The sequence below is a fragment of the Halichoerus grypus genome, chromosome 1 (genome assembly GCF_964656455.1).
Source record: "Halichoerus grypus chromosome 1, mHalGry1.hap1.1, whole genome shotgun sequence".
Classification (NCBI taxonomy): domain Eukaryota; kingdom Metazoa; phylum Chordata; class Mammalia; order Carnivora; family Phocidae; genus Halichoerus; species Halichoerus grypus.
The window spans coordinates 111,867,686-111,977,989 of NC_135712.1; the positions used below are offsets into that span (position 1 = coordinate 111,867,686).

The 110,304-nt window shown below is 41.2% G+C and overlaps 1 protein-coding gene across 4 annotated transcripts; it reads right to left on the reverse strand.

Annotated features, from left to right (window-relative positions):
- Positions 1 to 4,907: 4,907 nt before the first annotated feature.
- On the reverse strand, positions 4,908 to 77,490 carry GYG1 (glycogenin 1). 4 transcript variants are annotated; one of them, XM_036115632.2, is made up of 8 exons: positions 77,437 to 77,490; positions 35,507 to 35,637; positions 33,506 to 33,680; positions 33,051 to 33,213; positions 21,489 to 21,615; positions 8,040 to 8,259; positions 6,044 to 6,094; positions 4,908 to 5,781 (listed from the first exon to the last, which is right to left on the reverse strand). In XM_036115632.2, the coding sequence occupies exons 1-8, from the start codon at positions 77,473 to 77,475 to the stop codon at positions 5,608 to 5,610; spliced, it is 1,080 nt and encodes a 359-aa protein (XP_035971525.1). In that variant the 5' UTR covers positions 77,476 to 77,490; the 3' UTR covers positions 4,908 to 5,607. The 4 variants fall into 4 exon arrangements, with proteins under 4 accessions (XP_035971525.1, XP_035971526.1, XP_035971528.1 ...); XM_036115633.2 differs by lacking the exon at positions 77,437 to 77,490 and adding an exon at positions 37,991 to 38,146 and having other exon boundaries at positions 35,507 to 35,642; XM_036115635.2 differs by lacking the exon at positions 77,437 to 77,490 and adding an exon at positions 37,991 to 38,118.
- Between the last annotated feature and the right edge of the window lie 32,814 nt (positions 77,491 to 110,304).

The following is a 110,304-nucleotide window of genomic DNA, read 5'->3' on the forward strand; positions in this document are numbered from 1 at the left end:
CTGCAGTATTGCCTACTTCAAAGGGGAAACTCTGTTGATTAGAAACCTTGTAAGCAGATAATGTTTTCTTTCCCTGTTAATATATTCATATTTCTTGTATGTAATAAGGGAGAGTAGTCTTCTATATGAACCCATAATAATTTACTCCATTTGAAAGAGCAAATGAGTTACCAGTTTTTGATTAAAATGTGGGATGTTTAAATCTTCCAATTCCCTATTCAACCTTCCTGATCAAGAGTTTTCTGACAAATTTAAACCCATTGCTACTTTTTATGAAAACTGATTTCTATATGAAAGGAACACCATTTTAATAATGTTTATAATTTAGTGTATATGGCACAGGCCACCTCCATTAACCTCAGCCAGGTGTCCAAAACTTTATAATAACTAAGGCTGCGGAACTTTATTTAGAAGGCTACCAAATGTCAAAATGATTTCTTAGGTTGGTGGATAAAAGAAATTCTAGGACATGTGTTTGCATATTTGAAACAGTCTAGACTACTACAAGGGGATATTTAATGTGATCAGAAGGGATATTAAGAGTCCTCAAAGTATATATTGTTAAGTATGTGCTGCACTTAGTAAAGAAGAGATATGAACACTTTCAGGAAGGTTTTCAGTAAGTTTGCAGTCTTTTAGCAATCTAGTTAAGAATAAAGGCAGATAAAATTAACCAGGATACAACTTCCAGAATGCTTAATTTACCTTTTTTGTTAGGGGAGGGAAGGGCTATTCCCTAGTACACTGTAGGTTTTTAAAGAAAACTTGCCCTGGTATCAATATGTTGGTAAAGAAAAGGTAAATTAAATATTTCATGAGAAATGTTCCAGTGAAGGAGACGTAATAGGCTTCTTGCAGGTGTAAGTAAGGAGATTTAAGATAAACATTCATTTCAGGCATGAATTATAGACCTTGAGCAAGCATGGAGTTAATCTCCAAAGGTGTGGATCTGACCGTTGTGTAGGCAAATTTGTCTTAGAGCAAAAGGCTATTCTTATCCACCACTGTTCACAAGAAGATTTTTTAAAAAATGATATATTGATCCTCTACAAATGTTCTTATAATCTGAGTTATTGCTGCCATTTTACACATCTTACTAGGTGATCCGTGGTAGTTTAGGCTCCCTGAAGAAGATTTTGAAGTGTAGTTGGAAAAGTAGTACTTCACCTTAATTAAGGCATATCCTTGAAAAGATCAAGGAAAGAAATCTGTTAGCCTAGTTCAATGATTTCTCAGCCTCTTAACTGCATAATTCTATGCACGTTATATGCTGTTTTCTATGGTATACTTGTCATCCTTTTTTATTCCAAAAGTTAATAGCCTTCAATAAATATTTACTTAAATTATGTAAGCTTTTTCACTTTAGAGCTTTATTGCTTATACAATGTTAAAAAAAAAAAAGGGGGAACAAAAAGTATTAAGACAAAAAAACCAAGTGATAGGTTTGCTTCCCCCATACACCAAATTTGATGCTTTGATAACCTTTTCTCAATTACAAAAAGAAAAGGCTTTGAATCTTGTGGTCTCTTTTGATACAGAAAGTTCCAAAATACACTTACTCAGATTATATACTGCATGGCAGTATTAGTTGTCTGAAGACTGGATTTCTGTTAATCTCAACCAGGGACCCAGGAGCCAAAAAGACTTTGATCACCTAAAATAGTAGCCTTCAGTAAATCCCTATACAGTTGACCCTTGAACAACATGGGGGTTAGGGGTGCTGATCCCCCTGTGTTCAAAATCCACATAGAACTTTTGACTCCCCCAAAACTTACCTAATTAACCAGAAGCCTTACTGATAACACTCAACATATATATGTATATATATATAATTATATACTGTATTTTTATAATGAAGCTGGAGAAAAGAATTACTAAAATCGTAAGGACAAGAAAATACAGTACTGTACTATATTAAAAAATAAATCCATGTGTAAGTGTACCCTCGCAGTTCAACCTGTGTTGTTCAAGGTCAACTGTACTTGACTCAGTGGAAAAGGACTAGCATTCAAAAGCCCTTTCCTGAACATTTGACTCTCTTCCTATTTTTATTCTAGGCAAACAGTAGTGAGAAATGGTAGCTGATAGACTGGACATCAAGAAACAAGTGAATACAGAATAAGTAGATCACAAGAACTGAACTGCTTTGTATAAGGTGTAAGGAGCCTTTGCCCATATAGGTCTGTGTTGACCCTGATTACATCACAGTATCACAGAATAGTCTCCTATAATAGAAGTTGTGCGTCTTCTAGGCCACTAAAACCACTGAAAACAAGATAATAGAGGCTTCTTGTAAGATACGTGTGTACAGAAGTTGAATCAAGTCCCAGCCAAAACACAATAAATTCTATCCTGGGATTTTATCCATTTATTTTTATATTGTAATTTCAGGCAGCCTTCTTAATGAAAGCCTTTGTAAAAGGTATTTCCCAAGTCCTATTTCAAACCACAGTCCTTATCTTCATAGCAAAATGAAAGCTCTTATATTACTACACATTGTATTACTCCCCAGATTTCTGGCATTTGTATTTCTGGTTATATAGAGAGGTTTCTCTGATTTCATTGTCTGTTTTGACCATACATTTTTTTAATGCAGAGCATAGCTTTGAGGTTTGGAGTACAAAAATTTGAATCAAAATCTGCAAATTTTTTAACCTTATTCTCTGATTATCTGCAAAATGTGTATACCATATATACATCATAGGATTGATAGAATTGAGATGTAAATGCCCAGTAAACTTTCTTTCCTCTTTTTGCTTTCTTACATAGTTTTATTTAAAGGAGGTCGAATTTCAGCATCTGAACCCCAGAGAAATAAGTTAATCAAGTAACTTAACCTAAGTATAAAAAGACTATAATCCATTTGTGTATTTGTAATAATAAAGAAAAAAGCAAACCACAGCAGACTATTTTAAGGACAAGTCAAATCTTACTTTAGCTTAATGCTCCAAGTCTCAGTGACATTAAAAAGGTAAACACTACACAAATACATTTATACATGTTATTTATGGTAATGTTTTCTGTATGACTCAAAGAGCTGAGATTGTCTTTTGGAAAGGCTTTAACTTTAATTAGAAGTTGAGCCCCCTGCTATGCAACAACCACCTTACCTCTTCATGCATCTTCGGCCGAAAATCTCATTGCCTGTTGCATTTAGTATAAATACCTCCTTCATGTATCAAGCGGTTCTCAAATGTTATTTGGGTCAGAGTCTTTTGCATTGCCTGGTAGTTACTTGAAGCAGAGACACTATGGCCTCAACCAAGACCTACTGAATCAGAATTTGTAAGTGATGAGGCATAAGAAACTACTTACAGTTAAGTCTCCAGTGTTTTAGGGAGCAGCAAGGTTGGGAGACTCAGTTGCTCAAGCCCCTCATCTTCAGTTATTCCTTTTTCCTCACTCTTCACATGCAATCCATCAGCAACTTCACTGCCTTCATCCTGGTGAAAGGTATGCTAGATTACCACGGTCTCTTCTCCAGGACCACTAGTGTAAACTAACTGTCCTTCCCATCAACTCTTTTGTCCTCAATTCAAGCTATTTTCCACCAGCTGCAAAAGCAGTGTTCTTAAAATGTAAATCATAAAGGTAAAACAATTAGATCATTTTTTAAGATTTTATTTGACACAGAAAGAGCGAGCCAGAGAGACAAGTGGGGGAAACAGCAGAGAGAGAGGGAGCAGCAGACTCCCCACTGAGCAAGGAGCCTGATGCGGGGCTCTGTCCCAGGACCCTGAGATCGTGACCTGAGCTGAAGGCAGCTGCTTAACTGACTGAGCCACCCAGGTGCCCCAACAATTCGATCATCTTTAAGAGTAACTGCAATGGTTTGAAACAAACTACATTAAAATTCACTAATTCATAATTATGGCTTAGAACACAATCCCCCCCCCAAATCACCTTGGTTACCTTTGGAGGATGCCAGGAAACCGGCTTCTTATTTTATATACACATCTCTCTCAACTTATAATGGGGTTGCATCCTGATAATCCCCCCAATGCGGAGATCCTTGGATTTAGGAGTATTTTGAGAAGAGGCACCACAGCACCTGACACATGGAGGCACTTAAATCTCCAGTAGTGCTTAGTGTACTTGACGATTATAGCAACTCCTCCACCAGTCCAAATAATTGTAGTTTATCTTCAGAAATCACTTACTTGATACCTCCAAGGTGGCCCTTAACCATTCTTGCCTCCAGGATTCCATATCCCTGTGTATTCATTCACACCCATATTGAATAGGGCTGACTTGTGTAACCAGGAGGATATTGTGGAAATAAAGAAGGGTGACCTTGAAGGTTAGTTAGGTCATAAAAGCCATTGTAGCTACTGCCCAATTAAACCTCTCAAGTTTCTGGTCATGGTCTTCTCTCCTGGTTGGTTGGTTTTCTTCCCCCCAATAGAAAGATTACTCACATTGGTTTTAAAAGGTCACTCTGGATCCTGCCCTTCGCTGGCTTGCTATCCTTGCAACCTAGAATCATCTATACATTTAATAAATATCCTTTACACTTAACATCATTTTAATTCATGGATAAAAACACTAGAAGTCACTGGTTCCAGTACTGATTCTAACAGTCTTGAAAGATTATCAAGTATGACCAGAGACTGACAATGAACCAATGATGATTTTAACACTGTATTTTCTAAAGTCTGAATACTCACTTGATACGGAGATATAATGTGAGAGATTAGATAAATTTGATCTCACTTTCCTCCATCGATCACACCCAACACTGTCACTGGAGAACACTAGACTGAAATACTTCAGATACCTAGAAACCCATTCCAAGTGTCAAGTTTTACACTGGTTTTTAAAACACTGACATATTCTACAAATTAGGAAAAACTGCCTAATACATTTTTTTCAAGGGGAGTGGGAATCCCTTAATTAGACAACCAAGATATGGCAAGACGTCTTTATTTTCATACAAGGTGCCACCAGAGAGCACGCTGCTGTTTACAGATGCACAGAACCGAACAAAAGCATTTTAGCATGCTGCCTTACTGTACATAGAAAACGGGCGAACAATTTCAGACACTACAATCAGGAAATAAAATGGGTTAACACCGTTTGTTGATAGGTTTATGAATCACTCAGCAGGGTTACAGGCTGTCTTCACCTGAAAGCAGAATTACAATCACTCCGGCAGTCTCTGGGCAATTCTAAATAAAATGCAGGTCTGGTGAAAGGTACAACGTGCAAGCGCGCAAGAGAGATACCTTGTCCCGTTCTGAAGGGAGACTGGTTTAGAGCCCGCCCTGGCACGTTCTTACAGTCAATACGTATAGCCATCTTAATTAGCTTGAGCTTCCCTTACCACCGCATATGTTGGCCATCAGCAAAATTAAGAACTTCCAACACATGAGCTGAATAATGAATAAGCCTGGGGTTAAAAAGCAGAATGCTGCCCACATGACAGAACTGCTACTTCACAACTTTTGCCCAGTTCTCCCCCGTTGTCCTGCAAAATCCCCTCATCTGATGAATTCTAGCAAAGCTTCTAGCAAGTGTAACAGGCCTTTCCTAACCCAGATCTAGACACTAAGTATCTGAAACAAGGGCCTGTGAAGTTGATGTGTCCGTGGGGAAATGGCAGTGTTTCTACTGGAGGTAAGTGTCAAGTTTCCTCTTGATGTTGTCAAAGGAATCTGCTCCCATGTAATCAGCCTGGCCCTGTTCCCACCGCTCCTTCCGTTCTTCTGAGGACACAAAAGGCTGTGCTGCAGCCGGGGTCTCCCCGACGGACAGGTGTGACATGGCTCCTGAGACTCCTTCCTAAAAAGGAGAGCATAATCAGAGACTCCTTGAGAGCTGAAAATCAGACTGTTTTTAAGGAATGCAGTAAGTTGACGGTGAGAAAAGCCAGGATGAATTATCATGCAAAGTAGCAAAAACTGAAAAGTATTACATGAAACAAACAAAAGACACAGAAATACAAGGGTCATATGATTTATTCCTAACGAAATGAAGACTTCTTGACTCAGTGAAAACATCGGGAGAACAAAGTAATTAGGGTTAATGTTTAAGTTCTGCATACCTTTCTACAGAAGCCACAAGAGAAAGCCAGTGTATAGACCAAGTCTGAAAGCTGCAAACAGTTCATTAGAAAGTGTAAGATGGACGGACAAGGGAACACAGTCTCACGATCAATTCTCGATCTGTGTGGGCTCTGAAAGGTTGAGAACTTAAACAAAATGATACTTCAGAGGCTAAACTTCAGAAAGCACCTAACCAGAGAGCCACACCACATACACAAGTTGTCACGTTATAAAAGCGAGAGCTAAATGGTTTGAGACTATGCACCGAACTTATCTGCCCGTTCAAGCTTATTATCAAGTAGTATCTATTCTCGTAGCTCGTGTTAATTGGCTTAAGTCTTGAACAACTGTTTAAATTCCCATCACCTTTCCTTGGTTCATAATTCTCACTCCTTGGGTTGTGGAAGGAACAAGGGAAATGTGCAGGAAATAGAGCAAACCTACTCCACATTAAATTAGAATCTCATTACTTATAGAAAGGCCATTAACTTCAATTGTACCATAAAAGAATATCAAAGCTATTCTTCAAAAAGCTCTGAGGTGAGAAGGTACTAGAAATAGTAGAGAAAAAGGAAGGCGAGTGAATGCATACAGATATGCTTTTAACAGAGAAAATGGGAGAACAAAATTTTCTGATTACCAGTTTTTGTTGCTAAATGAGTATATGTGTCTATATAGGTGTTTAAATATACTGGCACTCCAAGGTATCTGGGCAGATTCCATGGGGTGGTTTCATAGCTGAAGCAACATAAGTCCTTACCCTGGATTAGCCCTGCCTTTGCTTCCACTTGCAACAGCAATGATATTGGGATGTTCTTCCAGAATTCTCTGTTTCATGATACTGTTCAGAAGGTAACAGTCTTGCAGACCTAGATTTGAGTCCCAATTCTGCTTTTGATGAGTATGTTATATAACTAAGAGAAGTTATTTAACTTCTTTAAGCCTCACTTAATTTTAATATATAAAAGGGCATATTAACAATAACACTGACTTGACAAAGTAGTTGTAAGGGTTACATAATAACAACTAGCTTTCCTTACGCACTATGTGCCAGGCAATGTTGCGAGTACTGTACAAGTATTATTTCATGGTCCATGTAAAACAATTAAAGTAAGAATGTTAGTGTTATTTTTCCCTTTCTCCATTTTATATATTGGTACAAGTGCTATTAAGTGAAATGGCTAAAATCTCTACCATGGCAAAGAAGAGGATCTCTTACAACCTTATAGCCTCTTATAATTATAGCAAGGTAATTAACTGATCAGTTAGACTTGATTGTAATTCACCCACTCAGTTTAATTCTTTATATCTTAATATGTAGCACAGAAGTGTAACTTCTCATCCTCTTTCCAATTCTTCCAAAAGAACCAACCTCAGAGGAAGACATTTAAAGTCAGAAAAGAGGCTAAGCAAGTTGCTGTTGTAAATGTTAATGTCATCTTCCTCTTACAAGGAGATTTCTTTTTTCAAGATTCTATGTAACCGTAAGAGCACGAGCATGGCAAACCAAAATAATCCTAGAAAAGTATCTGTTTTTGCAAGTGTTTGTTTTCACATGTTATTAAAATGTTCACTGAAAATACATTCTTCCAAGCAGATGGAAAAAATAAATATGTATATTTAAATGTTTGTAGTTTCTAACACATGAAATAAGGCATTCTTTATACTTTAAGAATAATCTCAGAACCTTAGGACAATGGGCTAAGAATTCTATACATACTAGATATGGACATATATCCGTGTGTGTGCGCTACACACACACACACACACCTCTAAAGTCCTTTCTTATGCTCCCAGATCTAATGAAATCTGCCACAGAATCTACTGCTTTTAGCCTTTGCTGGCACTATTCCTTCCCTGTACGATGGACATTTTTTTTTTCTACAAATCTGATTTGATCTCTGTTTAAAGTACCACTGAACACTACCTCTACCAGTATACCAAAGTTTTAAAAAATACAGCATTAAATTACCTGAAAGAAAAAACAGAACCTACCACATTCAGGCATGAGTGGGTGTCTTTGACAAGGCCAAATTGTTGAAGCAGAGGTAACACGTTGGTGGTGAAGATGTCCCACCACAGGTTGAGAAACTCTGGATGAGTCATGGTGGGATCATGGGACTCACTTTTGACACTTTTTGTGTTAGGATCATAAGTATAATTCCATGGTTTGATTCGTCCCAGGAAATGCACAACTTTGGCATTTGCCCCAAATCTGCCAAGAGAACACAAAGTTGAAACCATTAGTGGATTCTGAGCACTTTGTTTGGTAGCCTTAACGATGCACCTTCCACTGGAAGTAGTGGTCGGAAAAGAACTTGAGCTCACTGAAAAAAGTTTTACATAGATTTTTGAAATTATTCAGTTGTGTGTTAAATACATACAAAAATCCAAAAGTAGCAGTGGGTCAGGGCAACAACCAAAACACCAATCCACTGTGGTTGGAAAGGTACAACCACTTGGAAAACCATTCGGTATTACCTAGTGACACTGAAAATACTCACACCTCTGACCTGGAAGCTCAGCTCCTCGGCACAGACCCGACAGAAGCTCTTACCTACGTGCAGATGTCATCAAAATGTTCATAGCAGCAGTGCTGTTTGAAACAGTCATAACTAAAAACCACCCATATGACCATATCTTAGTAGGTTAAGCCTGTTCAGCAAGTGTTCACTCCTTTTCCCAATCTCCACAGGGGGAATACACTTTCCTACCTCACTGATAATTGGGCACGCTCTCAGAACTTGCCTTTGCAAGGAAATGTGGGAGGAAGTAACAGTGTGTCAGAAAGAAAGAAGGGAAAGAAAAAAGGGGAAGGAAGGAAGGGAAAGAAAGAAAGAAAGAAGGGAAAGAAAGAAAGAAGGGAAAGAAAGAAAGAAGGGAAAGAAAGAAAGAAGGGAAAGAAAGAAAGAAAAAGAAAGAGGAAAGAAAGAGGAAAGAAAGAGGAAAGAAAAAGAAAGAGGAAAAAGGAGGAAAAAGAAAGGAAAGAAAAGGGAAAGAAAGGGAAAGAAGGAAAAAGAAGAGAAGGAAAAAAAAGTGAGAGAGAGAGAAAGAAAGAGAGAGAAAGAAAGAAAAGAAAGAAAAAAAAAAAAGCAAGCCAGGCCTGCTTGTTTCTGGTCCCTCTCTCTGAGAGACCTCTGTCAACAGAAGAATGGATGAGACCCACGGAGCAGATGTGGATCAAAGCTGTGGCTCCAAACCCTGCTGAGATTATCAGAGCTGCTCCAGCCTAGCCACCAACATATGAGTAAGAAATATATACTTACTATTGAATGTCACTGAGATTTTATAGTTATTTGTCCATTTTATCATTTTTAAAGGACAACTTCTGGTATATTCAGATCATGGAATACAATATAGCAGTGAAAATAAAATGATAGCTACACACACATCATGCAGCAAATGGGTGACTTTTTTAAACATGCTGAAAATTTTCAAATAGAAATTCATACATAAGAATCCATTTACATAGGGCAAAACAAAAAAAAAGTACTATTTAAAGAGTAGAAAACTGGGGATGCCTAGGTGGTTCAGTGGGTTGGACATCTGCCTTTGGCTCAGGTCATGATCCCAGGGCCCTGGGATCAAGCCCCACATTGGGCTCCCTGCTCAGTGGGGAGTCTGCTTCTCCCTTTCTCTCCCTCTGCTTCTCCCTCTGCTCATGCTCATGCTCTAATAAATAAATAAAATCTTAAAAAAAAATAAAGAGTAGAAAACTGTATTCAATGTCAGTGTCATGATGTTGGTTATCTCTGGGGGAAAGGGGAAGCCGTGATGGGGAAGGGACAGACAGGTTGTAAGGTACTGATTGTGTTCCATTTCTTGGATTTAAAAAAAAAAAAAAAAAAGCACATTTTTTTATATATACCCTTTTGTATATATACTATATTTCATAATAATTTCTTAAAAAAAAAAGAATTAAGAGTGGTCATTTTCTGGCTGGGAGGAAATCTATGTACATAAAACCAAATAATAAAGGTGAATACAACAAGTGCCAAAAGAAATATGGGAACAGTGGGTGCTCCGGGAATGCAGAGGCAGGGTGGTCATGAAAGGTAGGTTTCGTGGAGCAGAGACTTAAAGCTTGTGCAACAGACAGGAGCTGGGTAGCTGGTGATACAGAGAATTCTAGGCAGGGGAGAGCAAGTATCAGGTGAGTGTATGTGAGTTAGACCGAGGGTACTCCCACTGCAGCCAAAGAGGAAACTGATAGGGAAAGGAAAAATGGGATGGTTCCTTGGGTGTTGGGTTCAAGTGTTAGATTTTAGTGGATTTATCCTATAGGCAACCAAAGTTGCTGAGCATGATGTGCAGACTGAAATAATGCAAACTCTATTCATGTAAGCTTTCCAATCTTGTAAAGTTTTTTGTTTTTTTTTGTTTTTAAATGCCAGAGACCTATTACATAGCTATCATTGTCTAAGGGTTTCCCATGTTTGGGGCCCAAACTTTTTTTTTTTTTTTTAAGATTTTTTTTTTTTTTTCATTTGTCAGAGAGAAAGAGCGAGTGAGAGCATGCACAAGCCCAGGGAGAGGGAGAGGGAGGAGCAGACTTCCTGCTGAGCAGGGAGCCCGATGCGGGGCTCGATCCCAGGACCCCGGGATCATGACCTGAGCCGAAGGCAGTCACTTAACCAACTGAGCCACCCAGGCATCCTGGGCCCAAACTTTTTAAAGGACATGACTGGGAATAGTAACACTCTGGCAAAGGTAGATCTTACTAACATGTTAATGGAGGCTCCTAGAGGTCAGGGGTCAGCCAGAGCCATACAGCTATTAGGTGGCAGAAAAGGGATCTGGCACAGTTCTGCCTCTCTCCTAAGCCTGCACTCTTACCAATCCTACCATGCCGCCACTCCAAAACTATGCAAGAAAAATAGAGCCTACTGTAAATGTCCTCCTAAGAGTAATGGACTATACCACAGCGCCTTTCTTCTGAAAATGAGATAGATACCGGAAATCCCCAAGCTGACTCTTCATTTCATATTTTACACCCACGCACATGTGTGCACACACACATGCACACAAGTACTCTCAATTTTATCCTTAAAAGGATAATGCTCAAAACTTGTGCAGACATGGCTATTAATTAAATAAGCAACTGTTACATAGTGTCAGTGCAGGACCCCAAAAGGTTTTCACCCAAACAGGGAAAGGAGTCCTCTAACATAAAAATAAGGAAGAGCAGCACAAACAAGGCAACGAGTCAGGGCTACCAAGGCAATGTGGACACGAGGGGCTACGGAAACACCAAAGCGATCAGTGCAGGCGTGGATTTTCAGAAGGGGCTTTGTGTGGGAAGGGGGCCCAGAGAAGACGTGGGAAAGATGGCGGGGTGAAGCTAACAGCCTTCGACAAACGTCCTCGTGGTGACGGGGGGCGGGGGGGACCTGTACCAGAGACCAGACACTTGTGTGTGTTTTGGGGGGCGGCAGGCACTACCTCGCCTGTGATACAAACACGCCCGCGACCAGAAGACAGCACTGGCTTCCACATTCTCAGACCTCCTCCTCCTGACTCATCTTGCCTGGAGCAAGACTCCTTGTTTGCTCCTCCTAGAATAAAACTGGCCAGTAAGTTTCACTCTGTGATTTGGCCTAGACCTAATATGAATGTCCTACAGTCATTATAGGAGAGGTAACAGTACTAATTAAAATAAAGTAAAACGTGAATATAGCATAAACTCTATTCCTTTCGAACCTGCTTCCCGACAGTTTGCACACGATTAAACAGGAGTCGCTAACATCTGTTGAGTACTTACATGTCCCAGACACTGGCTAACAATTGCATGGTTTATATACCAGTTAATCTCCAAAACAAGTACATGAGGAAACCAAGGCATGAAGTAGTTCAGTAACTTGTCTAGGACCACGGCTGGTGAGTGACAGGGCTGGGATTCCACGGAGGCAGTCTGGTTCCAGAGCCAAGGTTCTTAACCACAACTAGGCTGTTCCTGAAAGACACTCCCAGAATTAGAAGGACATCATCTGAGAGTGACATCTGTTACTTCAGAGATGAATGCTCTATCTACAGAGGGTCAATCTGAAAAGTGGAAAGGATGTGTCTAAGGAGCCCTGGAAATACTCCAAATATAGTCAAGGACAGAGCAAGAAAGTAACCAATAGGAAAGAAAGCTACAAAACAAGCAATTTAGCACTGCCTAAGAAAGACTGTTCTCAGAAGGGTTCAGTTTGCACAAAGGTAGGGCAAAGGTGGGGAGAAGAACCAGAAATGGATGGTGGTGCGTAGGACCAGCAGCTGACCCCTATGTGGACCATGCTCGACCGTGTCTAAGGGCCACCCCAGCTCCTCTCCAGCACCCCACTCCGTGAATTGGGACTTTAGAGCTCGGGGAAGCAGAAGAAGGGCACGATGGTCCGGTGCACTGCAGAGCTGCTAACACGGCCCAGCGAGACAGAGCGCCCTGCCTCTGCTGGCGGCAGGAGTACACACTCCGGCCTCTGGGTCCGGCTGTGCCCCACGGTGGTCAGGGGTCTCTGCAACCTCCGGTCAGAGGCCACCCCACGTGGCTCAATGCCTTCCCCTCGCATGTCAACAGAAACACCATCTGGGGACAGTCCACCGCCTGCACTGCACTGTGGCTCAGGCCTGGGCTGCACCTTCGGGAAGCCACGATCCCTGAGTGTCTCCGTATCTACATCACTGATGCCCTCTGTGGCTAGAGGAAGGATCCTTCCTCCTCAAGATTACCTTCTTTACCTATTCCATCGTAACACCGAGAAAAACTGTATCCACTGGATAGTCCTTTCATAGACAGGGCAGTCCTAGTTTGAAGAAAGTCCTTGATAAGCCTGTTTGAGGCAGAAATGGAGATCATAAGGGGTCCTAAATGTGGATGGAACTGCCCTTTGTGCCTGAAGTTGAGAAATTCCTTGGTGCCAGTAAGGGGGGCGGGGGGACGAGAGCGAGCGGGATTGTAGAGATGTGATGTAACCACCCAACAGCTACCCAAGTTTCAGCAAAAACAAAACAAATCAAAAAAAACAAAACAAAAACAAATCATAAAATGCATAATGTTTCTATTGCAGCTGGGGGTACCGAGGGGCCGACCAGAAAGAGCTCATGAGGATTCAGGAGTGTGACGGCAGAGAGAGGCAGGAGAGAAGTAGTAAGAAAGATGCTGGGGCATGCAGCAGTCGTGCGCAGGCTTCAGAGGTCATGGGTTCAAGGCCATGGTTAGCCCTACTTGTGTACCGTCAAGAATGGGCTTTTTTTTTTTTTTTTTTTTTTTTTAGGTATCAAGGTATTCCTTTAACCTAACTGCCACACACCAAACCGATCTATGGAAATGAGTCGGGGTAGGAGAAAAACAAGTTTTAGAGCAAGAATTCTTTATGAGAAGCACAACCCTGGGTGAGTCACTGAACGTGGAAGGTTCTGGCCAACCCATAGGCCCTCTGAGGGTGGGAGGATGGGGGCAGGGTGCAAGGTAAGGCAGCTGCTAATGGGAGACACGGGGCTCTGATAGGAAGCGGGGAGGGGAAGAGAAGACAGACTTGCAGTTTTGCGTAAGGTAGTCACACACAACGATGTTCTGGAAATCACCTAGGGCTGCTCCAGGGGTACCGGCAGGCCTAACACTGGCCACCTTCTACGAAGGTCTGTGAGTTATATGGGTAAAACTATACAACTGCGCTCTAACTGTACACACAGAACAGTATTTATTCACACAGCAAAGGAGCCTGAAGGGCTTGCTCTATTAGCTTTCATAATAAAACAGTTGGCAAAAAAGATGAGCAAAAGGTCTCAAACGGTTTTCGTATCTAGAATTTCAATTAATCTAGATATGAATTTCATGTAATTATTTTTATGTCTTAATCCTGCCGTCTGAGGAATTTTTTAAAAATCATTTTCTATCATTTTAATCAATTCTACTCTTCAATTTTTTTAAATTAAATTTTATCTTTTTTATTAAGTAGGCTCCAAGCCCAGCATGGAGCCCAACACAGGTCTTGAACTCATGACCCCAAGATTCAGACCTGAGCAGAGATCAAGAGGTGGACACTTAACTGACTGAGCCATTCCCAGGCGCCCCAACTACTCTCCAATTACTGATGAAATCCAAAATAACCATATCAAAATGAAATAAGAGAACAGGTCATAAGTGAAAAGGGAAATTACTTTTTTGCTTAAAAGAATATTTTAGCCTAAATGCAAATTCGGGGATATTCCTCATAAGAAGGTAAACTCAGGATACCAGACAGAATTTATGTTGCCTGGCTGAAGGCAAATGGTTAGCTGACAAATAAGAAGGGGAAATACTGATGTCAAAAGAATTAAAGTTCAACTGACCTCAACCCAGAACAAGGATAATGAGAAGATTCACTGACTCACTGCCTGATTTATCCACCAAATTACCAGCCAGGAATAAAGAAAACAAAAAACAAAACAACATTGGGTACATATTACAATTGTCTCTATATTACTAAGAACCATTCATTCTGACCCAGTAATGGGGATTTGTCTCAGCTTGCATACATCTCTTAAAATAAGTGTTCTAATTTTAACTTGACAGAATCTCAAAAGAGACATCCAGATCACAAGACATAGTTTGAACCTGAGCCAGCAATAATACTGCTTATGTTAGCCATTAAAATAATCCCTGTGACCTGATGTTACCAAAAGATCAGATAGGATTTTCATGACTAGTTCAGCAGCTGTAACGTGTGGATGAGACTACAGACATGTTCAGAACGGAAAAGGAACTACCCTGTGACAGTGCACACAGGAGCCATTTTACGTCTCACAAAGCAACTTATTTGTGATGTTCAGTGAGGCACCAAGAAGAAACACAGCACGGCTTGTGAGCCTTTCTCTGGGGAACATGGCAGCACTGGCCAGTCATCCTCCACCCACCTCAATGACTCATGTCCTCTGGCACATGGCCACTCACTCCTGCACCATCCCTTCCCTACCACCAGTCAGCTACCTTTCCCCTCTCACCCCCCAAATTCCTCCTCTTATCCACTCACTCACGGTCTACACACACCAAGGATTGTGAGCACAAGTGCCCAAGGTCATGGGGGGGGGCTGGCCACGCAGAGGAGGAGTGGATCTGCTGAGGGTCGGGACCATGGAGCACAAGCGAGTATATCACCAGAAGACAGCGGCTACCCAGCAGCTAAGAACTGTGGCCGCCAGGGACCCCCCTGATTTTTCCTTGCCTTTCAAGCTAAATAACCCTCCCGATCATGCCTCAGAAATCAGAATAACATCAGTACTCAAACGTGGACTTTAATCACCTAGACGAGGACCTAGTCAACTACTTCCCCTACCAGGGTGGCCTGTCCTCACAGAGTAGGCCAAGGAAACCCCACGACTCCAGGCCACCATGGAGACTTTCCTGGGGACATCCTGTCAATCTCAGTCCCTCCTGGCTGACTGCTAGCTCATTCATTCACTCAACCAAAAAATATGCCCATCTACCTTCATCTGTGTCTACACACTCTGCCTTCCTTCACGTTACAAGAACGAACTGTCCTGGTTCTTACCTGACACCAACCTCTCCACTTGCGTACCAGGACACATCCCCTTTCAGCTACTCCAGGACCTGACTTCAGTAAGTCCCCCTTCAGTCTTCTGCATTGTTAGTGCACTCTCTCTTGCCCTTCTTGATCATTCCCATCAATATACCATTATGCCATAACTTCTCCCATCTTCAAAAACAAACAAAAAAAAAAAAACAAAAAAACAAACAACTTATGCTACCCTCTCTGGATCCTATATCCCTATCTAGCTACCAGCCCATTTCTCTGCTCCCTCTTAAAGAAAATGCTTCAGAAGAGTTTTCTACATTCATGTTCTCTGATTCTCCATTCTCTTGGACCCACTTCAATCAGGCTTCCTCCCACCACTCCACGAGACATGCTCTTGTCAAGGTCACCCAGTGACTTCCACATTCTAGGTCAGTGCCAATTCTCAACAGCATCTGACACAGATGTGTCCCTCTCTTCCCCCAGGAATGTTTTCTTTGGCTGGCTTATGCAGCACCTCACCTTCCTGGGTCTCCTCTTGCCTTACTCTTCTCCATCTCAGGGCCCTGCCTCTCCACATTTTCCTGTTTTAGGGCTCAGTTGCTCAGGACTCTTCTATCACAGTCACTCTCTGGGTGACATCATCCTGTCTCATGGCTATAAACAGCACTTCTGTGCTGACACTCCCATAGGTCTGTCTCACCTGGACCTCTATCCTCAACTCCCCACTCTTACAGCAACTTCCCTAGTCCCCATTTTCCCTAGGATGCTTCACAGGCACCTCAAGCTTAATGCATCCCAAACTGGATACATTCAATCCATCTCTGGTCAAACCCTGCCTCCACAAACCTGCTTGCCCCCATCTTTCCAATTGCTTAAGGCCCCAAACCTGTAACAGTCACTGGACATCTTTCTCCAAATATCTTTTTTTTTTTTTTTTTAAAGAAGTTGAAAATCTAGGTTTCATGTGAAATTCCCTGATTTTTAAGCATTGGCACCTGAGTAAAAAAAAAAAAACTATGTAAGGGAGACAAAACATATCTGTGGGACAAAGGGAGTCTGCAGCCCAGCAGTCTGAGACCCGGAGGATGGTCTTCCACTCAATCCACACGCTTTTCCCTCCCACGAGCTCCATCTCCTCCTGAAGGCATTTCTCACTCAGACCTCTGCCATGGGGATATCACTCCTCGTGCCCTTTGGGCCCACTGCCAGGGTGGCCTCTAATGTCTGGGCTCGGTCTCACGGGGAAGCTTTCCCCTGGGCGCTAAGGGCTGAGGTAGGGGAGGGGAAAAGGCAGCAGGAAGAACGGAGGACAGACACATCACCTGATAAACAGAGAGGAGGTTGGAATGACCAGGTGGCCATCCTGGCCACGGGGGCCCTGGGGCCCAACAGGCATTGCTGACACCCATGAAGGAGGAACAAGACAGCCGGGCAACCACAGCTGGATCCTCCTCCCACACGCAAATCACAACAGCCCGTGCCACACGACATCCGGGCAACTCTCCACATGCAGGAAGTCGCAGGCTGATTAGATGAGAGTTCCCTCGTCCAGCTGTGCGCCTTCTGTGAGCTGCGGGCCTGCCAGCCAACCAAACAGGTGAGTGGACAGACAGCTGAAGAAATAAGACGGAGCCAAACTACGAGGCCTCAGGGTTTTAGGTGAAGATGTTAAGAATGTGACAGTAACGAACACAGAAAGGCTACGGCTTCAGTGACAATAGTCACGGTGGGGAGCTGGACCCAAGGGTGTCTTAGGGGTCAAGGAAAAAAAAAATCAAATCAGAAATACACAAGAACAACAGAATTCAGGACGCCGAAGGTTCATTTCATTTTTGGAAAATATGGATTTTAAAGAGGTTTGATAAGACCTTAGTGAATAAGCCACATTCCTGAAAAAGAAACAGTGGATACAAATATCCTCAGAAGAATTTAAAGCAAATGGAGAGAAATCTTTTAGGTTTTTAGACCCACTATCTGAGACTAGGCCAGGCCAGGTCTCAGATCGTATCTGAACTCAAGTAAAAATTTTAGATAAAGTTATTTTTGAAATTATTTGGTAAAACAAGCTCTGGAGTCATCAATAGCACTAATTAATTTGGCAATTTGAAGCAATACCAGAGAACTCGTTCTCTTGGCTTTGGGCCCCTTTTATATGGCACAAAATGCTATAAACAGCTTTTACTCAGTAGATAGATTATAAAGCTAAAATGGAGCTAAATGACTGATTTTTAAAAGGGCTGATGAGATTTTGCCTAGCGCTATGCACAAGCCAGATTCTAAACTACGTGAATAAAATAGGCCCTCTAGATGAAGAAAACGGAAAAGAAACTAGTATTGACTAACAGCCTACTATGTCCTAATCATTATGCTAGGCACTTGCAGAAATATTATTTCATTAAGAAATGCATTTTTGAACTTGTTTCTCAATTCATATATTACAAATTACCTTAAAAGTTACTAAATCAAGCATTTTAGCTCTCAAATTATGCTGTGTTAAAGAGGATCTTCTATTACAGAAAATAGGACTAATTTTGTTTTTCAGAAGCTATGTCTGGGGCGCCTGGGTGGCTCAGTTGGTTAAGCGACTGCCTTCGGCTCAGGTCATGATCCTGGAGTCCCGGGATCGAGTCCCACATCGGGCTCCCGGCTCGGCAGGAAGCCTGCTTCTCCCTTTCCCACTCCCCCTGCTTGTGTTCCCTCTCTCGCTGTCTCTCTCTCTGTCAAATAAATAAATAAAATCTTTAAAAAAAAAAAAAAAAAAAAGAAGCTATGTCTGAGTATTCATTCAAAGTGATAGAACTATTAAGTGTTTCCTTTAGGTTTTGTTCTATCCAAATGGTATGTCGAGTAAGGCATTAGAAATGCTGCCTTCATGGCTCAAATTCATGCCAAATAAGATTCACATTAGGCCATCCTTTAGCAAAAACTTCACATAAAACAGCAAGGCCACACTGTTCTAAGTGCAGCATGTGTTTTAAGATGTCTACGGTTCTAAGATTCTGGGGCATCTAAATACTGCCTTGGTGACCTCATGGCACAGGGTTGCTTGGAGCTGGTAAGACAAATTCTCACTTGTTCCGCCAAGCCCAAGTTGTTCTGAACCGCTCCCCAGTTTCTCACTCTACCTGCCACCACCCACATGCTGTCCTAGGGAAGGCCAGCACGCCACAGGGCCACTAAGTCCTGGAGACCCGTAAGGTGATTCTGAGCCCAGCAATGGAGCATCACATTCATGATGAGCTCCCAGAGGTCCACAGGGCAATCTATGGAGTAGGTATTGCAACCCAAACGTTCATGATCATCTACTTCAGCTTAAAAGATCTGGGTCATAATTTTACATTCACTTGAAACAAAAAAAAGGAATAGAACTGTCTTTTGAGCCCTTCCCAGTGGTATGAAAAATCTCTCTGGAGATGGATCTCTGCAAGAAAAACAAAGGCATTTTCTGGCAGAGGGAAGGGAAAAAGGAGTTCTTTGATGGAGTTTCAACATTCCCAAATAGGCAGCAATGGGGTGAGACAAAGCAGCACTCTGAAAAGTCTTATCACAGAGTGTAGAGTGGACACCCCCAAGGGCGGGCTGCACAGAGGCAGCAGGAGCTCCTGTGGGGCCACGGGCCAGCCAACGGCAAGCTAGTGGAGGGAGCTGCTCCCAACCTCCCCAGTGTGTCATATGCTCTATGGTTATGGCAATAAACCAAGAAGATTTCCAAAATTAGCACTAATTTGTTGAGCCGGGAAGAAGAAACCATCCTAACCATTCTGGTCATTTAGATCTCAAACTATTTTTCTGGGAAATTCATTCAGAGGATATAAAAACAACTGGGTTCTGGAGAGAGGGGGCCCTGGTTCTGACAAATAAGTCTACCTCCCTCCCCCCCCCCCCGCCCTGCCAAAAGAAAACCATAACTCTGCTCTACCTGCTGCTTGTTCTTGTCAAAACAAAATAAATGCAGTGTCTGCGCAAACCAGGTGATCACTGAAAGGTGCAATGTGTTCAATTTTGGTGTTATGGTGAAAATCAGATGGAGTCCAAATGAACCATAGGGGAGAGAGTTGCTAGGCACCGGGGGCCACATTACATGAAAAACACAAATGCTCTAAACACTAGAGTTGACTCTGTTTGGGAACTGAGACCAACTGGAAGGAGATCAGATTCACGTCTCCCCAACATATTCATCCCAGGACACATGCTCACTGTGGGCAGAATTAAGTGGAATGGTGGGTAGAATTGCTCAGACTAGTAATGATTCTTTCTCCTTCGCCCTCATCTTTTTGCTTGCTCAATGGAGTCTAGTCAATTACGTTAACCAACTTCCCTATTATCACAAATTCAGTTCTGGGGGATCGAGCTATCATGGTTGGCAGGAGCACTGTTCAAAGTTGCAGGGTTCGTTATGAGGCAATAAGAATGAAAGAATCAGGCCCACATTTCCAAGCAAGACAGGCTGGTACTTGACAAGGCCAAGGACAGAGAGGCTAAAAAAAAATGCTTCTCCAAATCCACCCCTTGATAGTGAATCTTTCTCTATTTGTGTTACTTGGACAGTTGGTATATTTGAGAGTTTGCCTGCTTCATTCTAGAGAGGGAGGACTATCAAGAGGCTATAATACGTCAGAGACATATGTCAAGAGAACAGTTAGGGAGGAAAGAACACAAGACACTTATAATCCTTATCTGGGGGAATGTTGACAGAGTTTGCCCAGAAAAGAACAGAAAAGGAAACACTTCTCCCACAAAAAGCCAGATGTGCTCATTACTGTGGTGAGAGACGTAAAGAGAGGACTCTGGATGATGAAATATGAGGAGTGAAAGGCCCTTTGTGTTCTGCGTGCCCAGGAATGCCCATGCGGGACAGAGACTGCAGAGCCGAGCCCAACTCAATGAAGAGCTTGGCTGCTCACGCCTGTGTCTCAGGATCAACCCGACAGCTTGGCCTCCGTTCAAGAAACCTGAATCATCATCTTCATTCAACACAAATGAGTCAGAGGCTAAAGAACAGGGCCCGGGCCCTGCTCAGTGAGACCAGCCCTGCAAGTAGGTTGTATTAACTGCTGAGTTAGAACCACCCCAGGGGGACTGCCAAACAAGCAATGTTGCCAAAAACAAGCTGTCTGCTGAGCACTTTATGCCTGTGTGAATTCACTTCATCCTCATGACAACTCTGCAGGGTAGGTCTGATTCCCCTTGTCATTCTGCATATGGATAAACTGAGGCACAGAGGCTAAGCCATAGCGTAGGTAAATGTCAGAGTGAGAAGACACACCCTGCCTTTCTGGCTTCAGAGATCACGCTTACTGCCAGACCACCTCTCCAACAAAAAGGACTAATAATCTGACGTTTACTGAGTGCTAAGTGTAGGCCAGGCCCTCTTCTACCCACTTCATAGGACCACCTCCCTTAATGATCACAGTTAGTTTTGGAGGACACCGAGGCAGAGAAGTTCAGTAATGAGTAACCAGCCAGGAAGAAGCTACTCCAGAGTGTGAACTGAGCAGCTGGACTCCACAGCCCCTGCTTTGCACCGGGACCGCACACTGCTGCCGGCAGCTTGCTTCGGCTCCACAATAACCACGGAGAAAGCCGTTAAGATCCTCATTTTAGGGGGATGCAAACTGAAGCTTAGCAGCCACTAGGAACCACAAGTTGGGTTTGTGCCCACTATGGATTCATGACCATGACACAGGGATGATTTAACAGAGGGCCTGGCACCCAGGAGCGAATGGGAACCTTTTCCTTAAGTGCCCTCTGGGTTATTCCAAACAAAGTAACTGATAACATCAAGGCCTTTCCCCACTATAGCCATGTTTCTCATGAGAGAAAGACTTCCCTCAAAGTTCCCACCTGTTATTGACCTCAGAATGACCATGAGGAACCCCCCAAATTTTAAATCCCACTCCCCTGCCCTGCCCTGCCCACCTCCAACAAGTTAAACCTTTGCACTTACGCTTTAAATGCTGGGAGGTAGGAGTATATAGAAACGCTGCTTAGGTTATAAATAAATGGCAGGTGTTTTCTGATATCTGTTGTTGCCCAGCTGTTAAAAAATGTGTTCAGTAAACCCTGGTCCCCACCTGAAAGAAAAAAAAAGTGAATTACAGTCATAAACTTCAAAGACAGGTCAATAATTTTATAGGAACACATAACCGGATCTTTAAAAAATAGGTACAGATTCCATTTTTAAAATAAGAAATTCTGTGTTAAACCTACCAAGGGCATTTTAGGGGTGGCCATTTTCCTGAGTTAATTCACGAATTCAACAAATATTTACTGAGCAGCTGCTATGGCCAGACACTGCGCCAGGCACTGAAGAGTCAACAGGGAACAGAGAGACGGTCATCATCTTCATGAGGGGCAGGGCAGGAGGAGGGGGGGATACACTGGTACCAGGAAATCATAATTCGATAAGCATCATCACAGATGGGGAGGGGAACGGCAAAGGGCTGGCTGCTACGAGGCATGTGGTGGAAGTGGCTCAAGAACATGGGATGTGTCACGAAGGCTTCCATGAGGAAGCTGTACTGAAGCCAAGATCTAAGGGGTACACAGGAGTGCTTGACAAATACAGGGGGAGAGGAGGAGGGCAGATGGTGTTTCAGGCAGAACAAACAGCATGTACCACAGAAGGGAGGTGGGCAGGAACATGAAGCCGTGGAAAGACCTGGAAGGTGGCCTGTATACGTGGACTGTGGCATGGGGGAAGGGGCTGCATGGCACCAGGTGGGTCTCAGAGAGGTAGGCATGCCCCAGACCACACAGGGCTCAGACTATAGACTTTATCCCCAGATTTTTGACTTTATGTTAAGAGCTATGGGGGCACAGGTGGGGGTGGTAAAAAGCAAAAGAGAGCAAACTGGGATAATGGAATGGTCTTCCAGAGCCCCAACTGTTGGCTCATTGACAGAGGCCCAGAAAGACACATCATCCTGGTGCATTCTCCTACCACTGACCAAGCCTCTGGACAGGTCCAGGTCAGTCATCACTGGGACCAAGGTCAGCCACAACCACACGGCATAGTGTTTGCTGAGCCCTTGGGGGTTGCTGATCTTTATGCCTTCCTCGGAAAGTGACAGCCATGGCCATTCATTCAAAAGAAATTAAAAAAAAAAAATCTAAACAGCTAAGTGTCTAACCTAAATCATAAACACACAAGTAACCAAAGAGGTCACTAAGCCACCTCAAAACATATTCTGCTCCATAACCCATGTCCTTTCTGTTTTAGGCTCATAAGATTTCAGAAAATATGCACAGAACCAGAGTCTTCCATAAGGCAAAACAGCAGCTTAGGTGGGTGGGGTGTGTGCACGTGCAGACGAGTGTGCGAGCACAGCGTATGGGAGACGGCAGGCAGGGAGAATCCTTCTCTTTTGAAGTGCAAGCCTGCTATACTGAGCAGTTACCTCCCTCCTTAGTCTGCTTTGCCCCAAGACCCAGTTTTCTTCCTAAATCCACAACAGACCCAACTGGCTATCATTATTATTTGGTTTTCATTGGTTTTGAAAGAGACTTTAAAAATCTGGAGATTATTTAATATTCGGAACTAAGGAGTAAGATCAAAGCATTCGGTTTGAAGCCCAAGTGTACCTTATCTATCCTCTGTGTATCTCATCCTTTCTAAATATCCTCAGTCAACTCTATGGATCAAAGGCATTCATTGAACAAATGTCTACAGAGCAACTTCTTTGTATTATGAGACTCAGATGGGTCCTCATTCCTCAAGGGACAAACAGCTCAACAGAAAATCAAGATTTTACCCTCATAAATTCTAAAGGACAATAAAGATGGTGGCAGGATGTGCTTCATTGTTACATAAACAAAAACAGTTTAGCTATATTAACATATTTTCAGACACAAAATATTAAATATTAAAGCCAGAACACCATAGCATTAATCAGTGGCTTACTTTGGATTCTACAAAGACACCCCAAATGTGGGCATACACACTGGTGGTTGAGGTACAGAGGCCTGAAGTCTTACTAATTTCCTTTTATGTATAATCATCAAAATAAAGGTTGAAGAAATGTTCATAGCAGCTTTATTCATAATAGCACAAAACTGGAAACAGTCCAAATGTCCTTCAACAGGTGTAGGAACATGATACCTCCATACAATGAAGCATTACTCAACAATATAAAGGAAAAAACTATGCATACCCACAGCAACTTGGATGGATCTCAAGAGAATTATGCTGTGTGAAAAAAAATCCAGTCCTACTGTACCATTTATATAACATCCTTTACACCACAAAATTATAAAGATAGAGAACAGCTTTATGGTTGTCAGGGGTCAAGGAGGGGGAGAGAATGGGGGAGAAGCGGCCATGACTACAAGAGTAGCATGAGGGGGTCCCTGTGACAAAACTGTTCCGTCTCGACTGTGGTGGTGGTCACACCAAACTACACACGTAATAAAACTGCACAGCGCACAGAAAACCCATATGCATAGACAAACACACAACACATAAAACTCTTAAAACTGTTGAAATCTGAATAAAGCTGGTGGATTGTATCAATGTCCATTTCCTGTCTGTGGAATTATGTGAGATGTTACCATTGGGGAAACTGGGTGAAGGATACATGGGAACTTTCTATATTGTTTCTTACAACTGCATGTGAATCTACTATTCTCTCAAAAATAAAAAAAAAGTTTTTTTTGAAAGTCTGAGGATTAATGTGCTTAAAATGCAAAAATATAATCAAGAACTGTTAACCATTAGATTCTAAATTCCGCAAGGACAGAGACTATGGCTTTTTGCTTATTACTATAATTCTAGCACATAACAGAATGCCTTACACATACATAAATTACTTGTGGAACGAATGCAAGAAACTTGAAGATGTTCTGTAATAGCAGAAAAATTGAAAAAAGTTGAATATTCCACCAAAGAGGAATGGTTAGTACATTATGCTACTAACCACTTGTGGGAATATTATTCAGCCATTAAAACAAAGGGCTATAAAGACCATCAGTCCAGCAAGCAATATAAAGATACACAGTGACAGACGCCATTACCAAAACTAAGAACATAAACATTCAGATTGGAAGAAAATAAATGAAACAACAGTAATTGTATAAGGGGACTGGTGTTACAGATATGCTCTCCCTGACTTTTTATAATTTTAAAATAATACGATGACGGGCAAGAGCGAGATTGTGCCAAGACCTTTTCTAAATATCCCTTACCTGTTAATTTATCTTCATTATGAAATATACTATCAAAAGAAAAAATATGTGTGGTTTATAAAGCATATAATTATAAAACTCTACCCAATACCCAAATTTAAGAACTCAAACGTTACCAATGCTGTTTAAGTTCTATGTGGGCTCCCTAATCCAATCCCACTGCCCCTCCCCCAGAACTACTAATGGTGAATTTTGTTTGTAATGGTCTTGATTTCCTTGGTTTTACATGTATAAGTATCCCCAGACAACATAGGGAGTTTCACTTGTTTCTGAACTTTGGAAAACTGGGCATCATGCTATATACATTTTTCTACTAGTTTTTTCAGAAACAGAAAAAAAAAATTAATTCCACTGAAAAGGACTACTGACTACATGTAGGACAATGAAGAAATCTAATTCCATGAAGGTCAGAATAGTAGTTGTAAAGAAGGACTTCCCAATCGGACAGGATGATCCCGGGAAACAGGAGTCAGAGCTGTTGATCCCTCAAAGCCCCTGGCCAGCTGCCCTTGTCCACCAAAGGCTGTTTCCGTTTACCCTCAGGTACCCTACAAACCTCATCAGTCCCTCAGCCGTGTGCCACATCAGGGCCGAGCAGCACCGGTGGGACAGGAAACAAGCAAGAGGTGAAACGGGCAGGGAAGACCTGTCAGTCGTCCCATTCAACTGGCAAATCCTTAAACAGTCAACAAGGACCTTGCCTCTGGAGGGGACAGCACAGAGCATAAAAGTTCCATGGCCGCTGACCTCATGATGTGACTACAGAGGGTCAACTTCGAGCCCAAAATTGCGGATTAAAAATAGAATTAAACATCACCTGAAAGTCTGTAGCTTTTTACATAATTTTTAAGTTTAGTATTTCAAACATCTTTTTCCAAATGCACAATTCCACGTTTCAAGGTCAGGCAAATGTTTTAACTTCATCAGAAAAATCTATATGTAGCATGATCAATACCGTCTTTTTAGAAGTCCCTAAATTAGAGCACAATTCAAAGCTGAGCATGTCTGCGCTTCATGCTATGAAGACTGCTGAATTTTCACTACAAAACCCCCAGGACTTTTTAGTCCAGTACATTTCAGTCAGACTTCTGGAGGCAGTTTTATTTATTCTGACAGGTTAAGACACTTCTAATTTCAATCATCTCTGAACCGACAAACAGGATTAGGAGACCTGGCCAGCAGCTGTGATCCATCAGGCCAGGGCGTGGTAACACAGGTGAGAGACAGAAAGGAAATGGGACAAGGGACACATGGCACCTGTTTTGCAAACAAAAGCAAATATCAGATTCTGCCTCATCCTTCCACCTGGCTGCCCAAGTATAGTAATAACCTTACAACCACCCAGTCTTTTCCAGGTCTTTTGAGCAAGGTCATGAAACTGGTAACCATAGACACATAGCAGCATTCATCAAAAACTCTATTTTATAAGACAGAAATGGAGGGGAGTGCTGTCTTTCATATGAGTGCATTTGTTTTGTGCCCTTCCATAGTTTGCTGGCAGTTGGCCTACCTCCTGTGGATAGCAGGGAGGGTGGGTCAATTCTGGTTTAAACATGAACCCTAGGAGCTCAGTCACAGGAATGTTGCCTCTAGACTCGTCCTACTCGTCCTACTCGAAGTGGTCCAGGTTTTAGCACCACAGGGATCACCTGGGAGCTTGACAGAAATGCAGAATGCTAAGCCCCAACCCAGACCTACAGAATCAGAATCCACATTTTAATCCCTAGGTGATTTCTTTGCATATTAGAATATGTGAAGCACTGGTTTAGAGTCAGAACTAGGGAATGACTTTTTTTTCAATCGGAGAATGCAACTTGCACCGTCATTTCTATAGAAAACATCTGAAGTGACATAAATTAGGTATAGGCATTATGGCTAGGATGATTAATAAGATGGGTTTCGGCTCTCAAATTGTTCTCTAATAAAGTGGCAGAGGAGCAGATATCAAGCAAATAATTTAACGTAAAATGTGCTTAATATTATATAGCGATATAGGCAAGCACTGAAATGAAAATGTGACTCGCTTTGTTAACACTGACTTCCACAATATACTAGTATCATCGCTTCTGCCTACAGCAAACATGCCAAGGATTACAGTTTATGAATGGCTCAGATCTTGGGGATATTTCTATGAGGTTTGCCATGGATCATCGGATGAACCCCAGGTAGCTCATAGAAATCTAGGCACCTGGAGCTTGGGTCTCACTATCACTGCATATCACCACCCCTCCCCCCAAGTAGGGCTCCCAGCTCAGCAGGGAGCCTGCTTCTCCCTCTCCCCCCCAACTCGTGCACACCTGCTTGCACATGCTAATAAACAGATAAGAATCTCTCTTTTTAAAAAAGATTTTAATAATCAAGATGTTAATTAAATAATGTATAAATGCAAGGAAACATTTATTCTTGGCCTAAATTTCACTTTCTCAATTTAAGGCAGGTCCTCCTAGTCTAGATTCTCTTAGAACTCTGAATTTATCAGAATCACAATTACATGATTAGTTACATAATTATTATTAAATTTCTGTAAGGTCTCATAAGCTTTATAGAGGCAGGTATAAAAATCTGAATTATTTACCAGTCTATTGCTGGCCATTAAACTTTAGCATCCTACCAGGTTAGTACCTAAAATTATATAAATGCTAAATGGACTACAGAAATGTAGAGAGTAATATCTCCAAGAATGTTTCCAGACTCAGAAAACAATGCAAGACTTAACTGTGCAGCTGATTTAGAAAGACAAAGTACTTCTAGATATCGTGGTTCAGGGGGGAAGAGCAATAAGCTGCAGAGATAGTAGACTTGAGCCTCCATTTCTTTATCTGTAGGATGAGGAATGTATCAGCTGTTCTCTACTCAGAGGAATGAATTTTAAGTAATTAATCTGTAATAAGGGCCATGTCCTAGACATTCTCCTCCATCCTGTATTGCTATCAGGATTCATTTTCGTGAATGCTGCAGAATGGACTAATTGGGAGGGAAGGAAAAAACCACACACACAACCCAGCCAGAGAGTCAAGAAACAGTCTGGTTCAGCCCTGGCTCTGCCACTGGCTAAGGAACGCTGGCCAGGCTGCCCTCCCGAACGGGACGACGGGGTTCCCAGGACTAGTTATACGGCAAGCCCTCAAGAACGACTTGCTACATGAACACATGAATGAGTGAACGAGCAAGTGAACAACGACCTCACAGGACTGCTGGGAAAGTGAAGGAGGAGTCGGACCAGTTTAAGAGCCTGTACACAGGTAACACGTTGGTCCTTTCCCCCTTCTCCATTTCTCACGGGGTTCAGGATCTCTGCTGGTTACAAGGCTAGAGGCAAACAGATGGCTAGCTTAAAAGAAATACTCATGGGTATAAGGAGGTAAAAATAGCTCTTGAGAAAAAACCTGGGTGCTCATTTGTCTTGCTGTTACATGTTATGACTTTTGCTTTTCATTTTTACTTATTCAAGATACTTATTACTCGAACTATCAGTTACATGATATAAATGCAAGAAAGCGGAGTAATTTTCAAAGCAGCTGATGAAGTACTCTCCGGGCTGCAAGCAGCCTCCTACTGGGGCAGCTGGGGCAAGCCCGCCACAGGCAGCCACCAAGGGAGAAGCCACCAAGTCCGCGCAAACCCAGGGAGGCGCACTGGGATTTCTTTCTTTTTTTTTTAATTTAATTTATTTATTTGACAGAGACAGCAAGAGAGGGAACACAAGCAGGGGGAGTGGGAGAGGGAGAAGCAGGCTTCCCGCCGAGCAGGGAGCCCGATGTGGGGCTCGATCCCAGGACCCTGGGATCATGACCTGAGCTGAAGGCAGACGCTTAACGACTGAGCCACCCAGGCGCCCCCGCACTGGGATTTCTGACCGGTGTGGGTTGGACAAGACAAGTGTTAGCTGGAAATACCTCTCACCTTCATTCCTTTTTTGGGCAGGTCCAATCTGAAGCCTAACTAAGTACAAAGATTAAAGGAGGTAGCCGTGGGGTCAATTTTACACTTTATAAGAATTTAAAGCCAAATCTTTTCTGTTAAAAATCATTTTAAAAACTTATACTCTCCTGGTTTACTACATCTGCAAGCACAGAAAAAACATCTTACAGTTTAAGGGGCTCAGTGACCACTTGGAATATGGAACATGTAGGCATAAGAATCTCACAGCAGGTCTTGGATTCTGCCTAAAGTAAAATCATACCTAATATTCGATCAATTTATTGTCTCCTATTTTTTCTGAAAATTCAACTATAGACCAAAATTTCATTACTCCAATAAGTAGCTTAGGGTATTTCGGTTACAGTAAAGTAAGTCCCCAATTAAAAAACAAACAAACAAATAAAAACCCAACAACAAAAACAACACTCCAGGGGCGCCTGGGTGGCTGAGTTGGTTAAGGGTCTGCCTTCAGCTCAGGTCATGATCCTGGGGTCCTGGGATCGAGCCCCATGTAGGACTCCCTGCTCAGCGGGGAACCTGCTTCTCCCTCTCCCTCTGCCTGCCACTCTCCCTGCTTGTGCTCTCTCTGATAAATACTTAAAAAGAAAAAAACACTCCAAACTGGAAAATATGAATTCCTCTTTTTGACTTAGGTTTCTGAAACTAACACATATAGATAAAATTTAACATACAGCAATTCCCAAGCACTAAACTCAACTGTACCCTTAATTTAGGATACTTTAGAGTAACAGGGGGAAAAGAAAGTAAACCTAAGCTTGCTTTCAGATAGATTTCCTCAAGGGCCAAGTGCATCACCTTTGTTGCACATGAATACGTGGAGACAAAACCAATGATCAGTATCTAATATGACCTCTCTTCCTCTCACTGCTAACAAACCCCGAATTAACCTGATCTTGTCACATCCTATAAAATGTTAGTGTGCAGATATTTCACAACAGCTATTGTTCAACTTTCAGGAAACATGTAACTTCAGTTATGAAGTAAGTGCCAAGACAGTTTGCAAACATAAACAACAGCATAGGAACTTAGACACTTCGCTATGGAACATTAGAATTCAGCCACGAATGAGGTGCACAGTCACTAGCTCTAAATTCTAATACTCGATATATTTGGAAGGAAGAGAGAAGTCAAGGTACCCAGCATGATTGGCCATGGTACGGTTATTCTCTTGGCCAGAGGCATGGGGAGGAGTAGTAATTAGAGGGCTGGTGATTAGAGGCATGCCAGTCACATTCCTCCGCAGCAGAAGGGCTGCAAACGCAGCTGCAAACACTCAACCCCAGCAGCCTGCGTGGCTTGTCAGTGGACACCCGGCCCCATAGTGTTTGTTGAACGTATGCAAGAGATTAAGCAGGACTTGTGAGATATTCAGACTGAGATACAATCATCTACAAATGGGGTTTCCTTTAATACCGATCTAAAAATACTGGGACCTAAGCTCCCTGTTCAGGAAAACTGGGGGATGAAGGGGGATGGCGAATATCTGTGGATAGTACAAAATGTGAAACATCAAAATGTTCGTATCTCAGTGCCTATGACAGGACATCTAAACAAAATTGCTCACTGCACTGAAAACTTCAAGTAAAGCAAGGTTACTACTGCCATTAGAAAAAAAGATGTAGCTCACGACGAAATGTTGTGTCAGTCCAGTAAGTCTTTATGTCACACAGGTATTAATTCAATAGGACAGTAAACTTCTCCTGAGTGGAACAGGCTCTCCCGGTATATTGTGAGCTTTCTTTGGTAAGTAAAGCTTATCAATACAAAGGGAAAACTACCTTTCATTTAAGAGCCGCTAATCTAGTCTTCTGTTGAATTTAAACAACATATTGAGAATAACTATAAGTTCCCATCTGCATAATTGAATTTTCAACTCCTTCAGTTAAGCATTTCTATTAACAGAAAATTCAATCCTTCACCACCAACAAGCCAGTTAAATGGAACACCTTACAGAAAGAAAGACCAGCTCCTGGAAACCCTGTTGCTGAATAATGAAATGTGCTACCAGGCACAGAGAGAATCTCTCAGTGGTTTCAGATTCTGGCTAAAAAAGCAGAAAGTGCTTTCTAGCTGGGCACTTTTCACACATCCTGGCTTCTTAACAATGAATTCATCAACTCCTCTAGTACCTCTTAATTCTGAAACAAGGTAGATGATCCAGATCGGTCTCTACCAGTTAATCATTTAGTTTTATATTCTAAAATTGGAACCTGGATAATTTGCCATGGCATACTACCATTTGGTATCTCAACTCTTAACTCTCAACAACAGAATCTAGTACTCTTCTAGATTAGAAATTGGATTGATTCTCTTTACGCTATTATAGTAATTTGGATTTCAGGTTGCTGCGTCTACTTCAGAATGTGAATTGTTTACTGGAGTTGACAATTTACACTGAGTTTCTGGCAGATTACAACTACTTCCTTCAAATTTGATCGGAGGAGGTGAAGAAAGCTATATTTTGACGGGAAGGCTAAGACAAACAGTGGACTTCTGCTAAAAATACCCTCACCTTCCTTTTATGCAAAGGTCATGGTTTTAGTAAAAGCAGTAGAAATAAGGAATATGTGTTTTGAATGCAAATACTAATACATCTTTCATTTCTTCTATGGAGCTAAAAGAAAAATAAGTCAGTGAAGTGAAGAAGTTGCATTTGGTGCTGACCACAGTGAACAGTCAACACATTATTTCCAACTTAAAGGTGCTTAAAGTAATACTGTACTTCTTATCAGATGCCATCATTCATTATGGTGCAGATATTCCTGCTTACTGTTTTAGAGCATATAATGTCTTGGCATAGAGCAAAGTTTCTCAATCTTGGCACTACTGACAACTGGGGCCTGGTAATCCTTTGCTGTGGGGGCTGTCCCCGTGCACTGTAGGATGTTTTCAGCAGCAACCCAAGCCTCTAGATGCCAGTAGCACCCTTCTGGTCAATTGTGACAACCCAACAGGTCTCCAGATGTTTCCAAATGTCCCCTAGGAAGCCAAATCAACCTCATGTTGAGAGCTCCTGGCATAGAGTTTAAACTAGCCAAATAGTGACACAAGAAGGAGACTTAAACTTTCTTATTCTTTCCAATGACACTTCAGTAGCTGCAGATCCCAAATCCTTTGTCAAATGACCAGAGTTTATTTTCTGTGAGTAGCAACAACAAAAATCCAATTTCAGTTTTATGTATAACTGAAAATGTTTTAACTTCAGCAATCTGACAAACTTTTAATCTTTTTGTTTAAAACGTTTAAATTTGAAGTTATGACTTTTAACTTTATAACTAGTTAATGGAAATGAATCTTCGTATCTTTACCGAGGGCCAAACCTATGTCAACTGAGGAAAGCCGTTTCTGCTAGTTTCAAAAGATCTACTCCCTGCAATCTCAGATCTGCCCTTGGAGAGGAGAGGAGGAAGAAAGAAGCCCCTGGTGCCGAGGATCTACTTCAGAGCTCAGGGCTCTTTGCCACAATGTCAAGTATCTGATAGTAAGTCCCTGCTGAGAGCGCCACTTCTTAGAAAAGATCCTTCTTCTCTGATATAACCGGCTTTCTTCTTTATTCAAAAGATCCATTAACATTAATTTTAGAAAAAGCTGCTTTTGCACATTAACTACTAGTTCTGTCTTGGGACAGTTTGTTGTTTAAAAAAAATGGATTATTTATTGTTTCAGAGACTGGCCTGAAATGGAAACATACCTCCTAATTCATTTGATCAAATTTCTCCAAAGGATGTGGGGCCCTAAATCCACGAATAGTCAGGACATTTCTATATATACACGCAGCTACAGGTATGCTTCTACGTTACGGAAAATGGGTGCTCACTTTGCCAATTTTCTACTCTTCGGCCTTGCAAATGCCACTCTGATGTGCAGTCTTATAGGGAATGAGAATTTGGAGACAGAGATTGATCATTTAATTTTCTATCTTTTTTTTAAAATGCTTCCCAAGAGAATGAGAGCCAAATTATTAGGTTTATTCCTCCAATTTCTATGGAAACAATGCTTGGTCCTCCTGTTAGCTCTTGCAGTTAAGTTTACTTAGATTTAAAGATAGTTGTTACAGTTTGTGATTTGTTTAATAATAGTCTTTCGAATTCTTGAATAATCATGGCTCATTTATCATACTCTAATTTAGACACAAGAAAGCCAGTTAAAGGCAGGTGTATGAAAATGCCTCCTAGCTCAGTCTTATGCACCTACAGAGGAAAAATGCATGTGCACACACAGACACACAACAGTCTTTCCAACAAGAGCACAAATGAAAATGTTTGTTATGTCTCATGCACTGCTGTCCTCCAGGCAAAAGGAATGAAAGCAACTAGATCCCTGAGAAGAACAGCCCCTGGAAGTTACTAACAGCTTATCAAATATAAAGATAACAGATACCTACCATCAAAACTGCCTTGCTCAGAAGCAAGGTGCAACAGCTGATTGTATGTTTCAACTGAAGGCTGATAAACAAAGACTCCAGAATTGAAGCAGTCAGGCCACCCTGGGTCTGGTGCCGCAGACAATTCTTCTCTCTCAAAGAGATCATCAATATTTGCTAGGACCTAATTTAAAGGGGGGGAGGTGGGTGGGAGGGAGAGCATTACAAAAATGTTCTGCCCCAGCATACTCCTCCTAGGTTCTAAGTTATCCCACACAAACGATGCAGTCTGCTGCTGATCTTAACCATTCAGATGACAGCTGTAATGTAGCCTGGGCTTACTCTCCTTCATCACCTGATGCTTTCAATAAGTGGTTTTATCTGAACTGTACCGTCAAGTCTTGAGAGCATTCCTCAAATGCCCAACTGGCCTCAGTTACTATCTACATCTTTCCAGTCATCAAAGCCACACTTACCAGAGTATCTGCATCCATGAACACACATTTTGAATACTGTGTAAGTGACCAGCAATGGAGTTTAGTTAATGTCACACCCAACTCAGGCCTTTTCATTAAGGTTAGATGCGCAGAATCACCGCTGTCCAAGACATCTACTGTGATGACTTCATCAAAGACTGTCTCTAAAACTTTTCTGCCAAAATAAAATCCAGAAAACAGCATTTAGTGTCTTTTCAGATAAGTAACAAGTAACCCATCTAATATAAAATTGTATTCTTATTAGTCTACCCATCAATTACTAGAGCAATCTGTTACTTTGATATAGTACAATCTCTTAAATAGGTGGTCTTAATTTACTTCAGGCCAAACTGTATCAATTTGTATGTGCAGCTAACTTCACTAATAAAAATTGCTTTGGTGAGGATGAAATACTTGTACTAAACATTATTATAGCAGAACTTTTCTATTTTTATTTATTTTATGTTATCACCGGATACCAGGCAAATTACAGAAACCACCTGTCAAAATGTGACTCCCATTTTGAAAGAGCACATCTTTAAAACAACCTATGTATTTAACAATGATATTTCATTAGAATTGAGTCTTGCTGATTACTGCATGTTTTTACAAATGATGCTAAGTGCATATAATACCTGCAACAAAGCCTATAACTAATCATTTTTGATAAAGCAGTTTACATAGAGCTATGCATCCCAAAGGATGTTCAAGGACTCAGTTATTTGGTTGCCAATTTTTAGAATCGAATATAACCAACACTTACAGTATGCTTACCACTTCTGACATGATGATTCACTTTGGTTTGTGAGGTGCAACACTTCTCCAGGCCCAAAATTAACTCAAGATTTTAGAAAGCAATCTTGAGGTGGGTTAAGTGGGGGTATACTTAGGTAAAACACTAAGCTCAACACAGCATATGATAGAGACATCATCATTGAAAGTTTATAACAAAATGAAACATGCAGAACAAAACTGGCATTGTATTATCTGTCCCCAAGCTGTAGAAAAAGATGTTCCAATTCACACAGTAAACATGATCTTTTTGAAAATAAATGGTCATTGGAGCCATTTACCACAGTAAAAGGGGATCTAAGACTACATCTGTTTTCTTGCACACACCCTCACTAAACAGACTACAAATTAGGATGTACACATTAGGAAAGTCTTTTTAGCATTTTCCTAAATTACCCTTTATAAATAAGGTTATTAGCGTGTGAGAAATATCTAGCTATATATAGAGGTTCTTGGCATGTGCTTATATTTCTTATAAAAAGTCACAAAAAAGGGCATTTTCAATTTCTAAGATGGATAGGAAAACAAAAATAAACACCATACAGAGCTGCTAGTGTGCCCAGATATTTTTGTAGTATTAGGATCTAGGTAGTTCAATCAAATACTTCAAAGTTTAATACCAACAAATCAAAGTGAACTAACACAATCAACAAGCAGTGTGTGTTCCCCCCGCCCCATCTCTACCCCAGAGTGCTCTCTTACACAATCCCTAGTTCAGAAAGCCCTGGCAAATATTCTAGTCTATTAAATGATAAATAAAGATCTTTAGGTTACAAATGTCAACTGACAGTGGAGAAAACTGCTACTTACTTTCAGTCACCTGAGGTTTCCCTGGTTGGAAACAGGAAACAAAGTAGCCCCTGCTGCATTTTGGGAAAGGAATACAAGTGAAGTGTGACCACATAAAATGAATGCCTGGACTAAAACATTCACTCAGGTCATCCTAGAGGACCTGCTTACAGGAGAGTCCTTCTCACAGCTGGAACCAATAAGAGCATGGGTCAGAACAGCACCTTCCAAAAGGGAGCTCAGCTGGAATAGCTCCTAAGAGCTAGAAGAGGTTGATCCAGAAATCCTTCATCCAGCAATTCTAATCTTTCTCCACCTAGTGCTCAACCCCTGGAAAGGGGATGGCCTCAACGCCCAGTGATGCCAGAAATTGGATAAAGATGTCAGAGCCCCACCAACAGACAGGCAGGAGGTCCTCACCTCATGGAGTCTGAGACCTGCGGAGTGGCAAGCACGGCCAGCTTCCTGGTGGTCCTGTGCTGTTTCAGAGACGAGCCCAGGACCAGAGCTCCTTTGGCGTAGGCATCGTTTGTGGTCAGTGTCACAAAGGCCTGATCTTAATACAAAGAGAAAGAAAAAAAAAAACACACTCATTACAATATCCTACCTGGAAAAAAGCTACCTCAGGACCCTTTTCAACCACTAATTTGGCAAAAACAGCTCCTCTGAGATCAACTTGCTCTATTAATAAAGGAGCAGCCTCTTTGGGAGTGGGGGAAGAACCCAAGTGCCCACTTTAAGAATGATTCAAGACCATTCTTTAGCAGAAACATCTCTGGCAATCTCCAACAGGCTGATTAAGCTTTAAAAATTAAATCCAATTTAGAGTCTGAACACGCAAAATTCTCAGATTAAATAGCAGCTTAACACCAGAAGGTGAACCTCAGGTAATTAACAGGTGGTAATGAACTCAAGAAGTACATTTTCTGTTTCCTACAAGTATTTTCAGGCAAGCACAAATCCAACTAATGACCTCAACGGAGAGCATCTGAAAGCAGAGGCCATATTCTTCATTCTGATGCTTAGGCTTCTGCCAAGCCTCAGGCTTCCTATATTGTTTCCTCAACCTGCAGCAAAGGCACCCACACCACCCACCACATCTCAACAGTCACTTGGAGTGTCTGCTCAAATATCACCTCGATGGACAGGCCTTTCCTCCTTACTGCTTCTATCTAAACAGCAGCCAGTCAGTGTTAATCGGATCTTAGGGACCACCTCAAAAGTGCTAACAAACCCGCCTCCTTTTTCTTGGAAAAGCAAGCAGCATCCCCTACCCTGTACCCTGGGTCCCCCAACACACACACACACACACACACACACACATACACACACTCAATAATCCCTCCGGTGCCAGAAGGGAAGGCAAACACATGGATTATTCTTCCTACTGAACAAGCCCCATCCTCCCAAGACCACCAGCCCTGCCTTTAGGATTTCTCCAGTTCTTCCCCAGAATGAGTCTGAGGTCCACTCTATCTCTGAGGGGATTTTAGCAAGGCAGCGGGCATCCAAATGTACAAGATACTTAGGATCAAACACTGGCAGGGGTCACTTGGGGGCACTGTTGCCCAACCAAGGAGTTGGGACATTTTGTCATGAAGTCACGCTCTTTCTCATTTTCCCTTTGCCTGTTTTCCGATGTGGAGGCTGGAGGCAGAGTGAATTCCATTGAGAAGCCAGAGAAAGTTGTAGGCTGTCAAGGAGGCTACTGCATGTGCTGGACTCTCTTCCTGAACAGGATTGCTATTAAGCTGTAGAAAGACTGGTGTTCCCCACCCTTCAAGGGCCACCGGCTTCCCAGCTAGACACATTCTAGGAAAGCTCAGAACAATGACACCTGTCATTTGACATGCCCATCAATCTCTGCCTTTACTTGTTTCTTTAACCCATCACAAGATGGCAACATTTCAGACAGTCTGCCCCAAGAGTATTTAATCTGGGGGATAAGGACTAATGTTTTAACTCAAGGGGAACCTGGATAAAAGTTTAATAAGGTAAATAGGACTCAAGGATTTCAGGAAGCAAGGTTATGGATGCTATCCGAGATGAAGTAGGGGACAGGACAGATGCTTAGGAACATACGCTGGAACACCTAGCAAACATTACAAAAGAAGGGGAAAGACCAATGACAGCTGGGTAAAATACAGCAACTCCGGGTACATCTGCAATCTTTCGGCAGTTCAGTTGCTCTCATAACCGCGCTATTAGCCTCAACAACCTCGGAAGGACCAGGTATCTCCGAGCTTCCCCTTCTCGGGGCAGATTCGACCCCTGCAACAAGTGGGCCGGCGCACGCCCACCGCATGCGGCCCGCTCCCCTGGGGCGCTCGCCCGGCTCTAGCTTTCAGCAACCCGGCCCCAAAGGCCTAAAAATAGGCTCGGCGTGGCGGCCAGCGCCCCGGCGGCCGGTAGAGGGGCCGGGCCGGGGCCGCCGGCGTCCCCACCTCGAGGCCGGCCCTTCCAGGTGATCCTGCTTGCGGGAGGCGGGGGCGGCCGCCGAGCGATCCCGCCGCGCTCCGGGGCTCGGGACAGGCGCCCCCGGGAACCGGCTCCCCACCCCCACCCGGCCCCGCCGCAGCTGCTCCGCCCGCCCTTCACGGTGAGAGCAGGAGGAAGGGCACGGAGACGGAAGCAGGAACGGGGGCTTGGGCAGAGGGCCCAGGCGCCGCCAGGCTGCCCCCCACGACAGCGTCCCGGGTTCCCGGCCGAGCTCCGGCCTCGGGGGCGGCGGGGCAGCGGCTGACGCAGGAAGCGGCACGCCCGACTGCAGCCAGCCTGTAACTTTGCGGCGGTCTTCGTCCTGCCAGGAACTCCCCCGGGGCTGCGGGGCGGGCGGAGGCGCGGGGAGGCAGCGCGGGGCGCGGAGCCGGAGGTCCGGGGGGCGGAGGGCGGCGCGGCGCGTACCTGTCATGGTGCTGCCGGGAGGGGCGGGCGGCCGCCGCTGCCGCAGGTTGCTGGCTGGGAGAAGCCGGGTGCCGGGAGGGAGCGCGTCCAGGGAGGAGGCGCGGCGGGAGCGGAGCGTGGGCCCGGAGCGCTCTTATAGCGGCCGTCACGTGGCCGCGCACGCTCTCGGCGCCCGCCGGCATCCTCCCCGCTGAGCGGCCGGCGGGGGCGGCCGACCCGGGTCCTGTCCCAACCCCTCCGCCCCCGGGGCTGGGCTTGGGTCCAGCTCCCGAGGGGCACCTGCCCGGGGCCTCGCGCCTCCGCATCCCCCCCTAAACCGGGGATTTGGAACAGAACTTTGGGGGGCAGAGCGTGGCATCAGCAGGACAAACTCCTGAAGGAGCCAAGGGTTAGAGAACCCTAAAAAACAAAACCCCAGATCATTTTAGTGACAGTAATTCACTTGAACTGTTTGAAATAAACAAAGTTTAAATTTCACTCTTTGCACCTAGAATTACAAATCAGCCTCTGGAAACAGTTTTTAGTATTCTCACAATGGTCTTGTGGCTTTGACTGAAAAAGGAAATGAATCTTCGCTATATTATTTAGATTCTTGGAGCCCTCTGCATCCATTAGATAGGGTTTCATTTACTCCTTACACCAACTCCATGAAGTAGGTGTTATAGCCTCATTTTACAGATGAAGAAACTGAGTTACAGAAAGGTTAAATTACTTGCCCGTGGTCATATCATCAAGTGGAGAAGGTAGGCAGTTTGGTTTACAGAACTGACCTTCCTACCCGTAAGGCCATGGCATCTCTGGTACGTTGGTGCCCTAAAAAGGTTAGCAAATTATGGTAACTGTGGTTGGGTAATATAGTTGTTTGGGTTAATCTGTTTCACAAATCATGAAAAGGTGAATTTGTCATTTTGCTAGGAAGTTGAGAAATAGCTCTCTCTTGTGATCACACCCTTCTCCTCTCCCCATCCCCTCCACCCAGCCCAAACATACCAGGAAAGGAACAGGTAGTACAATTCTCTGCGAACAACAGTTGCTCAGTAAATGCTGAATGGATGCCAAATAGGAAATTGACAACATCAGTTCAAAAAATGAAACAGATGCATAAGAATAAGTGTTTTATTGCAAAGGTGGTATTGCTATTCTTAAACCCATTATCTCAGTTTCCTCAAGTGTAGACCTGGACTGCCTACTTTAGAATTGCTTAAGGTACTTGTTAAAATGTTAACTTTTGGTCCTGAGTCCAAACCTCCTGAATCAGAATCTTAAGGGTGGAACCCAAGAATCAGCAACTTAATTATCATTCTCCAGGAAACTCTCTTGATCCCTTCCCCTTCCCCCCAATCCCATCTTGGCATGGAGACCACCGATTCACTTGGGAAGACCTCCTGGTTACTTGGCTTTATAAACTTCCTTTGTAGGAAGTGGAAATGTCGGAGCAAAGGTACAATGGAGGGGTTTTCATGTATTCAAACCCTGTGGGGTTAGAAGAGTTGACACTCTTTAAGGAAAATGAAGGCTGTGCTTGAATTGTACCTCCCTGGGAGAGGGAAAACAGTGGTGCTCCAGGTCTAAATTGCTTCTTTCCATACTGATAAGTGGACCTGAATGAGTAAAGTTTCTTTCACTCAGGAACCCTCCTGCCCTTGATGGTTTTATTACCACCTGTTGCTTCAGAGCAAAGTGTCCAGGCTGGGTTTTCACAAAGGGTGATGCTGGACTCAAAAGGTCAAAGCCAGGAGGAAGATCTGGGGACAACTAGAACAGTAGGGAAAATTTCCTTAGGAACAAGCTCCTCTCTGCTCCATCCTCCAGGATGATTAAGTAAGAGTGGTCACCACAGCCTTCTTTCCTGTGTTTCGTGCACATTGATAGCTATAAGAGAACATTGATAGCTTTCACCACCTTAATCAAAAAGGGACATTTTGAGGTTGCTACAACGTTGTCTCAATTGAGATTACTAATAGTGACGCACTGCCCAGTTTTCCTGAGGCTGTTTTACACTGAGTTTTGGTTAGGTATGAGAACAAGGCCTCTCAAACTTTAATGTGCACACAGATTGTCTGGGGATCTTGTTAAAATGCAGATTCTGACTCAGTAGTTTGGAATAGATCTCCCTGGCAATGTCCAGGTGGCAGACCAATTTTGCATAGCAAGGTGATTGAACATTCTGGATTGTAAGGATTTAGACGTAGTGGAAAGACATACAATGTTGTAATAGGACAAATGTTTGAGAATTTATTAACTTTTTTCCTGTGAAATTTGTGTAGCAGAATTTCTAAATCCTAAAAGAAAGATTTAAATAAGTTTAAAAAGAAAAGCTACATGGGTACTACCAACTTAGTATTATCATTAACTATTAACCATTTAAATCTATGCTAAATGTGTATATTTAGCGTGGTTGGTCTAAAATTCATTTTTAGTTGGCTTTGGAATGCATGATGTAATTTTTTGGCAGGATCCTTACCTTCCCAATTATGTTTTGTTTAAGATAATGCTGAAATCAGTTTGCATTCCCTTGAGCACACACACTAATTGATGGTGGGAGCCACTGACCTGGAAATATATGCCAGAGCAGAGGGCAACCTGCTGGTCTAAGACAAACAGTTCCCACAGACAGTCCATGAAATAGATATACCACATCTGCCCAGACACAGTAACTAAGTTGTTAACTAACTACATAAAATTTTGCCCTTAATTGGTAACACACAGAATCTGTACCTGGAATTTTTGCCAGCAATCACATCCCTGTTTAATTCCAAGTGAAAGCTTATTCAAGAAATATTATCCTTGGAGGCCCAAAGTTGTTCATACTTCACTTGAAAGCTGGAGTCTCCAACTCCCCAAGTTGTAAGGGCCTATTGACTAGTTACAATGCCTTAAAAAAAGCAACAACAACTTTATTACGATATAATTCACATATCATAAAATTCAGCCATTTAAAGTATACAATTAGATGGTTTTGAGGATATTCACAGAATTGTGCAAATATCATCACAATCTAACTTTAGAACATTTCATCACACAAAAAGAAAACTATACCCATAAGCAGTCCTCCTCAGTCTCTCTTTCCCTCATCCCTCAGCAACTACTAATCTTTCTGTCTCTATGGATTTGTCTAGAAAGATTTGCCTATATGTAGTCTTTTGTAACTGGCTTCTTTCATTTACTATCATAATGTTTTCATGGTTTTTCCATGTTGGGGCATGTATTGGTGTTTCATTCCTTTTTATTGCCAAATAATATTTCATTATATGGATATATGACATTTTAGTTACCATTTCATGAATAAACATGTGGATGAATATTTGGGTAGTTTCCACTTTTTAGCTATTGCGAATAATGCTGCTATGAACATTTGTGTCCAAGTTTTTGCTTGACACACATGTATATATTTTTTAAAATAGACAGATAGATAGATAGATAGATAGATAGATAGATAGATAGATAGATCTCCTCCTGGATATATACCAACCATAGAATTGCTGGATCATATGGTAACTCTATGTTTAACATTTTAAGATGGCTAGATTGTTTTCCAAAGTGTCTGCCCCATTTTGCATTCCCACTAGTATGAGAATTTCTTAGCCAATGTTGTTGTCTTTTATTATAGCTATCCTAATGGGTTTGGAGTAGCATCTCATTGTGGATTTGATTTGTATTTCCCTAATGACTTGTGATGTTGAGCATTTTTTCATGCACTTATTGTCCATTTGCATATCTTCTTTGGAGAAATGACTATTAAAACACTTTACCCACTTTTAAATTGAGTTGGTTTTTTATTATTGAGTTATAAGAGTTCTTTATATATTCTGTATACAAGCCCTTATCAGATATATATTATATGATTTATGATTTTTATTTTTAAAAAATTTTTTAAAGATTTTATTTATTTGAGAGAGAGAGAGAGAGCACGAGTAGGGGGAGGGGCAAAGGGAGAGGGAGACGCAGACTCCCTGCTGAGCAGGGAGCCCAAGGACCGTGGAATCATGACCTGAGCCCAAGGCAAACACGTAACCAACTGAGCCACGCCGGCAGGCACCCCTGCTTATGAGTATAGTTTTCTTTTTGGGTGATGAAATCTTCTGAAGTTAGATTGTGATGATATTTGCACAATTCTGTGAATATACTCAAAACCGTCTAATTGTATACTTTAAATGGCTGAATTTTATGGTATGTGAATTATGCAGGCACCCCTGCATATATATATAAAATTTGTAATATATTCTGCTATTCTGTGGGTTGACTTTTTACTTTTTTGATAGTATTTTTTGTAGCATAAAATTTTAAATTTCTACACAGCCCAATTTATTTATTTTTCTTTTTTGTTTGTGCTTTTGGTATCATGTCTAGGAAACCATAGCCTAACCCGCAGTCATGAAGATTTGCTCTTATGTTTTCTTCTAAGAGATTTATAGTTTTAGCTCTTAAATTTAGGTCTATAATCCACTTTGTGTTAATTTTTGTGTGTCATGTGAAGTGGAAGTCTAGCTTCTTTCTTTGGTATGTGGATATTGAATCGTCCTAGCACCATTTCTTGGCACCTTTGATGAAAATCAGCTGACCATCAGTATGACAATTCTAGTTCTGGACTCATTCTATTCCATTGATCTATATGTCTGTCCTAATGCTAATTCTACATTGCCTTGATTTCTGCAGCTTTGTAGTCAGTTTGGAATTAAGAAGAGTGAGTCCTTCATTTTTGTTCTTTTTTCAAAATTGTTTTGGCTATTCTGGGTCCCTTGCATTTCCATATGAATTTTAGGATCAGTTTATTAATTCCTGCAATAAAGAAAGATGGGATTTTGATTGAGATTGCATTGAATTTTTAGATCAATTTGGGGAGAATTGACAACTTAAAAACTTAAACCTGATCCATGAACATGAGATGTCTTCTCATTTACTTAGATCTTCCTTAATTTCTTTCAACAATGCCTAGTAGTACATTACGTTTTAAAACACATAACAAAATTCAAACAAACTAGGTCTGTTAGCTGCATAACCTCAAAGACATGACACCTGATTTTCTTTTTTTCCCCTGTAATTTTGATCTTTAATTATTTTTAAAAATTTTTATTTAAATTCAATTTAATTAACATATACTGTATATTAGTTTCAAATGTAGAATTCAGTGATTTCATCAGTTGCATACAACACCCAGTGCTCATTACATCAAGTGCCCTCCTTAATGCCCATCCCCTAGTTACCCCATCCCGCCACCCCTCTTCCCCCCAGTAACCCTCAGTTTGTTCCCTATAGTTAAGAGTCTCTTATCGTTTGCCTCCCTTTCTGTTTTCCTCTTATTTTATTGTTCCTTCCCTTCCCCTATGTTCACCTGTTTTGTTTCTTAAATTCCACATATGAGTGAAATCATATGGTATTTGTCTTTCTCTGACTGACTTATTTCCCTTAGCATAATACCCTCTAGTTCCATCCACATCGTTGCAAATGGTAAGATTTCATTCTTTTTGATGGCTGAGTAGGATTCCATTGTATATATATACACCACATCTTCTTTATCCATTCATCTGTCGATGGACATCTGGGCTCTTTCCATAGTTTGGCTATTGTGGACATTGCTGATATAAACATCAGGGTGCACATACCCCTTCGGATCCCTACATTTGTATCTTTGGGGTAAATACCCAGTAGTACAATTGCTGGATTGTATGGTAGCTCTATTTTCAACTTTTTGAGGAACCTCCATACTCTTATCCAGAGTGGCTGTACCAGTTTGCATTCCCACCAGCAGACACCTGATTTTCATATCTAGTAGATACTCTAGATTTATATTCTTGACTAAAATGGGATTATCATTGACCTTTATACAAGGAACAACACTGTTTTGCTCCATCACAAGACAACCTTTACAAACTTCACTTTGGCATTATCATTAGTAATAGCTATCACTTACCTGATGCTAGGCTTCTTATACATATTAAATCATTTAGCCTTCCCAACAATCAGATGAGGTAGATAGTCTCTGATCCCCACTATCAAAGGGAGACACAGAGCTTACCCAATGTTATACAGCTAGTAATTTGTGGAGGTGCTTCCCCAGTCTGTACAATAACCAGTGCTTGGTTATATGTGCAGGTTGTGTACTCTCCAAAAGCTATGAAAGGAGATGTGTGCAATGAAAAGCCGCTTCCCTGCCACCTTTTCCCTCCAGCCACCATGTTTCCCTGCATAGAGTGGCATTATGTTCCTGGCTTTTTCTGTGGATCTAAGGATGCCACAGAAAACTCACTGTGTTGTTGATGGTATTTGCTGTGTCACACAATTTCTTCTTGCAGAGGATCCACGTGAAAATTTTCACCCTAATCTTAGTTCAGAAAGAATGTTGCATCTCCTTAATACTTAGTTTTTTCTTTATCTTATAGGCATTTTGAATCTTATATCAATACATGCTTCCCCCTTTTTTGGTCCACTTAGAAGCTTATGGCAAAATCTGCAGCTACTTCTAGTCGTTATTTAGCCTCTCTACCCTGCATTTACTTGCATTACTTGCTCTCATAATTACGCTTGCCTTATTTATGAAGTTGCATGAGATCCTTTGGAAGTAGGGGAGGCATGTGGAATTAATTAGTAAATAATTAAATTGTCAGAGGTTTCTAGTGGGAGTAGAGCACAGAAAATGAAATTTCAGCTCAATTTGGGTGACTCTGGAGGTTGTTTGTAGTGGTTTGTCAGTAAAATGAAGATTCCATAAATTAGAGAGGAAGGGTTACAGATCCAGACATGGGAATAACCTTCTGTAATTAGTTTAAGATTAGTTAAAAAGACAACACATTGCCTGATCTTTCAATCTTACTTTTATTATTTATTCTACCAGTAACATGATAACAACATGATGGTGGTCAAAAAGCAGAAGTAAAGTTGTCCAGGACCTCTAACCCCGAACACTTCGAATATGTATATATATCACCTTTCAAACTTTAGTTACTGTATTTGTTATCTTTTAGTTTGTGGATTAAATCATTTAAATAAGTGAGTTATAAGACTAAAAATTAAAAGAATCTCTTTGGCAGTTACTTTTTCTTTAAAATCAGCTTTATTGTAGCATAATTTATATACAATAAAATGCTTTTAGAAGTGTACAACTCTGGTCCCTGACCAACACAGCTCTGATTTCTGAGCATATAGATTTGCCTTTTGTAAATTTTATACAAATGCAATCATACAGTATGCAATCTCTTGTGTCTGGCTTCTTTTAGCATAAGGCTTTTGAGGTTTATTCATGTTGTTGAGTATCAATGGTTCATTCCTTTTTATTGCTGAGTAGAATTCTTTAGCATGCATATACCAACATATATTTATCCATTCACCAGAAGATGGACATTTGAGTTGCTTCTACTTTGGGTTTTATGAATAAAGCTGCCATGAATATTCAAATGCTAGGAGCAGGATTACTGGATTGTATAGTATGGTATATTAAAGTTTATAAGAATGGCAGTTGACTTTCAAAGTTCATTGCAAAAACTTGATGAGCTCATGAAGAATGGAAGTTATTGTTTTTATATAAAATTGATTACGTCCTAAGATGATCTGATGTCCACTCATAGCATGCTTAGAGAGAAGGGGACACAAGTCCCCACATGTATTACTGGAGAATGACTTTCCTTTAGCATGCCAGTGCTATCTGCTTCTAACTGTCCAGCATGTGTACATTCAGGGTCTCATTTGAGAAGGATTAGAAAAGATGACCCTAAGATTCATTACGATTCAGAGTCTTAGTGATCTGTGGACTGCAGGCTTTTACCTGAAGAGAGAACATCACTGTCACCAAACCTCTAGGTCACAATATATATTATAGAAAATACTCTCTTGTGGATTGTATCATCTGAGCCTCAAAACAGCCTATCAGGTCATCTAGCCTATCAGGTCACCTGCATGATATTTTCACAAGGCCACTGGGATTCAAGAAATAATTTTATTCTTTTTTAAAAAAAGCATTCAACTTCCAGGTTAAACAACAAACAACAACAGCAACAACAAAACTAAAGGCTGTCACATGTGTCCCTGCACAGCCCTGAGCCTTCTTACATTACTGAACTACAGCCAGTCCCTCAGGATCATCACATCTCTGAGCCCGATCCCAGCCCTGAACCTCCAAAGTGAGTGTGAGTTTGGGGGATGTCTATTGAACCCAATGTTTGGAAACAAAAAAGTGTTTTTATTTTTCTTTTCCACCAGGTGAAAAGGCTTTCTTTGGTTCATGCAGAATTACTTTCCCTGTATTACAGATGATATAACCGAAACTCAGAGAAGTTAGAAAATTGTTCAAGGTCATTTGACTAGAGAGTGGCATGTCTGGGTCTTCTTAAACTGCGCTGCCTCCCTGGAATTTGAGTGGGAATTGGAGCATTCCTCAGGATTCGGGACCTCAGGGACACTCATTGCCAATTCTGGTAGTCAGTATGTCAATAATCTCTCCCCATCTGCTTCTCCTTTTGACACAGAGGAGATGGAGGAATGAATGAGGCATTGGATTTTTGAAGAAGAATCTCTAAGAATGTTGGAAGCAGCCTGAGAGAGGTTCTAGCCCACAAGCAGGCCGAGAAAGAGTCAGAGTTCAAGTGGAAAAGAGCCAAGAAGTCTCCAAGGTCCTAAAAAAGCTGCTGTCAAAGGACATACGTACTTCACTCCTGGTAATTCCTAAGCAGCTTCTAGAATAGATCCTATCGCTTACCCTCATTCCAGGGAGGGGTCATTGGAGCAAAGGCTTAATGATTTCTTGGAGTGTCCTAAACACCTAAAATAGGTGTTTGCCTGTCGGAAATTCCTTTTACAGAGGACAAAATATTTCACCCATAATTAGAAAAAATAAGTTCTGGTTGAAGAAGAGACATTATTTGAAGAGCTAATTTTATGAGGCACAGTAAGAATAGATAGTACATATATAATCTCATTTAATCTTTTCGACAGCCCTGTGCAGGAGATATTATTAGCTCCATTTTGCACACAAAATGATGAGACTGAGAGGTTAAGAAACCATTTACCTTCGATGTGTGAATATGCCTTTTATGAGCCAGTAAATAGATTCTGTGTCCGGGGATATTTTTGTCATACGTGAATACGGTTTGTGGGTACAGCTTTGCTTGAAATGATTACTGAAGATTTTTGAAAACAAGCTTCTTTTTTAAAAAATAACCAAACTTTATTAAGATAAAGCAACATGCTTTCAGAAGATCCATTCATTGACGTATGGGGCTATTTTGCACACAGAGCAATTATAGTAACATATAATTCTTAGAACCATGAATACCTAGTGCTTTTGTGGTCATTTATAAATTAAAGAGGTGTTTATGTAGAAATAGAAATTTACTCAGTCCTGGTACTTAAATTTTTTAAGGGATATTTAAGGGGTTTTTTTCCAAATATATATTTTAAGCATTTTTTAATTTTATTATTTTTAAAGATTTTGTTTATTTATTTGAGAGAGACAGAGAGAGAGACAAAGATAGCGAGAGAGAGCATGAGCAGGGAGGACAGGGAGAAGCAGGCTCTCCGCTGAGTAGGGAGCCCCACAAGGGGCTGGATCCCAGGACCCTGGGATCCTGACCTGAGCTGAAGGCAGATGCTTAACCAACTGAGCCACCCAGGAGCCCCTTAAGCATTTTTTTTTTTTTAAAGTAAGGCGAGAACAAGAGACTTTTTATCATTCCACACGAATCAATATAGCCCTCGAGCTTTAAAATACTTCCTCAACTTCTGTTTTGTGTTACATGGCTCTTGAACATATGCTTCTGGTGGCTTTCACTTTTGCTTCTGATGAACTTTGAACTTCTTTATTTTTGGTTGTTTTTTTGTTTTTTGTTTTTTGGGGTTTTTTGCAGTGTTTTGTTTTTGTTTTGTTTTGTTTTGGTGTGATAACTAGATAAATCTTTGGTTCCCAAAGTATTTCAGGTTTTGTTCTGTTGGATGATTGAGATAATTTTTGATTTGGACTTAAACAGCTTAAAAATATACTGAAGTACCCACCACGTTAAATTTCACTGGCAAGTATGTAGGAATGATTGTCTGCTAACCTCTATATTCCAGAAACAGATTTGCAATCAATAGCTCAAGGGCTGGTGGGTAAGCCAAATCTGTGCAGTGTGGACTGACCTGGAGCTGAAGATTTTTCACTGCCAGTTTGCATCAGGAAAACCCCCTCCAGGAGCCCAGGATCTTCCTTGAATACTACAGAGTTGAAAGCTGTTGCCAGAATTTGATACTCCACCATCCTATGCCAAACAGGGTGCTTCAGCCCAAACAGTTTGGTCATGGTACGTCATTGGGACACACCCAGCTTCTAGCCTGGCCAGAAGCTTAAGAGCGGATAGCATCTATCCTTGCTAGGCCTATCAAAAAATCGGCATGTGAGCTCTTTGGCAGGTTCTGCTGGTGTCAGCTGAGGGCAGCCCTTTCTGGAGGCAAGCGGGTTATCCCAAAGGAAGGAGAGTTGGAGCTGCCCTGCCACCTGCTAGAATCAAATTCAAGAAAGTCTGTGACCACTGTATGTGACTCTCATAAAGCCAAGTCCATAAGAAAGGTACTAACCACCTGAGGGATAAGCACAACAGTTTGTATCAAAACATATCAGTAGCAGGAATTTGACAGATCTCCTGGACAAATTGATTCTGAAAGAAATAGCATTTGTCCAGAAAAGGTGCTTGGATGTTTTTTCTTTTTTGTTTTTGTTTTGTTTTGTTTTGAGGTCAGGAGAAAAATTCCTTAAAGGTCCAGAAGCCCTGCCACTAGCAGTTCCCAAAGAATATGCTCAGCTGGTGAGGACCGCTGGGTGTTTCCAGCACACCCACAACAAAGCACAATATGTTCCTGCCCGCAGAAACTTTTGGATTGGAGGCTTAAAAGTTAAGACCTTAAATAGTAGATAAATAATCAAGACTGATAGCTGATGTTTAAGGTAAAGTTTAAATAAGAGAAAAAATGGTGGAGGTTCATTTAGGAATCCACATTCTTTTAAGATTTGATTTTTCTCTTTTGGAGATTTCATAAGGTTTTCCTTGTACTTTTTTTTTATTGGTTTCAAGAAGATTGAAAATTGGGTCCAAATTTTTAGGGTTAGAATAAATAGGCCAGGGCGCCTGGGTGGCTCAGTTGGTTGGGCAGCTGCCTTCGGCTCAGGTCATGATCCTGGACTCACAGGATCGAGTCCCGCATCGGGCTCCCTGCTCGGGAGGGAGTCTGCTTCTCCCTCTGACCCTCCCCCCTCTCATGCTCTCTCTCTCTCATTCTCTCTCTCAAATAAATAAATAAAATCTTAAAAAAAAAAAGAATAAATAGGCCATTGTGTGATGGTCTCAGTTAAAAAAAATATAAAAAGAGTTAACTGTTTGAGGCAGTATTTCAATACTAAGTTTTTTTTTTTTTTAACTGTAAGAAAGGGATAGAATAGACCATTTTCATATATTTTAAATTATGTCATTTAATTTTTTGCATAAGTAACTTTTTAATGGTTCAAAAATAAGTATAAAAAGGTCTATGGTGAAAAGTCTTCCTCCAACTCCTGTCCTACTCTCCACAAGTAACATTTTTGTGCATAAGAAATGAATATATATGGGGCGCCTGGGTGGCTCAGTTGTTAAGCGTCTGCCTTCGGCTCAGGTCATGATCCCAGGGCACTGGGATCGAGCCCTGCATCAGGCTCCCTGCTCAGCTGGAAGCCTGCTTCTCCCTCTCCCACTCCCCCTGCTTGTGTTCCCTCTCTTGCTGTGTCTCTCTCTGTCAAATAAATAAATAAAATATTAAAAAAAAAGGAAATGAATATATAGGTAATCCTATATATTTTATGTAAAGGGAACATCCTATACATCTTGTTATGTAGTATCTTGTTGTTTTTTTTAATTAACAAACTTTATCTTTTAGAGTGGTTTTAGGGTCATAGCAAAACTGAACAGAAAATACAGAGTTCCCATATACCCGTGTCCTCACACACCCACAACCTTCCCCCAACAACATCCCACACCACGGTGCCACAATTGTTACGATCAGGAAACCTGCACTGACACATCATTATCATCCAAAGTCCACAGTTTCCCTTAGGCTTCAGTGTTGGTGTGTTGTACATTCTATGGGTTTGGACATACGTGTGACGACAAGTATCCAGTATGGCAGTATTGTACAGAATAGTTTCAGTGCTCTGAAGTTCCTCTGTGTCTGCCTATTCATCCCTCCTTTCTCCTAACCCTGGCAACCTCTAATCTTTCAGATTGGCTTCTTTCACTCAGGGGTATGCTTTTAAGGCTCCTTCACGTCATTTCATGGCTTCATAGCTCATTTCTTTTTAGCGCTGAATAATATTCCATTGTATACCACAGATTATTTGTCCATTCATCTCCTGAAGGACATGTTGGCTGCTCCCAAGTTTCGGCAATGATGAATAAAGCTGCTGTAAACATCCATGTGCTAGATTTTGTGTAGACATAAGTTTTCAGTTCTGTTGGGTAAATGCCAAAGAGCATAACTGCCGGGTCATATGGTAAGAATATGTTTAGTATTGTAGAATTTGCCAAACTGTCTTCCAAAGTGTATGTACCATTTTGCATCCCCACTACGAATGTTGTTGACATGCTCACCAGCATTTGCTGTGGTCGGTGTTCTAAATTTTCGTCATTCTAATAGATGTGTAATGGTATCTCATTATTGTTTTAATTTGCATTTCCCTGATGACCTGTGATGTGGAACATCTTTCCGTATGCTTTCCATCTGTATATCTTCTTTGGTGAGGGATCTGTTAAGGCCTTTGTCCTATTTATTAATTGGATTGTTTGTTTTCTTATTGTTTACTTTCAAGCGTTCTTTGTATATTTTGGATAACAACCCTTTATCAAATATGTCTTTCCCAAATACTTTCTTCCAGTCTGCGGCTTATCTTTTCATTCTCTTGACAGTGTCTTTCACAGAGTGGAAAATTTTAATTTTAATGAAGTCCAGTTTATCAATTCTTTCTTTCACAAACTGTGCTTTGGTGTTGTATTTAAAAAGTTATTGCCAAACCCAAGGTCATCCAAATTTTCTCCTATGTTATTATCTTCTAGAAGTTTTATAGTTTCGTGTTTTATATTTAGGTCCATGTGATCCATTTTGAGTTACTGTTTGAGAAAAGTGTAAATAAAGTCTGTGTCTAGAATAATTGTTTTGCATGTGGATGTTCGTTGATGTGGCACCAGTTGTAGCGAAGACGAGTTTTCTCCATTGTAGGACCTTTGTCCCTTTGTCAAAGATAAATTGATTATATTTGTGTGGGTCTATTTCTGGACTTTTCTATTCCATTTCTCTAATAGTCTATTCTTCTGCAATACCACACTGCCTTGAATACTGTAACTTAATAGTAAGTCTTAAAGCCAGGTAGTGTCAGTCCTGTTCTTCTTTAATCTTGAGTTTGTTACCTGGATTTTTGCCTTTCCGTGTAAACTTTATAACCAGTTTGCCAACATCCACAAAATAACTTTCTGGGATCTTGACTGGATCGTGTTGAATCTATAAATCAGGTTGGGAAGAACTGACATCTTGACAATACTGAGTCTTCTTACCCATGAACATGGAATATCTCTCCATTTATGTAGTTTTTCTTTGATATCTTTCACCAGAATTTTGTAGTTTGCCTCATAAATCTTGTACATCTTTGTTAGATTTATTTCATTTTGGGGGTTACAGAGGTAAATAGCGATGTGTTTTAAGCAAATTCCACTTGTTAATTGATGGTATATAGGAATGTGATCAACTTTTATATATTAACCTTGTATCCTGCAGCTTTGTTATGATTGCTTATTAGTTCCAGGAATATTTTTTTTTTGTCAATTGTTTCAAATTTTCTATATAGATGATCATGTCATCTGTGAACAAAGATAGTTTTATTTCTTTCTTCTCAATCTGTATACCTCTTATTTCCTTTTACTGTTTTTTTGCATTAGCTAGGATTTCCAGTGTGATGTTGAAAAGCAGTGGTAAGAGGGGACATCTTTGTCTTCTTCCTGATTTTAGTGGGAAAGCTTCAAGTTTCTCATGACTAAGTATGATGTTACGTGGTGGTGGTTGTTTTTTTTTTTATAGTGGTTTGTTATCAAGTTGAGGAAGTTCTCTATTCCTAGTTTGCTGAGGGTACCTTGCTTTCTTTTTTTTAACAATAAAGTTTGGAGAACTTTCTATTATGAACATTAAGAGCTGCCTTATTACCATCAATATTACCTACAGCTGCATAGTACTCCATTGCATGGATATACTATTTAACTGGATCTTTGTTGATGGGAATTAAGTTATTTCCACATCTTTTGTTAGCACCAGTAATGCTGCAGTGGCTACCTTTATAAGTATACCATTTTGCATGTCTAAAAATTCCTAAAAGTTGAAATGTGAATAAAAACATATATATGCATCTATTACTTTAATTACTAAATTTTACTCTATAGAGATTGTATAAATTTATACTCATGTCAGGAATATAGGAAATATTTGAAAAGTTGTATTTCAGTGTGGTTTTGATTTGCGTTTCTCTTACTATGAGTGAAGTTTACCATATCTTCTCTTTTTATAAAAAATTACTTTTTATTTTTTTTAAAGATTTTATTTATTTATTTGACAGAGAGAGAGACAGTGAGAGAGGGAACACAAGCAGGGGGAGTGGGAGAGGGAGAAGCAGACTCCCTGCTGAGCAGGGAGCCCGATGCGGGGCTCGATCCCAGGACCCTGGGATCATGACCTGAGCTGAAGGCAGACACTTAACGAGTGAGCTACCCAGGCGTCCCTTAAAAAAATTATTTTTAAGATTTTATTTATTTATTTGAGAGAGAGAGCATGAGCATGAGTGGGGGGGGGGGTGGGAGGGACAGAGGGAGAGGGAGAAGCAGACTCCCTGCTGAGCAGGGAGCCCCGAGTGGGGCTTGATCCCAGGACCCTAAGATCACAATTAAAGCCGAAGGCAGACACTTAACCAACTGTTTCTTTTTAAATTTATAATCATTTCTATTTTTTTTTCTTTCCATATCCTTTGCCTTTTTTTTTTTAATTGGACTATTGGCCTTTTTCTTAGTGAAGTGTAGTAGCTTTTTATGTATTATGGAGATTATCCATTTGTCTGATATGAATTACAATTGTGTGTATGTATGTAGACTATTTTAACACAGAGTGGATTCTCTGCTCCAGAGGTGTTCAAACATATGATCACTTGGTAGGATTATATAGCAGGTATTCTTGGATTAGATCTCTGGACCATATGATTTAAAAAAAAAAAAAGATTTATTTATTTATTTTAGAGAGAGCGCGCATGCACATGAGAGAGCATGAGTGGGGGAGGGGCAGAGGGACGAGAGAATCCTCAAGCAGATTCCCCTCTAAGCGTAGAGCCCAATGTGGGGCTTGATCCCAGGACCCTGGAATCATGACCTGAGCCAAAATCCAGAGTCAACCACTTAACCGACTGAGCCACCCACCACCCCAGTACCATGTGATTTTTAAAGTACATTCCTATTCTCAGCTTTTATGATTCACTGGTCACACATTGCCTTATTTAGACTAAAAAACCTAGGTTTGGTTAACTATGTACTGTCCACATAAAGCAGTTTGCTTTCACATGGTCTACTCAGCATCTCCTTAGAAGACAGGGCCTGAACGCTTGGCAATCACACATTTGTCAAGTACCCAGTGACCGCATCTCTGCACCATTTTCCTTAGGAAGAAGGAAGCAGCTGTAGCCTATCACCTTTGAGTACTTTGGCTAGCAGCCTGGCATCTTGGGAATTTATCCAGCATGCGTTTCAGAGGTATTCAGACACTTTTAGAAGAAAGCAAAGTCACTGAAGGCAACCGAGAACATTAAAGATTTATGCATCTTGTGTAATTTTACTGTAAGAAACAAAGCCAGTTTCTGCTCAGCACTTAATATAAGATGACCTGAAAACTGCAAAGAAACATGTTTAAAGATAATTAATAAATTTGTGTAATATTTTTGTCAAATCACTCACAGCACACGTTTTACAGGCAGCTTGAAAACATTTTGCATACTAGAAAGATGAAAGCATTTGATATTTGTTTCCTGGAGGTGGAGGGACAAGAAGAGTCCTAGGTCTTTGGAGTCCCCAGAAGATGATTCTGCATATATTGCACATAGTTACCAACTGCTTGAAATCAGCAAGGCCTCATTTGGGACTTTGGACATGTCAAGAAACAGTATGGGGCTGATTGAAGTGAATTGCAATGAGAGGTCAGCAATTGTTGAAGTTTTTTGTTCAAGTGCTATTTTTTTACTTTTCAAGTTTAACAGCAAGACCTCACTAACTTAGAGAACTTAAAGGCAGACATTTTTGTAAAAGGGATGAAGTTAGTTTAGGTCATATCAGTTTGGTACTTCATTTTTTCCCCCTTTTTTTGAAAAGTTTTCCTTTTCTCAACTCTTTCCTAATTAGCTTCTGATCCCAATAACTCTGTCCTTCACTTTTTCCCCTTTATATTTTATTCTTCCCTATCTCTGGCAGGTCTAATCAAAGGAATATGTTCTTTACTTTCTTTTTGCTATCTTTCCTTGAGGGCACATCCCTTGTGTTTATGGACGACTTGACATTGTTCAAGAAGGATGAGGTCTGGATTTAAAAATGGTGCTAGATGCAGCAAAGTGCACAATTGTGACCACAATCCTTGACTGGGAGGTGGTGTTAGGAGAGGCCAAGAATGAACTTGGTTATTCTGGGCATTTGTCATGGCTTATCTGAAGGCTGATCAGGTCATAGATAGAAGCTGATGCTCTGGGAAACTGTGGACAAGCCAGGCCCTGCTAGGATTCGTGCAAATCAAGTAACTGTTGGACCCACTATATTTGGCCAGCCACGAAGAACACCCCAAGACATCCCACCTGTTAGGCACCAGGTAGAAACAGTCAATCTTCTCTGTTGGTGACAAAATGAGGAGAGTGGATGAGAGGGAAGGGGGAGGGATACAGAGAGAGAGAGAAAGAAAGAGAGAGAGCTTAAAAAGCAGAAGCATTCCTTTTGTCACCAAAATAATAAGACCCCCAGGTTGAATTCACAATAATAACAGGGAGCAGAAAGTTCAAATGGATAGATCCCATGCACGGCATTAAAAATGGAGCTTGAGCATATGCAAACAGCATGTCGACTGCAGATCTGAGGTGATGGTGAAGCACAGGCTCTGGGGTGAGAAATAAGCTTGTGCTGAGAAACCATCTGGGAAAACTCTTAGACTAATTTGAATTGAACCAAGCTGAGACCTTAAGCATTTCTTTCCAATGAGATCCAAGCCAGACAATGACACGAGCTGATGTTCAGTTGTGAAGATGCCCATGTGTCCTCGCCTAACAGCTGTCTCGGTAAGTCCACGCTGCTCCTGAAAGCTAGATAATTAACTGCCGTTTGCTTTGAAGTCCATGGGAAGCTGCTTCCTACTGTGGTACATTTACAAGTCCTACAACTGCCATGTCGAATCTTCAGTGCCTCAACTGCATCAGTCCCACTAACTCCTTTAGATGTTCAGGTTTCTCAAAGGTATTCAAATCCCTGAAGCTGCTATGTGAGGTCTTTCAAGACAGATGTTTGAAAAAAATATGATTTATTTTTAAATCATTAGATTATTAAATAAGTTTGCCAAAAACATGACTCTAAGTCATGGATGCTTATAGTTTATTGTATTTTATTGTTTTAACTGAGGGAGAGTCGTTTTCAAAGTGGTCAGATTTGGAGGAGTGGATATAGAATTGTTAAATCTATAGAATTGTCCAGATAGTAGCATCATGCTAAGAAACATGAAGAAGAACATGTTAATGATTTTTTTTAAAAAAGCTTAACAAGGGGACCAATTTCACTTCTCTCTACTTTAGAAGTTTCAAAATAGGCGTTGGGGTGGGGGGACATACTTATAAAAATATCCAGACTTAGGTTCAGAACGAGCATAAGTTTAAATAGCATAGGTATGTGTCGAAGGTAGCAGGGAAAAAACCACAACCGACTGAACAATTTGAGTTCCCTGTGTCCCACATATATCTTTGTGTCAACGGGACAGTGGATCTCTGTAAAGGACTTTGGTTTCTAGAACTTTCTTCATCATTCAAGCCAAAGTGAATATAGTTTTATTTTGAGCCTGCTGTAAAGGGAAAATCATTAACATGATATTTTTAAAGATAATGTTTCAGAGCATAAATTTGAAATGGATTACTAAGACTCTTGGTGAAATTACTTTAGTTAATTCTCCATACATTGCATTGTAGTAAGAAAAATGCCAGCATTTTCATGCTGAGGTTATTTGGTAGGGTTAGCAAAGGGTAATTGCCAGTTTGAGTTTATCTTTGTAGTAAAAATCAAATGTGGACTGCACTGAGACAGAAATTCAGGACTTAACCTGTCCTATGGAAATCATCTGCACTTAGCAAAGCTTCATGGTTATTTTTCTTTTAAATTTATGTTGTTTTGCCTTTAGGGAGTTGATGGAAAGGCATTGTGAGTGTTTTTGTGGATAAAGTTAAAATTGTTTCATTAAATGTTAATGGACTTAATAGTCCAGTTAAAAAGAGCCCATATATTAGCCTGTATTCAGCGCTTAATGCTGACATGGCTTATGTTCAGGAATTGCATTTGAGCCCACAGAGCTGAACATCATATGTGAGCATAGGTTAGTAACGGGTTTTGTTCTTTTGCTATAAGGAAATCACCATTCTGTTTATAAATGACTCTGGTTTTTAACAAAACAGCTATTTCAGATGCAACCAATTGGTTTATTTTGGCCCAAAGAAAGATTTGGACATCTATTTGAGCATTAGGAACACAGCATGGCTCACTGGGTTCAATTGAATAGAATGTGAGTTATATAAAATTCCATAATACGTCTCAAACTTTCTTTAGCACCTTCACTATAAAGTAAGCTAACAATACTATCGGGAGGAATTAATGATCTTCAAGTATTTTGCAAATGTGCAAGAGGTTTTTGTTGATTGGTTTTTTGGAAAGGGAACTATTAGACTACAGTAAAGATGTATCTTGAAAAATGCATTCGTTTTTGGCTGGTGTAAGACGTTCAAAGTTGTGCCATTCCTTCGGCTTAGATGAGAATAAATATTTTTTGTAGTTTGAGCAGTTAACGGTATATTATGTAGAGAGAGCAAGAGATACAGGCTCAGCTTAGCTCACATTTCCACATGACCTTCCTTACTCTTGTCTTCAGGAATCACCAAATCATGTGGCTTTGGAGACATTGTTGTTTGCTCTTTTGAAATCAAACAACACTCATGTTAATGTATCTATAAACATTTGGAAATAGAAATAGTTCATTCCACATGTGGTTATGAACCATATGGACTACATGGAGGCTGAGAACATGATAATACATGAGGGTCTCTATTTCCTCCTCCTGTTTTATAAAATGGTGAGGAGTTCAGTGAGATCACAAGATAACATGAAATGAAAGCTTAAAGAACTTTCATTCATTCATTTAGCAAGGATTTTTGAGTACCATTTTCTTTTTCCACCAAAAGAATTTAAAATCTGCACGAAAGTCTATAACCATCTTTAGCTGCAACAATTCTAGTGTTAGAGGTATGAATTCATACAAAAGGACTCAGAATAGGCAATATATGCAAAATGGTGATAGAGGTGGCAAGACTAGACATAAAGAGCTTGAGACCAACCAACATGACCTTGAGGAAACAACTGTGTGTTTAGTGTCCTCAGCAAATGAGGGATGGGCTGATAACTTGAGAGGCTCCTTCTCGCTCTACGACTCTATGGATGACAACAGAAATCACTGTCGTTAATTATCCCAGTACAACAGGGGAGACTGGCGCTCTGGGTCCTCCCAATGGCATGAACTCTTCTAAAATTCTCTCTTGTTTTTAGCTGCTTTGAATGTATATCATTTATCATTGTATATTTGAGTGCTTTGAAAGTTGCTAGGCACTCGATGAATGCAAGGCATATTTATTTATTAAAAGACCGTATCTCTTCAGGATATCAAACACAGTTCATGGATAAGTTTCTAAGTTCAAGTCTCCACTTTGAACTTCTTTTAGAGACAAATGGGGGAAATCAGGAAGCTGATAGAAGGAAGATGGCACACGATTAAAAATTAGCCAAGGCAAGCCTGCATAGATATTCATCTATTTCTTGAATTTTATACAGTTAAGTTACCTTTAGGAAATCATGATAAAGCTGTTGCCTTCAAGACCAGAGAATGCTTGGTCCTTCAAGAGTTTTCACATGTTAACTCGATAGTTTCATCAATATCCAGAACCATAAAGCCAGTCAGATGTGGGAACACAACAGAACAAAATAATAGCTAATGTTTATTTCTTACTTTTGCTGGGTACTTTTCTAAGCTTTTTACATATATTAACCCATTTAATCCTCACAACAATTCTCAGGTAGGTACTGTTACTATTCTTGCTTCATGGATGAGGAGATCAAGGTACAGAGGGGGTCAAGTGACTTGCCTAATATCGCTTAAATTGTAAATGGCAAGGCTGGGATTTGAACCAATGCAGTCCGATTTTATGGCCTATGCTTTGTGTCCACAATAATCTAGCCGCCTCTCAACAGGACTACTGATTTGTCATATTTACAGTGACAGGCACCAGTAGCTAGTAACCAAGAGTTTTCATCCAGCATTTAGTCCAAGCCCTGCTGGGCTGGAGGAAGGGCCAACTCAGGCCCTTAGGCACCGGAGGCGAGGGTCTAAGGCCCACGATACTTTTAGGGGCCCAAGAAAAGTTTTAAACTTCTTTCAAAATCAGAAGAAAAAAATGAATACTAGGGGCGCCTGGGTGGCTCAGTTGTTGGGCGTCTGCCTTCGGCTCAGGTCGTGATTCCAGGGTCCTGGGATCGAGCCCCGCATCGGGCTCCCTGCTCAGCGGGAAGCCTGCTTCTCCCTCTCTCTCTCCCCCTGCTTGTGTTCCCTCTCTCGCTGTGTCTCTCTGTCAAATAAAATCTTTAAAAAAAAAAAAAAATTAAACAAACAAAAAAAAATGAATACTAATCCAGCCTGGCTCATATTTGTCTTTACACTGGCATAGCCATAATTGATATATTTTTCAATGTGCCCGGGAATATCCTAAGGTGGGCCTGGACAAGGGGTAGAGCAGAGGTAGATAGGCTGTGGCCAAAGCCGCTGCTCAGAAACCCCTCCGGAGGCTCGTTGTGTGGCCCCATCCTTCCCTGCCCAGGTCGGTGTGCAAGCAAGCTGCCGCAGAGCCCCGCTTTGGCAGAGCCGCTCGGCTCACACTCGGACCCTCGGATTCTCTCGAAAGCCCCGCCCCTCCTCCGAGCCTCGGTTACCAGGTGGCTGCCGGCTCTACCCTCACTTCTGCCGTGCACCGTACTGAGACCCGAGTGCGGACACGGTTCACCGCTGGCCTGCGGGTGCGTTTGGTCTCGTCTGTGCAGTGTTGTATCAAGCAAGAGTTAGCGGTCAACGTCAAAAAGGGGCGGGGGGGGGGGTGCTTCGCATAAAGATGTGGCTTCTTGGCATCTTTTGAAAGGTCAGAAGGCTTGGTAGCGGCGGGCCCACATTGCACGGCTCCACGCAGCTGGGGTTCACTGGAGCTGTTTGCTTCAGTCCCCTCTTAGCCCTGCCCGGCCCGGGAAACCAGGAATTTCAACCTTTGCCCTCAGAGATACCTGACAGCTTCAAGTATTAGCTTTCCTCAAAATTCCTGCAGGTTCACCGAGAAGGAAGAAAGCTGTGCAAATTAGCTAATAATAAAGGAATTCCAGGCGTTAGCTAGTGGGAGGACCTGGAGGGTCCCGGGGCCTCTGCATGCTACGTCAGGTAAGGCCTCTGCCTACTGTCACTACCAGCCGGCCTCGTCCCGAGCCTCCCCATGGACGGTGTAATCACAGCTGCAGGCTCTCCAGGAATAAAGGCAAGAGGAAAGGCAAAGTTAATGATTTGCCACGGAACCCCTCCCGTCTACCTACACACTCACCCTTTCCCTTCAAGTGCTTCATCTTGTTGAAACCAGGTGAAATACGAATTGAGTACAGAATTCTGGCATCTCTTATTTTTAACTTAGTTATGATTATTATGATTTTAAAAGATAGGACTTCAAAGACCCTGGCAGGTGCGAACTTCAAAGACCACACAGAAAATACTGTCCAGACAGTTCAGTTCTGTTGGGCAACACTCTGCAAGGCCATCAGGCATTCAAAGGTGGAAAGAATTTCTACTTGAGTTTCTTGTTGGAAACCTTGCTACTTAAGAATGAGATTTTATATTTTCTCCATCACAATGCAAGATTTATAAACTTTGCCTATGTTTTTACTGGCACCCATGTGAGCTTTCTGTGTGGGAAAAATGCTGCTGCCATCCAGCCTTTGACATTGGTATTGAGGACTGAAGAAATGTATCTTCTCACTTTTATAAAGCTCTTCAGACCTGTTAGCATTACCTACTAGAAGTCCATGTAGGTGTGTAGAGTTTTTACATTTGGTTCAATCACATTGATAGCATTTCCCTAGAGAATTTGTAGTTACATATACTCAGTGCTTAACACAAATATGGGAGCTATCTGATTACTTAGACAGCTAGTTACTGAATATAGGGGGTGAACAAAATAAAGTTTTTGTGATCATGCTGCTGAGCTTCCCTTCCTTCATATTACGAGGAAGACGACCTTGCTTTGAATAGCCCCTTTTGTCTGCAGAAAAAGGATGGCTTCATCGATACAATATGATCATTTTATTTTATTTTTCTTACCCAATTCAGTGTCCAACAACCCATAACTTTTTCTTTGTTAGTATTTATTGTCCACATATAATATAAAATACGGCTTGTACATATATGGCACTCAAATGATGTAAATAATGTAGAAGACATGGTTCCTACCCTCAATGAATTTAGTATAATTGGGGGGCTAGGACTAAAGAAGAAAGCTATGGGCCTGTGTACTGCTGTACATTAAGCAGCAAACTGGAGGCATACTTCTGACTTCGTGTGCTGGCTGTTCAAGAGAGGAGGCAATCTTTTTTGGGATGGGCTACTCAGACTAGGTTAAAGTGGGTCATAGGCTGGGCTTCAAGGCTTGAGAGTGAGGACCCCGAGTATATGGCATGATGGGTGGGGGTCATTGGAGTTGGGAAAGTGGGAACAGAGATACAGAAAGATGGAGTTTAGGCCAGAATGAGGCAGGAATGGAGGAGGGGCATGCTAAGGAGCTTCTGCTTTATCCTATAGGTAATGCTAAGCCATTTTTATGCAAGGGAGGAAGACACCTGATGAAAGCAGTCCTCTAGGAAGATTAATCTAGAAGCTTAGAGTAAAGTGATTAGAGCAATAGATGCTGCTGCATGAGTTTGGAAGGCCAGTTAGGAGGCTCTTCAGTAATCCAGGCATAAATTGAGTGGAGCCTGAATTCGGGGGAGAGATCAGAGAGAAGCAGGGGGAGGGTGATTTTTAGAGAATCATCCTTTAGAAAAGATAACCAAGGGATGCCTGGGTAGATCAGCTGGTTAAGCATCTGTCTTCAGCTCAGGTCATGATCCCAGGGTCCTGGGATGGAGTCCCACATCAGGCTCCTTGCTCACTGGGGAGCCTGCTTCTCCCTCTGCCCCTTCCCCCTGCTTGTGTGCTCTCTCTCTCTCTGACAAATAAATAAATAAAATCTTTAAAAACAAAAACAAAAAGGAATAAAAAAGAAAAGAAAAGATAACCAAATATATAAAGGGTGGGAGGAGTAAAAGGCACCTGTAGTTTCCATGCTGAGGGGAAAAAGAGCCGAGAGCCATTTTTGCCCATCGTCCCATCTTGCTCACTTTCTCCAGCCACACAGATGTCCTTGCTGTTCCTTGAACAAGGCCAGCAAAATCCCACATCAAGGCCTTTCCATATGCCAGTTTCTCCATCCCGAGCATTCTTCCCCAGGTTATCTACCTGACTTGCTCCCTCGCTTTCAGTCCCTATCTTGCCTCTCCACACATTTATTTTACCTTTGTAGTTTGGAAAATTGGAATTTTCAACCAATACACAAAACATGAAAATATTACTCTCCCCCAAAGTTCTTGCAGGTTCATAGAGATTGCTAAAATGTCCCCGAATTAGAGAGGCCTTCTCTAACCACCCCATCCCTCTCTTTCCCCTTACTCTGCTTGATTTTTCTTATGTTTCCTCATCTAACAATATATTATGTATTTAGTCATTTGTTTGGTTATTTTCTGTTTTGTTTGTTTGCCTGTTACTAAAATGTGAGGGCAGAGGGACGAAGACTATCCCTCATTTTTACCTCTGCCCTTCACACAGTGCCTGGCACATAGTAGATTCTCAATATAGATATATTAATTAAATCAATGAACTAGGAAAGTTCAAAAAAGAGGGTAATTTGAGGAAAGGAAGAAAAGGAAGATGATGAGTTAGCATTCAGCATGGATCAGCTTAGAAGAAACAACACTTTGGATGGTGATTGGCAGGATTTCAAGGCCAGGGACCCAGCTTGGCACTCTATAGGTTTACCTTCTTTCTAAGGATCAAAACAACCTCTTCCAGGAGAGTGTCCTTCGCTGGGTGGTTATCTCGGTGTTTCCCACCTCACTTTAAGAGTCCAGTTTTCCCCCTGTGTGACTTATCTTTTCCCTGGAAGAGATGGGGGAGAGAACAGCCTTGGAATAGGGAGATTTATACCCAGAAGCTGTTGAGTCTCCAAGAGCACACATTTTGTCCCTTGTGTGTCCATCAAATAAATGTCCGATGTTTCCTAGAAACTCGAAATCTGTTTATTGGGATGATCTACAAACTTTTTGACATACATTTGATGTAGCCCATAATAATCCAAATGAGACCCAAAACAAAAACAAGGCACACCTGTAGCTCATTTGTTTCCACCGTTTCAATTGCTCCAAATCCCACTTTTGCCAGGAGCATATTAGGATCACCTGCCAAACTGACATATGATTTAATGAAGCATCTCACGTACATTCATTTGGTTCTCCAAAATAATCCCACTAAGAAAACACATTTCTTCTTTTCAAATGCAGTTCAGCCTTTTCTTGATACGAACCACTTTCTAGCATTACTACTGACTCTATTGAAATGAATGAATACATTATAAAGCACTTTATCTTTATTGCTGCCTAAAGTGATCCATAGAGAGTATAACGGCCAGCTGTGTATCCTAGGCACATAATTTCATTACTGGGCTCTTATGGAGCCATCAGTCCCATAGATGGTCCTCTGCTTGACAGACCAGCCATCGAATTCCAAACTTGACTTAATGTCAAGTGCCATCTTCAGGTCAGGTCACCCCAGCCTGAATCCAGTAGATGCTACCAGAAGCCTGGGGTGCCTGGACCATTCTTAGAATCTGCTCAAAAAGCCTGTCATGCTTCTGATAACCTGAGGTCACAGCTTCTGAATAAAGGGTCTCTCTAGGATGAAGTTGACCTATGTGTCCGTGGACTGTCCATAAATATTCTTAACAGGTGGCAAACCTAATTTTTAATTCTCTAGCCATGTTCGTGTTCAAAGCAAGGGCCAGCCACCATTCAGAAGTAGGGTGGTGAGGAGCTTAATACTCTTCTGGCCTTTGTGTGTGGGCTGGGGGGTGATCCAGTTTCTCTAGGTATCTTTAAATATCAGTTAACCAACAGCCAGAGATGAGTCTCAACTAGGAGGAGTGTGGGTGGTTAAAAAAATTCTCTTGCCAGCATGCAAATATACACCGGCTCCACAATTGACTCTGAGTTTCTGTGGAATCCCAGGAATTTGGAGGTAACCTTGTCCAGATCTCTCACTTCATAGATGAGGGATGAGAACTCCCATTTATCAAGACCTCTTTTTTTTTTTTTAAAGATTTTATTTATTTATTTGAGAGAGAGAGAATGAGAGAGACAGCACATGAGAGGGGGGAGGGTCAGAGGGAAAAGCAGACTCCCTGCCGAGCAGGGAGCCCGATGTGGGACTCGATCCAGGGACTCCAGGATCATGACCTGAGCCGAAGGCAGTCGCTTAACCAACTGAGCCACCCAGGCGCCCCTTATCAAGACCTCTTGAGTGCCTAGTGCAGTTAGGAGCTTTTCATTCACTCTTTCCGTTGGCTGATGAGGAAACTGATGATACTTTTGTCTGAGCACGTACAGAACATCACAGTCCTGAAGGAAAAAGAGTTTTGATTACAGAGGAGAGGATGAGAAGAGGAGTAGCTTCGGGGCAGGACAGAGGTGGGTGGGTTTGCTGGAAGGTGGAGGGAGGGTGACAGAAAGAGGGAGGTTGCCTAGGATAGAGTGAAGGCACTTCCGTACCTCAGTGGAAGACCCTGGAAGTACAGTCTCTGAGCCAATACCAGGGCTGCCTTTGCCACAATACTCCAGGTTGCTGATGTCTGCTTTAAGGTAAGTTTGATTGGAAGCTAAGAGGTGTGTTCCAGAAGGCTACAAGGAGTGAAAATGTTGTTGTTGTTGTTGTTGTTATTATTATTATTTTAATGATCATAATAGTCACCACTTCTCAAAAGATATGTGTTAACAACTGCCATGGGTATAATGGATCTTATATAAAAGAATTTTCACAGCAACCTCGGAGGTTGGTACTCATGTCCTTATTTTAGAGATGACATGTCTTGGCCAGGTTCTCACAGCAAATGGCAGATCTGGGATTTGAATCCAGGTTGCCTAGCTCCAAATTTATGTGACAGAATTTCAAATGAGTAATCTCTACTCATAAACAATAGATTCAATGTCCTCATCCCCCCATTTTTATGCTGTCTAAGCCAGTGCAGAGTATGGTAGCTCTGAGCATAACAGCTTTGGAAGAAATAACCCACAGTAAGAGAAGCTGCCCCTTTGCTTGTTCTGAATTCATGGTCTCAAATACCTTCTTCGTGCTTGTCAGCTTTTCAAATTCCTGGTGTAGTCATCCTTGATTCCAGATGTCCAGTGACAATTTATGACCTATAATTGAATAGGATCCCCTCTCCTTATCGTACCTTTCAGCTAGAGTCCTATCACACGAAACGAAGCAAAACAAAACACTTCTTTTTGATTTAATGTTGGCATTCTTGCTCTTATTAGTTAATAGCTAGTCCTATTAAAATAGGATACCAAGTGCCTTTAAAAGTCCACCAAGAAGAAAAATAGAGTTAGGCAATATCAGGGTAAAGAAAGAAATCTTGGGAAGTGGCAGAAAGAGGAGTTCGGGACTGAGCGAATGCCACAAACTAGCCAGGCAGGTTTTACCTGCGTGAGGGTATGTGTTTATCTGAAACCCTGGAAATCCTCCAGATTCATTCCTGTGACTTGTGTGACAATGGGCATTCTTCGAAAGAGGAGTAAGGCCCTATTACTTTGGCTGGAATTCCTCGTCAGAGGCTAGCCTGTGAGGAAAGATAGTAGGCTGGTTTCCGGGTCTGATTAGCCTTCTCCGTGGGTGCATATGGCAAAAAAGAGCTAGCTATTGGTGAAGGTGTCCAGGGACGGGGGGGCGGGGGCATTTTGGGCCACACCGGGGAGAGGAAGCACAAAAGAAACATCCAAGACTTTATCAATCTTGTTGTTCTGCTGAGGGCTGCAGAACTGTTCCTTGGAGGCCAGTTGACTGTAGCTCCAGGTTTGCCAGAGTTTCCAGAGATGAAAGCTCACCCATGCCCGTCCTTTCGCTTAGCAAATTAAGAAAATGCAAGTCACTACAGTGGGCCCTAGGAAAGGTCCAGCTGTCCTGTGAGGGCAGATCATCTCTGCCCTGGAGGATCATGACTCTGCACTTCTTAAGGAACAGGTTGTTTGTTTGCTTATGTGTATCTATTTATTTATATATCTTCTTTACCCCTCCTCATTTACTGGAGGAAATCTGGCTTTCTTGGTATGCAAACGGAAAGTAGATGAGGGGGAAAATGTGGCTGTTGATAGTCATCCATGACCTTGAACATATTACCAAGTTCAAGTGGATTTTTGTTGCTTTCTGTATGAAGTGACTCTCTTAGGTTAAATACAGAAATATTATATCCTTCATTGAGCAACATCACATCACCATCATATCTAGATGAAAGTCTTTCTTTCACCTTACGGCTCATTCTCTCGTTATGAACAACCTTTTCTAACAGGACTTTCTTAGAATCACAGAATGTTAGAGCCAGAAGGGAGATAAATGAATGAAAAAAAGAACTTTTCCACTATAAAGGTCCATTCGAACACAAAAGTCCTTACAAATGTTTATGTTAGGGAAAGAAACATCCAAATCCCCATGCTGCATTTGGAGTCTGTTTTCTGTTTGTTCTGTTCTCAGTAGGGAGAACTGCTCATTACTGTCCTGGGCACGAGCCTTTTATGTACTTGAAAACCATTGCGGGCTAAACCTGTAACCCTCTCCCCTCTGAGCGGAATTACCTTGGTTCCTTTAACCTCTCCTGATCTTTATTTCCCAGACCTCTCATCTCTTCCGTGGCTTTCTGAGAATCGACTCCGGTTTCTCACTCTCCCCCACTAACTGCAGCCCTGGGAGGGGGGGGTCTGCCCAGGTGCGCGGGGCTGGGGTGGGGGGGCGGGAGGTATGTGTGTGCCGGGAACTGAGAGGTGGACAGGGCCAGCGGAACTTGCTAGTGGACAAACACCACGGAAAATGGGGGGGAGGCATAGGAAGTCTTTACATGAATTAGAAGTCATACTTTCCCCTAGCACGTCACCTTCATCTCCGAATTCTCCAGACAATGGCACACACAGACACCGGGGACCCATTTCCTCACAAAACATTTCACAAGGCTTTGCTACGGGCCCAGTACTTCCACTGGCGTCCGGAACACTGCCGATCCTTGGTCCCCAGGCAGGATCCTGCATCTGTTTTGCTCTCATAGGTTGAACATATGTTTGAACTAGTTACTGGCAACTTAGAATGAAGAGTTCTCACCTACAAATGATCTCGATTTTCAGCTTCTTTCGGGTCCTAAAGGGTGGGGCTATGAGGCTTGCGCGTCAGGCCTGGGACCGCGTGCTAGGGCCGAGCAGCGACCGCCCCAGATGAGCGGGGAACGCCTCCACTTTCCCTCAGTCCTATCTGGCCCCTTGTTACTGACTGAACTGTGTTCCCCTAAGTCCGTGTTTTGAGGCTCTAACTGCAATGTGACTATATGCGGAGATAGGGCCTTTAAGAAAGCAGTTAGGAGGGGCGCCTGGGTGGCTCGGTGGGTTAAGCGTCTGCTTTCAGCTCAGGTCATCATCTCAGGGTCCCGGCATCGAGCCCCGCATGGGGCTCCCTGCTCAGCGGGGAGTCTGCTTCTCCCTCTCCCTTTGCTCCCTCTCTCTCTCTCTCAAACAAATAAATAAAATCTTAAAAAAAAAAAAAAAGGAGGAAAGCAGTTAGAGGGGTAAGGGTGCCCCTTAGGGGAAAGGACACCAGAGAGCTCGCTCGCTGTCACCACGTGTCTACAGAAGAAAAGGAAAGACCCCGACGCGGGGAGCAGACGGCAGCTATCCAGCCTTAGTAAGCGCGGCAGAGAGCTCTCGCCAGAAACCGATCCTGATGGCACCTCTACCTTGGAGTCCCAGTCTCCAGAACCGTGAGAAAGTAAGTTTCTGTTGTTTGAGGCCCCCACTCTGTGGTGTTTTGTTAGGGAAGCCCAAGCAGAGTGATACACCCGTGTACCTCACTTTGTGCCTAGCTTCTGCGGGCATTTGCGTTTGAGACCCCTGCTCTCGGTGCTTGGGAGATAAAAGAGAAAATACCCAGTCCTGGTATTTTGTCTACTGGTAGAGAAAGTTAAATGGAGCAATACCGTGTAAGACAGGACATAATCTAAGAGATGTACAAACTGATACCAAGGACAGAGCTGTCATTGGCTGGGATGGGAGGGAGAATAGAGAAGTCTCCCCTGCGGGGCCACGGCATGGCGGAAGGTTTTTGAGAGACTAGGCGGGTTTCAGCAAGTGGTGATGGAACGGAGGCAGCAGCACAAGCGAGCAAGCATGAGAGTGGAGGGTGTACCACTAGGTTTGACTATAGTTCAGGGTCCATTGCAGGAGGAGGAGGTGTGATAGGAAATAAGGCCAGAAAAGGAAGGGACAGTCAGATCATGAGCTCTGAATGCCATGCCAGAGGGTTTGGTTTAATTCTGGAATGAATGACGAGTACCTGAGGGGATGGAGGAAGGAAGTGAGTGGATGAAAGGCATGGTTTAATTAATTAATTCAGCAAATATTTACTGGGAACATCCAAAGTGCCAGGTATTGCAAATGTAGTTGTGGACAAGATAGAACTAAGTCTCTGCCCTCAGGGAGCTGACATAAGTAGACTATCAGATATATAACATAATGTCAGGGAGTGATGAACACTGTAAAGACAAATAAAGCAGTGTAAGGAGGAGTAAGAGGATAGAGTGTAATATGGCAGGTAGCTGCTTTGGATGCCCACAGTCAGGGAAGGCATGATATTTGGGCACAACCCTGAATGAAGTGAGAGAATGAATCATGTGGGTATTGGAGAATATAATTCTAGACAGAGAAAACAGTAAGTACAAAGGCCCTGAGGCAGCAACACAGTTATGTTCATGGAAAAACGTAGAGGCCAATCTGGCTGGAGTAAGCAATGAGAAGAATGATGGGCGTTGAGGTTGCAGTAGTCAAGCATCAGCTCTTTTTTTAGGAAGGGAACTCCAGTGCAGTGTGAAGGACTGTTGGGGAACCAGGCCTGGAGCAGGGAGACCCCTAGCAGCCCACAGGAATGAAGAGGACCAGCACCACGGTGGGGCAATTGAGTTGGAATTGTAGAGTCATACATGGTCTAGGAGAAGGGCATCTTTTGGACCAGCACACAGATGAAATCCCCAAACAGAGCTGGCCTTGGGGAAGACAGGGCTCTGGGGCCAGGATGAGATGGGGTACTTATCTCCCAATCTCTGGATTAATCATGTGCAATGGCAGCTGTCAGAGTAGGAGGAGAACCAAAATTTCTATAGTCTGTAAGTGTCCCAAAGAAGCATGAAGGAAGAGATAGGCTTCATCTGTTTCCACAGCTCAGAAGCCCAGGCACTCTCCGTGGGGCATCAGGGAGAATGTGGCTGTTCTTCCCCTAAAAAGTACAACACTATCACTTAACACTACAGACTTCTGGCAAATGTGGTTTGGTCTAGCCCTAGAATGAAATGATTTGTTTTAATGCATGGAAATAAAAAGAGTTGAAATGCAGTACAGAGAGTGGGGTTAATGCAGGCCAGAATGTGGGTTGGCCGGTAGAGTGGAGTAGTTGCTCTTTGGCTTTTTTTCTTCCTTCCTTCCTTCCTTCCTTTCTTTTCCTTTTCCGTTTCTTTCTTTCTTTCTTTCTTTCTTTCTTTTTTTTTTTTTTTTTGCTTTAGTGAGGAGGAGGAGGTAAATAGTCCTCTGAGAACCATATAAAGCTCTGCTTCCAGATTGCAATGGCCAGGGAGCATGGTCATCACCTTTGGCATTCTTCTCTAATTTTTTACCCTTGGTGTTTTTCCTTTTCCTTGCTTGGCTGGGAGAATTATGAGCTCCTTAGGAAAGAATGCTGTGCTTTCCCTGTTGGCCCTGCTGTGGGGCAAACATTCAAAAAATGTTAACTGTAAATATCTGTGTTAAGAGTGCCCTCTTCTGGTATACCCTATTTGTCTTCAACTGCCATTTCCCTGACAATGCTGCATTTTTAGGCTTAATTATCTTTTTCATTAAATTGGCAAAGGAAGAAAGCAAAAGGTAGTGTTGGGAATAAATTAATTTTACCCAATGTTTCTAGAACTTTCTTCCACAGTCCTAAACCTTTTTTGGCCATGGTCTCTGAATCTTCTGACCCAATCTTTCTTTGGAATTTACACTTAACCTTTTATTAATTTGGAAAAAAGGTAAAAATGGCAGCAAATCAAAGCATGGAAGGGGTGCTGATACAATTCATTAGATCTCTTTTCTGCCTCTGTTTCTATGTTATTTATTGAGGGACAAGCATTTTCCTAAGACCTTCAGGATCCTAAATGAGTAAGATACAGTCCTTGCCTTTGCTGAGTTTGGTGGTAGGAAAGGTGGATGAGTAAACATAAAAGTATAACACCAGGTGACCAAAAACTGGGATGTGAACAATAAAGTGGGTGGTCACAGGGGCATATGATTTAATTTCTTTGATTATTCGAACCCAAAGGTGAAAAAAATGAATGCCTCCCTGACCCAACTTATTTCTCCTGGCAATCACATTTCTCGGTGCACTGGAGCTCAAGATTCTGTAAACAAATCATGATAGGTTTACTATATTTCTATGTTACTAATCTCACAAAGTGATTTGGGATCTGAAGGGGATACATAAGTACACGCTCAGTTTTCTCCTAATTTTTTTCTTCTATGTTCAATGGAAACATTTTCCTTTTATAACTTGAATATTTGGAGAGACTCTATACCTCTAGCTTCAACAAATTAAATATTGCTTTAAATTGCAGAGTACCAGTGTACAATAAAAAAGGTTATGTGTGGGTTTTGCTAGAAAACATAGTTTTTTGATAGAAATTCTTTTCCCCCATATAAAGGGAGAGTTATCTTTAATGAGACCCTCCAAAATTTGTTCTTTACAGAGGAGAGGATCGCACCCCTCCTGGTCTCCTGTGACATTTATCCATTGGCTTTAACCCACGATCTTGTATATATGGAGCTCTGAATGTTACCCAGGGTCCCAATGACCTTTACCCTTTTATTTTGATTTAGTTGGAAAATGTATTAATGTAGTTTTCCAAGTTTTTTCTATGCCCCAATTCTTCTGCATAAGAACAGCTTTAATTAACTGGGAGAAAGAGATGGATGAGGGTTGGAGAGAGAGAGAATATATTGGTGAATTACATTAGTCCCTCATATCTATCTCTTGGTTATAGAGGCAAATGAAACATAATGGTGATATGGTGATAATGGTGATATGAAAATCATTACGGTAATATGAAACATAATGGTGATATTTTGGGGTATACTTCTTACCAGACACAGATGGTGTTGTTTATTATTTTATTTCTATTTATTGTAACCACTTAGGATTCTTTTTCCATTTGCATAAATTTGGTCATCTTTTTCATTTCTTTCTCAATATTGGCTGTAACTTTCAATTGTGTACTAAAGAAAATGTTTCTATCCCTTAAAGTCAAACTGATAATCTTCCTTTCTCATAGGACAGCGATCTCTAGGACTCTTATTTTGGGTCCTTTTGCTTCTGTCACTCATCCTGCACTCTGTCCAAAAATATCTTCTAAACTCAAGAATTCCTAAGAGGATCTTAGAGAAGTATCCACAATGTCCTTAGGTGATACCCTGAGAAACACTGATTTCTGGCATCATCTTGGTGATTTAAAAAAAAACCTCAAGTGGACTTGGAGGAATATAGAAGCTCAATGTACCTTTGAACCTGCTTGGTCCTGAGCCTGTCTCAGTGATCCACTATGGCTGGAGGCATGAGGGCTGGGCATAAACACGCATGGTAGGCAACTGAGCCTTTCAATTCTGTTTACCTTTTCTTTTTTCTTTTTGGTGGGGACAGAGGTGCTTAGTCAAAAATAGAAGTGAAACCCAATACTCAAAATGGCAGTGAGAAATAAACAGAGATGAGGGAAGTAGCAAGACAGAGGGACAGGGCGAGGGCACTCGAGTTCCATTGGCTCTATCACTCATGGGCTATGTGTCCTAGAGCCAGCCATGTATGTGCTCAGGGCCTCATTTTCCCTACTCCAAAGTGATCAGTGCTTCTTGTAGGAGGTTCAGGGAGGATGAGGAAAAAGAGAGGGGGTGAAATACTTGGGGCTTAGGGTTCTTACCCCTGTTTCAACATGAGTAGCTCAGTTTTACTCTATTTTATGTATTTGGCTTTATCCTAAGATCTTGTGTGAAGAAGGCAAAAGTTTTTTTTTTTTTAAAGATTTTATTTATTTATTTGAGAGACAGCGAGAGAGAGAAAGAGAGAGAGAGAGAGCGAGCATGAGCAGGGGGAGGGGCAGAGGGGGAGGAGCAAGTAGTCTCCACGCTGAGCAGGGAGCCGGAAGCAGGGCTCAATCCCAGGACCCTGAGATCATGACCTGAGTCAAAGGCAGACGCTCTTAATTGACTGAGCCCCCCAGGTGCCCCAAGACAGCGAAAGATCTTAAATCCATCAAAACAAAACAAAACAAACACCTTTTGAAAAACGTTAGACTAGATGATTTCCAAATTTCCTGCTAGCTTTAGAATTCTAGGAGAGTCATAATGGTGGTATTTGTTGTTTTCCTGCCCAGTATCAATGATGACTTCCTTCTGATTTTCCTTCAGTCATCCTGTGACCATGATGACAAAGCCCGAAGCTGCCAAAGGCCACCACAGAGAGCTTAGGCATCAAGCCAGTCCAAAGGCAGCTAAACAGAGGTGGATCCTGGTGGCAGCCTTTAATTTCAGGACGAAGCCTCACCTGTGGCTACACTGTCTTCCAGGGTTTTCAGTTACATGAATCAATAAATTTCACCCTGCTTTGGGTTTAAGCCTTTAGAATTGAGTTTTTCTGTCACTCACAACCAAAAAAATCTAATTGGATCAGATAGCGTTTAAAAGATAGTCAACAAATGTTTATTGAAATGTCATAGAGGACCAAACCGCAAATGCTTGAGATAGAAATCAACGAACTATTTCTGTCAGCAAAAACCTTAACTTTAGCATGCTGTCCTTTGTGTATGGAAACCAGTCCTGATTTACTATCAATAGAACATTTCCTTTGACTTGTTTACTTAACTAGTGATAAAAACTCTTACTCAGGAAGCAATTAAGTGGATAGTTTTGGTCTCACTAACATGTTTAGAGCATCTGAACTCATGTGGGGGTAGATAAATCTACTAAATGTGAAACCAATAAAAGCAGATAATTGCAAAATTACAAAGCATGCTGAAGGAAACAGGGCTAAAATCATTCTCCTATACTGCTTTGTGACAGTGTACATTGTAACAACTTTTAAGGACAATTTGATAGTATTACCAAAAGCTTTAGAACTGTGGCCCCACTTCAATTTGGCAATCCCACTTCTGGAAATTTATCCTAAGGAACTAACTGTGGATAGACACAAAATCTTAGATACAGAGATGTCCATTAGTGCATTGATTACGAAAGCATAAACACACACACACACACACACACACACACACACAGGCTTGAATGCATGGAAGAAAACATTCTAATGTCAAGCAGTATGGGACTAGTTAACTACGTATGGCTTATCTGCACAATGGAACCCCATTATTCCCATTTAAAATGACACAGATGAATACTGTCACAAACAACTCTTGTTGATATATTATTAGGTAAAATAGATTCTCAAACAGTATGTATAGTACACTCCTGTATTTGTAAAAAAACATCTGTGTACATATATAATGGATATTAATTTGGGCTAAGAAATGATACAGTCCTTTGTTCAGGAAAGTAAAAAATGGCTCTGCTAGCAGCTGGATCATGATATTGCCAAGTGGAAATTAACAACGTTTAAAGAATATAAACAATGCTGTACAAGGCCATTCTGACCATGTTTGGAACAAGATAAAGACAAAGCCACTCTACAACCTAAAATATCTTTTCTAACACAGATGACTGCTACTTTCTTTCTTTTTAAACTGATGACAACTCTCCCCCACTTCAGTTTTTTCAAGGTGAAAATTAAGATAGTTATCACCATATTCCCTTTCTTCTTGACAGAATCCAGTCCAGATTTGACCCCTGCTGCCCTAATGTCTCCTTAAACGTATCCATAAAAAACCCAAATGCCCTAAGAAGCCCCTCTCAACTCCCTTTTTGGTGTCTCCGGCCAATGGGCTTTAACAGTTCTAAAGGAGATAAATTGGGCCCCTCCCACTCACCAGAACTGGCTGGAAACTCCATCTCAGTTGAGTTTTAACATGGTGTCCAGCAAACAGAGGGGCTACAACTGTTTAGGGCTCTGTGGGAGCCACTGGGTTGCTTACTGTCCTTTTTCTAAGATGTCAGCTTCTTTTCCTTCGCCAAGCTGGGCACAAGGATCTTATGCTGTAGGATAAGGCCAAAAATCTGGTGTTCAATCCCCCTTCTGCAGAAGCCAGGTCACTATGTGAGGACTGTCTGGGGGTGGGGTGGGGCATGGGTCTTCCCCTTTTGAAGAACCCACTGCCACTGGCCTCCTCCCTAGTGAACCTCCGGTCCTGGTTCAGACATCCTCCACTCAGCACCAGCCTCCTTCCGGGTAGGTGAGCCTTCGCCTTCTAGTGCCTCCTAGCTTCCATTTCCAGCTCTGCAACTGAAGTGTGTCAAGTGCTGGGTTAGAAATGAAGGAGAATAAAGAAAGCACCCCTCATTCTTTTCTAGTACTGAGTTCAGCACACATCAATCTGTGAATAATATCCTGGCACACATTCTAGAAAGTGTTTGGAATATATATCCTAAAGGGTTAAAAGTAAGTGTCCCTACAGTTGTATTATGGACCTTTCAAAATGTTTATTTATCTTACCTTTTCTTTCTAATTTTTCTTGCATGAACATTTGTTTTCAAAGTAAGAAAAAAAAGTATGTCATTTATTTTATTTTATTTTTTTAAAAGATTTTATTTATTTATTTGACAGAGAGACAGCGAGAGAGGGAACACAAGCAGGGGGAGTGGGAGAGGGAGAAGCAGGCTTCCCTCCGAGCTGGGAGCCCGACGTGGGGCTTGATGACCTGAGCCGAAGGCAGACCCCTAACGACTGAGCCACCCAGGCGCCCTATGTCATTTATTTTTAACTAATGAAAGGGAAAAGCAGAGAATAAGAAGAAACGAGGAGAAAGGAAGAAACCAGGGCCTGCTGCCATGAAGGTATGGGAGTGTTAACCCAGCACTAGTACAAGACAGCCCTGGAGGTTGGTATTCCCTGGAATTCTGGAGTCAAGCATCCACTTTTTGGCTCTGATTTGTACTTGTGAGAATATTTTAAGTGGCTTTTTCATCCTCTGTTTATCAGTGAATACAAAGTAGCCCCGTGGAGGTGGTAGAGGGTAATGGGACTTCCCAACTGGGGAGAAATGTCTTTTGAAGGGGAAATGGCGTGATGGGTTCTACCCTTGGTTTTATATTAGAATGACCAATTCCTGGACCCCACCTCCAGTGATTTGTTTGGTTACTGATTAAAAGAAGGAGAGGGTGGGTGAAGAATGGAACAATACAAAATTCTCCTAGTCATAATTGTCCTCAGGGCCCTCTTTGTAAGGAAAGGTGGGACCAGAGATTCTTTCTTTCGGTCAGCTTTTTCTCAGGTATGGCAGGTGTACCCACTGGTACACAAACTATGCATATTGCTACGGAGAAAAGCATTTTAAAACGGTTATTAATGATGTATATTTATTATATTGTGTACTAGAAAAACTATACATCAAAATCATGATTTTATAGTAGTGATAAAACAAAAAATGAAATCCGTTTATGCAAAAATGCAAGCCAGTTGATATACACATATTAGGTCAATTGCAGAGTAGGTGATACATGGATATGGCCGAAATCAAGATAGTATGCATGTCTTTAGACTGGGAAATACTGGCAAAAGTTGCTTTCTGAGACCTTTCTGCAAGACGTGAGCTTTGGGCAGCGATTCGGAGCAGTGCTTCCAAACATTGGACTGAAAATATGTGGGGCTGGCTGAGAGCTTGTGGAAAAAGAGATTCCAGGTCTCTGCCCAGAGATTTTAGTTTAGGAGATCTGGGATAGGGCCCAGGACTGTGTCCTTTCATGAAGCTTTCCTGGTGGTGCTGGTGAAGCCCTTTGGGGACCTTGAAGTGGGGAGCGATACCTCTTCGGGCCTGGAAGAGCGGTAGTTCTTCAAGATAATTAAACTTATTTTAAGTATTTGCTGGCTGTGAAGCCTATCCACTATCGTTGACTGTCATCAGCATGGCTTTGTAAACTTTTAATTTTTAAACTGTGCCTCTGGGTCTCTGCATTGAAAGCGTGTGTGAAAATTAAAATACACACAAGTGAGCACACTCTACCCCTGCCAAAAACACATTTTAATCTGATTTAACCAACTAAATAAACAGGAGTGAATTATGCCATTAGGCTCAACAGGGCTGCTAGAGCAAACCAACTGCATGGTGCAGACCAAGCATGGGAGTAACAAAGTGCATGTTTCTGGTGGAAAGGAGACTCTTGGGTGGGAGCTGTTTCATGGCAAATTGATGTTTACTCAGTGAGTTTCAGAGGAATCATGGTGAGGCAGCTGGGACGGAGGCACTGGGTGGGAGCACTCTGGGATGGAAACCCTGCATTGGGGCTGGCCAGAGTCCGGTGAGAAGGCGATTGAGAGGAGTGTGGAAGAGGAGGGGTTAAAAACTGGAAAGCTGCAATCAGGCCAGGAGGGGATGAAAGACTAACAAAGCAGAGAACACTGGAGGGGCACAGAGATGTCATTGAAGGGCTGCTAAAGTCCTCCTCCTGAAGAACTGCAAATAGTTGTGGGGGTGGGGAGATGCAAAATATGATCCCAGAGGCCATTTGGGAAGTAGAATGAATTCTTTTATGAAATCATTAAAAGCAAATACACCTCAGGTGCCTGGGTGGTTCAGTCCGTTAAGTGTCTGATCTTGATTGATTTAAGCTCAGGTCCTGATCCCAGGGTTGTGAGATCAAGCCCTGCATCAGCTCTGGGCTCAGTGGGGTATCTGCTTGGGATTCTCTCTCCCTCTGCCCCCTCTCCCTGCTCGCACGCACGTGCTCTCTCTCTAAAATAAATATTAAAAACTGTTTAAAAAAAGAGCCAATACACCTCTATGTCGTTACAGCAAGTGAATACCTTGGATTTCTTGTAGCAGTCCTAAGTTCAATGGCTCTGTTTTACGGTCCAACTGGGTGTTAGGTCATATGTCCTGATTTTAGGGTGAGAAAAAAATGGGAAAAGGATCTGGGGATAGAAGCTCTTCCAGATGGCCCTGCTCCAGTGTTAGTTGGGACGTATGAATTGCACAAACTCACAGACTGGGGGCAAGAGTGGGTACCTGGACCTCTAGCAAAGGGGCCAATTGCCAGAGGCCAGGCCACTCAGCAGGGTTTCCAGAGGTAGTAGCCACTGTTTTTCACCTGCTTCCAATCCAAAAAGTCCTACTCACAGATTCCTAGTCAAATTTGAATTGTTCTCTTTGTCTAATGGAAAATTTTCATACCATGCTAAGAAACTTGGGACACAGATTTGTCTTATTTCTTTTACTGTTGCCTTTCTTACCAGTTTCTTCATACATACATACTTTTAAAACTAGTTCCAGGCTTTCAGTCCCCTTTTGCCCTTGTTCTTACAGAGCCTGATGTTACAGGATTTTGGATGCAATTTTCAAAGACATTGGCGTTATGACCCCTTGGTGATATTGTGGAGTAATTTTATAAACTAAATTAATTAGACTGGGGGTGGGGAGGAGATAGAAAATAGAGCTTAGCAAAGTTTTTCCACTAGGTGTCACTCTTGATCCAATTAAAACCGCTAGCGGCGTTTATAAATAGAAGTATATCTATAAAACATTCATTTCCTTGGTTACGTAAACATGAATAACAAAATGTCCCCACCTGTGTCTTCTGAAGTCCTTCCCTGGTGATCTGTGTCATAAAAGGCGACCATACATATGTTGTCTGGAGGACTAATTCCTGTCACAGCCACTTCTGTTGTAAGACTGGCGGGGTGAAGGCTGGCCGCTGGAGTCGGAGCCTCAATTCACCGACTGTTTTTTATGTCACAGGACCCAGCCCCTTCGGGGACCACACTGGAATCTCCTGTGATTAGAGCTAATGCTTCCAAAACGCCGCATGTCTGCTTGCTGCTCCCAGAAGTGCTGTGTGCGGGTCTCCCCGGGCGGCACCTTCACCGGCTGCACCTGTCCTCCATTCCCGCGCGCTCCCGCCCGCCGCTTCCACCTTCCGCTGCGAACCGGACTCCCCAAGGGCAAGGCGAAGTTCAGGGACACTCAGCCCCGGGAGGTCGGCTCTTCCCCGGGGCCACTCTGGGGGCAGTGCTGGCAATTTTGAATTTCGGAATATGGAATTATTTCAATTGGCTATGAGTATTGGCCAAATTCGATGCACTTCTCATTTGCACTGCCTTCAGGGATAGAAATGGACGTACAATTTAGAGTTACAAAGAAGCAACAATCTAGTTCAGAGAAGACTGTCTGGGGTTCTAATTAAAAATATATCTTACTCTTATTTAAAAATTTTTATTTTTCAAAATATAAGGAGATCACCTTCAGAGAAGAAACAGGGCACTAAACTAGTATTTATATAACTCTTTCTGGTGCAGGAGGTTGTCTCAAATCCATTACCTGGTGTTATCTTCAGCATAACCTTGGGGAACGGGTATTTTTACTACTGTGTTTCTGACTGGGCCTAGAGCTGTGATGTCCTATGCTTGTCAAGCTGGAATTTTAATCCAGACCATTTGATCCCAAAAGCTATAAAGCCCCCTAACACCAGGTTCTTACCAAGGTGTACATCAAAATGTCCTGGTGATTTCAATATATGTACTCCCAGACCCATGCTGGACATTCTGTCAGAATTCCCTGATATTGGGTTCATTCAGTAACGAAACACAAAATAGGCATGTAATATTACACCAGGTAGTGATAGATGTTTTGGGAAGAAAAAACAAAGCAGACTGAGGAAGTAGAGTGTGACAGGGGTGCTATTTCAGGAAGGATCAGTTGGGGAAGGCCAATCTCTCTAAGGAGGGGACATTTGAACTCAGGCATGAATGAAGTGGGGCGGTGAAGTTTGCTGATGTAGGTGGGAAGGATGTTCTAGCAGAGGGAATAGCAGGTGCAAAGGCCCTGAGGCGGGAGTGTGTTTGGCGTGTGGAAAAAGAGCAAGGAGACCAGTGTGGCTGGAGTGGAGTTAATGAGGGGAGAGTGCTAGGAGATGGGTTGGGAGACAGCCTGGAGCCAGATGTTAGGCCTTCAACCAGTACTGCACAACTTTTAAAAACAGGTGCAAGCACAAGTTTTCACTCCTCTAATGATCTTTTTTCTTTTACCTTGCCAAGCAATGAAAAGGCAAAACAGGGAAGATAAAAGCACAGCTAAAATACAGCCCTGATGAGCTGCCACCATTGCAATCACCATGAAGCTGCAGTTCAGGGCTGTTAGAGAGACCAAGAAGACTGAAAATGGTTAGTGGTGAATGAGTAGCTGCTAATTTGATAATCACCGTGAATCCGAGTGAAACAGATTTGTTCGCCTCACTATCTACAATTTACTTTTATTTGTGATTGAATTGTAATTTCCATTTAAAATCATTATAAGGAAACAATACGTTCCCATCACGCTCACTTAAGTGCCATCCTGGAGTTTTTAGTTTTGCTTTAACATTAAACCTGGTCATGCTGTCTCTCATCCCCACCATCACGGCTTCCTCTTAAGTAGATGCCGTTCTTTTCCTTGTTGTGTTTATCACATGGGGGCAAACTACACATGCCTGGAGAAACAATGATCATGTTTCGCTTTTTTTTTTTTTATTTATTTATTGAGAGCGAGAGAGAATCAGAGAGGGAGAGCATGAGAGGGAGGAGGGTCAGAGGGAGAAGCAGGCTCCCCGCTGAGCAGGGAGCCCGATGCGGGACTCGATCCCAGGACTCCAGGATCATGACCTGAGCCGAAGGCAGTCGCTTAACCAACTGAGCCACCCAGGTGCCCTCATGTTTCGCTTCTAAGTGCAGATTGGTTACGTTTGAAATTTTCTCTCAAGTGCATTAAATATCTCCCATAATTTTGGGAGAAAAATCTTTCATAGATGTCGTTTAAAAATATATTTATTAAAACAGGACTAGAATGCCATATCCACACAGTTTAAATCCATGATAAATACAGTTACAGTAGAGAGTACTAATGTTAATTTATTTTCCATATGCCCAGATTTATTATTTTAACTACCATCTGGAAAAGAAAATGATACGTTATGATTAGTCAGATGAGAGGGGGCGCTAGGTGAGACAAGCAGGTAATTTTGCCTGGTTTAGCACACTCATAAGCCCACACTCCGAGTGGCTGCCACACACAGCGCAGGTGAGGAATAACTTCAGAAAACACGCACTTTTTATGTCCTCAGAATATGGCAGTAATGAAGCAGGTTGTGAAAGTGGATGCAAAATGTGATCCTTTATCTATTTATATATGCATTCCATAACGTCTAGAATGATCTTCTCACAATATTGCCAGTGGTATTCTTTTAGTGGAAGGTGGTTTCTGAGTGATTTCATCTGGATTTTGTTGCATATCCATACTTCCTAAGATGAACACATACTTGTGTAACAAAGAAAAACGTGTACAATAAAGTGTATACACTTTTATATTATAGAAAAAAAACCACTAAAAGATATATTTTTTTAAAAAGTGGTGTTTGTTGCATGGTGTGAAGACCACATCCTGGTTTCCTCTCAGCCTCGGTGGTTTTTTATATCTCACCAATGAGTTATTGATTCCTACTTACATTACTTCAACACAAACTTTATCTTCCACAATAGAAAACCATAGCTCAATGTCTCTGTAAATTTTTTTCTGTTTTTATTATAATCACTCCAACTCTACATCACAGAGGAAGGGATGGTTTTTCTATGTGACTGTCCATCGTCTTCTGGAGCTAGGCCTCAGGGAGTTCTGGATTCCGGACCATACTCTCCGCTATATCCCTTCTGTCCACTAGAGGGCAGCAGATGACAGAAGGACTCAAGGTCCATTAAGGTTGGCTTCCTGTGTTGACAGCTTTCTGGGAGACAAGTGAGAAATGGTCCAGGCGTAGTTGGCTGGGTGTCACAGTGACTCTGTCATTCAGAAAGCCATATGGTTTATTTGTATTGGTGCAAATTAACAACAGAATGTTTCCCTCTCTTCCGAACTACGGAGATGCAGAAAATTAACTTCTGCCCCATTGTTAGGAGTTTCCAAAGATGCCAACGACACTAATCTACACACTTAGGAATAGGACTTACACCAAATAAGGTTTTTGTTTTTTGTTTTTTAATAAGACTTGCACACTATACACTATATATTGTTGGAGGTTCTGGTTAACTAAATTTGAGGCAGGGCTGATCTAAAGTTGAGTTATGAAACAAAGGTGAACTGTTCTTACCCTTAAGGTATATAGAATACAAAAGCCAGAGAATATGGTACAGGAACTCCATACAATTAAGGGGGTATAAAGGAGTGCTGATGAGTAAAGACAATACTAGGGAAATATGTTTGACTCTGAGTCAGGATTTGAAGAAAGTAATGCCTGCAGATTAGAGTGCAAATGGGTTGAAAACGGGTGCCTACCGAATCCAGGCTGCCGGAAGTACTTTGAACAACCGAATACTTTAAATTTCTTAAAATTGGAATTTTATTTAGGTGGGCCATGCACTTCTTAGTTTGCTGTATTCCCACCATTCCCTTCATCGTGCACCTAGCACTTCACACATTCACCTTACCTTCCTGGCCCTCAAAGACCTTTGTGATTGCAACCCCACCTTAGAGAAACTGGGGGAGGGGGACACAGGAGGGAGGAGGCAGACATCCAGGAGCTGGGGCATGAATATGGGGCCAGAACTGGTAACAGGTAAGTTGTGTAGAGAGGGTGTGCTCATGGGGCTGGTATATATAGACCAGGTTGACTCAGACCGAGGGACCATGTTGGAAAATAGGTTACAAGGAATTAAGGGTGGTGGTGACTCTAAGAGTGTTTAGGTCTGGTACTGCTGTAGGGAGCCCTGCAAGTGCTTGGGAATGAGAGAATCAGGAAGTCCTAGAAGAAGATGCCAGAATCCACCTGGAAACGTGCTGGCGACTCTATTTCCTGTTCACTCTGATACACGTTTTCCCCATGGGTTTAGTGACTAGAACTGCTCTGCCGAAAAGAAACAGCCAACTCTGGAGCCAAACATGATTGGCAGGTATGGATGTTGCCCCTTAACCACCACTTACCAGTGTGTCTCCAGAAAGGTTGGGGGCTTGAGAGAACTCATCTCCCCACATCTAGGACATGGGTTTCTCCTTGCAAGATCTCAGAAGCATGGTGAGGTGCCAACACACTGCGGTGGAGTCAGTGCTGGTCCTGCTCCAGGCACTGACTTAATGGCTCACTAGGGGCATAGCAACTTAATGACTGCACTTTAGTTTTCTTATCATAATTTATAAGGGATTGCGTGAGGCAGCTTCAGAAGATTTGTTCAGCATTAGTTTCCGATGATTGGAGCTCAGATAAGAAAGGCCAAGACCCAGCTCTTATAAATAAACCACACTGTCAACCAAGCACTGTGCTCTGGAGAGTGCTGGCAGCAGTGCATTATGGGAGGAAGCGGTGGCGGAGAGGGAGGAAGAGGGACAGAGAGTGTAGAGTCTAACAAGATTAGACATGAGTTCCAATTCTAATTCCACCTTTTCCTAACCGAGTGACCGTAGGAAAGCCACTGACCAGCGCACCGCTCTGCTCACCTGCCAGTGAGGCCTGCAGGTCTTCACCCCAGCCTTGTTGCTTTGACATCGGTCATCTTGTTCTCCCCAGAGTCACTGGATTTTCTCCAGGAAAAAAAAAGGGATATGATGTACTCTTCTCTTTGAGAGAGGCCCGGCAGAGTGCAATTGTTTGTAGGGGAGAAAGAAAGTAGAGTGGGTGGAGAGAAGGAGTATCTCTGGGTGATTGAAGCAAGGCCTCAGTAGGAAATTGGGGTATTATGATTTCCTCTAGAAAAATCTGTCAGGAGTTTATTCTTTTTAAAGATATTTATTTGAGAGAGAGAACGCATGTGCTGGGAAGGGGGAAGATGGGGGGGCAGCGAAGAAGGGGAGAGAGAGGAAAAGGGAAAGAATCACAAGCGGGCTCTGCATTGAGCAAGGAGCCCAACCTGGGGCTTGATCTCAGGACTCTGAGATCATGACCGGAGCCAAAACCAAGAGTCAGACGCTTAACCAACAGAGCCACCCAGGTGCCCCAGGGGTTTAAACTAATAATAAAGTAATCTAATCAATACCTAACTAGCAAGGCCCATCTTGTTAGACATTATCTTTTCCTTAGATAAAGATCTGTTTCGGATAGAATTTTGGATGGTTTCTAAGGCATGATGTCACTAAACGGGATTTCATAGTTTCACAGCATAACAAAGGAAATTTCTTTGGCTGATTTTTTTCTTCTTGAAGCAAGGTCCAGAACTACTTGTTAACCTCTAAAATTCTTGAAGGCTTGTTCAAAACTCAGCCATAGATTCCTAAGGCCAGAGCAGCTTGGTTGAGTTAGGTGGGAGTGATGCTTGGGGTGGTGTGGGAAGGTAGTGGGGGCATAGGGTGAGATTCTGACAGGAGAGGAGCCTCAGCAACTGGCTTTTAGGTAGAAGTAAGAGAAAGAGCCCTGAGATGACTTCCAGGGCCAAGGAGGGCTTGTTGTGGGAGCAGGGGGCAGGTCAGGACTAGGGTGAGGCAAGGGAGCCCCCTGGGGTGCTACATCTTAAGGAGGTGCCCACTGTCAGAATCGTGTGGGTGCAGGGTCATAGCCTGAGAGTGAGGGCCTCCTTAAATTTTTACTGTGGATGGGGGCGTGGCTTGCTCTACCCAGTCCAGGCCCCAGCAACAGAGTAGGATGGAGGGACATTCTGGTTCCTCCTGGACCTTAACTCCTATTTTGGGTACACAGAGATTCAGATAAAAATCTAAATAGCACACCTTTCGAAAGGAAAGTCTCAGATAATTATGAGGCTTATACTATAGTAAAGATAGAGATCACAGCTTAATAAGACGTAGACATTTATCATTTAAGGTACAAAAAGTAAAAAAAAAAAAAGTAAAAAAAAAAAACTTTCTCCAAATTAGGGTCTGTCTATATTCCAGGCACATGGCCTGGAGAGCTGAGATTTTTTCCCCTTTTTCCTTCCCTTCTTTTCCTCTAGCTTTCTTCTTTTCTCTTTCAGCTCTTTCCTTCTATTTCTTTCTCCCCTTTTCCTTCTTCTCTGTTTGACACGACTGAAGTGACTGCCCTTCTTTTTTTCTTCCCCCTTCCTTTGCTTCTGTGGCTTATAACAGATTCTAAGGGGAAAAAAGAATCAAATATCTGTTTCACAGCCATTTCATAAACAATACTGGCTCCTTTCTTTTGGTACCACAGGCAATGAAAAACACTGTGGGAGGACATTTGTGACAGGATAGTGATGAATTCATGACGACTTGGCAGCGTCGACTTGAAACAGGTCCACTGCGTTTCTCTGCATTTAGCCGAGACCAAACCAGAATGAATGCCCATGGGTGCGCAGCTGGATACGTGAAACAAAGAGGTTTTCTAGTTTGTGATGAAAGGAAAATTATTTGGGGTGTGTGTGGGGGGGAACGCTACCCAAACCAGAAGTTGAGTTTGTGTTTGTTTCAGCCAAACTGCTTCAAGCCCTGTCATATACTTCCGTGGACCTCAATTGTTGCAGAAATGTTTTTAAAGCCTTTCAGCTTTTGTTAAACCTCTCCAGAACTTTATTTCAAAATGAAGGGTTACTAACACAGCTTTTCCAACATTAGATCATATTCAACATGTTTTTTACTTTTAAACAACTTGAATGTTTTGAACTAAGTTCTGTTGTAAAAAAATTGCATTTGGAAGTAGTCACATCTCAAGTGAAACAGATTTCAGAAGGATTAAAATATTCCCGTCTACCACACAGGAGGAAAGATTAACATGGTTCATACCGCTCTCCTTTTTCCTGTTGTTTAAAACTTTTTATGATAAAGAATGTGCTACATACTGCATAAAGACAAGAAAACGATTTCAGTGGGAGCCAGAAGGCTGCGTGTGGTTGTGTAGAATGCACACTGCCCAGTGCTGGGGACTCCGTTCACATCAGAGTCATCGTAGATTTATGACACTAATTTCCTAGCAAATCGCATGGAAATGTCTTGGGCAAGTGACCCCTCCCCGTCCCCACCCTCCAATTTGCAAAAAGGTGCCATCTGGGAAAGCAGTTGTCCTGATGTGGAGTGAATATTTGAATGGTTGATTTTTGCTCCTTTGGTCTTAGGCCTGTAACTGAATTGAAATGATTAGTCTAGATTGGTTGTGTCCTGCTGTGCTTCAACTTAGGACCTTCCTCCCAACTTGCTGATCATTCCAAAATGAGCAAACAAAAACAAAGCATGGGGTATTTGCATTTTTGCATTCTTCAGTCCCCCTGGCTTCCATTTGCTTTCTCCTGAGCCTAAAGGGCTTCTTGCTGGGTTCTTCCCCTTAGTCCTTACTTTATGCCAGATGCTGTTCTAAGCTCCTGATGGATGATAGCTCATTGAGTCTTATGCTGTTAAACACCCCCCCTAACCTCCCCCCGCTTTTTAAAAGAATGAGGCAACTAAGGCCCAGAGAAGATAAGTAATTTTCCTGTGGCCACACAACCAGTCAATGGCTGAACTAGGATTTGAACCTGGGCAACCTGGCAGAGCTCCTGCTCTTAACCACTCCACTCTTCCGCATCTCCTGAGTTGGTCTCTTTTCCCTGAAACCTGTGCCCCCGTAGTCCTAGTTAAACTGCTCTGGCCATGCACCATCAGACAGTGGATATCCCACCGCCTTTAAAGTGCCACTCAATTAGATCTCCGCCAGGCACTGTCATGTGAAACCTTGCTACACCTCCTTGAGGACTAGCCCTAATTTGGCCCAATTCCCAAAGCCCTGGTCCCCTCCAATTTCAATTTTCCCCTATTTTCTGCTGACCCACAGCTGAGGTCCCAGCATGCCTTCTGGTGCCCCTCCCCTCGCCCCTTGTGACAGATGAGGACAGAAGGGGGCAATTGCTATTGAGGACCATGCAATTCCTGAGCCTTGATATGCTGCTGAAGTCAGGAACCCTTACTCACTGTGGCAGGCTCCTCCTTTCTAAGGGACTTATCTTTATATCCTCAGCACTTCATACGTCAGCCCAATATCCCTGCTATATAAATGGAACTTATTTCTTTATATTTCCTTATTCCCTGCCTTATTCCAGAAAGGATGTACAAGAGGATCTCAAGTCTATGCCTGTATAAATGCAAAATAATGAGATAAATAAAATTAAAAAAATAAGTGGATAAGGAGAGCAGGACAGAAGGAAAGTGAGAGAGTTTGGGAAGGTCAGATAGAATCAGAAGTAAGGCTGGTACATAATACATGTGCTGTAAGGCCGTGCACATTCACTAGTGACAGGGTCTGGGCGGGTGGGGCAGGGCAATGTGGAGGGAGGGAGAGAATAGGCAAAACAATGCAATCCAGGATCACTTTCTTGGCTGGACTGACACTGGTATAGATTTTAGAATGTTTAATGTAGCATTTTAAAACCATGTTCTAAGTAAAACCAGTTCCATGGAATTAATAGGGAATAAAAGGAAAGCAGGCTGATGGCTGTGGTTTGTGATTCAGTAAGTTTGGGAAACATAGGGTTAGCAAAGCAAATACATTTCTTTACTGATTTTTCTTACTATGCTTGGGTGTACAGTAAGTCTCTAGGAAGGGAGTAAGGTTACAGTTATTTCTAGATTTTTTTGAGCACAGGGATCATTCTTTTGGAAACTTAGAGAACCACTGGACTCTGAAGAGACTTTGGGAAACAGAGTGTTGGTGGACAAGAAATGCTTTCCTGTAGGAGTTATTTTAAAAGAAATTATCAGTAGTCTTAAGTATATAAAAATTAAAAATATCCACATGGGAAAAATATTATAGAAAAAGTCAAGGGAAAATGACAAACTGAGAAAGGATGACAGACAAAACAAAAAGCTAATTTCCTTAATATATAAAAAGTTAGGACAAATCAATTTATATGGTTACAAGCCCACTAGAAAAATGGGCAAAGTGCATGAACAGGTAAAAAGAAAAAAAATACTTTACAAACATGTGAAAAATATCTATCCTCACTCACAAATGGAAAAACACAAATTAAAAAAAAACCAAAAACCAAAAAACAACAACAACTGAGCTGCTGCTTTTTTACTTACCAGTGTGGTGAAACCTCAGGAGTTTGTTACTGTGTTGCATTGGCCAGTGTGTGGGGACACAGGAAGTCTCCTTTGTTGGCGGGAAGAGAAATTGCTGCAAACACTTGGAGGGGCAATTTGGCAACCTCAGTCACACACAGTCAAAATATAGCTAAACTCTGACCACATTTTAGCACTTCCACTCTTGCCATCCAGGTTTGCACCACCACCTCTGCTCCAGCCACACTGACCTGTTTGCTTTTTCTTGAACATGTCAGTGATTCTTCCATTCTAGAGCCTTTGCACAGCATGTTCTCACTGCGTGGAATAGTTTTTCCCACATATAGGCAAGGCCAAATCCCTCACCTCCTTCAGGTCTTTGCTGAAATAGCACCTTCTCAATGAGGCCTTCACTGACCCCTCGATTTAAAACTGCAACCTCCTGATCCTGTTCCCTTCTGCTCTTCTTTACTTATTTCTATAGATTTTACCATCTTCTAATGTACTATATAACTACTTAGTTATTGTGGTTTCTAAATATTTATTGAAAAATTTTGAATTTACTGAATGCCATTTGATCCAGCAATTCTACTAGGAATTTATTCTATGACACACTTCTGTGCACAAAGCAACATAAACATTGATAGTCATTGAATGTAGTTTTTCGTAGCAAAAGACTGAGCAGTTCTCCCAAGAGACTGAACAGTTCCTGAAAGGGGTTATTGAAGGTATTGGATAAAGTGTCAAACCAGAGAGGTTTAAGTTTATTCGTGTTTCACCATCCCTTAGAAGGTGGGGCTGATGTTGAAGACCAGATCAATTATAGTCAAAACAAACTGCACCTCTGAGTAAAAACTTGGAATATATACATGTATGTGGTGTTGTACTTTTCCTATTTCTCCCAAATTGGTGAATAAGGCTCAAAGTTGAGAACAAAAATGTGTTCAGGTCCCACATACTAAAGAGAGCTGTCCACAATTATGATCAGACACTTCCATTTGGGCTTACCTAGAGGTGCTGAATGAGTACTGTCACCTCAACCATCACCTCTGCCCCACATGCTTATGTAAAAAGATTAAGGATCAAGTCTAGTGGTTAAGGTTCTTTCTCCCAAGATATAGTGAAGGGGCTTCAGAAGACTTATTCACAGGGATGGGGGCTGCTGGAAAAAGGTGCTGAGGGTGGCTGACATCTCCTCTCCTGGCTAGATGCAATTCCATGTGGAGGCTCACTGTGGTGTTATCATTGGAATTGAGTTTACTTCTGGAGAGAGCTTAACAGGTGCTCTGGTGGTCTGGAGGTAATCTGAACCCAGACACTACTTATCTGGAGATTTCTGCAAGGAGGCTTGCAGGGGTCATCTATTGCAGAGCCGTGAGAAGGGATGGGGGGGATTCTGCTTGGGAAGAGGGAGTGGGCAGCCCCCACTTGCAGCTCTCTATGTCCTTTGGAAAAATGGAAGATGAATTTACAGGGTACTGGATCTTCTTGTAAAAGAGCATGAAGGAGAGAACGAAGATACAGTTCATGAGGTTGTCCAGGAAACCTTTGGTCCAAGTGGATGTACAGGATTTGCAGACTGTATCAGTTTGCTAGGGCTGCCATAACAAAATACCACAGGTTGGGAGGCTTAAACAACAGAAATTCATTTTTTCTCATAGTTATGAAGGCTAGAAGTCCAAGATCAAGGTGTCAGCAACTTTGGTTTCTTCTGAGGTCTCTCTCCTTGGCTTGCAGATGGTTGCCTTTTTGTCGTGTTCTCACGTGGTTTTTCCTATGTGTGTGTGTGCAGTCGTGGTATCTCTTTGTGTGTCTAAATTTCTTTTTCTTAAAAGGACACCAGTCAGATTGGATTAAGGTCCACACTAGAGCTTCATTTTAACTTAATCACTTCTTTAAAGACCCTATCTCCATCACATCCTGAGATATTGGAATTTTGTAATTCAATAAAGGAATTTGGGGGGACACAATTCAGCTCATAACAAGGGCCTAGATTTTTTATTGCAACTGAAAGGAGACCAGATACCACTTTCTCAAGAGGCTCTCAATAATAGAGGGAGGCCTGGAGAAGCTGGGCACAATTCCAAGAAAATCATCCCACCCCTGGAAAGACCTCCCTATCTTCAGAGGCTACTAGGAGCAGGTGGAACTAGATGGAGCCAGAGCAAGACTAGGGGAGCCTCCCAAGAACCCACAGGCTGCCAGTGATGTAAGAAGGTCTCTGCTTTCAGTCCTCCCCCCAATCCACAATGCCTGACCCCCTCCTTCTCCCTCCACACAATGAAAGAGCATCTTCCCAACTCCAAGTCATTTGAGGCAGTGCCAGGTCTTCACTAGGGAGAAGTGAGGAGATGAGATTTAAACTGGATATGAGGTGGGAATTTTAAACAAATGAAAATGAAATTTAACTGACAGTGGCAAGAAAGTTCTAGGATCTGCCGAAGAAGTCATGTAAGCAAGAAAGGAGATTCTTCAGAGCTCAGTTGAATGTCGTGCTTAAAAAAATGCTACCACAGTTTAAACTCTACCCACTCGATATTTCTCAATAAACCGGATTGCTATCTCTCTATATAAATAAAAGAGGATGTCTTGAAAAACACAACAAACTGGTTTTGTTTTTAGTAGTTATCTCAGAAAGGGGAGCTCACGATGAAGGCCAGTATGAGAAGAAGATGTACTTTTTCATTCTATATCCTTTTGAACTTTTAAAATAAATATCATGTGCATGTATTATTTAAAACAACCTCAAACAATTAAAAACTAAAGAAGTGAAAACTGTACGGTACTAATGAACAGAAGACTGAGTTCAGAAATAGCCCTGAAAGATACATGCCAATTCTGTATATGTTAAAGGAGTTTCTTGGCAGGGAGAGCAATAGTTTTGTAGGGTGAACCAGGGAAACTCATAATGGAAAGAAAGTGAGGCATGCTGGGTGGGAGGAGGAAACCTATTCTACGCATTTGGAACAAGGTCTGAAGAAGACAGAGGGGAAGAGACTTGGGCCAGAGCTTGAATGTTAGAAACCAATGTGAACGCTGCTGCTGGCTTGAAGGGAGATAAATGTTGTGACAGATGCCTGCAAAGCTTTTGGCAAGAAATGGGGTTCCATTTGGTATGATGCATTTCAAGGTTAAGCTCCTTTGTGTCATGTAGATGTGGCATGTTTTTGGCTCCAGGCTGAACCTTGGGGTTTGGGATTTATATAATTGTGAAAAACATTAAGTCAAGAGGCAAGGCACAATGATTTGGTGAATGACATTTGCTGTAATTCCTCACACTACATTGAAGCAATAGAAATCACCCCCAAAATATCAGGAAGGGATTCCAGCAAAATAGGAACAAAAGAGAGAGAGGTCATTTAAGTCGACACATGTATTAAGTTTACACATGTATCATTCATTTTCCCATACATGATTAATTCTTGGGTGTGCTGAGTAAATAAAAATTGTAAAATCATCTCAAAAACTGGCTTCAGAGTGGGATGATAACCCTATCATCTTCTTGGAACTGACTTGGGCTGGGAAGGAAGGAGCTCTGATGAAGTGAGGTGCAAAACTGGATATTGGACTGATGCAGTAAACGTAACTCATCCACACTAATGCCTGCCATAATTTTTTCCCTGCTATTTGACAAGTCAAAAGGAGGTAAAACTATAAAATGGTAATATAAACAGTAAAAGCTGCGGGTGTCTGCCTTATTTTAGAAGGAGTCTTTCCTGTTGAGGAGCACACTCCAAGGAGTCCACTGGAGCTTACAAAATACAGCTGCTGGCTTTAATTTGATGCTTGTTATTCATTGAAGCCATGGGCTCTGATGGTGTCAGGATACTTATATTGCATAGAGTGTCTCCTCAAGGAAGGACTTGTATTACAACCCCTCTTGGCTCATAAACACTCTCTCTCCATTGAATTTTAAAATGGAAAATGTTTTTGTTTATTTAGAGCCTGGATGGTGTGAGATGTCAGGAAGCTGACTGGGAAGGAGAGGGGCTCTCTCTCTTCAGAAGGACCTGAATGAGGAAGGATGTCATTAATAGGCTGAAATTGTTGTAGACCTCTTGCCACCCTGTGTGTAGTGGTGGTGAAGCCTGTCCAGAATGTAGTAGCAATATAGAGTAGGCATGGAGACTAGGTCCTAAGGAAAAAAAAATTGAAATTTCTAATGTAGTTATGCCTGAAATCAAGCCTGCAATTTGATATTTTCAGGAATGTGGGTTAATATATTTCACCCTCTTCACCTAAACCTTTATTTTGCTTCAGCTATTTGAAGTGATGGCTTCTGTCCCATGCAATAGAAGAATTTTTACTTGTTACTGTAAAGTACTATGAAGAGATTACAATGAAAATTTGAGTTGTAGGAAGAAATGAAAAGAAACAATGTAATCTAAATATGACAATTAAATTGCAATAAAGACAAAGGTTAGGAGCTAAAATTATAGATGAATAGGTGGTTTAAAATGAAGATATAAACAATCAATGATTAAAAATATATCAATAACTCTCCCTAAAAAAAAGGGGTGGCTCAGTTGGTTAAGCGTCCAACTCTTGATTTCAGCTCAGGTTATGATCTCAAGGTCATGAGATTGAGCCCCACGGCAGGCTCTGGACTCAGTGGGGAGTTTGCTTGAGAGTCTCTCTCTCCTTCTCTCTCTGCCCCTCCCCTCCTCAGGCTCACACATGCTCTCTCTCTAATAAAAAAATAACAATGAAAGAGAGGAAAGATGAACATAAAAGACTAAAACCTATGATATAAAAGTTTAGAATATAAAAGTAGAGATTAAAGATTAAGAAAAGAAATTAAAAATAATAAATATTAAAAAAAAAATAAAGCCAAAATCTTGAAGATTAGACAAAGAAAGATAGGAAGAAAAAAAACAAAACCCAGTCCAAAGTAAATCAGCGAGACTCCACACAAAGTTCAAGGTGGTTGTTGAAAAAAAATGATGGGATGTCTTCCATGGGGCAAACAGCCAAGAAAGCAGAAAGCTCTTAGCTTGAGCAGTTACCTGTAAATACATAAGGATGTCTGCTAATTACTGACACAGAGCAAAACAGTGGGGGGGGGAAAAACCTAGTCTTCTCATCCTTGGGAAACTTGAAAAAGTGTTACTCGTCTTCCTCCACCAGCACACACACGATAGGTACTTGTCCAATTCTTTATTGTCTGAAAATTTGGCATATTATGCATACAGCCCATACAGCCTAGTTATAGTCAATTAGACAATTGGCAGGAAAAGCAGAGAGTCACTGGATTCCTTTTTTCAAATGATTTCCTTTTAAAGAGAAATATATGGAGAATATGACAGCAATAAAATAGCTATAATTGCTAAACATCAGTAAAGCTATGATTCCATTTGAATTTACACAAGACGGTGGATTTTAGCTTCGTGTTCAACAGTCTTTCAGTTCTTGAAATACTAGAAAAGAAAGCAAGTCTATATCCAATTTAATAAAAAATCTTTATAGTATTTTTACATAACCAACATTTTCAGTTGAGATTCAAATAAAAAAGAACTTAGTTCAAATTGAAAAAATTTATTGGGAAAAATATTGGTATGAGTGACCTTGCTAACCTCTTAGTAAAATTAGAAATAGTGGAAAGTCAATTCTCATATCGCTGAAAAGTCAGGAGACAAAAACCTGACTCGATATTGAGACTGTAGAATAATATGAAATATGAAATTTCATCAGTTTCTCCCTTTTTGTATGTAATCTAGAATGTTGCTAAAACATGTTCATTCACAAAAACTATTTTTTCTTTACTTGTCTATACTATAGAATTTATCCTGTTATATTCAGTGTCAGTATTTTTCCCCTGCTTAAAGTGTTTCCTAAAATATCTTAACTACAGTTTCACATATTTTACGAAATTCCCTTGAAATATCTGTGATAGTTAATTTTTGTGTGTGTGTCAGTTTGGCTAGATCATGGTACTCAGATATTTGGCCAAACATTTATGGATGTTGCTAAAAACGTATTTTTTAGACAAGATAAATGTTTAAATTAGTAGACTTCGAGTAAAGCAGATGGCTCTCCATGATGTTGGTAGGCCTCAACCAATGAGTTGAAGGTCCTAAGAAAAAAGACAGACCTTGGGGTGCCTGGGTGGCTCAGATGGTTAAGCATCTGCCTATGGCTCTGGTCATGATCCCAGGGTCCTGGGATTGAGCCCCACGTCCAGCTCCTGGCTCAGCAGGGATCCTGCTTCTCCCTCTGCTCGTGCTCTCTCTCTCTCTCTCTCTCTCTGTATCTCTGTGTCTCGAATGAATAAATAAAATCTTAAAAAAAAAAAAAAAGAAAAAAGACAGACCTCTCCGAAGAAGAGGGAATTTTGCCAGCAGACTGCCTTTGAACTCAAACTACAACATTAATTCTTCCCTGGGTATTCAGCCTGCCTGCCTACTCTAGAGATTTTGGACTTGCCAGCCTCAATAATTACATGAGCCAATTCCTTAAAATAAATCTCTCCATATATGCACACATTCTACTTGTTCTGTTTCTCTGGAGAACCCTGACTCATACAATATCCAAATTCTTTGAACAGCAGAGAATTGAAGGAAATTTATTTTATTTTTTTTTGCAATGGAAAATGTACTTGGCTCAGAAAAAATATCAATTCTGATCAATAGAGTACAATATCAAAATGTTGTCTACAGCATCTCAGAGAAATGTAAATATCTTACCTTGTTCCTCCATTAAAAATTTCTTAAATGAAACACACCGGATTGACAGCTTTAATTATTATGAGATCTTCATAGTTTGCTAATCTCTGGGATTCACAAAAGTGAAGTCACAGCTAGTCTTCCCAACCCAGCACTACCCCATGCCATCTACCAAGAACTTCATATAGAAAGAATACATAATGTTTTTCTGATAACTGCAGGCATTTGTTTAATAACATAAATAATTATTTAAAAATTTTTCTTGACATGCATTAATTTTCAGTATCCTATATATTACTAATTCTTAAAAGATAATTATATAAAAGAAAATTCTGTTCATTCTCTAAATACTAAAAAGTCTTTTTTAAAGGAGATTTGCAAGTCAATCCTAAACTTTATTTAAAGAGTAATAGGACAGGAATAGCAAAAACAATTTAAGAATATGGACTGGGGAATATTTTAGCATATATCAAGACTTTTTATAAAGCTGCAGTAATTAATGTGGTATGGTAATTGACATAGGAATAAACCAACAGACCAACACAACAGGATAGAGAGCTAGAAATATTGTCATGTATATATAGACGTTTGGTAAATGAAAGAGTTGACATTATAAAGCAGTGGGATAGACCCACAAAACTCAAATCATAAAGGAAAAGACTTTGCCTGATAAATTTGGTATGTAAGTTTTACATGGTAGAAGGTTTCATTAGCAAGGTGAAAAGAAAAGCCATAGACCAAGAGAAATTATTTTCAAAGCATATAACTGAAGAAGAATTAATACTTTGAATATGCAGAAAATTTCTATACATCAGTAAGAAAAAAGAAAGCTTGGTTGGAAAATGGACAGGAGATGTGAACAAGAGATTAAGAGAATTAGAACCTGAGTAGCCAATAAGCATATGAAAAAAATGCTCAAACTCACATAATCAGGAACCAAAAATTTAAAAATTAGGTTACTCAAAAGGGCGCCTGGGTGGCTCAGTTGGTTAAGCGACTGCCTTCGGCTCAGGTCATGATCCTGGAGTCCCAGGATCGAGTCCCGCATCGGGCTCCCTGCTCGGCAGGGAGTCTGCTTCTCCCTCTGACCCTCCTCCCTCTCATGCTCTCTGTCTCTCATTCTCTCTCTCTCAAATAAATAAATAAAAAAAAAAAATTTAAAAAAAAAAAAATAAAAATTAGGTTACTCAGAATGAACATTTCATACTCAAAAGTCTGAAAATATTCCATCAGAAAGGATGAATACCTACCATATGCATCAACATGGATGGAACTGGAGGGTATTATGCTAAGTGAAATAAGTCAAGCAGAGAAAGACAATTATCATATGGTTTCACTCATATGTGGAATATAAGGAATAGGGCAGAGGACCATAGGGGAAGGGAGGGAAAACTGAATGGGAAGAAATCAGAGAGGGAGACAAACCATGAGAGACTCTGGACTCTGGGAAACAAACTGAGGGTTACAGAAGGGAGGTAGGAAGGGGGATGGGGTAACAAGGTGATGGGCATTAAGGAGGGCACGTGATCCGATGAGCACTGGGTGTTATACGCAACTAATGAATCATTTAACACTACATCAAAAACTAATGATGTACTATATGCTGGCTAATTGAACTGAATAAAAAAAAAGTCTGAAACTATTAAGTATTATTGAGGGTGAGGGGAAATAGAAACCCATACCCTGCTGATGGCAGCATAACTTGGTATACTACCGTGACAGCAACTTAACTACATCTAGTATCCTGAAGATTCCTATACTCTTACATGTATGTCCTAGAGAATGCTTACAAATATGCATAATGAGACACACAAAAATGCCTTTTGGAGTATGGCTTCTCAGAGCCAAAATGTATATACAACATATTAATAGAGGAGTGAATAAAAATTGTGGTATATTGAATATATATAGCAGTTAACATGAACAAACTGTTGTGTCAATTTGAATAAATATAGAAAACATGGTACTAAATGAAAAAACAAGTTGCAGAAGGATTCATAGGCTAGACTGCTATTGAAGTAAATCTTTTTTTTTTTTTTAAAGATTTTATTTATTTATTTGACACAGAGAGAGAGTTACCGAGAGCAGGAACACAAGCAGGGGGAGTGGGAGAGGGAGAAGCAGGCTTCCCGCCCAGCAGGGAGCCCGATGCGGGGCTGGACCCAGGACCCTGGGATCATGACCTGAGCCGAAGGCAGACGCTTAACAACTGAGCCACCCAGGCGCCCTTGAAGTAAATCTTTTAAAAACATCCCATCCTCTTATATATTACTTTGGGACAAATACACACATGGTACAAGTTTAAAAATATGGACAGAAACAATAATAGACACCATATTCGGAGCAGATGAATAAGGAAGGATGAAGAATCTGGGGAGGTTGCAAGGGAGTTTTAAATAAGCCTACAGTGTCCTTTAACTTAAAACACATGTGGTGAGGATGGGTTAGAAGTGGCAGAGGAGGGAGGAGCGCTTGTTGGAAGCCTCGCTGTCCTAGAGGAGTGGTTGCTCCACTGTCTGGTTGGCAGGGCCTTTCTCATTCTGAGCCAGGGCAGACAGCGGGGAGGGGCAAAGCATCTTTCCACCTTCTTTTCAGCCATCAGGTTTTCTGCAACCCAGTGCCAGCACATTCATGGATCACCAATTATATTTCTTGATCCAATTTTAAGGGCTTTACAAATAGTGACCATTTCTCCAGATTCTGGCAATTAAGTGCCAGTTCTAGTTTTCATTGCTATGAGTTCTCATCACTTACTGGGGGGCTTTTAAAGCACCTGTATTAGTCAGAGTAGGCTAGACTGTACTGTGATAATAAATAAAAATGCAAATCATAGTGGCTTAAACTAGCCCATGTTTTGTTCTAGCTCCGGCAGTATCCAACGCAGATATTCCTGGTTAGGAGGCTTTTCTGGGTGATTCTCCAAGCACTGTACTCAAGGATCTAGGCTTCTTATATTGTACAGCTCTGCCAACATCACCGTAAGGATGGAGGAGAAAGATGGTGACAGACTGTGAAGGCTGGTCAACAGCCAGTTCTGAATGTGGTTTACTTCGCTGTTGGCTAGTACCACCAGCCAGAACTCAGTCACATAGTCCCATCTAGCCACAAGGGGTCCAGGAAATGTAGCCTTTCTCTGAGCCCGAGAGGAATATAAATGAGTTTGGTAAATTTATAGTATTGTCCAGACACCACCATTAAAATGAGAACATAAGACTCTGAGACAGAATTTAAAACCATTGTTTTTTTTTAACTTTTACTTTTAATTATTTACTTAGTTATCATTAATCTGATGATAAGCCCCTGCAAACCTGTTACCCTAAATATGAGCAAGGACCTTGACAAAATCCTACAACTAACTAAGTGCTCTTCCCCACCTCTATTCCCTGACTCTCTACACAAGATTACCATCATTCTGAAACTGTATTGATTGTTCCATTGTTTTTCTTTCTTTAAAAAAATCAACCATTGTCTTGAGATAATTTGAGATTCACACACAGTTGGAAGTAATAACACAGAGATCCTTTGTGCCCTTTACCCAGATTCCCCCAGTGGCAACATCCTGAAAAATTATACTACAACATTATAGCCAGGATGTTAACATTGATACAGTCAAGATATAAAATATTTCCATCATGGATAGGATGATTTGTGTTGCACTTCTGTAGTCACACTAATTTCCCTCTGGTTCTCAATCCCTCCTTAGCGCTGAAATTCCCTAGATTGTTCCCTATATTTACAATTTTGTCATTTCAAGAATGTTATACAAATGGAACCCTTCATTTTGGGCTTGGGAATTTTCTTCTCTCAGTGTAATTCTCTGGAAACTCATTCACACTGTTGCCTGTACCAACAGTTCATTCCTTTTAATTGCTCAGTATTATTCCATGGTATGCGTGTACTGCAGTTGTTTAAGCATTTACCCAACAAATGGTAACTGGATTGTTTTTGGTCTGAGCTATACAAATAAAATTCCTATGAATATTTGTGTACAGCTTTTTTTTTTTTTTTTTTTTTTTGGAACATAAACCTTCATTTCTCTGGGATAAATGCCCAGGAATACAATTGGTGAAGTTCATGTTTAGCTATGATAGTTGTCTTGTCTTTCCATATGAACTCTAAAATAACTTTGTCTACATCTACAAGACATCTTGCTGGGATTTTGGTAGAAATTGTGTTAAACTTGTACATCAGTTTGGGGGGAACTGACAGCTTTATTATGTTGAATCTACTAATCCATGAACATGGTGTGACTCTCCTTTTATTTAAATATTTACTCCATTAGTGTTTTGTAGTTTGTAGTACAAGTCGTATACATGTGTTATTAGATTTACACCTGCTCTGTTCAATTTTTAATGATATATTTTTAATTTCAGTGTCCACATGTATTTATTGCTAGCGTATAGAAATTTAATTGATATTTCTGTTTATCTTGTATCCTGCAGCCTTACTTAATTCATTTATTAGTCCTAGGAGGTTTTTTTTTTGGAAATTCTTTGGGATCTTCTATGTAGAAAATCATGTCCTCTGCAATAGGGACACTTTTATATCTTCCTTTCTGATCTTTAAACTTTTATTTCATTTTTTTTAAAGATTTTATTTATTTATTTATTTATTTATTTATTTATTTATTTATTTTTAAAGATTTTATTTATTTATTTGAGGGAGAGAATGAGAGAGAGCGCGCACATGAGAGGGGGGAGGGTCAGAGGGAGAAGCAGACTCCCTGCTGAGCAGGGAGCCCGATGCGGGACTTGATCCCGGGACTCGATCCCGGCACTCCAGGATCATGACCTGAGCCGAAGGCAGTCGCTTAACCAATTGAGCCACCCAGGCGCCCCTATTTATTTATTTTTTAAAAAGATTTTATTTATTTATTTGACAGAGAGAAACACAGCAAGAGAGGGAACACAAGCAGGGGGAGTGGGAGAGGGAGAAGCAGGCTTTCCGTGGAGCAGGGATTCTGATGTGGGGCTCCATCCCAGGACCCCGGGATCATGACTTGAGGCTGAAGGCAGCTGCTTAACGACTGAGCCACCCAGGCGCCCCGCTTTTATTTCATTTTCTCACATTATTGTACTAGCTAGGCCTTCAGTACTGTGTGGAATAAGAGTGGCGAGGGTGGACCCTTGTCTTGTTCCTAATCTTAAGGGGAAAGCATCAGCCTTTCACCATAAATATGTTAGCTGTTGAAAGGCTTTTTTGTTTTTAAGATGCTCTTTATCAGGTTGAGGGAGCTTCCCTCTCTCCTTATTTTTTCTGAGAGCTTTTAAAATGAATGAGTATTGAATTGTCAAATGTCTTTTCTGTATCCATTGATATAATCCTGGGATTCTTCTTCTGGGAATTTGTAAGGCTCAAGTTGGTCATGGCATAAAATTCTTTTTATATACTATACTATTTGCTAATATTTTATTAGGGATTTTTGCATCTATGTTCATCAGGGATATTGGCCTGTAGATTTCTTTTTTTGTACTGCCTGTAGTTTTGGTATCAGGCTAATATGGCTTCATAAATGAATTGGAAAGTATCCTTTCCCTTTCTATTCTATGCCTTCTTATTAGAAGAGATATTGTAGAATTGGTATCTAAAGTTCTGTTAATTTTTTTGGTCTACTTTTTTTCCTGTTGTTTAGGTTGGTTAATTTCTACTTATTTTATTCTATTTTTTATTTGTTCATCCATTTTGCTATTGATCCCATCCACTGAGGTTTTTATTTTGGTAAAAAAATTTTTTTGAGTTCTAAAATTTCCATTGGTTCTTCTTTTTACCTTCTTTCCTGATACTGTTTTTTTTCCATTGAGACTTTTAATTTTTCATTTGTTTCAAATGTGCTCATAATAGTGCACATACATTTTATATTATGGCTACTTTAAAATGTTTATCAGATAATACTAACATTACTTTCATCTCTGTCTTTTCAACTATCTCTTTAAATCAGTTTTAGATCTTCATTGTTTTTGGTCTGACAAGTGATTTTTCAAATAAAACCTGGACATTTTGGATATTACATTATGAGATTCTGGATTTTATAAACCTTCTGTTCTATTTGGCTTCCTCTGACATCTCTCTGGTCAAATAAGGGAGGGCCTTGCCTCATTACGACCATGTAGGTGTAGAAATCCAGGTTCCCTACCTGGTCTTTGTTGATACCTGAGGGGGGTGTTCCTCATTACTGCTGGACAGGATTGGGAGTTCTGGCTCCTTACTAGGCCTCCAGTGATACTTCTCTGGCAGAGAGGGGTATGAATATCTCATTACTGCTCCTCATGTGGTCTCCACTGTAACCATGTCGGCCTCATTACTGCTGGGTGGTGAGGAAGGGCCTGACTCTCCCCAGGGCTTCCTCTCACACCACACAGTGGAGAGGAAAGAGCACCCTATTACTCTCAGGTTGGAAAGAAAAATCCAGGTTCCCCATCTTATCTCCCCTGAACCCATAGGGGACCACATTCTTGCATGGTGCAGATGAAAGTCCTGGTTCCCCACTCTTTTGTCTTTGACACCACCCCTATTAGTGGTTTGGAGTTCTTTGTTACCGCCTGATGGGATGGTGGGGGGGAGTGGATTTTGGTAGGGGGGTGGAAGTGTAGGCTCTTCACTCAGTCTTTGCTGGCATGGGTTGGGTCACAGATTTCTGTGGTGTTTTGCTGGAATACAGCAGTTTTTGCCTACAGGTTTTCTGTCTTGCCAGGCTGTCCCTTTCCTGGTTCTTTGGCTAGGGAGAGTAGGCTTTTGTTGGGGCTTTTTTTCTCTGTGTCCATTTCTCTATGTTGCTGGCTTTTTTTTCTCTGTGTCCATTTCTCTATGTTGCTGGCTTCTTCAGCTTTAGCTGTGGTATATATAAGGCAAAAATCAAACCCAGAAAACTCGCCAGCCTTCGGTGGGTCCCAACATATCCCTAGATGGTCTACTTTTTTCTCTCCACTTTTCAGGTCTTCTAATGATGTCTTATTTATTTATTTATAAAGTTGAGGTATAATTGACATGTAACATTTTTTTAGTTTCAGGCATACAACATAATGATTCTATATATATATTGTGAAATGATCACAATACGTTTAGTTAATATCTGTCACCATACATAGTTGCAAAATTTTCTTCTTGTGAGGACTTTTAAGATCTATTCACTTGGGCGCCTGGGTGGCTCAGTCGTTAAGCGTCTGCCTTCGGCTCAGGTCATGATCCCAGAGGCCTGGGATCGAGTCCCGCATCGGGCTCCCTGCTCGGCAGGGAGCCTGCTTCTCGCTCTCCCACTCCCCCTGCTTGTGTTCCTGCTCTCGCTATCTCTCTCTCTGTCAAATAAATAAATAAAATCTTAAAAAAAAAAAAGATCTATTCACTTGGCAACTTAAAATATGCAATACTGTATTATTAACTATAGTCACCATGTTGTATACCATGCTATACAAGCGGACCTCAGCTACCTGCACTTGAACCGCCATGGTGAGAAATTTTTTTTTTAAGTTTCAATCTATAAAGAACTATCTATCTATCTATCTATCTATCTATCTATCTATCTATCTATCTACTTATCTAATATATTTATTTAAATTTTAATTCCAGTGTAGTTAACATACCACTTTCTTACACCATACACAAAAACAAACTCCAAACAGATTAAGGACCTAAATATGAGACCTGAAACCATAAAAATCTTAGAAGAGAGCAGTAATTTCTCAGACATTGGCTATAGCAATATCTTTCTAGATATGTCTCCTGAGGCAAAGGAAACAAAAGCAAAATTAAACTATTGGGACTACATGAAAATAAAAAGCTTCTGCACAGCCAAGTACCAACAAAACTAAAAGACAAACTACTCAATGGGAGAAGATATCTGCAAATGACACATCTGATAAAATATATAAAGAACTTATACAACTCAACACCCAGAAAACAAATAATCCAATTAAAAGATGGGCAAAAGACGTGAACATTGTTCCAAAGAACACATAGGGATGACCAACTGACGCATGAAAAGACGCTCAATGTCACTCGTCATCAGGGAAATGCAAATGAAAACCACAATGAGATACCACTTCATACCTGTTAGAGTAAGAACATTTTTGAGATAGAAGGCCAGCTGCTCTGGGACTCCAACGTCCTTTTGGAGAGGGAAGTAGAGGAGTTCCTGCACCAGGCAGTGAAGTGGAGGTGGCAGGAGATCTCTGCCTCTCAATTCCAGGAGGAAGAAACCATGTAAGGCGGTGCTCTTTGTGCTCATGAAAAGCAATTTCCACACGGGAGGCAGCCCCGCGGAAGCAGCCCTGGAGGATGCGGTTTAACCCGCAAAGGCGATCGCAGATGGGTACCCGGGCGAGGTGCAGCGCAGGAACTTTGCACTGGAACAGCTTGCAGCTGATCCGGCCGCGAGGTGCGCACGCAGGGGGTCCGGCCGCGAGGGGCGCACGCAGAGGGTCCGGCCGCGAGGGGCGCACGCAGAGGGTCCGGCCGCGAGGGGCGCACGCAGAGGGTCCGGAGTGTGTGGAGCGCGACTGCCCGTGGAAGAAGTTGGACAGCTTCTTGCTTCTGTCGGGTCGGACCCGGCTGGGCCGGAGGAAGTGCGGCGGGTCAGGGTTCACAGATGCAGACCAGGACCTGGACGTGGTGACCCCAGTGGCCCCTGCCACCCCTTCCTGCTGCCGCCGTGGGTCCCGAGGGGCAGCTGCGTGCAAAGGCCCGGTCCCATCCATCCTGCAGAGGTGAAGAAAGGCCTCCCTGCCCCGCGACCCTACAAATCGAGGACAGACTTGCAAACCTTTCTGATGAGTTCTGTGGCTGATTGCGTTTGCAATTACAGAGAAGGGAGCCCAGCTCTGTACGCTGCAGTTGCTTCATCTCTACACCTCTTGGCAGCCTCCACTGAGTGGTTACCACATTCATCCACTGTTGTCCACCAAAAATGTTTCAGAGTGTCTCCAGGGCAGCTGTTGTAATAGACCCTGACGTCTGTTCATCATATCTCCATTCTGAAGAGGTCTGTGCCAGGAATACCATGACATGGCACCTTGTTTACAGAGGTACAGACTTTGAAGAACCTCCGTAGCCTAGAGGTTGAGAGATAGGCAACATGACTGCTGATTTACTGATGAACAAGAGCATCTATCTTTTCAGGTGTCTTGTCAATCTTTAAGCTCTTCGCAGACAGGAGGAGGTCATGTCGCGCCAGCTGACAAGCCTGAGGAAGCCCCCGACTCTGATCTTCATTCTTAACTTCTATGTTGTCTCCCCATGGGGTACAGTGGTGGCTTCTATGTGAGTTTAGCGACTGGATGAGCTGAAGAAACTGTAGCGGGCAAAACTAGATCTCTTGGTCTCTGGAAAAAGACATGTCTTCTTTTGCTGATTGCTTATGTAAGTAGACATGATTGAGTAGGTGAAGAGAAAATTCTACGATAACCTCTAAGAACCAGCAGGCGGAGGCTACGGGGTGCTGCTCTGTTGGCTGGAGTCACCAATACTCCAGGCATATCCCAGGTGTGTGAAATAGGTGAAGGGGCTCAAAAGTACAAACTAACAGTTTGTAAGTCATGAGGATGTAATGTACAGCATGATGTTTGTCTTATATATTATATGCAGGGTTTTTAGTTATACTTAGTGGGAGGAATAGGGAAAAATACAGCTAAGCTCCTGGAAGTGGGAGCTGCTTTCCTTTTTATATGGATAAATTGTATTTTTACTTATTATTATTTTTTTAAGATGTATTTGTTTTAGAGAGAGAGGTGCGCACCTGCTTGTGTGCGCCCACCCATAGGAGGAGGGGCAGAGGGAGAGACTCTTCAAGCTGACACCCCTGAGCAGGCAGACAGTTGGGGCTCCATCTCACATGAGGTCATGATCTCAGCCAAAACCAAGAGTTGGAAGCTTAACCCACGGAGCCACCCAGGCGCCCCTCCTTTTACTTATTCTAATGTAGCCTTTAATTATTTTTAACTTTACAAAAAGTATCATGTTCAACCTATTCTTTAGGTACTTTTTTTCACATTACTACTGTATTGATAGGAGTTATCCTTATGGCAACAAGTCCCTGTGTAGTTAATTAGTTCTGCCTGCTATGTATATATAGCATGGTTCATTCATCCAAGTTACTGTGGATAGATATTTGTGATGTTTTCAGATTTTTGCTATTGTGAACGGCGCTGGTATGAACAGTGTTTTACGCATATCCTGTCCTGCACGTGCTAGAATTTCTTTTGATATATACCTAGGAGTGGAATGAATTGCTAGGCTACAGGCTATGTAAATCTTCAACTATAGAATATAATGCTAAATTCTTTAACAAAGTGGTTGCACTAATTTACATCCCCGCTAGCAGTGTGTTACAGATACAACAGATCTTTACTGAGGTGAAGTCTGAAAACTCTCCCAGGCAGTAAGCTGCTGGGTGGTTGTGGGGCTCCCCTCAAATTTCCTGTCTCTCTGGCATCACTTACTGTCAGTTGTTGTGTAATGATCAATATCTCAAAACTACTGTTCCATTTATTTTGGCTTTCTTTTTTTTAGTTGTTTCTGGCAGATGAGTCAATCTGGTCCCTGATTCTGTCTTGTTTGGCAGTAGAAGTCTTTTAAAATCATTTTAACTCCTATTTTTCCTGAAATAATTGTCTCTTTTTATTTATAAAATCATCTGTGTTTCTTCTCTACTTATCTTGATTAATTTTGCCGAAGTTTATTTTGTTAGTTTTTCCAAATAGTCATATTTTGGCATTTTATATTTGTTACTCTTCTCTATTCTTTGTTTTCTTATCTCTTATCTTGTATTTTCCTTAGTTTTATCCTGTTTTTCCTTTTCCCATCTCTTAAGATGGACAATTAATTCATTAATTTTGAAGCTTTCAATTTTTTCCCTCAATAGTCCTATTTAAGGCTATAAATTTCCCTCCAATCACTGCTTTTCTTGCATCACATAAATTTTGATATATATTTAAAAAATTTTAAATCAGTTCTCTCATTGAACACCACATCAAAAACTAATGATGTACTATATGTTGTTAATTGAACTTAATAAAAAAAATAATAAAAAAAGGAGACTTATCATGGATAGAACTAGACAGTATTATGCTAAGTGAATTCAGTCAATCAGAGAAAGACAAATACCATATTTCACTCATATGTGGAATTTAAGAAACAAAACGATGAACATAGCAGAAAGAAAAAGAGACAAAACAGAAAACAGACTCTTAACTATAGAGAACAAACTGATGGTTATCAGAGGGAGGTGGTTGGGGGGATGGGTTAAATAGGGGATGGGGATTAAGGAGAGCACTTGTGATGAGTACTGGGTGTTGTATATAAGTGATGAATCACTAAATCCTACACCATAAACTAATATTACACTGTATGTTACCTAAATAGATTTTAATAAAAACTTGGAAGAAAAAAAAAAGGTGAAAAAAATAAAAAAAAACCTCTATTCAATAAAATGTGTTTGAGATTATTCTGCTAAAAAAAGATAATAAATAAAATAAAATAAAAAAAATTTTTTTAAATCAGTTCTAGATATTTTAAAATTTCCATTATGACCTTATTTTAATCCATGAGTCATTATTAGGGTTTTGAAAAATAAATTTTGAATAAGTGGGAATTAAAAATTTATATTTGTAGTATTAATGTCTAATTTAATTGCATACTTTTTTGGGTAAGATTGTTGAGGCTTTATGGCCTAATTCATGATAAATTTTTATAGTCATCTGTACTTGAGACTATTTTTATTCAAAGTGTCAGATGTTCCTTAGGTTACATTTTTTAGTTATGTCATCCAGATCTTGTATATCTTGGCTGGTTTTTTTTCTCTATTTGACTTCTCAATAATTGAGAGAGGTGTGCTAAAACCCCTCACTATGGTGCTGGATTTATTACTCTGTCCTTGCAGTTCCTATAAAATTTACTTCATGTACTTTCAGGCAATTTTATTAGTAACCACATATTTAAAACTACTTTATCTTCTTGGATAATTGCATTAAGTAGTGAATTGAATTCTCTATCCTTAATAATACGTTTTACTATGTTATTTATTTTATATATTGTTAGTAATAGCTGTAGCAACTTTGTTTTGGTTATATTTGCTTCATATTTGATTTTCTATCATTTTATTTTTAACTTTTGTGTGTTCTTATGCTTTAGGAATATCTTTTATAAACAGCATATTTTAGATTTTATAAAATCTAAGCTGTGACTTTATCTCTTAAAATCTAGTTAATATTTATGCTAACTATTAATATATTTGGACCAGTTCAAAATACCTCAACTTATTATTTCTGTGTTTTTTTTCCCTCTATTTCTGTTTATTTTCACCCACTTCATCTCCTTCTCTCCTTTAAATTAATAGCTGTGTCTACTCAAAATGCTCATCTGGGAATTGTTACTTATCCATAATGAGATAAGGACTTCCTGCTAGAATTTATTTATTTATTTATTTATTTATTTATTTTTAAAAGATTTTATTTATTTATTTAATTGACAGAGAGAGAGAGAGAGCGCGCGTGAGAGGGAACACAAGCAGGGGGAGTGGGAGAGGGAGAAGCAGGCTTCCCGCTGAGCAGGGAGCCCGATGCCAGGCTGGATCCCAGGACCCTGGGATCATGACCTGAGCCAAAGGCAGTCGCTGTAACCAGCTGAGCCACCCAGGCAGGCGCCCATCCTGCTAGAATTTAAAATAAGCACCACTCCCTTCATTGAGAAAGTCGTTATGTAAAAATCATGTTACCTGAACTAAGCAGTGTTTTTAGTGACATGATTGATACACACTTTGGTGCAAGAAACTTGTTAAGAACTGACAAATAGTTTACAGACCAGCTAGCTTGCTGGACCACAGTTTGAGTTCTTCCATACCTTGTGAGAACCTAACTCTCAAAGTACTAAGCTTTTAAATAGGGTTATTATATTTCCTCTTTTATTTTGATAATAGATTTCTTTCTCTCCCTCTCTTTAATATAGCAACCAACTTTAGCATAGCAACCAAGGTACTTAATCTCTTTTATTCACATATCACTTGCAGCATCTCGTTTGTCCTTTTATTTATGCATCCTTCCCCCACCCCCCTTGTCATCATGGATTTTTGCATGGTAAATCTTCTGAGGCCTTATATTCCTGAGAATGTGTTTATCAGGCTTTGAGATTTGATTTATATTTGGGCTGGATATACAGTTCTAAATTTAAGTTCTTTTCCTTCAATACTTTTGAAATTCTACTTCCATAGTCTTTAGGGCAGTGTTGCTTCTGAATAATTTGATTCTTATTTCTTTGATGTGATATGCTTTTTCTCTTTTTGTTAACTTTTAGAATTTTTTTCTTTATCTTTCTTATTCTTAAATTTTAATATAATGTGGTGTGGATTTTTCTTTCTTTCTCTTTCTTGCCACTCTACAGACTCTTTCCGTCTTAGACCTGTTATCTTTAAAAAAAATCAAACATTTATCTGCATTACTTCTTCAAATATTTACCTCTCTTCAAATTTTTTCTCTTTCTGTGATTTGGATTTTAGCACTTCTCTTTCTATTCCTTATGCCTATTGAATTTTTTTTTTATATTTCTCATTTCTTTACCCTTCTTTTCTGAGCAATGTTCTTTTTGAAGTGTATCATTTTTGTGTTCCTTATTTCAACTATTATAATCTTGTCTTTAAAATATCTGCGTCACTCTTTTAAATAAATTTTTAATCCTATTGATGCATTCTTTCCTTTAAAAAATATTCTGAGAAACAAACAGGGTTTTAGAGGGGAGGGGGGAGGGGGGATTGGTTAGCCCAGTGATGGGTATTAAGGAGGGCATGTACTGCATGGAGCACTGGGTGTTATACGAAAACAATGGATACGGGATCACCACATCAAAAACTAATGATGTATTGGGCACCTGGGTGGCTCAGTTGGTTGAGCGACTGCCTTCAGCTCAGGTCATGATCCTGGAGTCCCGGGATCGAGTCCCACATCGGGCTCCCTGCTCGGCGGGGAGTCTGCTTCTCGCTCTGACCCTCCCCCCTCTCATGCGCTCTCTCTCTCTCTCTCATTCTCTCTCTCAAATAAATAAATAAAATCTTAAAAAAAAAAAAAACTAATGATGTATTGTATGGTGATTAACATTACATAATAAAATTAAAAAAATTAAAAAAAAAAAGTAACAGCCAAAAAAAAAAATTTCATTAAACTGATCTAAAGTTATTGGTGTGTGTATTTTTGCTTCTAATGGAATCTAAAAATCCAGATAGTTGTACTCCTTAAATACCCTATCCTATTGATTTATGGGTCTGTTTTTCCTGGGGTTATTCTGTCAAGCAGAGCAGATAGGGGAAGGTCAGACCCCTGCCTCTGTCACCTTAAGTAGCTGAGGGGGTGGGAGTGGGGTATATGCATGAGCCCTTGTGTCCAGAGGCTGAGACAGTGAAAAACTGAGTCAATCTCTCCTCACCCTAAAAAAAGAACTTAATGTAGGGGTTTGCTCTTTGCCCCTCAGGAAAGAGCAGCTTTAGGTGGGGATCTTTCTTAAACATAGCAACTTAACCGGAGTCATTACTTTGCTTTTCACACCATGTCACAGTAGCTCCTGCCATTGATTTTCCTTTGTTTTTGAGATCACTTGGACCAAGTCTGAGTTGCTGTGGGTGTAGGGTGGATATTCTTCATCCCAACAGTACCTTTTCTATTTTATTCTATTTTTCTATCCTCTGTACACTCTACTGGGCTGCCTCTTGTGTTCCCTGAAGCCAGTCTTTTCCTCTCACATCAGTTCAAAATAGCCCTCTGTCTTCATCTCAGGGATTTCTCATACCTTTCTTGGTGTTTTTGGTTGGTCTTGGGAGAGAGAGTCAAGAACAATCGCCAGTTCACCCTTCCTAGCCTGATAGGATCTGGAAATGGATCCACCTACCCTTTGCTACTATTTTTAGGGACCATGATTTTTTTTTTTCCAGCACAAAGTAACCTATAGTTTTTCTCATGGTTTTATTTTTACAAAAGGTGTTTAGAATATAAATAAAAATGTAGAATGTAAAATATTTTACCCAAACTCTTTGTGTTCTATTTCCAAACTTTTTGCCACATGCAATCACATTTTTTTTATGATGCAGGTTTTTTTTTTTTTTTACCATATATTATTTTGAGTGTAGTTATTTTGATTTGTTCTTCTTGTTGATTTTTATGGTTCTACAGTATTTTTAACATATTGCATAATATTCTTAAAAATCACATACCAAAATTTACCAAGGCTCTCTTAGGTTTAGGTTATTTTTACTTTTCACTATTAGAGGTGAATATAACATCTTTATAAATATATCTTTTGTCTTTTGATTTACTGGTTTAGATTTGTTTTAAGAATGTGATTACAAGGTCCATGGATATAAAAACTTTATGGCTCTTGATAAGTATTGCCAAATTGCCCTTCAAAGAATGCTGCTATTCTTTGAATGGTTTTCTGTATACTTATTCTGATGTATACTTAATTGCATATGCACAAACTTGTTGTATATCACTTAAGACAAATCCTCTTCTGTCTTTTTACACTACTCTGATTACATTTTTTAAGGATACATTAAATTAAAATGGTGATAGACCATCTCCTTTTTTTTAAAACCACTATTACTTCCAAATAGCCCTGTAAAATCCTCTTAATTCTAATTCTAATTCTAATTTAAGTAATTAGGAATATAAATATAAATTAAGACAATGGGTGACATTTACTCCCTTAGATTCTAGCAATATAGAGAGCATGTATTACTTATACAGTTTGAAGTCTTAGGTGTCCCAGAAAGGTACAAAATATTTTTTGAAATCCATTTACTTCCACAAGTTGTCTGAAAGTCTGGCCCTCCCCCTCTGTTTGGAACCATATAAATCCTGGGGGTTTTATATCATGCAAGAAAGGGATGGGGGATGGAAAAAGGAGAGCTATTAGACTTGTTGCCAGCCCTAATGTCTAGTGCTCAAACTAGATATTATTATTATTATTTTTTAAATTTTATTTATTTTTGACAGAGAGAGCACAAGCAGAGGAAGCCGCAGGTAGAGGCAGAGGGAGAAGCAGGCTCCCCGCTGAGCAGGGAGCCTGATGCGGGGCTCCATCCCAGGACCCTGAGATCATGACCTGAGCCAAAGGCAGACGCTTAACCATCTGAGCCACCCAGGCGCCCCTCAAACTAGATATAATTTGATATAGAAAATGTAAAAATGTAACATTTTTTACATTTTGAAGCCTTGCTATTCATACCTGCTATTATCTTTAAACAAAAACTCTGAATACATTGCTTACATATATTGCTTACATCATGCTATATAATTTACAAGATTCCTGAAATAATTATGGTTAATATGTGCCAAGCACTGTTTTAGATGTATATTTAATTCTTGCAGTAATTTTTGCTACATAATAAATGATGTCAAAATCTTGGGGGTTTACAATAATAAACACTCATTTTCTCCCTCATAGGTCTGTGGGTTGTCTGTGGCTCAGCTGGGCTCCAAGATTGCCTGGTCTTGGCTCTGGGCTGTGGGTTGGGTTCCTGTCTGCTTCTCCAGTGCCAGTGGCTGTCTGGGGCATGGTCTTCCTATTGCAGACAACTGAAGTGTAAGTAGGCAGGCTAAACCACACAAACATATTTAAAACTCCTGTTTGAATCACATCTACTAAAATTCCATTGTCTCATGCAAATCACATGGCTAAGTGCAGGGGCAGTAGGTTGGGATATATGTACTTCACCCACAGTGGGAGGCACTGCAAAGTCATGTGGGAAAGAGTGTAGATGTGTAACTTGATAAGGAGTGAGTGAAGAACTGAGAACAATAATCTTATGTATCATAATTCTCAGAGCAATTATGCAGATTGTCTCTTGTTAACTCACCATCATCCCCATCCCCTAT

Coding starts and splice junctions, on each gene's coding strand:
- GYG1 (XM_036115632.2), bottom strand. CDS start 77,475: ATGACACAGATCACCAGGGAAGGACTTCAGAAGACACAG. Junction 33,681..35,506: donor CAGGTCTCAGACTCCATGAG/GTGAGGACCTCC, acceptor TTATTTTGGCAG/AAAAGTTTTAGAGACAGTCT. Junction 6,095..8,039: donor CCCACTCATGCCTGAATGTG/GTAGGTTCTGTT, acceptor AACTGTTTGCAG/CTTTCAGACTTGGTCTATAC.